The sequence below is a fragment of the Mustela erminea genome, chromosome 2 (assembly GCF_009829155.1).
Source record: "Mustela erminea isolate mMusErm1 chromosome 2, mMusErm1.Pri, whole genome shotgun sequence".
Classification (NCBI taxonomy): Eukaryota; Metazoa; Chordata; class Mammalia; order Carnivora; family Mustelidae; genus Mustela; species Mustela erminea.
Window position 1 is genome coordinate 46504222 of NC_045615.1, and position 144179 is coordinate 46648400.

A 144179-nucleotide genomic window follows, 5' to 3' on the forward strand; every position below is an offset into this window, starting at 1 on the left:
CTAGAGGATACTGGGAAATTGAATCTTTTTAAAATTTAAAAAAATATTTTGATTTTTCAAAAGATTTTATTTATTTATTTGACAGAGATAGACATGGCGAGAGAGGCACAGCAGAGGGAGTGGGAGAGGGAGAAGCAGGCTTCCTACAGAGCAGGGAACCTGAGGCAGGACTCGATCCCACGACTCTGGGATCATGATCTGAGCTGAAGGCAGACGCTCAGTGACAGAGCCACCCAGGCGCCCCGGGAAATGTAACCTTTTTAAAGAGAAGAATAAAACAATTTCTTATTAATTAGCCGGGTATAGGAAAGGCCCTTTCCTGACGCTTACATTTCAGATGTGATTGGCAGCATGCAAATCCAAAAGCTTTCATATTCATTCTCTTTGAGAGGTGTGTTTTATTAACTCCTTGAGAATTAGAAATATTCCCTTTTTTTCAAAGTGGAGTCTGGAAAAAACAGGATGGGGCATTTAGCCCTCATAATTAACAAGGGCCGAGTTTCTTTTAATGTTGCCAACTCAAGCAGACTCAGTGAGGCTTGTGCTACAAACTGCTGTGAACAGTGGGGTTCAGTTCATGCTGGTGAGTCTGGCCGAGGTCCACTTTGTCTCTGCACAGAGGGGAGCACTTCAGAGCCAGCGAGGGCTGGTTCTCGGCCATCCCAAGATTCATCTGCTGTACGTTCACTCATGTTCGTTATTGAGAATCCTGAAACGAAAGTCGTCTCTTAATCCCAAAGAGAGCTGTTTGGTAGGAAATGTCCACATCCAGTGTAGTTGCTGATAATCTCGAAAACAGGAAAATCTTCATGCTGAGTCATGCATGAAGTCATGGCTGAGGGACACAAGATTAAGAGCAGTGTCTAAATGCTGGAAATGGCAATGATTCTCCTGGTTCCACTTTCGCCCCCATGATCCACTGTCCACACAGTAGCTAGAAGGAGGCTAGATAAAATCGAGATCACATTTTGTGGGGTCTTCCACAGCACTGAAAACCCCAAGTTCTCACCATGGCCCATGAATCCCTTTGTATGCTTGTGAATCTGAGCCCGTCTCCTATTTCGGTTTCCTCAACAACAGACTGCCAAGAAAGTGTTGAAGGGAGAACCACAAGTTTCAAGAAACTCAAGAGACCTAGGAGCCACATGCAAAGTGTGAATTCTGATTGGATTCTGAATCGAACAAAACAACTATAAAAGAATTATGAGGCAAAAGGAGTAACTTGAACATGGATTGGATATTTGTATTAAGAATTATTGTTCATTTTTAAAGCGTCATAATGGTATTGCGATTATGGGTTCTTCTTGCTGTTGTTGTTTTAACAACAGCCCCTGCCTTTAGGAATACATCCTAACATCCAGGTGAAACAACAGGGTATATGGACTTTGCTTAAAAATAATCTAATGAGTGAGGGGAGGAGTGAGCAGGTATAAATAAAATGAGGTTGGCTACAAGGAGATAATTACTGACGATGGACGATGAGTATTTGGCAATTTATTATACGGTTCCTAAATATCTCTGTAGCTCTGCGAAGGGGCACAAACATACTTTATAAGTTTGAAAAACAGGAGACAGCAAGACATCTTGGAAAGAGTATAATCTTTGAAGTGAGATATCTGCAATCCTGAACTTGTTTTTTCCTACCAGCATCACCTTGAGTGACCTGAGGCTCTGTTTCCTTTTCTATAAAACTAGGATTATAAAATCTCTGAAGCACAACAATGAGAACCAAATGAAATCCTGTAGGTCTGTGGTCTACCACAATGGCCAGCACACAGAAAATACTTAAAAAACGGTGTAAGAAACAGTAATAGAAGTATAGCACCTTACTCCTGATGAGTTGCTCAGTTCTTATTTCTCTGTAGTGTTACTGAACTTTTCCTACCTGTGCATTGTTTCTTGCAGACCAGAATGGAAACTGCCTAAGAAAGCTTTAGTTTTTAATTTTTTTTTAAGATTTTTAATTTTTATTTATTTGACAGAGAGAGAGAGAGATCACAAGTAGGCAGAGAGGCAGGCAGAGAGAGCAGGGGAAGCAGGTTACCCACCCAGCAGAGAGCCTGGTGCGGGGCTCCATCCCAGGACCCTAAGATCATGACCTAAGCCAAAGTCAGAGGCCCAACCCACGAGCCACCCAGGCGCCCCTAGTTTTTATTTTTTAAGATTTTATTTATTTATTTGACACAGAGAGAGAGAGATCACAAGTAGGCAGAGAGGCAGGTGGGGGGGGGGCAGGCTCCCTGCGGAGCAGAGAGCCCAATGCGGGGCTCGATCCCAGGACCCTGAGACTATGATCCGAGCCAAAGGCAGAGGCTTAATCCACTGAGCCACCCAGACGCCTGGGAAGTTTTTTTTTGTTTTTGTTTTTTTAATTCTTTATGTGCCTAGAATGGTAATGGGTATAATAAATGACTCTTGATTGAACAAAGCAAAAGAAGGTATTTGGCCTCTGGGTTTGGACATCAGGAACTAATATTGAATTGCTGACATGAACAATGTCTGTGGAATGTCAACAGGTGTCTGTTATAAAACCCGTGTTTATCTGTACCACGCTCTGTTCGAGGCACAGAAGAGTTCTGAAAGTTGGAAAGAAGAAAATTTTCAAATACTGGTGAGCATTTGAGATTAATCGTATATATATTTTTTCCTATTATTTTTGCTAGAGTAAGTAGGAGCGCTTTCTTGCATTTGCTGCGGTTCTGTCATGTCTTGTATCGAGACCAATTTACTTGACGTTGTATGTGCTTGGCATTAAAAACAGGGTAAGAATTCTATTTTCAAAAGGGGCATAGTTAACTGTTAGCCTCTGCCAAAGCAATTTCCCCCTCCCTTCCTTTAACCTCCCAAGGAGACAATTGGTGACATTCTAAGCAGATGCTTGCTCAGAGAGTGGGCAGCAAGCCGTGGGCAGCCTGCTCGCTTAATTTTAAGCAAGATCTTTGTGTGTTTTATTATATTAATTAGTGTATTGGCAAGACCCAATGGGCTTTTTAAAGCAGCAGGGGTTTTGCTGATCCCTTAATTTGCAGTTTGTGATGGCTCTTTTGTTTTTGTTTTCGTTTAATTCTTCCACCCATTAAACCCTTCAATCTAGCATTAGCTGTAACTCCCTGTAAGGCTAGAGCTTCAGGGAGTGATGCATGAAGATGGATGGTGGCCTTAGGAAGGGGGGGGGGGGTGCTGACTGCACTTTTTCTTTGGTCCTGGTTTGAAAGGGGGCGGCTACATTCATTTTATCCATGTAGGCATTTTACCAGTGGAATGAATGCTGAGAAAAACGATGCCACATTCAGTGTGCTTTTTAGGGATGTGTAGAGAAATTCTTCAACCTTTCATGTGAACTTTAGGTTATGCAAGTAAAAACACCTGATTTAGACATCTTGGGCCAGTGAAGAGAAGACGGGAGGAAAGGCGTCAGAAAAGGGTGTATTTGTGGATTTTTGTAAATGAATGTTGAGGGAGATTTTCCTGTTGCCCTTGATGAACTATTTGTCTTCTTACCACTGTTTGAGGGCAAAGATGCTTCCTTGCCTCAAGGAATCCCTGCCATACCCATTTTAGTTAATAATACTCAGTTCAGGCTGCCTGGGTGGCTCAATTGGTTAAGCTACTGCCTTTAGCTCAGGTCATGATCCTGGAGTCCCAGATCAAGTCCTGCATCAGGCTCCCTTTTGTGGGGGGGGGGGGGGGAGTCTGCTTCTCCCTCTGACCTCTTGCCTCTTATGCTCTCTCTCTCTCTCTCATTCTCTCAAATAAATAAATAAAATCTTAAAAAAAAATAATACTCAGTTCAATTCAGCTTAATGCTTCATTCTTTCTCTACCCTCTGTGCAGGCTTGACCCATGGCTTTGAGGGGAAAACTACATGGTCAGCACTTACATCTCTCTGTCTGTAGGCAGAAAGAGTCAGGGGACCCCAGAAAAAGAAAGATGACACATAGCTTTCTGACATAAGAAAAGTCATTTGAGCCCCCATCCCCCATCTTGTGGTCTATGTCTGACCGGCACTCCTCGCCCCAAGCACATTTCTTGCAGAACTTCCTGGGACAGGTTGAAATTGCAGAATAGACCTGCAATGATTCAGTAGTCAACGATTCTAAAAGAGCAAGAGAAGGTGAGAACAAGCAGCCGCTATCAGGCCAGGAGATAATCTAATCCTATCAGGGACAATAAATCAGGAGTAAAACTCTCAGCGCTGGTTCAAAGGTAAAGACCAAGCGGACACACATTCTTGAGTTAATTTTGCAGGACTGAACCTCCTGTGAGCATCAGATACCAGACCAGCGGGAGCCAGAGAGTTGATGATGCCCCAATTCCATGCTGACCTCCCCCTTCTCAAGCTCCTTCATGTATATGTACGCACCCTTAGCTCCACACTTACCCAGTTTTGTTGTCCAAGGAGACGCTGTTTAGGGAAATACCCAGTGTCCTCCTTTGCATGTTGCAAGTATAACCTTCCCTTTCCTGTTCTTCGGCTTGCTTGTGACTTTTGCCTTGACTGCAGGAGAGGAATGCAGTTTCAGGTAACATGCCCAACACCTAAAAATGGAGGAAATTCTTTATTACTTAAAAATGTATTTTGAATGCTGGCAGGTTGTCAGGAAAACAGAAATAATGCAACCGAATGTATAGTCTTCTTGAAAAGTGGCTTTAGTATTGCTACTTTTGGTTATCTAATGGCCGATGTGGAATTTCTAAAAGTAACATTAATGGAGAGGAAGATATTTCTTAGTTTAATTACCTATGCCCCTTTATTGTTATAATAGTAATAAAGATGTTTTTCTCTGTATAGAAAAAAAATGTATTTTGTTGAATATTCAAAATATTAAAAAAAACATGAGGCCATGGTTGGAGTAGGGGAGAAACACAAAAGAGTTATTCTTGAGGAAAATTTGAGAATTAAGGATTGCTGAATTAATAAATAGATACCTTATGGTTAATGTGAAATATAATAAAACATCCCATTTTAAATCAGGTGTGTTGTTTTTCTTTTTTATTTTCCTGAGTGTATTTTGATAAATTCCTAATGGAACAGGTAAAGTTTGTGTTAAAAGCTCATAACCAAACAAACTCTTCCAAAACAAATGGAGCTTTTACTTTTCAAAATTTACTACTCTTTTTGGGGGGAGGGAGAGAGGAAGAGGAGGAAAGTAACTTGTAACTGAAGAGGAAAAAAAATGAAATAGCAACCCTTGTCTCCCCCACATCCCTCCACAATGAGACAAAGATAATTACTTGGGAACACTGGGATCCTGAGGAAAATAATAATAATAAGTAAAATAACTTAGAAAAAGAAAGACATAAATATAGAAAATCATTTAAATTATTTACAACAAAATAGGCAAATTACAAACAGACATGTAGAATGGCCTCTAAATTATAAATTATTCAGTCCATCTTGAAAAAAACATCAGGGATAGTGTTTAAAATCCATTTAACATACACTCTTTCCTTTGGCTTTCTCTTTTTATCTCTTTTCAAGGACATTATGCTTGAAAGGGTATAGGGCCTATTTCCTGAAGTGTTCTCTTCATTCACTGATAATGGGAAATAGAGAAAAGTAGAGACAATGAAAACAGTGTAGTATTGAACACCCATGGGGCCATTGAACACTGTGGAAACAGTCTAGGTTCTGAAAAACTATTTTGGAAAATTCAGGACTGTTAAGTGCGTTGAGGAGGACTCAGGTCAGGGGCTTGTAAAGTGTATGTCTTTTCTGAGAAATGCTCTGGAAGAGATAAGAAATATTAGTGACAATTACGCCTTTGAAGGGATGCTGCATTACAGTTTGATTTTAAAACTTCCATTTAAATTTTGTTTTCTAGTATTTATTTATCAGTGGTTAGTCACTGTGTAGCTTACCATTTTTCAGGGGAAGAATTTTATTTGTAAAGCAGCACCTGGTTTCTGTTGTTCCCCAAGCTCTTTCTTTGACTGTTCTTGTAAGGAAGTAACCCATTGTGGAAAATGACACAGAATGACCTAGGCTGTGGACAAAACAATGATCTTCAAATTCAGAGAACTTTGGTTTCAAGTCCATGCTCTATATCTATTGGCTCTTTCCCTTTGAACAAGTTACTTAACCTCTTCGTGTGTGTGTGTGTGTGTGTGTGTATTCCCCCAAATATTTCATTTATGGATACTGAAATTTCAGTTTCCTATCATTTTCACATGTCACAAAATGGTATCCTTTTCATTTTTTCTCAGTCATTAAACCATGTGAAAACCACTCAGGTGGGCCAGGTCTTAGTTTGTCCACGGATCTAAAGAGTCTACTCTCCAAGCTAATACTCTCCTCCATCTTTTAGTAGCACAGAAGCTCTTCAGAAGTCGCAGTCTGCTAATACTCTCCTCCAAGCTAATACTCTGCTCCATCTTTCCATCTGGAAAGATTGTCCCAGACCAGGCTAAAACAGACCAGGCCCTGGGATAGGAAATGGGTAGTTCCCACTCAGCCCTTTGTCTTAGGAAGAGGCTCTTGTCAAACGCCCATGTTACTTGTATAATTTAGAACCACAGACAGATGAAGAACAGAAAATCAGTTTGTTGCTCCTCCTTTCAGATGTACGGTGGAAGCTTTAGGAATCCTGGGAGCCAGACTTTGGATTCAAGCTCTCAACTCTTCCCTTACAGCTCAAAAGCACTGGGACCCAAAAAGGAAAGTGATTTGCCCATGTGAGTGGGTGTGGGAACCCAGGTTCATGCCTCCTCTAGTCCAAGGATTCCTCACTTCCAAATGTAGCGTCTGTAAAGTCAAGACTCAAGGCTGAGGGTCCTAAATTCCTGCCGGGGGTAGATGAGCAGGGCCCTTCTTAAACTCCAAACTGATTACACACCTGCCCTTCCAGGCTGTGCTCCAAACCCAGGGCATCCCGGCCCCCTCTGCTCGTCCCTGCCTTCTGTGGGTGAAAACGAAGGCTGCAGACTGCGACTTTGGAAGAGCTTCTGTGCCTTTATAACCACCACCTGTGGAAGGAAGGACCCAGAGAATGGCGTTCATTTCCTAAACTAAAAAGCTGAGGCCCAACGACAGCAAAGTGAGGTATTGGCGGAAATAGGACTTGAACCCAGGTCCCTGAACTCCTGAACCCAGGTCCAGGCTCTTTCTCATGCCTGAAGTGCAGGGGGAGGCAGAGGTCCTCGTGATCTGCCTCTCCCTACCTTAGTTTTCTAATATATAAAATGGACATTATAATGGTACTTACCTCCTAGAGCTGTGTGGCGCTCGGGAGAAACTGCTCATTAATGTGCTTAGCACATAGCCTGGTTCATATTAACACCAGAGCTGAGAGAGTATAACTTTTTTTTTTTTTTTTTTTTAAGATTTTCTTTATTGGGTGCCTGGATAGCTCAGTTGGTTGATCCTCTGACACTTGGTTTCAGCTCAGGTCATGATCTCAGGGTTGTGGGATCCAGCTAGGGTCAGGCTGAAGCAGACTCCGTGCTCAGCGTGGAGCCCAATGGATGGCTCAACCCCATACCCTGACATCAGATCTGAGCTAAAACCAAGAGTCCCCAGCTCAACTGACTCTACCACCCAGGCACCCCAATTATAACTATTTCTTCAAAGACTGTCAGTTTCTAAAAATTATCCTCTCTTTCTTCAAGAAACAAAGGCACATTTATGTCTTATGTAGAATGCGATCTCACCCAAAGGTCACAGACCATTGAACTGAATGAAAATCATAGATATGCCATCAGGTACAAGTTCTTATAGAGGGGTGAAGATGATAATGTTTTCCAAGTTTCAGCAGAACAAACAAGTCAGTGGGAGGGATCGGAAAAGTAAAATAAAAACACAGCAAACTAAACCTTGGGTGGAAACAATCATATGTCATAGTCCAGTGACAAACAGCACAGACTCTGGGACGAGTCTACCTGGGTTCAAATTTCAGTTTTGCTACTTACTTGTTATGTGATACTGGGAAAGTTACTTAACCTTGCTGTGCCTCAACTTCTACATCTATGAAGAGATAAATACGAAAACCTGAAAGAATTGTTGATATGATTCCCTGAGAGAAAATTCACAAAGTGCTCAGGACAGTGCCTGGCATGGTGTAGCTGTTTGTTCAAAAAACAAATAGGGGTGCCTGGATGGCTCCCATGGTCAAGCGTCTGCCTTCGGCTCAGGTCATGATCCCGGGGTCTTAGGAGTCCTGCATCCGGCTCCCTGCTGGGCGAGGAGTCTGCTTCTCCCTCTGCCTCTCCTGCTCCCCGCTGCTTGTGCTCTTTCACTCTCTTCCTCTTTCAAATAACTAAATAAAATCTTAAAAACAAAAAACAAAACCAAATATGGTCATTTACTTATTACCTTAAAACAGGTCCAGATTTAGTTTGCTAGGGTAATTTAGTATGAAGAGACTCTCAGAAGAAACACCTGTAACACACGCAAGGCCCATGTTTGTCCTTTCCCTGTCTCTTCCTCAAAAAAGAGAGATGTTCATTTTTATCCATTTAATTGCGGAGGGAGGAGAGCTATGGTTTAATTGTTTATCTTTTTCAACCTTTTTTGGGGTGCATGAGCTTGGTTTGTTGGGCACACAGTTTGCTCTTTACCCTTAATGCTTTCACAACTGGCATTTTTGGACCAGACCATAAGGGTATAGGAGAGTAATGGAAGAATTGGTTTTGAGATGTTTTTGTTTAATCCTCTAGTTCAGATGATCAGAGGGACCAATACAAAGAGAAGATGCTCATTCCAAGGTTGGTAGTGAGCCCCCATTCCCCAAAGCACTGGCAGCCTCCAAAGAATTGGAAGCTATCATTTTTGATGAGGCGTAACAGATTTTTATTTTGAAGCAGAAAGCTTTATCCTTGATAAAGTTCTGCTTGTTGCTCATTTTGCGCCATTACCACGGTCTCTGAAGTAATGTTTAGGGAAAAGCATATCCTCAGTGTTCCTTCTGAGAGTAGTTTAGTAGATCTTAAAGCACTTCAAACTTTTAAAAAGATTTTTTAAAATTATTTTTTTAAAGATATTTATTTACTTTATTTTTAGATAGAGAGAGAGAGACAGAGAGAGCGCACATGAATAGTGGTTGGGGCAGAGGGAGAGAATTTCAAGCCGACTCCCCACTGAGCATGGAGCCCAATGAAGGACTCTGTCTCATGACTGGGAAGTTGTGACCTGAGCAGGATGTTTAACAGACTGAGCCACCCAGGCGCGCCCCCCCCCTTTTTTTTTTTTAATTTTTCATTTTTTTATTAACATACAATGTATTATTTGCCCCAGGGGTACAGGTCTGTGAATCATCAGGTTTACACACTTCGCAGCACTCACATTAGCACATACCTTCCCAATGTCCATAACCCAGCCACCCTCTCCCTACCCACCCACCCCAGGCAACCCTTAGTTTGTTTTATGATACTGAGTCTCTTATGGTTTGTCTCCCTCCTGATCCCATCTTGTTTCATTTATTCCTTTCCTACCCTTGGGATTACTGCTAATTAAAAATAATTTTACTACTAAAACTCAAGTTTGTTTTCCTAACATCCAAGTTTTTCTTTGTTTATTAATTACAGAGTTACTACACCCAAAACAATTCCAAACTTGGATTGACTGATAAGGAACTTATCATTAACTGATAAGGAACCTTCTTAAACAGGCAATCCTCCCTTTGCACACTACCATGGGACCATAAAAATAATTATGCAGACCGAAATCATACCAAGCATTCTTTTTTTCTTTTTTAAAGATTTTATTTTATTTATTTATTTGACAGACAAAGATCATAGGTAGGTAGAGAGGCAGGGAAGCAGGCTCCCCGCCAAGCAGAGAGCCCGATGTGGGGCTTGATCCCAGGACCCTGGGATCATGACCTGAGCCAAAGGCAGAGGCTTTAATCCACTGAGCCACCCAGGTGCCCCTGTGCCAAGCATTCTTAATAATCAATTGTTCTGTGACCTTTTGTGAAAACATTAAAAATTGTCTCACTGTTGGTTATAAATGGAAATGGAAATGAAAAAGAACAGTAAAACTAATATTTAGTCCACTGTAATTTAAAGCCTTAGGTTGAATATTAGATTTATAAAAAACTTATCACAGGGATTTTGACTAGCACTTGCCTTCTTCTCATCATACAATTTATGATGTGAACAACTTCTCAACTTTGGCTAATTCCCATACTCTTTCTGAAGTTGGGATCCACATATTAACCTTCGTGCTTTCAGTGTTGTAAAATAGCTCTGAGAATTGCCTTAACGTAAAAGATTTTTTTTTTTTTTTCTGTTGTCATTTCCCCTGGGACATCTTTTTCCTTTTCGTCAAAACGACTTTCTTGGGGCGCCTGGGTGGCTCAGTGGGTTAAAGCCTCTGCCCTGGGTCCTGGGATCAAGCCCCGCATCGGGCTCTTTGCTCAGCAGGGAGCCTGCTTCCTCCTCTCTCTGCCTGCCTCTCTGCCTACTTGTAATCTCTGTCTGTCAAATAAAATAAATAAAATCTTTAAAAACAAAACAAAACAAAAAAAAGACTTTCTTCATTTACGGCTACAAGTTTGCCGTTGCTCGGTTCCTCTAGCTGCATACGTAATGTCACCAGGCTCATGGTCAGCTATTTCTTTAGAGATCCCCTTCTGCTCCATTTGAATTTGACATCGAAGATTACCACTTTTTGTTTGGCCAGTTCCCTCTTTCAATGATCTGTTTTTGTAAAGTATCACATGGGTTTATTACCGGGACATGAGAAGCTTCCACAACCACATGCTTTCCTGGCTGCATATGACCGGCATTACGGATGAGCAGTGACGGATCACTGACAGACTTTGAAGGCAGTGATGTGACGGGTCAGTGATCGTCATGGGCATCTGTGACTTACACAGAGATTTGTGGACTAAAGAACAAGCACGGAGTTGATACCTTATATAATCAGGTGATAACTAGAGCATAGTTATCTGCTGCCAGAGCATTGGCAAATGATGCTGTTGAGCTTAAACCCATGGTAACTGAATTTTGTGCATAAGGGAACCATGGAAAGTGAAGACTGTCTAGAACGTGTGTGTCTTCTGTGGTATAATATGAGGGATGTTAAAGCAATGGCTCTCAACATACTGTTAGGGTGATCATTCTACAAGGCTTATTCGACTGCATTATTCTTCTGCTAAACATCCTTGAGTGACTTTCTATCAACAGAGTGAAAATGACTACAATCCTTCACTCCTCCCTGTGCCTCTACCCTTTTCAATATGATTTTTTATCTCCTCCTGTGAAGAGGTGAATTCTCTTTCCCCACTTCTTGAATCTTGGTTGACCTTGTGACTTGATGGTATGCTAGTGCTTAGCACACTTCGTCTTGCTCTGCTGGGACCTTCCTCTCTGCTGCGGGAAGCTAGCCAGCTCCAGGATCAACGTCTGAACAGACAATGTCCCAGTTCCCAACTGACCCAGCAGTTGACTGAATGAAGCCAAGATCAGGAGAATTGTCCAACTAATTTAGCTCAAAACGCTGACCCCCCAGATTTAAATTAGTTTTGTTTTAAGCCAGTACACTCTGGAGTGGTTTGTTTTGTAGCAATATCTAACTGATACTCTTCCCAGTGCTCACAGGACCAATTCTGACCAAGGGGCTTTCCAGCCATAGCTTAGAGACACCCCTAGCAACACAGGACTCCCCACCCTTAATAATAATCTTCTCTACTTTTGTGTAATATGAGATTAAAACCAAAACAAAACCCCAAAACGTGGCTCTGATCATTATAGTTATCAAATCTCTAAATAGTAATGAGTATATTTGAAACTTATTTCTTTATAACAGCTGAAATCTATTCTCCTGTAGTTTCTATTCATTAGACCTAGTTCTACCTTTTTTTTTTTTTTTTAAGATTTATTTATTTATTTGAGAGAGAGTGAGGGGAGCATAGAAGGAGAGAATCTTTAAGCAACTTTCCCTGAGCACAGAGACTGACATGGAGCTCGATGGCATGACCCAGGAGATCATGACCTGAGCTGAAACCCAGAGCACTCAGCCGACGGAGCCCCCCAAGTGCCCTGGACCTAGTTCTACTTCTTTTTTTTTTCTTTTTAAAAACATTTTATTTATTTATTTGACAGAGAGAGATCACAAGTAGGCAGAGAGGCAGGCAGAGACAGAGGAAGAAGCAGGCTCCCCGCTGAGCAGAGAGACCGATTCAGGGCTCGATCCCAGGATCCCGGGATCATGACCTGAGCCGAAGGCAGAGGCTTTAACCCACTGAGCCACCCAGGCGCACCCCCCCACCCCCAGTTCTACTTCTTAGGGAGAAATAAAATAATCTGAGTCTCTCTTCCACGTGGATGTTCTTCAAATACTTGAAGACAGCCACTGTGCGCTTCCCTGAGACTCTGCTCCTTCACGCTGTCTATTTCCAATCCTGAGTGACACATCACCTTCTCCAGAAAGTGTTGTCATTTCCACTTCAACAACAAATTCCTCCCTGTTGGTCAGAGTTCACCACAGAGTAGCAATTCCCCTAGTCACTTCCTTTACATGATAAAACTGTCAGGCAAGTGAGGACATTTTCAGATCACTGCTCTTTAGCTGATTCGATTTCGTAATCTACATTATGAAGGCAACTTCCTTCTTCTCCTCTCTTCTTTTTCTTTTTCTTTTTTTTTTTTTCCTTTTTCCATCTGGCCTGCCATAGCGAGGACTGTTTGGAAACGATCCTGAGACTATTTCAAGGACAGAAAAATATCAGAGAGGCTGGGATTCAAGCAAAACACTTGCCAGGCACAAGTTGGGACTATTTTAGAGTATTTTGTATCCTGCATTTTTGTTTTAGGTGTATTCCTCAGATTTTAATGTTTTCAGGTGTTGAAACCTTGGAGAAAGACTCGTTATACCTTACATATTGCTTATGTTTATTGAACGTTGTTATTTGGGCCTTTAAGGCCATAAATATTGATTTTTATCTGGATGCCCTCTCTTTATGGCTTGGGTCCAGGAGCAAGAGTAGGGAATCCTTACCTAAGATAGTAATTGTGCTCCCGCCAGAGATCTGTACAAAGGAAGCAATATCCTGGTGCTAGGACAGAGTGCCAGAGGAGAGAACAGAAGTAAGGACGCGTTCTCTTTGCTGAATATGTAGAGAGAGCCAAGAATCAAATCTTCAAGGCATGGGGTTTCTTAGGTGAAGGACTTACATATGGGTACACCATTTATTGGTTACACAGCCATTGGTTCTACATGAATGTGTAATTAGCTACCAGGGACGAGGGGCAGCAAGGGGGATTGAGTCCCCTCTCTATTACTTCCGAATCTGAAATGGTACACCGTTTCATCCTGGGTGGGGCAGGGAAAGAGATCCTTGGAACTTGATCTTTACAAAAATGTTTTGCTTAAATCCCTATAAGAGCAATGTCTTCCAACTGGCCCTGTTTTCCAAATTATGCTCCCTGCCATCTCTCATAGCAAAAGTCCTTTGAATATTGACACGTATGTAGAGACCTTTCCAAATTCCCATTAGTGCATAACCTCCAAACTGGCATACGAGTTGTAGCAATTTTCTCTCGAACTCTAGCAAGCATTCTGTCACCAGTAGAAATGTGTGGCTGCCTTTGAGTCCCTGCCACTTCCCAGGGCTGGACCCAGCCCATTTTTCATTAATGGCCATTTTTTTCCTTTATGTCAGTGGCATGCTCTGCTTAGAACTCCAAAGCTGTATGTCCTATCCTTGTTTTCTTCCAAATTGTCTTTAGTAACTGGAGCCTAGACCGGAGTTCCCTATATGTGCCTGATCACCAGCTCTGCAGAAGCCAATCAATCTTTTGAAAATCCTTTTTAGGTAGGTAAAGTAGGATAAGGGCTACGGGGGATAGCAACCCCCAGCCACCTAGGTCATCAAGAGTTTCTTGGACTTCGGGATTCCAGGGAGCTTACTGCACACTGGGTATGGCTGGGCTTCTTGTCTGAAATATTCTCTCTTAAACTGCGCCTTTCACTCCCCTAGCCCAGTCTGTAATCACTACCCCAGCAGTCTCCTTAATTTCCCTGCGACCCAGGTTGAATTCTGAAGCTCTTACAGCTCATGCCCACTCTTTGTCCTCTAGGCGTCTCCCAGTTTGGCAGTAACTGTTAGGGGTGTACCTGGTTCTAAAATGATGGTTTCGTCTGAGATCAAACTGGGGGTTTCACCTTCATTCAAAGCAGCCTCGATAAGCTGAAAAGCAAAAGCACAAAATAAAACTGTGAAAGGTAAAGTGAAATGGTGGCACTCATGTCAAGGGGCCATTAAGGAAGTGAGCCTTACTTGTGTCCTCAGCAGACGGAGCCATGAACTACTGAACTGGTCCAAGTTGCAGAGATTCCAAAGACACCCCAAGCACCTGTGATTTGCTGCTTTGCTTCGTGACAGCCTTAGCAACCCATTATGTTCGGCCAAGGTTAGTTGTCTGTCCAACCAATCAAAATTATTTGTCAACAACTCATAGAAGCACTCTCTTTGGTCTTTTAAAACCCCTGCTTTTTGTTCCCTAGGGGCACACAATTTGGGTTGCTACCCATGTCCGTGCTCCCTGAATGGCATTTCTGAGACCCCCCAAATAAATACTTTTGTTTTATTTCTGCTCTGCCTCTTTTCTCAGTTGACAAACAAGTAATGTGTTACCTATATGTCATTTGGGCCCCTGGCCCCTCAAAGAGTTGGCTAAGCTTGGTCCAAACCCCAATATCACCGTCTGCGAGGGTCCGATGTCCTCTCGACTCCTCATGCTTTCCTCTGCCCTCGGCATTCCATTGCCTTCAGGTGCATCTCCGATCAGCCCCCACGAGATCCTGGATGGGAGATCTGTCCCTTCACCACATTCAACTCACTCACCTCAAGCCTTTCATGATTTTTTCCAGTAGATCTGCCTGAGGAGTGGTGGTGGTAGTCTTAAAGAGATGTCACCTCACGGGCTTTTGTTATCCTCCATCTACCCCCTCTCTGTCTCCTTCTCTTCCTTTTCTGAATCTACCACAAGACCCATCTCCCTGTCCTACACAGGGCATTTTACCCGCATGCAGACGCTCTCCATTTCTGAGCTTCCAACATACACAGGTTCCACAGGCTTGTCTTCTGTACAAATACAGCACCCTCCCTGAAAGGGAATTCTGATGAATTCAACTTTTCCATTCCAATGCACTAGAAAAACAGATTGGGAAAGGTCATGCTATGGCCAGAACTACTTAGTGCCATATTTTGGGAGGAGGTAATTTTTCATCTTTACTTTTGTAGTCTATTTTTTTTTTTTTTTTTAGTTAGTTTTGCCAAATAGCTTCAATTAGCCCTAGGTGGAATAATTTTTAAGGGCTCCCTCAACAGAGAATTACTTCACCTTTAACCCAAACAGTGTTGATTTGGTAATGCTTTCTCTTTGCCTCTCCTCTCCTGAAGACTCTAATTTGATGCAGAATCTCTCCCAGGGTAATGAAAGAATTTCTCTTTACTGTTGTGAAAAGCATAGCTGGGATACTCCCTGCGCTCACTGCTCGAATTCTCCTTATTCTGCTTATCCACTTGGCCCTATTGAAACAGATTGTTTGACGGCGCCTGGGTGGCTCAGTTGGTTGGGCAACTGCCTTCAGCTCAGGTCATGATCCCGAGTCCCGGGATTGAGTCCCACACTAGGCTCCCTGCTTGGTGGGGAGTCTGACCCTCTGCCCTCTCACACTCTCTCTCACTCTTTAGTAAATAAATAAAATCTTAAACAATACAAAAACCCAACCAACGAGATTGTTTGAAAAGAAGGAGAAAGCGTAAGAGGAAGGAAGGAGGCGCGGGGCTACTTAATCACCGTTGCTGTTTTCCCCTCTGTATTATAAAGCGAGTCTCCAGTCCATTTGATATCCGTTATTAAGCATGGTTAGTAGGTGAAGGGGAGGACAAACTATTAATGGGTACATGACGAAGAATGGATTATAGTGAAATGCACTTTTTTTCATCTTTATTGTATCATTAATCACTGAGGGGAGGATAGGAGGCTTTGTCCTTTTATTTATTCCACTTTTTTTCTTTCTTGGAGAATCTCTGTGTTTTACTTATTTAGCTACACTTTACATGAAAGAACTTAAAGAATATTTTTTATTTTATTTAATTATTTTTTAAAAAAAAAAGATTTTATTTACTTATTTTCAGAGAGAGAGGAGCGAGAACGAGCACAAGCAGACAGAATGGCAGGCAGAGGCAGAGGGAGAAGCAGGCTCCCTGCCAAACAAGGAGCTGGATGTGGGACTCGATCCCAGGACGCTGGGATCATGACCCGAGCCGAAGGCAGCCGCTTAACCAACTGAGCCACCCAGACGTCCCTATTTTTTTTATTTTAAATGCTTGGGAATTTACAGAGCTTTGTTCCTAGATTGGTATTATATCCATCTCAGATGAGACTTCAGAGTCATTTGCCCAAGGTTGATATAATAATAAAAATTGCCAAGTCATAAAATTTTTTCTAGTGCACTTGTGCTCTCTCTCTCCCTTTTCCAGTTTTATCCTCTGTTTTTAATGCTTTACAAATACTTAACATTTTTCCCTCTTACAATCTTCAGACACTGAGAATTTTATACCACTTTCCTTTTAGGAAGTAAGGAGAATATAAGTCTAATCTTGCTGCAAAATGACTCAGGGTTCCCTTAAAAAATTTTTTTTCCTTTTTAGATATTTAGTTTATTCATTTGAGAGAGAGAGAGAGAGCACCAATGGGGGGAGAGGCAGAGGGAGAGGGAGAAGCAGACTCTCTGCTGAGCAGAGAGCCTGATGCAGGACTTGATCCCAGAACCCTGAGACCATGACCTGAGCTGAAGGCAAACGCTTAACCGTCTGAACCACCCAGGTGTCTCTCAGGGTTCCCTTTCAAACATAACTTCCATGAAAAATGAGAGATGGTGAGCAGAAGGCAGATCAGAACCTTGTGCTTATTTAATGATCTGTTGTTGACCCACTGTCTAAATTGCTTTAGGCCTTTCCTGATTTAATTTTTTTTTTTTTTTTAACTATTGGGGTACCTGGGTGGCTCAGTCAGTTAAGCATCTGACTCTTGATCTCAGCTCAGGTCTTGGTCATAGGGTTGTGAGTTTAAGCCCTGCATTGGGCTCCACACTGGGCATGGAGCCTATTTAAAAATAAATAAATAAAAATAAATAAAACTTTTTATTTTACTGTTGAATTACAGTTGACAGACAATGTTACATTAGGTTTAGGAACACAATGTAGCGATTCAACAATTCTGCCCATTATGAAATGTTCACGCGGTTCGTATAGTTATCTGATTTCTCTTTGTTCTAGGGTAATGGACCAAAACTTATTTTCATGGATGACTTATTCCTCTGCTCTTTCTTCAAATTCAGTGAGCACCTGAACTAGCCAGAAGAGCGCACATTTTAAAAATTTGTTAAATAGAATAGATTTATCAAGGAATCATTTTTCTATTTTATTATATACTGTTTGACAACTGTTTCAAGTAGCATCAATTTTAACTCTATTTTTATAATTTAAAGATTTTTATTTTATTTTTTTAAAAAGATTTTTATTTATTTATTTGACAGAGACATCACAAGATCACAAGGCAAAGAGGCAGGCAGAGAGAGAGAAGAGGAAGCAGGCTCCCTGCCGAGCAGAGAGCCTGATGCAGGCCTCGATCCCAGGACCCTGAGATCATGACCTGACCCAGAGGATTAACCCACAGAACCACCCAGGTGCCCTATAATTTAAATTTTTATTGGAGAAAGACATGTACTCAGATTTTAACAAGACCTGTAATGAAAAGCAGTACCCTCTGCCCCACTCATTTACTTATTTAAAAAAATTTTAGGGGCACCTGGGGGGCTCAGTGGGTTAAAGCCTCTGCCTTCGGCTCTGGTCGTGATCCCAGGGTCCTGGGATCGAGCCCCGCGTCGGGCTCTCTGCTTGGCAGGGAGCCTGCTTCCTTCTCTCTCTCTGCCTGCCTCTCTGCCTACTTGTGACCTCTCTCTCTCTGTGTCAAATAAATAAAAAATATCTTTAAAAAAAATTTTTTAAAACAACGTATTACTCACACTGTTTTGCACAAAACTAAAATTTTTCTAGACATATCAAGAAGTAGTAAAGAGTGAACACAAATTCAAGAAAAACAGGAATTAATAGACACTGACTTTAAGATCTGTCAGTTGGAATTAGCAGAAAAACTTAAAAAAAAAAAAAAAGGCTTAAGTCCTCCTCTTCTCCCACCCTCCCCACCACAATCATCCCCACTGATCAGTGTCTATCTCTGAGGGTTTTTTGGGTTTTGTTTTTTTCTTTTTTAATTCCAGTATGGTTAACATACAATGTTATATTAGTTTCAGGTGTACAATATAGTGATTCAAAAATTCTATACGTTACTAGTGCTCATCCTAATAAGTGTACTCTTAATCCTCTTCACCTGTTTCTCCCATCCCCCATCACCTCCCCTCAGGTAACCACCTGTTCTCCATAGTCAAGAGTCTGTTTTTTATCTGTCCCCCCCCCACTCTGTTCATTTGTTGTTTCCTAAATTCCACAAATGAGTGAGATCATATGATATTTATCTTTCTCTGACTGACTTACTTCCTTAGTATTATACTCTCTAGCTCCACCCATGTTGTTGCAAATGGCAACATTTCATTCTTTTTTTCTGGCTGAATAATATTCCATTGTCTATATATACCATATCTTCTTTATTCATTCATCTATCGATGGACACGTGGGCTGTTTCCATAATTTGGCTATTGTAAATAACACTACAATAAACACAGGGGTGTATGTACCCCTTTGAATTAGTGGTTTTGTATTTTTTGAGTAAATACCCAGTGGAGTGATTACTGAATCTTAGGATAGTTTTATTTTTAATTTTTTGAGGAACCTCTGTACTGTTTTCCAGTTTGCATTCCCACCAACAGTACAAGAAGATTCATTTTTCTTCGCATCCTCACTAGCACTTGTTTCTTGTGTTTTTTATTTATTTATTTATTTATTTTTAATTTATTTGACAGAGAGAGAGAGAGAGAGAGATCACAAGTAGGCAGAGAGGCAGGCAAAGGGAGAGAGGTGGAAGCAGGCCTCCGGCTGAGCAGAGAGCCCGATGTGGGGCTCGATCCCAGGACCCTGAGATCATGACCTGAGCTGAAGGCAGAGGCGTAACCCACTGAGCCACCCAGGCGCCCTCTTGTGTTTTTTATTTTAGCTTTTCTGAGAGCTGTGAGGTGACATCTCATTGTTGATTTACATTTCCCTGATAATGAGTGATGCTGAGTAGTTTTTCATATGTCTGTTGGCCATCTGTATGTCTTCTTTGGAGAAATGTCTGTTCACATCTTCTGCCCATTTTTAAATTGGATTATCTGAGTTTTGTAGTGTCGAGTTGTACAAGTTCTCTATGTTAATATCCAACATCCCCTATATTGGATATTAGCCCTTCATTGGATATGTCATTTGCAAGTATCTTCTCCAATTCAGTAGGTTGTCTTTTAGTTTTGTTGACTATTTCCTTTGCTGTACAGAAGCTTTTTATTTTGAGGTAGTCCCAATAAAGAAGAGGCAAGAATATGCAAAGGGAAAAAGACAGTCCCTTCAACAAACGGTGTTGGGAAAACTGGACAACTACAGAAAAAGAATGAAACTGGGCCACTTTCTTACACCATACACAAAAATAAACTCAAAATGGGGACACCTGGTTTGCTCAGTTGGTTAAGTGTCTGCCTTTGGCTCAGGTCATGATCTCAGGATTGTAGGATTGAGTCCTGCATCGGGCTCCTTGCTCAGCGGGGACCCTGCTTCTCCCTCTGCCTGCTGCTACCCCTGCTCGGGCTCTCTCTCTCTCTCTCTCAATCTTTAATAAATAAATACATAAAATCTTAAAAAAAAAAACCCACAAAACTCAAGATGGATTAAGGACCTAAATGTGAGACCTGAAACCATGAAAATCCTGGAAGAGAGCACAGACAATAATGTCTTTTGACACTGGCCATAGCAAAATTTTTCTAGGCATGTCCCCTGAGGGAAGGGAAACAAGAAAAAGGGAAACAACAACAACAACAACAAAAAGCTACTCAATTTTCATGGGGCTGACAGTTATTTATTTCTTGATAAATAACAGGTTCACTCTACTAGTTTTTCTCCAATTTTACACATGCGCATAAAGGACGGGAAGAGCAGAAAGAGAGAGAGAGAATCTCAAGCAGGTTCCATGCTCACCACAGAGCCCAACAGGGGGCTCTATCTCATGATTGGAGATCATGACCTGAGGGAAACCACAAGTCAGACGCCCAACTGACTAAGCAACCCGGGTGCCCCTATTTTACATATTCTTATTTACTTTCAACCAATTAGTTATCTTACACCTCCAAAAAACTGCCTTTTTTGTTTTTAGTGTATTCTTGCTTTATTCATCCATCCTTTAGTCATTCATTCATAATTCTTGATAGCAGGGTAAATGTCCTCTTAAGTTATACATATGAATCAGGTAAGCCATTTACTCCCCGCAACCCTTCTCTCTTGCTCTCACTCTTTCTGCAAATAGCCACCGCTGGAGCTCCTTGGCCTTCTGTTCCAGTTGGGATTGGTTGCTCTCTAGGTCTGATGCACAACGATCATCCTGGAACGTCCTTTACCTTTCTTGTGTGGGATTCCCTGTTCCCTAGATCCTATGTCTTTTTTAGTTAACTTTCCATCATGTGGAGAATCTCTTCTAAGCAGCTTCCCAATAAAAACAACACGATAAATAAAGTTTTGAAAACTTGGAATGTTTGAAGATGACTATATTCTACCCTCGTGTTGATTTGGCTGGGAACTTAATTTTCAGTAGAAAATAATTTCTTCTGAGATTACGAAGATACTGTTCCATTGTCTTCTAGTTCCTGTGTGTATGTTGAGAAGCCTGTTTTTTCCATTCACAAGATTTTGTATATAAACTTTTTTCTCTTTCTGAAAGATTTAGGGATATTATCATCATCCTGGTGTTCTGAAAATTCATGTGGATGTGCTTTACTGCCAATATTTTAAAATTTATTGGCTATAATATTCAGAGGGCTCTTTCTATCTGAAGAGTTATAACCTTCATTTCTGAGTAAGCTCCGGAAGATCAGGAATTTTACTGCCTTACTCTTTAATGCTGTGTCCCCCAGGTTCTGGCACATCATAGGTACTCACTATACATGAACAAATGAATTCACGACTAAATGAAGAGGGGAATTTTTTGGTAATACTTTTTTTGTTAATTTCCTCCCTCCCTTTCTTTTATTATTTGGAACTTTTCTGGTTCTCTTGTTTTCTTATCTGTTCTTTCTTTTATTTTAGATCTCTTTGTCTCTGTTTTAATTTCTGTGGAATTTCCTTGGCTTTACCTTCTAAATGTGTGTGTGTGTGTGTGTGTTTAAGATTTTATTTATTTATTTGAGATACAGAGCAAGCCAGCGAATGAGGAAGTGAGAACACAAGTTGGGGGAAGGATAAGCAGACTCCCTGCAGAGCACCACATCTGACTGGGGCTAAAACGCAGGACCCCAAGGTCACAAACTGAGCGGAAGTCAGACGCTTAACCAACTGAGCCACCCAGGTACCCCTCAAAATGTTCCTTTTATAAATTAGTACATTTTTTTTGTTCTAAGAATATCTTATGTCCTAATATCTTAAAACTTGAGGATATCACACTTGTTTACTTGTTTTACTTTAATTTACTCAAAAGTTACGTGAAAAAATTAGTCTGCTTCTTTTCGCTTTACCCTCTGGGGTTTTAGGTTTCAGATTTTTTCTGTTCTACTAAGTTACTTAGCACACATCCATCTGCTTTCTACATTCTCTTCTCTGTTGTAGTCTTTTTCCTTTTTTAAAAAATTCTGTCCTTTTATAGCTCTTTTTTGTTTAAAGATTTTATTTATTTATTTGACAGACAGAGATCACAAGTAGGCAGAGAGGCAGGCAGAAAGAGAAGGGGAAGCAGGCTTCCCACTGAGCAGAGAGACTGATGCGGGGCTCGATCCCAGGATCCCGAGACCATGACCAGAGGTGAAGGCAGAGGCGTATTAGCCCACTGAACCACCCAGGCGCCCGTCCTTTTATAGTTTTTAAAGATTCCTTAATTGGTATTTTAGAGAAATTATGAAAAGGAATGGTGGTAACTTTATGTCTCAATCTACCAATTTAACTAGAATTTCCCACTACATTCTTCTGAAAACTTTAAAGGATTGGGATTGGGTAAGTTTTTTTATGAAGACTTGAACACAGCATGGAAAAATAGTCTTGGTCATGAAGATGGTGAATAAGTTATTATTGTTTTTAGGTAATAAAATATAATGTTTTAATAAGTAGTCATAGCATATAAAACATTTTGTATAAGTGTGAAAAGTTACTCTCCTGGATTTTATTTAAAAGTTTTAATGAGGATTTATACCACTTTTGATGGTCTTTGCAGAAATTCTAAGGCAAAGTAATACTAAACACTTGTCTACCCAAAATAGGGAGGAGAGAAGGGGAAAAAATAACATCTCTAAAAACTATTGTTCCACACATTTTAAACACAGAAACAACTCAAGGACAATGCAAATAGTGCTTTCATTTCAGCACAGGCCCTCCGATGGCAGATAATTTCGCTCCCTCTTGGTGGCGCTGTCTGCAAGGAGTTTAATGAAAGAGCCTGAACCCACTAACGCCCAAAACAAAGTGCAAGGAGTCATTGCAGGGACTGATCATCTCCCAGAAGTACAGTTGATAAAATCGAGATAAAATCTCGGTTTCCCTCAATAATCTAAAGCAAGCAATGTCTACCGTAGTGGTCTGTCATTTTAAAGACAATTTACTTACAAAGTTAATACATACACACATTAAAAAGTCAAGTCATACTGAAGACTTCTAAAAATGTATGCTCCTTTATCACTTCTTTTAGTTTTTTCTTTTTTTAAGCCTTTTCTTTTAATAGTTACATGCATATTCTAGGAAAATAAGGTATATACAGCCATATTTTGATTAACTTTCTTTTTTTTTTTTTTTTAAAGATTTTATTTATTTATCAGAGAGAGAGAGGGGGAGAGAGCGAGCACAGGCAGACAGAATGGCAAGCAGAGGCAGAGGGAGAAGCAGGCTCCCTGCCAAGCAAGGAGCCCGATGTGGGACTCGATCCCAAGATGCTGGGATCATGACCTGAGCTGAAGGCAGCTGCTTAACCAACTGAGCCACCCAGGCGTCCCTTTTGATTAACTTTCGGTATTATTAACTGACTTCTGGGTTAGTCTAGACCCTCCAAAAGGCAGGCACAAAAGTGGGAAATTTATTAGGACAATGCCTCTAAGGACAAAGAGAGAGGGAACAAAGGGAAAATTGCAATGCTGTCAGACGGTTCTGCAGGGCTTCCTAAGTCAGAGAGAGGGAAAGGGGGAAGATTGGGCAGAATCACTTTATAGTGCAGAGCAATTCGAAGGACAAGTCAGCAAGGCCGTTGGGGACTCTGAATCAGGGTCACCCATTGGAGAAATCCCCTCTCTCTCAGAAACCAGTTCACCTTAATATCCCTTTCTCTCTCAGTCCCTGCTGGGAGCAGCCCCTGGGAAGTACAGACTTGGCATAAAGGTAGTGAGGGATTTCAAAGCGCAGCGACTGGGCCCATTGGATGGATATGTGTGTGTTCCCCACAGTCAGAAATCTGAGAACCAAGATGCCCTTCAACGGACGAATGGATAAGGAAGATGGGGTCCATATACACTATGGAGTATTATGCCTCCATCAGAAAGGATGAATACCCAACTTTTGTAGCAACATGGACAGGACTGGAAGAGATTATGCTGAGTGAAATAAGTCAAGCAGAGAGAGTCAATTATCATATGGTTTCACTTACTTGTGGAGCATAAGAAATAACATGGAGGACAAGGGGAGATGGAGAGGAGAAGGGAGTTGAGGGAAATTGGAAGGGGAGGTGAACCATGAGAGACTATGGACTCTGAAAAACAACCTGAGGGTTTTGAAGGGGCGGGGGGTGGTGGGAGGTTGGGGGAACCAGGTGGTGGGTATTAGAGAAGGCACGGATTGCATGGAGTACTGGGTGTGGTGCAAAAACAATGAGTACTGTTACACTGAAAAGAAATGAAAAATTAAAAAAAAAAAAAGAAATCTGAGAAGGGACGTTCTCATGCCTGCCTCCACTTCCAGTATGACAGGTGAAGATTTCAGCTCCCTTTCATAGACCCTTTCCCCTCTTTTCTTCTCTCCAGTATAATGATACTCCAATTTTAATTACATCCATATTCAGGGTTGTCATTATTACAATTCCATAAAATTTGCTCATAGCTGAGCCAGAGATTGTATTATATTATTTTTACTGTGTACTTTTTGTATTTCCTAGAGATAGTAACTACCTCATTTTTCCCCCCACTTGCTTAGTTTTGAAATTACGGCTAAAGTTTCCCACATTCCCAATAGATTTGTAAAATACTTCTTACTATAAATTTCCACATAGTAAATGTAACAGGAAATCTGCTAAGTTCCGGAGAGGGCTGGTAAATCATTAACAGCTAGCTGACCTGGGAGGGGGTGTAGGGGCAACTGAACTCTGAAGTTTAGCTTTTCCCCTTTCATTGTGTAAATACAGATTTATACAGGACCTACTTCAAGCTACCAGTCGTGATGTCACTGACTGCAGGGTTGGAAAGAGAAGGACACAGTGTCTTCTTATGAGCCCGTACAAGTTGGCTCTGGCACATCATGGAAATGGCCCTCCTGGAACTCTTCTGCCTCATGTTCCAATCTGCTCTTGTCACTCGGTAGGCCTGCTGTAACCTCACCTCTCTTGTAGTTCCCTGTTTTTCTTCTAATTCTTGAAGTAGGTATTTAAAAAAAATTTTTTTTTAAATATTCTATTTATTTATTTGACACAGAAAGAGAGGGAACACAGGCAGGAGGAGTGGGAGAGGGAGAAGCAGGCTTCCCATTGAGCAGGGAGCCTGATTCGGGGCTCGATCCCAGGACCCTGGGATCATGACCTGAGCCAAAGGCAGACGCTTAACGACTGAGCCACCCAGGTACTCCTTGAAATAGGTATTATCTTAATTTATCCTGTCATTTTGATGAAGCACATCTTCTCGTTATTTCTTGAGAAAGGCCATATAGCAGGTTGACAAGCTTTCAATTCTGTTTGCATCTACATTTTCAAACTTGCCTGAGAATGTCTCCCTCTACCCAATATTTCCCTGATAATTTTCTTATAGAGCTCTAGTTTTAAAACTAGGTCTCCTCAGAAATTTATAGGCATCGCTCCCTAGTCTTTTAGCTCCCTAATGTTGTTGTTATCTCCTTAAATGTTCTTTTAAAGGTTTTATTTAGTTTTTTATTTGAGAGAGAAAGAGAGAAGGACAGCAGATTCTACAACTGAGTACAGAGCCCCATGTGTGGATCAGACGTGCCACCCTGAGATCATGACCTGAGCTGAAACCAAGAGTGAGTTGCTTAACTGACTGAGCCACCTGGGCACCCCATCTCCTCAAACTTCTATTATTTATTTATTTATTTAAGATTTTATTTGTCAGTGAGAAAGAAAGAGAGCACAAGCAGGGACAGCAGCAAGCAGAGGGAGAAGCAAGCTCCTGGATGAGCAGGGAGCCTGATGTGGGACTTGATTCCAGGATCCTGGCTGGGATCATGACCCAAGCCAAAGGCAGATGCCTCACCATCCGAGCCACCGAAGCATTCCTCATCAAACTTTTAAATGCGAAGTGATTTTCTCTCCACAAGTGTTTATAATCGTCTCTGTCCTTAGTGGTTTGCCATCATGCACTTTTTTTTTAGATTTTAAAAATTAACATATAATGTATTGTTAACCCCAGGGGTACAGGTCTGTGAATCTCCAGGCTTATGCACTTCACAGCACTCACCATAGAACATACCCTCCCCAATGACCCTACCCTCTCCCCCCAGCAACCCTCAGTTTGTTTCATGAGATTAAGAATCTCTTATAGTTTTTCTCCCTCCTGATCCCATCTTGTTCCATTTATTCTTTTTCTATCCCAACCTCCCCCCCGCCATGTTGCCTCTCAACTTCCTTATATCAGGGAGATCGGATAATAATTGTCTTTCTCTGATTGAGAAATTTATTTTGCTAAGCATAACACCCTCTAGTTCCATCTATGTCGTTGCAAATGGCAAGATTTCATTTCTTTTGGTGGCTGCATAGTACTCCATTGTCTATATATACTACATCTTTATCCATTCATCTGTTGATGGGCATCTAGGTTCTTTCCATAGTTTGGCTACTGTGGACATTGCTCCTATAAACATACGGGTGCACATGCCCCTTCAGATCACTACATTTGTATCTTTAGGGCAATCATGCACTTTTTTATAAATATTTTCTCATTCTGTGTTAGTAGCAATCTTTCAATCTGGACACTCACATGTAAGTTGTCCTTTCAGTTTGGACAATTATTTCCATCAATTCTAGTTACCTTTCTTCTTTGGTTTTATTGAAATTTCCTCCCTTTCTTATTTTTAAGTATATCTTTATTTTCTTCCTATTAGACAGATATTGAGTGTACTGGATATACTAAAAACAAAAGCAACAACAAAAAAAACTTTTCCTTTTTTTTTTCTCTTTTTGTTCTTCTTTCTAGCTATTTTCTTAATTTCACCTGCCAAAGTTTTCACAGAATTTTTTTATGCCTGTCATCTAATCTGTGATTGTTAAGAACTCTATTTTATTCTCTGCTATTTCCTTTTAATAATATTTATAATATCTTTAATATCAATAATATCTTTGTTTCTTGTATGCAGTATCTTTTCATATCTCTCTGAGGATATCAATTAAAGTTTAAGTTTTTATTTTCCTCTCTTTATTGTTTATTTTCAGTCTTTAAAAAGTTATTTATGGTCTTTATCCGCCATGTAGGAGGCATATTTTTCAAATGCCTGGCAATCCTGTGTCCCCAGTTCTAAAAAATCAAATAGAAATTCTAGAGACATCGGCTGGTTCACTGTAGTTTTTTCAGAGGACCATCAGATTTTTCCATTTTGGACCCCCACATGTCAGAATCTATAGAACTTTCCTCTTGTGTGATTCAGTTTCTTAAAGAAATAGCTGCCAATCTCTTGCCCGGGGGGATGGCTCGCCGTCTGGAGGAGGATGTGGGAAGCGGTCCTCTCTCAAGGTCATTTCAACAGTCTTATTATAGAATCTCATTTAAACATGAATTGAGGCCTTCCTGTGTATAGGCATATGGAAGAGCTGAGAATCTGAAGAAGAAAGGACAAGGTTCCTACACTCAAGGAACTTGATCCAGTGGGGAAACAGGAGAGCAACAGATAGTTGTAATCCAGTGTAGAAAAGTTATAAGAAGACGCAACTTTGTCCAGAGTGATTAAGCACTATCACATCTCCAACTCAGGCACAAGCCACACATGCACCCACCTCCTGTCCCATTTCCCATTTCCCACCATTAGATCCAAGTTGTGTTCTCTTGCCTGCCCTACTATTAGGTTCATTTCCCTTTTCCTCTGGTGTCCTTAGTTTTCTGGGATTAGTTATTTGTTTTCTTCCCCCCCAAATCATCTTGTAGATGCAGTATTTAAGGTTAGATTATAATACTGTTTGCCTGAGGAGGAAGACATGTGTTATAAATGGAGAAACTGATTTCGTTGAGATTGTTCTATAGACAGTCATAGAGAAGACGAAGGCAATAGGACATCATTAAGGACACCCAAGAAAAATATCCTGACCATAGCTTATTAGAAAAAAAAGTAATGTTTTAACTTACAATTACCATAAGTATTTACTAAAAGTTAACTTTATAATTTTATTTTCCCTTAAATTTATGGCAATTCTGTTATAAATGAATGCATTTTACATAAACAATTTATCTTTAGGTTTTTTGGTGTTTGACCTTGTTACTGTCTTTGGGAACATCAGGACAAGAGCAGACACTTTAATGTTTCTGTGACTGACTTGATTCATTCTTTAATCAATGACAGCTTCACATTTTTAAAAAACATTAATTCATCTTATTATTACCAACCAATGATTTTTCAATGTCAGAATACAATTCGCAACTGAAATATAAAAGTTTGCTTCATTATTAAGAAAGTGTCTGGGGGTGCCTGGGTGGCTCAGTTGGTTCAGCCTTGATCTTGGGCTCAGATTGTGATCTCAGGAATTTAGGATCTAGTCCTGCATTAGACTCCCTGCTGAGCAGGGGGCTCTGCCTTGCTGCTCCCCCTGCTTGTACTGTCTCTCTCCCTCTCTGGCAAATAAACAAATAAAATCTTTTAAAAAACTAAAAAAGCAAGTGATGATGGAAAAAAAAATTTTAAAGTAAGTTTTATGCCCAACTCATGGTGTAACTTGAACTCATGGCCTCGCGAGCAAGAATCACATGCTCACCAACTGAGCCTGTCAGTTGCCGCTCAACTCAGACATTATGAACTGGCTTCAAACTTACAGATTTTGAATGAAGCAACCATATAATTGAGAGCCAGCCAAAATAAAACAAGAGGAGGTAATGTATGTCACCTCTAGCCTACAAAAGCTTTCACTGGTGATTCACCAGCCTCTTATTCCCTCTGCTGACCAAATGTGGAGGACAGGAAAGCCCAGTAGGAGACCAGAAACACACACACAAAATAGCTTGCTCTCCTGAATGGATTTCATTTAAATGGTGAATAAACTATTCTATAAGCCACTGGGATATGTGGATTTATCTGTTACAGTGGTTACTATTGCCTTAATGGATACACCTCTTCACGAAACTATCCTGTACCTTTATTTTTTTTTTCCAGGCTCATTCATTCCTTTATTTATTTTAAGTAATCTTTACACCGAATGTGGGGTTTGAACTCATAACCCCAAGATCAAGAGTCACAAGCTCCACCACCGACCGAGCCAGCCCGACGCCCCTCACACATTCATTAATTTAAGAAATATTTAACAACACATAAAGAGCAGCCGCTGTATCAAGCCACTGGGATGCAGTAGTAAGTAAGACTGGTAAGGTGCTAGCTCTCTTGGAGCTTGTATTCTCATGGAAGGGAGACAGCCACTAAATGAGTAAGCAAATAAATAGTAACCAGGGTCAGACAGGAGGAGGTGCTAGGAAAAAAATAAGACAGAGTGAAGACCAGCAGGATGAAGAGGCTGGTGTAGATGGGGTGCTCATGGAAGGACACTGTGATGATATGACATTTGGGCGGAGGCTTGAACGATGCCTCAGCTACATTTCTTTGGAAAAGAAGCATTTTCCAAAATGAAAACTTCCTTTCTAATATCCTTTCAAAATAAGCCTTTCTGCTCTGAATCAGAGGACATGCCAATGAATCCTCAGAAATCTCTCCCTAACCTAAGATAGCTAAATGATTCCACAGCTAGAGCAGTAGCAGCTGAACCACAATCACCTGACTTGACCAAAGTACTTTTTGACAATCCCAGAGCCCTTGATTACCTAACTGCTGAACAAGGGGGCATTTGTACGATTACAAATCCACCTGTTGCACATGGATAAATGCCTCTGAAGGCATAGAAATTCAATTACACGAGATCAGAGAACAAGCCCGTTGGTTATAACAAATTTCACCTATTGACACCCCCCCCACTCCGCCTCAATCTTTCGACCTACTTAGCGCGTTACCTTCAGGTTTGGGCTCCTGGTTTAGAAACATCATAAAAACTAGATTTGTCATGTTACTTTTGATTCTGCTTTGCATAATTATTTTTAAGTCTTGTGCCTGCTGCTTGGCAAATCTTTGTAGAAATAAATTCTATAGGGTGACACCAGTTCAGTGCTTTGATATGCTCTCTGACATTTATGACCTTGACAAGATATAGACTTCGGATAAGAACTAGCTGAGAGTTCTCTCTCCTAACTAACCTTGTTTTTTTGTTTTGTTTTGTTTTGTTTTGTTTTGTTTTGGGGCTGTGTGTGTGTGTTTGTTTGCCCAGGGGTGAGTGCAAACAAGTCCTGCACTACCACAAATTATGCAGTTGAGTTTCCCGCATTTGGGGACATCTCAGGGGTCAGCCCATCTGGAATACCAAGGATGAGCCTCACGCTCGGAAAACAGCCTACATGATCATGGTATCTCCCCTGCCAGGTTGGTATCCTAACCTCCCTGGAGACCAATTATGTTCTTAAATGGTTTCCAACTGTTATGCACTTGCCCTCTGATGTGGGACATAACAATCGGAATAGGTCCTTCCTGACACCAAAGTACAAAAACTACTAAGTGCAGAAAACCAAACTCTTGACCAGTGCTACTTTGGAGAAAATCTGGATCAAAAAGGGGAAATGTGAAACTGAATAAAAGAAACCTCATTTTTTTTTTTTTTAGATTTTTTTAATTTATTTATCAGAGAGAGAGAGAGAGAGAGAGCGAGCACAGGCAGACAGAATGGCAGGCAGAGGCAGAGGGAGAAGCAGGCTCCCTGACGAGCAAGGAGCCCAATGTGGGACTCGATCCCAGGACGCTGGGATCATGACCTGAGCCGAAGGCAGCTGCTTAACCAACTGAGCCACCCAGGCGTCCCAAGAAACCTCATTTAAAATGGAGTAAGGAGGCCAGAGGGGAACCTCCTACACCCTATCACTTGTCATCAATTGTAGACCCAACAGAAAGAGACATACCTTACCTCCTTGCCTGGCAACAACCTCAATCAATAAAAAAAACCCCAAAAAACCACAACCCAGCCAATGAGAAACCATAATACCCTGATCTCTTGCTTTCCTCCAAAAGACTTTAATTCAAAGCAGTCCCTCCCAGTTTCCTCCTTTTCTCTATAAAGGTTTCTGTCCCTTCATCTCCAGACTTGCTTATGGTTTGCCATAGCTTGAATATCTTGACTGGCAATTCCTTTGCTATTTCTAAAAAAAACTATTTTGCTGGGAAAGAGCTGGCTGTCAGGGTCAACAACCTTGAGCAGAATCAGTCTTGTATTTTTTTTTGAGATTTTATTTATTTATTTGACAGATAGAGATCACAAGTAGACAGAGCGGCAGGCAGAGAGAGATAGAGAGGAGAGAGCAGGCTCCCTGCTGAGCAGAGAGCCCGATGTGGGGCTCGATACCTGGACCCTGGGATCATGACCTGAGCTAAAGGCAGAGGCTTTAACTCACCAAGCCACCTGAGTCTTTTGGAATCCAATATCAGGATTCATCCCAGCACCAGTCTGTCCTACCTTCTTCTACAGACTGTTTTTCACCTTACTCTCTATGACCTAGAGTTTTTCCACCTTGCTTTCAATACAGACTGTTCTTAGTAAGTCTCTATCTCTGGTACCTGGTTACTACCTAAGCTCTGATGATTAAGCATAGGATTTTTACGTGATGACCATGCATGGCAGAGATTGCTAATAAGCAAACCTCCCCTAAGTTCCAAATGTGTCCATGATTGCCTAGGTAGACACTAAATTCTCAGCTCCCCTTATAGCTACGTGTAACAATACAACTAAATTATGGCTGAACCATAGGAATGAAGTGGCACTTGTGACTTCCAGACCATATACTTAGAAGGAAGCTGCTTTCCTTTCTCTTCCTCTTTCCCATTTCCTTTGGTCTAGAACCAGGACATGCTGGAGCACAAGGGATACACCTTCAGGGAAGGTGGGGCAAAAGAAAGAGTCTGGGTCCCTAAATGACATTGTAGAGCAGAGCTGGCTTCTCCTGGACCATCCAACACCTTAGACTACTTTTCAAATACGAGAAATTAAACCTTCTCTATTGGGTAAGCCAGTATTAGGAGAAGCTGAACTACTGGCTTAGCCATATATAGCACTGAACAATCAATATACCACAGCTTCCAGAAGGTAGTACTATATAGTGGTCAAGAATACAGGATCTACCGGACAGTGGGTCTGGTCCTGTCTATGCTATTCAGTAGCTGTGCATCCTGGCCTGCCTACAGAATCTCTCTGTGCCTCAGGTCCTGTATTTTATTTTACTTTTTGCAGATTTCATTTATTTACTTATTTATTTAGAGCCCAAGTCAAGGGAGGAGCAGAGGAAGGAGGAGTGAGAGAATGTCCAGCAGACTCTGTGCAGAGTGTTGATCCCGATGTGGGGCTCGATCTCATGACCCTGAGATCACGAACTGAGCCGAAATCAAGAGTTGAACGCTAAACCGACTGAGCCACCCAGGTGCCTCTCAGCTCCTGTACTTTAAGAATAACAAGAGTATCTACCTCATAAAGGTTTTACTATGGTTAAATAATTTATTTACTTATTTTATTTTTAAAAACGATTCTATTTATTTGACACAGAGAGAGAGAGAGAGATCACAAGTAGGCAGAGAGGCTGACAGAGAGAGGCAGGGTAAGCAGGCTCCCTGCCGAGCTGAGAGCCCGATGAGGAACTTGATCCCAGGACCCTGGGACCATGACCTGAGCTGAAGGCAGAGGCTTAACTCACTGAGCCACCCAGGAGCCCCTGGTTAAATAATTTAATATGTGCAGGCCATTTCGAGCACTGGCCGGAGCATGGTAAGGGCTCGATAAATATTAGCTACGTAGGCAATATTTTAAAAGGTGAGAACAAACTATTCACATTGAGATTAAATCATGACCCAGAAAACATCGTATTTGAATTGGGATGAGTGAGGATCAGGCAGGGATCATTTTTGAAAAGAATACTTGATTGCTTTGCCCCTTTCCCTTCCTGGTGACGGCAGAAAAGGCTAGCTGTCCATCCAAACGTTGGGCTTCCTCTAACAGCATGCTGTCTCACTCACTATCCAGCCAGGGGCTCTTTGTCCCCAGGCTTTCTAAATTAGTTCCTGGTTGAAGGCTTTAGTATTAGTATTATTGTGATAAAATATACATAATATAAAATTTACTGTTTTAACCATTTTTAAATGGTTCAGCTACAGTCCAGCGTTGGTTAGTACATTCACATTGTTGTACAATTATCATCACCATCTCTAGACCTTTTTCATCATCCCAAACTAAAGCTCTATTCAGTTTATATATATATATATATATTTATATTTTATATATATTTATTATTTTTAAGCTTTTAAAAAAATTTAATTTTAATTCTAGTACACCTAACACAGGGTTATATTAATTTCAGGTATACAATATACTGATTTAACAATTCTTTACATTTTCAGTGCTCATCATGATAAATGTGTTCTTTGATCCCCATTACCTATTTTATCCAGCACCCCCCACACTACTTCCCCGGTAACCATCAATTTGTTGTCTGTAGTCAGTTTCTTGGTTTCTCTCTCTCTCTCTCTCTCTTTTCCCCCTTCATTCATTTTTCTTTCTTTCATTTTTTTTTTTTTAAGATTTATTTATTTGACAGACAGAGATCACAAGTAGACAGAGAGGCAGGCAGAGGGAGAGGAGGAAGCAGGCTCCCTGCTGAGTAGAGAGCCCAATGCGGGCCTCGATCCCAGGACTCCGGGTTCCTGACCTGAGCTGAAGACAAAGGCTTTAACTCACTGAGCCACCCAGGCGCCCCCATTTGTTTTGTTTCTTAACTTCCACGTATGAATGAGATCATATGATATTTGTCTTTCTTGGACTTATTTCGCTTAGCATTATACTCTCTAGCTCCATCTGCATCTTTGCCAGAGGCAAGATTTCATTCTTTCTTATGGATGAGGAATATTCCATTGTATATCTATATATCATCTCTTCTTCTTCTTCTTCTTTTTTGAGAGAGAGAGAGTGAGCATGAGATGGGGGAAGGGGCAGAGTGAGAGGGAAAGAGAATCTTAAGCAAGCTCCACACCCAGTGCAGAGCCCCAAATGGGGCCCGATCTCATGACCCTGAAATTATGAGCTGAGCCGAAATCAAGAGTCTGACACTTAACCAACTGAGCCACCCAGGCACGCCTCCCTTTTCAGAAGAGATTTATTTATTTTTATTTTAGAGAGAGAAAGAGAGAAAGAGACAGCATGCATGTGAGTTGGAGGGCAGAGGGTGGGAGGAGCAGTGGGAAAGGGAGAGAGAGAGAGAGAATCTCAAACAGACTTGGCGCTCAGTATGGAGCCCAAAGGGGGGCTCAATCCCACAACCCTAAGCCCAAACCAAGAGTCCAATGCCCAACTAATGAGCCATCTAGGGCCCCTATACCACACCTTTATCCATTCATCTGTTGATGGACACATGGGTTGCTTTCATAATTTGGCTATTATAAATAATGCGACAATACACATAGGGGGCATATACCCCTTTGAATTAGTGTTTTTATATTTTTGGGGTAAATACCTGGGAGTGTGATAACTGAATTTTAGGGTAGTTCTATTTTTAACTTTTTGAGGAAGCTCTATACTGTGCTCCAGAGTGGCTGTACCACTTTGCATTCCCACCAACGGTGTGCGAGGGTTCCTTTTTCTCAACATCCTTGCCAAAAGTTATTGTTTCTTGTGCTATTTAAGTAAATTAAAATTTTTTTTAAGATTTTATTTATTTATTTGACAGAGAAAGAGATCACAAGTCGGGGGGGTGAGCAGGCCCCCTGCTGAGCAGAGAGCCTGATGCTGGGCTTAATCCCAGGACCCTGAGATCATGATCTGAGCCGAAGGCAGAGGCTTAACCCACTGAGCCACCCAGGTGTCCCGTGTTTTTTAATTTTAAACATTCTGACAGGTATAAGGTGATATCTCATTGTTTATTTGCATTTCCCTGGTGATGACTGATGTTGAAACTCCGTATGTTTTAAGCCATAACTCCTCATTCCTTCCTCCCACCAGTTCCTGGCCACCACTGTTCTACTCTCTGTCTACACACATTTGGTTTTTTGTTTTGTTTTGTTTTTTAAAGATTTGATTTATTGCAGAGAGAGACAGGGAGAGAGACTCTGAAGCAGATTCCACTGAGTGAAGAGCTTGTTGTGGGCATCAATCCCGGGACACTGAGATCATGACCTGAGGTGAAACCAAGAGTTGGATGCTCAATGGACCGAGCCACCCAGGTGCCCCTGTCTACCCATAATTGACTAGTCTAGGCACCTCATATAACTGGAATTATAATATCTGTCCTTTTTCCTCTGGCTTACTTCACTTAATATGATGTCTTCAAAGACATGTTATAGTATGTGTCAGAATTTCCTTCCCTTTAAAGGTGGAATATTCCATTGTGTGCATCTATCACATTTGGTTTAATCACTCATCTGTTGATAGATATTCATTTGGATGGGCTACAGGATTTTTAGAAGTGGATGAGGCTTCTCCAGTTCTCTGTTATTCTATCTGATTTAGAAAGCCCTGAGATCTTGGAAAACAGACAAACTTCAAGAAGGAAGGGAATTGTACCCTGAAACAACCGAAAACTGCCCTCTGACCAGGCATACCTGCCTGGGTCCTTTATAAGAGCAAGAAACACATTTTCATGGTATTAATTAACCACTGGAAATGTGGAGTTTATTTGTTACAACATCTTGTGTTACTGCAGAGTACTCATACACCTTTATTGACTTGAAAAAATACTTTTGGTCACTGAACCACAAAAATAATATTTTCCCCCTCTTTCTACTATCACAATGCCTCTGCCTCTAGAAAACCACAGTCCTGAGGCTTCTGTATGGCTCAGTTGGTTAAGTGTCTGACTTTGGCTCAGGTCATGATCTCAGGGTTCTGGGATCAAGCCCCATGTTGAGCTCCCTGCTCAGCAGGGAGTCTCCTTGTCTTTCTCGCTCTGCCCCTCTTCCCACTTTTTCTATTTCTCTCTCTCTCTTAAATAAATAAATACTTAAAAAAAAAAAAAGAAAAGCACAGTCCTTTAATTAAAAAAGCAAGCAATATTGAAGGAGCTCTTTACACTTTGCACCCTCAGTAAGAGTAAGAATTTTGACTTCTTTTCTAGAACCTACTGAAGATTAGTGCATCTCTTACCTTGACTGAACTAAGATATTCCTCTGTGCAATCTTGGGTCATGTTTCAGTTCAAATAATGCATTTTCTTTAATGAAACTGCACAAAGTCCTTCAGGCCAAAATCATCAGAGCTTCACTTGGCAGAGGTCCTGGCAAATCAAGAGCAACTTCTTCCATTTGTGTTGGCACCACTCCCAGATATGTTTGTTTAAGCTCTGCCAGCCAAAATGTATAATGCTTACCTTTCTCATATTTAGCAAGGTTTTGAAAAAAGAAGGCAGCTCCTTCTGTGAAGCACGTACAGACTGATCTTAACCCCATCTGGTGACAGGTTACGTAAGAGTGAATAAAACACATTAACAGTTTCCTTGCTGACAAGAGTGACTATAGTCAGACTGGCTTACCCAGAATTCCAAGATTCCAGGAGCCTCCAGGTGTCTGGTCTACCTTGTCTCCCTCAGATTCCTCTTTAGGTCATTTCGAAGAGCAACTTGTTTTCCAACACATCTTTTAACTGAAGGGTGGATTTTCCTGGCATTCAGTCTGGAAAAATTAGAAAGCCGGAGATACAAATTTTAAATGTGTGTTGGAAAAGTCAAGGGATAGTAGTTGACTCCATCTCTGCAGGGTCGAAAGGACCTGAGAGCACAGTCATGTGAGGAGTGCAGAGCTGGCATTAGCGGAAATGCTAAGTCTGATTGTCTCTGGCCATGCTGGCTCTCAGGGTACCAGCTCTTGAGGATCTCACCCTGAACGGGGTGTGGGGGTGGGAGAGGATTCACGAGAAAGGAAAGGGAGAGAGAGGGGTGGGAATGTGAAGCATCAGAAATGGAAGTCAGAAGACAGGATGAAGGAGGAAGAATTGGTAAGGTGGTGGGTGAATCAGAAGGGGAAGAAATGGAAGGAGAAAAGGAGAATAAAGCAACGAAGAGGGAAAGGGGAAAGGAAAAATGTGAAGGAGTGAGGGAAAGGGATGGAAATTAACATTCACCGAGTACCTTTTAGATAAATGATAATAGTCTTAAGGCTGGAATCTTACTTTTCAATTTGTTGGGACAGGGGCTAGCGCTGGGCTTTAGCCACTGAAAGCCATGACGTCCATAAAATCTTGTCCTGGATGACAGCTGGTTGGTAGTTGGAGGGGCCTTCAGCCACGAGCGGACCCACAAATTGCAGGGCCCTGCACGAAATGAAAACGGGGGATCTCCTGTTTTAAAATTACTATGAATTTCAAGATGGTGACAGCAGAGTATGAAAGCAATTGTGGGGCCCTCCCGAGCACAGGGCCTGCAGCAGCTCCACAGATTTCATTTCCATAAAGCTCATCTTGTCCTCAACATACTGGCATGACTAGAAAGCTAGAAAAGGAACTTACATTAAGGTAGTGTCTATATGATAGAAAATCATCTGGTTGACCAAAATTGCATCTTGGGCACCATTTAAGTGAAATGGTCGCTTAGAATTTTTCTTAGACCATCTATTTGCCTTATGTTATATCAACTTAGCTCAGTTTTCTTTTGTACCTGGCTCTACCGCCTAGGGCTTTATCTTTAAGATAAGACTTGTGCTTCCTTAGTTAGGACAATAACTACTATGAAATTAATAGCTACTCATAGTTTTAAATATCAGGCTCAAAGATGGTATGAATTGCACAAGAAAGGGGTCAGGCATTAGCTCAAATTTATCAAACATAAGGAGACCTTGTGATAAGCTCATGCAGACACAGGAAGAAAGCATGGAGAAGAAATTCATAAAAATGTAATAATGTGCAATTATTAAGAAAACAAATAAAGTTTATTTAACTTGTATATTTTCCTTTATGCTAATGATAAGTGACTCTAAATCCCCTTTGTCCTGTGTTCTGGGTGGCTCTAAGTTTCATATTTAGTTCATTTTTTTAAAAAAGATTTTATTTATTATTTGAGAGAGAATGAGAGAGAGAGAAAGAGAGAGAGAGAACAAGTAGGAGGAGGGGCAGAGAGAAAAGCAGACCCCATGTGGAGCAGGGAGCCTGATGTGGGACTCAATTCCTGGGATCATGCTGAGCCAAAGGCAGATGCTTAATGACTGAGTCACCCAGGCACCCTAGTTTGTCTTTTTGCAGATGCAAATTCCATTTTTGTTTGTTCATTTAAAGGATTTTATTTCTTTATTTGAGGGGAGTGGGCATGAGGAAGAAGGGGCAGAGGGAGAGGGAGAAGCAGACTCTCCACTGAGCAGGGAGCTCCACACTGGGGCTCAATCCCAAGACCCGGAGATCCTGACCTGAGCTGAAGGCAGATTCTAGGCACCCTGAAAAAATTCTATTTTATATAAAAAGTCAAAGATTAAGGACTTTGTGGGTGTCTCTGTTTACTATTGGCACTTGGCCCTCCTTTACACATCAGAAAGGTGGCTGGGTCTCTGGGCAGGAAGAGCTCAGCAAGCTCCCTGATGCTTACTCGAATGTAGAATGACCAAGACCATCATCCTTTTAGCCTGACCTTCTCACAGTGTACATTTCTTGATCTCTAACCCATCAAGCTTGAAATTTTAAAAGAGAAAATCCAAGTTTTACTCAGATGTCAATTACTTATAGAGAAACCAGCACTCATTTTGAAATAATTTCAGATTTACATAATTGCAGTAAACATAGTACAAGTATAACCTTCAACCAGTTTCTCCAAATGTTATTATCTTACATAAACCATAGTACAATGATTAAAACTGGGAAACTTATTCAAATTTTGCCAGTTATCTCACTGATATTAAAATGTTCAAACTATATGGGCTCAGTCAGCAGAGTGTGTGACTCTTGTTCTTGGGGTTATGAGTTCTGGTCCCACGTTGGGTGTAGAGATTACTTAAAAATATAATCTTAAAAAATAAAATAAAACATTCAAACTACATAGAAAACAACCTGGTGGTTGCTAGAGGGGAGAAAGGGTGTGGGTGGAGTAGAAGTGGTTTAAGAGCACACTTACTATGATGAGCATTGAATAATATATAGAATTGTTGAATCATTACATTGTACACCTGAAACTCATATAACACTGTACATTAATTATACTTGAATAAAAAATTTAAAATGTCAGAATTGAGTTTTAATAAGATATAGCTGATAACATACAGTTTTTTGATTTAAGAATTTTTCTCTAAAACGTGTTTACCATCTAGGTTGTTTGTAGTCTTCTGTAGTCTTGGGGCAAATATTGATAATGGTGAAAATCTAAAGTTATCATGTTGAGGCAATCTCTCTATATATTATCCAGTTTTAGTGCTTTAATGGGATATTTGTTTTGTCCTAACTCTGGAAACATAAATTGGTGGGCTTCAATATCAATTTGATTTTAAGTAATCTCTACACTCAACGTGGGGCTCAAAGTCACAACCCTGAGATCAAGAGTTGCATGTTCTTCCAATTGAGTAGCCAGGTTCCCCTTGGATCCTCACTTTTTTTTTTTTTTTTTTTTTAAGATTTATTTACTTATTTGTCAGAGAGAGGGAGCACAAGCAGGGGGAGCAGCAGGCAGAGGGAGAAGCAGACTCCCCGCTAGGCTAGGAGCCCCATGCAGGACTCGATCCTGGGATGCTGGGATCATGACCTGAGCTGAAGGTGGATACTTAACCGACTTAGCCACTGAGATGCCCCAGTGTTAGGTGGTTTTTAAAATCATATATTCAGGGCGCCTGGGTGGCTCAGTGGGTTAAGCCGCTGCCTTTGGCTCAGGTCATAATCTCAGGGTCCTGGGATCGAGTCCCACATCGGGCTCTCTGCTCAGCAGGGAGCCTGCTTCCTCCTCTCTCTCTCTCTGCCTACTTGTGATCTCTCTCTCTGTCGAATAAATAAATAAAATCTTAAAAAAAAAAAAAAAAGAAAGAAAGTCTCCTTGACATCTTTAAAAAAAAAAATAAAATAAAATCATATATTCAAAAAATAATCGGGCGCCTGGGTGGCTCAGTTGTTAAGTGTCTGCCTTTGGCTCAGGTCATGATTCTGGGGTCCTGGGATCGAGCCCCACATTGCCCTGCTTACTGGGAAGCTTGCTTCTCCCTTTCCCACTGCCCATTCTTATGTTCCTGCTCTCACTATCTCTCTGTCATATAAATAAAATAAAATCTTCAAAAAAAATAAGAGAAGAGGTAAAAGTGGGTGGAAATACAGATCAAACAAATTGGTCAAGAGCTGAGAACTTGGAGAGGCTGCCTGATGGGAAAAGAGATTCATTATACTATTTTAATGTATATTTTATAAATCTATATAATCAAAAGCTAAGAAAAATATACAAAGGTCTTTAACTCCTGGATAATATTTTCTTAATATAATTTCTTTTTCTAATTCCCCCATGTATGTATTTAGAGGCAGGGTGAGGGCAGGGGGTGAGGGAAAGAGACAATCTTAGACAGGCTCCACACTCATGAGGTGCCCTGTGGTACTCATCATGGGACTTAGTCTTGCGACCCCGAAATTATGACCTGAGCTGAAATCAAGAGTTGGATGGTTAACTGACTGAGCCACCCAGGTGCCCCTTCTGGCACAATTTCTAATCACAGAGCACTCCGGATCTGAAATGAAAAAACTTTTCTTATGAGAATTTTATATTTTAAATGTTAATTGTCAAAAGGAAAGAGGAAAAGAAGTCCTAACCCAGACAAATAAAAGTCTGGAAAGACTTTGAAAATAAAGATGACAATAGAAAAAAATAAAAAATCATCTCTAATCCTACCATCCACTGGAAGTATTTCAGTGTATATCTTTCCAGAATTTTTAAATAAAAAAAAATTTAAGAAAAATATCATTTGTTGGGGCACTGGGTGGCTCAGTGGGTTAAGCCTCTGCCTTCAGCTCAGGTCATGGTCTCAGAGCCCCGCATCTCTGCCTACTTGTGATCTCTATATTTAAGGATCACAAATTCAAAATATATATCTCACGAACTCTATATTTAAGAGTTTCGGGTTTTTTGGTTTGTCTCTTTTTCTTTTTATTCATTTGTTTTGGTTCTTAAATTCCACATATAACTGAAATCATATGGTATTTGTCTCTCTCTGACTGATTTATTATTTCACTCAGCATAATGCCCTCAGATCCATCCATGTTGTTGCAAATAGCAAGATTTCTTTTTTTCTGGCTGAGTAGTATTCCATAAATCCATATGGATTTATAAATCCATAAATAAATATATGTATTCCATATATATTTATATATATGAAATATATATAATATACATATATGTTTTTAAATAAATATAATTAAATAAATATCTACCTATCTATCTATATATCTATATATATCACACCATGGCTTCTTTAACCATTCATCTATCAATGGACACTTGGGATGCCTCCATATCTTGACTAGTATAAAGAATGTTGCAGGAAACATAGGGGTGCCTATGTCTTTTTAAATTAGCATTTTTAGTATTGAAATCGTATTTTCTTTGGATAAATACAGAGTAGTGGGATTACTGTGTCATATGGTATTTCTGTTTTTAATTTTATGAGGAAACTCCATGCTATTTTTCACAGTGGCTGCACCAGTTTACATTCCCACCAACAGTGCACAGGGGTTCCTTTCTCCACAGCCTCACCGACACCTGTTGTTTCTTGTCTCTGACAGGTGTGAGGTGAGAGCTCACTGTGGCTTTTATTTGCATTCCCCTCCTAAGTGAGGTTGAGCATCTTTTCATGCATTTGTTGGTGATCTGCATGTCTTCTTTGGAAAAATGTATTACTTTTTTTGCCCATTTTTTCATTGGATTATTTGTGGTTTTTTGGTGCCAAGTTATATTAGTTCTTTATATGTTTCAGGTATTAACCCCTTATTGGATGTATCATTTGCCAATATCTGCTCTCGGTTGGTAAGTTGCCTTTTTGTTTTGTTGACGATTTCCTTCACTGTACAAAAAGTTTTTATTTTACTGTAGTTTAATTTTGCCTTTGTTTCCCTTGCCTCAGGAGATGTGCATAGAAAAATATTTCTATGTCCAATGTCAAAGAGATTATTGCCTATGTTTCCTTCTAGGAGTTTTATGGTTTCAGATCTTTAATCCATTTTGAATTTATTTTTGTGTATAGTCTATGAAAATGGTCCAATTTCATTCTTTTGCATGGCGCTTATCCAGTTTTCCAAACACCTTCTGTTTTAGTATATGTGCTGCTGAAGCGAGCACAACACCTTTTGTTGAAGAGACTATCTTTTCCCATTGCATATTCTTGCCTCCTTTGTTGTAGATTAATTGACACATAAGTTTGGGTTTATTTCTGAGCTCTTTATTGTGTTCTACTGACCTGTGCATTTATTTTTGTGCTAATACCATACTGATTTTGATTACTACAGCTTTGTAACATATTTTGAAACCTGGGATTGTGTTGCCTCCAGCTTTGTTCTTCTTATTCAAGATTGCTTTGGCTATTTAGGTCTTCTGTGGTTCCGTACACATTTTAGGATTATTTGTTCTAGTTTTATGAAAAATGCTGTTGGTATTTTGATAAAATTTGAAGGTCTGAAGATTAAATCTGAAGATTGCTTTGGGTAGTATAGACATTTAAACAATATTTGTTCTTTCAATCCATGAGCATGGAATATCCTTCCATTTGTTTGGGTCATCTTCAATTTCTTTCATCAAAGCTTTATAGTTTTCAAAGCGTAGGTCTTTCACCTCTTGCTTAAATTTCTTTTTAGGTGTTTTATTCTTCTGGTACCACTGTAAATAAGATTGCTTTCTTAATTTATTAATTATTATTAATTAATTTCTTAATTGCTTTCTTAATTTCTCTTTCTGCTATTTCATTTTTAGTGCATAGAAATGCCAGAGATTTCTGTATATTAATTTTATATTCTGTGACTTTACTGAATTTTTTTTCAGTTCTAGTAGTTTCTTTTTTTTTTTTTAAAGATTTTTATTTATTTATTTATTTGGCAGACAGAGATCACAGGTAGGCAGAGAGCCAGGCAGAGAGAGAGGAAGGGAAGCAGGCTTCCCGCTGAGCTGAGAGCCCAATGCGGGGCTTGATGCCAGGACCCTGGGATCATGATCCGAGCAGAAGGCAGAGGCTTTAACCTACTGAGCCACCCAGGTGCCCCAGTTCTAGTAGTTTCTTGATGGAGTCTTTAAACTTCTCTATAAATAGTATGTCATCTGCAAATAGTGACAGTTTAACTTCTTCCTTACTAATTGGGATACACTTATTTCCTTTTTCTTGCTTGACTGCTGCACGTATGACTTTTAGTATTATTTTGAATAAAAATGGTGAGAGCGGACATCCTTGTTTTTTTCCTGATCTTAGAAGTAAGGCTCTCAGTTTTTCACCATTGATCATAATGTTAGCTATAGGTTTTTTAAAATATACATTTATTATGTTGAGGTATATTCCCTCTAGCCCCATTTTATTGAGAGTTTTTTTTTTTTTATCTTGAATACATGTTGAATCTAGTCAAATGCTTTTTCTGCATCTATTGAAATGATCATAGATTTTTTTATCCTTTCTCTTGTTAATGAGATGTATTACATTGATTGGTGAATATTGAAACACCCTCCGAATCCTGAGAATATATCCTACTTGATCATGCTGATTTTTAAAAATGTATTGTTATTTTTAGTTTGCTAATATTTTGTTGAGGATTTTTGCATCTATGTTCATCAGAGATATTGGGCTGTAGTTTTCTTTCTTTTTTCCTCTTCCTTTTTTTTTTTTTTTTGTAGTGTCTTTATTTGGTTTTGGTATCAGGGCAATCCTGGCTCTATAGAATAAATTTGGAAGCTTTTATTCCTCTTCTGTTTTTTTTGGAATAATTTGAGAAGAATAGATATTAACTCTTCTTTAAATATTTGATAGTTTCACCTGTGAGTCCATCTGGTCCTGGACTTTTGTTGTTGGGAGTTTGTTGTTGTTAGGAGTCTTTGCTCACTGATTCAGTTTCATTTGAACAAACTGTAACCAGTTTGTTTACATTTTCTACTACTTCCTGATTCAGGTTTGGAAAGTCATATATTTTTAGGAATTTTTCCATTACTTTAAGGATGTCCAATTTGTTGGTATATACTTTTCAGAATACTCTCTTATAATCCTTTGTATTTCTGTGGTGTTGGTTGCTATTTCTCCTCTTTCATTTCTGATTTTATTTGATGCCCACCCCCCCACACACACACACTTCATGAGTCTGGCTAAATGTTTATCAGTTTTCTTGATCTTTTCAAAGAACTAGCTCTTAGTTTCCTTGCCCTATTCGGGTTTTTGTTTTGTTTTGATTTTTTTTGGGGGGGGGTCTCTATTTCATTTATTTCTGCTCTAATCTTTGTTATTTCCTTTCTTCTACTGGCTTTTGTTTTTTCTAGTTCCTTTGGGTGTAAGATTGGGTTGTTTGAAGTTTTTCTTGCTTTTTGAGGTAGGTCTGTACCCCTGTAATCTTCCCTCTTCAAACATCTTTTGCTGCATCCAAAGATTTTGGACCATTGTAATTTCCTTTTCATTTGTCTCCACCTATTTTTTTTTCAAAGATTTTATTTATTTATTTGAGAGAGAGAATATGAGAGTTGGTGGGGAGGGGCAGAGGGAGAGAGAATCTCAAGCAGACTCCATGCTGAGTGCAGAGCCTGACATGGGGCTTTATCTCACGATCCCAAGATCATGACCTGAGCCAAAATCAAGAACTGGAAGCTCAACTGAGTGAGTCGCCCAGGTCCCCCTGTCTCCATGAGTATTTTTTTTTATTTCCTCTTTGATTTCTTGGGTGATCCATTCATTGTTTAGTACCATGTTACTTAGCTTCCATATATATGTATTCTTTCCAGATTTTTCCTGTGACTGATTTCTAGTTTCCTATTGTTATGGTTGGAAAATGTGCATGGCATTATTTCAATCTTCTTGGATTTGTTGAGCAATAAGAAATTAGAAACGTTAAAAATGTTTGTTACAAAGGGATTGTTTATTATAATATCATTTAGTACCATAAGCCCAAGAAAAAGGATGAGGTTAAACTCTCCTGAAAGAAAAGGCTGTTTGTGATACATTGGTAAGTTAAAAAAACACGTTACAGAATATAATGCATGTTATCAACCTATTATATAACACATGCAATAACACATAATAAAATAATGTAATATATTTATCATATATATGCCTGTATATGCATTTAAAAATGACCAGAAGGTTGTGCATTAATAGCCTGACCTCTGAGGAATGGGATTGTGTGTGGGGGGTAGGCTTATATTTTCTACTTTACATATTTCTCTTTTGAAATTTTGTAATCATACTTTTTAAAATAACACATTTTAAGCTTCACTTATACAGTTCTTAGTTTAATTTTTTTAAAAAATATTTTATTTATTCATTTGTCAGAGAGTGAGAGAGAGAGAGCACAGAGAGTGAGGCAGAGGGAGAAGCAGACTCCCTGCTGAGCAGGGAGCTGACATGGGACTCAATTTCAGGACCGTGGAATCATGACCCAAGCTAAAGGCAGACACTCAACGAACAGAGCCACCTAAGCGTCCCTACAGTTCTTAGTTTTAAAACAAGGAATTAAAATGTCATCATGGGGTCACGTGGATGGCTCAGCTAACCGTTTGCCTTCAGCTCAGGTCATGATCCCAGGGTCCTGGGATCGAGTCCTGCATTGGGCTCCTTGCTAGTTAAGGAGTCTGCTTCTCCCTCTGCCTGCCTCTCCCCCTGCTTGTGCTCTTTCTGACAAATAAAATCTTTAAAAAGTAATTTAAAAACTAAAACAAATGAATAAAAATTATTGCCAAAGTAGCTAGGAAAAAAAATCTCAAACAATAATACTTCACTCAGTGCCACACACAGAAAGGATTCAGTAAGTCATCTGATAAACCAACACTCCTGCTGTCAAAGAAGCCAAAGCTGAGAGAACCCCAGGACCCCTTAGTATCTGCAGGTTCTAGCTGTCACCTTCCAGATCCTTGCTTTCTGAAGGAGATTCATTGAGACTGAGAGATTAAAAATCAAATCTCTATTTAATAACCACAAGAGGTTATTATTTATTTATTTATTTATTTATTTTTAAAAAGATTTGACTTATTTATTTGAGAGAGAGAGAATGAGAGCATGAGAGGAGAGAGGTCAGTGGGAGAAGGAGACTCCCTGGTGAGCAGGGAGCCCGATGTGGGACTTGATCCCGGCACTCTAGCATCATGACCTGAGCCAAAGGCAGTTGCTTAGCCACTGAGCCACCCAGGCACCCAAGAGGTTATTTTTTAAAAGCACAACATACTTGTCATTTGTTTTTAAGAAATTTTTATTAATGATTGGTTTTTAATCTGTCGTCTTTAATAAAAACAGGCAGATAGTTGATGTAAAAGCAGTCCATTATATATGAGAAAAACCCTGAAATAAGATTACTCTTGATGTAGTGGGAATCACATTTTTTTTCTATTTAAAAAAGAGACCACTCTTTCATCTCTTAGATCCACTGTCTAGTATTAGGTAGTCAGCCTAACTCCTTTCTGTTAGTTTTTATCTTTGAAGCTCAAAACTCTCTAAACATCTCTGGTACCAATGATCATGGGGTTAAAATTTCAGATATCCTGAGATTCAAGAGAGGGTCACCTTTTGTATGGCACAGTATCTTAAGAGGTTATGAAAAGGGCAGAAAGTACAGAGTGTCTACTCCTGGTGGACATAAGAACTACACAAAGGACAGAATCAAGCAAGAAACTACAGAATACTGTTGCACTGTTTGGGGCTGATGCAGTGGGAGAAGCTAGAGAAAGCTTCCAAATGTTGAATTTCATAGAACTAACCTCTTTGTCCTTTGGAGGACTACCGGCTTCTTAAACTTCATCTCTAACTGCCAGCTCACAGGCGTACGTGTTGACAAGGTCTTAGGCCTTTCCTGTGTAAATTAAGTTTGCTTTGTATTTACTCTCAGGGAGGTAGCCTTGTTCCCCTCGAAGCAGAAAGAAAAGAAATAAAATATCTTAAGAAGAGTGGCTTTTAGAGTATGTGTATGTAAGCACAGAAGTTTTTAAGAGGCATGGGATGAAAAATGGATTTGTTAGAGCTACATTAATCTTCTTGAGAAAGACAGGTAATTAGTCTCGTTCATTTGAGCGCTGCTAATGTCAAACCAATGTTTTTAATATTAACAGAATTGAAAAATGTGAAATTAAGCTTTGATGCATTGATTCTAAACTTAGATTTACATTGTTGAGGTGCATACATCTTTGGCTGGAGCTCAATTATTCATTTCATTTTGGTTTTCTGGCCAATCACTGCTTCAAATTGAATGTTCTGTAAATGATTTATAGCCGCCAAGGCTCGTTCAGGAAGAAATCTGTATAAAAAAAAAAGATGAAAAATTCTCAATTAAAAAATTTTTGACACGAGAGTTCTTTTTTGTTGTCCGTTAAAATTTATGGAGAATTATCTAGTTTGCATTTAGTCTTCCTGTGTTCCTCCTTTTCCCCTTCACACCTACCCCTCTCTCTTTTGTGTGTGCGTGTGTCTTTTAACACTCGGAGTTCAAATACTGTGGACATATAAAGAAAGCACTGACATATACTACTCTTAAGACCTTCTCATATTAATGAAATACTAAAGGAGATTTTATATGATAAAGATGTGAAACTGAAGGGCTGGACTTATTGCTGAAACTGTCAATGAATCCTGAACGGAAGCATTCACAGAAGGACTGCCGAACCTACATCCCTTCACTTCTCCTTAAATATTTACTATCTGTTACATACCTTATAAGAAGCTAGACCAAGGTACCCAGCTATGGCCTGAGCAGCTTATTGCTGAGCTAAGAGGCTAAGAGGAGGCAATGAATGAGAAATACCAGTCTTCTCTAATTAAGGGCTATAGCTGTGAGGAGAATTCATGTGGGTTAGAATAGCGAAGGAAAACTTCAAAAGTGTTCAAGGATGAGTAAAGATTTGAGTAGACAGATGAAAGGAAGAGCGTATGTGTGAATTTAAGAAGGAAGGTGTAACACATTCTGCAAAGAAAGTCATATAGAAAATCATTTTGGTGTTGACTAATTCAAGATTTACATCCTTGCCTGGGGTTGGATGGATAGAATAAGCAAAGGGGCAGGGAAGTTCTGGCTGGGAGAAAGACAAGTATAACTATTTAATTATTCTCACAAAGAAACCTCCATGCTAGTAACTGCATCTGCTCACAACATCGTCTATCTCTGTAAAAGGAATATGTGAAGAAGGTAAACGGTAAGTCCCTGTTGCTGTGTAACCATCATGACAATTCCACAATAATATCAAAGATTTTGAGACTCTTGTTTCTTGTACAAGGATACCTATTCTCCAAACCTGACAGGATGACTATGCTTAGTATCTTATTCATAAGAAAATATGCTATGATTTTGATTTCTTTCAACATTAACATGACCCGTTTTGAGCCCCAAGAGAGGAGGAATCCCATGAAACTCCTTTCTTACATTTGCTTAGCAACAAGACCTTTAGTCAACCCTTGAGATGATGTTACCATGAGGCTGAGGTTATGCTAACTTAAGTTAGTCTATTTAAGCTAAAATGGAAGATTGAAATTGATGTAGCAATGAAGTTTGTCCCTGTTGTTGGATTGTTCCATTCCAAGGTAGCACTGTTTATGTGGATTGCTTTCAAAATGACCCAAGGCCTCGTGAAGTTAGCATTGTTATCTTCTCATTGATACAATTTTAGTCAATCATAAACTGTCCTTCAAAAGAAAGCTGAGATTATCTCCTCTGGGTAAATATTCCTATCTCTTCTTAGCACATTTTAAAGATTTTCTTTAATTTTTAAGTAATCTCTCCACCCACTGTTGGGTTTGAACTCACAATCCCAAGATCAAGAGCTGCATGCTCTACAGACTGAGCCATCCAGATGCCCTTTTTCCTAGAATGTTATGCAAATTCTGCTTCCTAAGCCTTTAATATCTGACTTCTGCATTGTTGTTGTAGTTGTTGTTTTTAATGGCAGGGGCTTCACTTGTCTTCTGGGATTATTAGGGTATGCTTAGAAAGGAGGTATTAACACCATCTACATTTTCTATATGGAAAACCTGAGGCCACAGAGGTTAAATAACTCATCCATGGTCAAAACACTCTAAGTGGTAAAGCGGTTTTTAATCTTAGGTGGAGCCTTCATTCTTAATCACTTTATTATATTGTATTCCTTTAAAAACAATCTTTGCTTTAGTTAGAGCAGCCTCCAGCAGAGATGATACGGAAATCATAGAGGTGACAGAGAATGTCATTTAAGTACTGAAAAACAAAAAACTACCAACCTAGAATTCTATACTCAGTAAACATATCTTTCAAAGCTTAGGACAAAATAAAGAATTTGTTAAACATCCACAAAGCAAAAGAATTCACAACCAGCAGAACTTCTCTGAGAAAGTGTTAAAGGATACTCTTCAGGCAGAGGGAAAATGAAACCCAGTAGAAGTCTGGATCTACACAAATGAATGAAGAGCACCAGAAATGTTAACCACATGGATAACATTTAAGATTTTACCTGGTTATTTAAATCTCTTTAAAAAGATATTGACTGTTTAAACAAACAAAAACTACCTAATGTATGTCTTTTAACATATGTAGAATTAAAATGTATGATAATCATAGCATAAGTCAGAGGGGAAAGATAGAAGTATGCCATTGTAAGGTTCTTAGACTATACAGAAAGTGGTATAATATCATTTGAAGATTGACTGTGATAAGTTAAAGACACATACTATGGATTCTAAAGCAATAACTAAAGTAACAAAACAAAGAATTATAGTTAGTAAGCCAAAAGATGAAATAAAATGGAAACATGAAAATATTCAACTAAACAAAAAGGAGGCAGAAAAAGAGAAAAGGGAACCAAGAATAAATGGGATAAATAGAAAACAAATAGCAAGCTTTATATCTAGATTTAAATCTAACTATGTCAATATTCATATTAAATCTAAAGAGTCTAAATACCCCCAATTAAAAGGCATAGATTGCCAAATTGGATTAAAAAAAAAAACTATATACTGCCTACAAAAACACATTTCAAATATAAGGAGACAAATAGGTTAAGAGTAAAAGAAAAGAACAAGATATACTAAGAACATTAATCTAAAGAAGCTGAAGTGGGGGCCCCTGGGTGGCTCAGTGGGTTAAAGCCTCTGCCTTCGGCTCAGGTCATAATCTCAGAGTCCTGGGATTGATCCCCACATCGAGCTCTCTGCTCAGCAGGGAGCCTGCTTCCCCTCCTCTCTCTCTGCCTGCCTCTCTGCCTACCTGTGATCTCTGTCAATTAAATAAATAAAATCTTACAAAAAAAAAAGAAGCTGAAGTGGCTGTATTAATATCAGTAGATTTCACAACAAAGTATATTTCCAGGGATAAATAAGGTTATTTCCAACATGAGTAGCTCATTCATCCAGAGGACATAATAATCCTAATTGCTATGCACATAATAACAGAACTTCAAAACACAGGAGGCAAAAATGAAAAGCAAAGAAAATAGACAAATTCATAATTATAGTTAAAGATTGAGGTTCCTTTCAATAATTAATAAAATAGTCAGAAAATAACACTATCAATTTGATCTAAGCTGACATTTATAGAACACTCAACAATAAGGAATACTCTCTTCATTCTTTTTGGGTACACATGGAACACTTACCAAAATAAACCATTTTCCAAACTTAACCTTGTCTCAATAAATTTAAAATATATCACTAAAAAGTAATTAAATTAGAAACCAGGAAAATTTCCAAAAGGTAGAAACTAAAAATTGCATTTCTAAGCAACCCATGATACAAAAGGGAAATCAGAAAGTATTCTGAACAGACTATAAATGAAAACATAATATGTTAGAAATTGAGAGACAGAATTGAAAATAGTACACAGAGGAACTTTATAGCATTAAGTGCCTATACTAGAAAAAAAATAGATGAACTCAGTTTCCATGCTAACTAGAAAAAGAAGGGAAAATTAAATGGAAAATGTCATCATAAAAAGAAATAATAAAAATCAGAAGTTAGTGAAATAGAACATACAAAAAATTAAAAAAAATACATAAAAAAATTGGGGCACCTTGGTGGCTCAGTGGGTTAAGCCTCTGCCTTCAGCTCAGATTATGATCTCAGGGTCCTGGGATTAAGCCCCATGTTGGGCTCTCTGCTCAGTAGGGAGCTTGCTTCCCTCTCTCTCTCTTTGCCTGCCTCTCTGCCTACTTGTGATCTGTCAAATAAATAAAACCTTTAAAAAAAATAAACCAAATGCTAGTTCTTTGGAAAAAAAATCAATAAATTGATAAACCACTAGATAGACTGAAGAGAATAAAAAATAAAAAATACAACAAATTACCAATATCAGGAATGAGATGTTCTAAATATATTAAAAATACAATAAGGGAAGATTATGAATAAATTTATTCCAATAAATTTGACAACTTAGATGAAATGGACAAGTTCCCTGAAGGACACACATTACCAAGAACAAATAAGTACCCTGAATAGCCTTATAGGTTTTAAAGAAATTAGGTTGTAGTTAAAACTTTTCTACGAAGAAAATAGGCCCAGGTGGCTTCACTAGTGAATTCTACCAAAGTTTAAAGAAAAAATAATGCCAATCCCACAGAAGCTCTTTTGGAAAAGGGAAGGGGAGGGTATACTTTCCAACTCATTCTATGAGGTCAATATTATACTGATACAAAATCAGACAAATACATTACAATGGAGGGGTAATTTATTCTTTAAATTTAATCAGCAAAATGTACCATATCAACAAAGGGAAATGAAACTGAAAGGAAATATGATCTTAATACAGTTAGTAAAAGCATTTGATAAAAACTCTCATCAAAATAGTAATAGAATAGGAGGGAACTTCCTAAACATGATAAAAAGCATCTATGAAAAAACATCTACAGCTAATGTTATACTTAATTGTGAAATACTTAATACTCTTCTCTTAAGCTTGAGAGGAATACTTGGATGTATGCTTTCACCAATTCTATCTGAAATTGCATGTAAAGTTCTAGCCAGTGCAATAAGAAACAAAATCCATACGGATTAGAAAAGAAGAAGTAAAAGTGCCTTTATTTGCAGACAATATGATCATCTGAAATAATCTGTAAAAAAAAAAATCTGTTAAAATCTACAAAAACTACTAGAAATGAATTTTGCAAGGGTGCTAAATACAAGATCAAAATGCAAAAATCAAACACATATTAGTAACAAACAATGGGAAATAAGAAATTTTTTTAATGCCATTTGCAATAGCATCAAAAATATTAAAATTTTGGGATGCATCTGATAAAAGGTGTATAAGATCATATGCTGAAAATGATAAAATGTTGCGTAGAGATATTAAAGAAGGTAAGAGAAAAAATAGGAAAGATATTTTATGTTCTTTGTTTTCTTGGATTGGAAGACTCACTATTGTTAATGTCAATTCTTCCCTGGTTGATCAATAGATTCAATGCAACTTCCATCAAAACTCCAGTAGGCTTTTAAATAGACCCTTTATTTTCAGCTATATTGCATTTTCTTTAAACTGTTTTTCCTTCAGTTGGAATGGTCTCTAGCAAAGATTAAAGTGAGATGGTAGATGCGGTAGAGAAAATGAATCATTCTTTTTTGGGGGGACTGAATATGGCAGTAACAGAGAAAACTTAACTGTTCTCCACAGCAACTTTCACAGCTGAAATACTCTTCATCATAATGACAGCTCCATTGGTGTTTTTAGCATTTTAGATGTTTTGTACTGTACTTACTTTTCTAGTATTATATAGATATTGAAATATGATGGAACAAAAATCATCTTCTTATTGGTAAGTATTCCGTCTATCAAGCTTCTTGCAACTGTATCTGTCTCCAAGAGAGGCCACAGCCTGTGATAAGAAGAAAAAAGGTTGGTTATTTTTGTTGTTGTTGCTTTAATTATCAAAGGCAGGAAATTTAACTTATCATTATACCAAATTAGGATTTAAAAGGTTCTAGGATTCACTGAAGAAATGCCACCTGCTCCCACCTGCCCAACACATGACATGGGGACGTTTTGTTATCACAATCTTAAACTTTCCCATCCACTGGGCATGTTTAATGGCTCACTCCCTCAAAATATCAAAAGGGTGGAGGGGCGGCGGGTGGCTCAGTTAGTTAAGCCTCCAACTCTCGGTTTCTGCTCAGGTCATGATCTCATGGTCCTGAGATGGAGCCTCGTAATGGGCTCTACTCTCAGCAGGGAGTCTGCTGGAGGGTTTTCTCTCTCCTTCTCCCTCTGCCCCTTCTGTTCATGCTCTCTAATAAATAAACAGATCTTTAAAAAATTTATCAAGTGGTGAAGAGGAATTAGATGACAGAGGTGAAGACATTCCAGGCAAGGAAGAATAGTGGGTAGGATTATTTTGGGGACAGAAAGGAAATATCTGACATCTTTCTTCAGGGCTTCCGGGATACAAGGTTATTGCTAAGCATAATTTGTTTCTACTGGAGTTATCCCATAAAGCTGGATTATTGTTGTTGTTTTGAGATTTTATTTATTTGTGTGAGAGAGAGAGCGTGAACATGTACAAGCAGCAGGCTGGAAGGCAAAGGGAGAAGCGGGCTCTCTCCTGATCAGAGAGCTGGATGTGGGACTCGAACCCAGGACCCTGGGATCATGACCTGAGCCGAAGGTTGCCGCTCCACTGATTGAGCCACCCAGGCGTCCCAAAACTGGATTATTTTGAAGGCATCTAATTCTTGCAGTCCACCTCTGAACTGCCTATGTTACAATTTAATGAGAGTTCAAGACACACACAGGGAATATACTGCATTCTGGAGGCGTGACCTTGTACATACTGAAGACTGTGTATGTGAGTTCCCGAGAAGCATTTATAACCACAGGCTCAGAGTGGAAGACCCACTAGTGCAAGATGATGACAAGAAATTAAAATATAAATGGACTGAAAGTGTTACATCAAAACTAAGAAGTCTGGGCACAGGCTGAATGGAAAAAGGTAGAAGAGCTAAGTTGTAACTTCTTTTCCTGACATGTTCTGTGATTTACTCCAGATTATTATGGGATGGAGGTTTCCGTGGCATTGAGTAGCAAGTCAGCACAGAGTAATATAAATCAATACCTTTCTAAATTATTGGGTTCTGCCTCTTCCCTCCTTGAGTTTTCCTTCCTGGTTTCTCTTACCCAGTGTCTGAGCCAAGCCTGATATTAGTATATAAATATTTTAGCCTTTGCCAAGGGGATTCGGAATCCAGCTTTCTGCGTCAATCTTCAGCATTGCCTATCAGACCCTAAGGGTCACTCTCAAGCCTCCACACTCTCTGGGGTCGCATTAGCCTTACTCTTTTCATCTACCCTGTCTTCCCCACCAGTGGACCTGGTACTCTTGGCACACTAGTCCTGAATGCTTACCAAGAGGGTTTTATTTGGCCCAATTTTCTGTTTAAGCAAACAGAGTCCAGAGTCCCAGTCATACCATGGTATTTAGTTAAATACTGTGTACTTGACAAGTGCCTGTGGTCTAGCACTATTAAAAACTGCCCTGCCTGCAGGGGACCACAGCTCCAGGGGCCACACAGCTAATCCGGAGCTTTAAGTCAGTGGCTTCAAAGGAGGCTAAGTTTTAAGGAGAATTTGTTAGCTCTTGTGAAGGAATCTATTGAGGACTAGTTCCCCTTTAGTACCAAATTGGCTTCAGATGAGCAAGCTTAGTGTCTTTTGTTAACCTGCAGCAGAATATATACCAGAATCGAGGCAAATCTGTGAGAGTATCTGAAGGTTAGGGACTATCTCCTTACCTTTCTGCCTCCCCCCACCTTTCAGGACCATTTTCTCCTCTCTTATGGTTTCAAATGCTCCCATACCAGAGATAAAGTTCTCATAGAAATTCATCTTGATAAAAGGGTTAGGGGCTCAATTTATTGCTGCTCCTAGGAGCATTTGCATTTTAATGGAGGACAAGGAGGTAATGGTGATCAAATGCTGTGGTTATTATTTAATACATCAGTGTTCTCCAAACCGGTCTCCAGACTTACCTGGTAGGTATAGGTATGCTTGTAAAGCAAAGCAAAGCAAAACGTCTCATTCTTGGAGCTCATCTCAGTCAGAATCTCTAAGGAAGACCCACAGAACATTTATTTCCTATGGAAACCCAGGTGAGGATTCTTAGGATCAGAGCAGTTTGAAAAATGTTGGAGTACTTCATGCTAGCACCGTGGCAGATGGAAAGGGGGTGTATACTTGTACCTTTCCATAGTCTGAGGAGGACAAACCATGAATGGGCAAGGGGGATGTTACACAATATCCATTTTAGGGGTGGGGCTTCTAGGAGAGGACACTCTTGACATCCCTGAGCACACCTCTCCAGCCTGTCCCACCCCCCTCTCATTCCCTCTCGGCACCTGAGTGTGTTGAACCTTTCACCTGGACTCAAATAAACACCCCATTGCCTAACTTGTTGGCAGCCGGTAGCCGGTCACTCCTGCTAGTCTTCAATGCATTTCCCCCCTTTATTCATCTAATTTCAAACTGAAAACTTAAAGGCAGTACAATATTAAGAAGAAACATTTTTCCTTTTTCATTTTTTCCATATTTTCCTCGGTTGATCCATCTAAAGATTTCTTGTACAGATTTCATATCAATTTCTCATGCCATATTCTCATCCTAACTTGACTTAGACCTCACCTTGTGCTTGGGTTTTTGGTGAACCCAGTATTCACAAAAACTGGGCAGAGACATGAGGTTTTGATTCCAGTTTTCCCCAAGGTTTCAAGTTCTGATGTCAGAGCTCTATGGAAGCCAACGGCAGCAAATTTGCTGGCACTGCAAGAGATTTACCCACCATTATTACTAGCTTTCTGTAAGAAGGCAACGCTGATTTGGTTTGAGAACAGGTAGAAGCCAACGTCCTAAACCTCCCACTTGGTCATCAGTTTTCATCTACGTTTTCTTAACATGATTTTACAGAATTCTGAGTGTACCAATTTCTTACTTAGCAACAATAGCAATGGAATGGATTCTAGTAATGTATTAACTGACTTACTGCTCACATTTCTACCCTAGTGTAAGGTTTTCTGGTCAGGCTGTTTTCTGATCAGTTTTAACTGTTGTTTTTATTTTGAAAAGGTATGAAACAGGAAAAACATACTTAGAAAAACTACATAACTATTATTTACACTGCAGCTTCTGTGGGACTCTACACATTTCTCCTTTCTTGCTAAGCGAGTTCCTAGTTTCTCTCTTGACCTTAGAGGCCACTTTGGCTTCTTAATTTCATTGTGAAAATCTGGAGTAAATGAAAAGACTTCAGGCGGCATGGGGGTGCCTGTGTGCGCAGCCTTCAGCATATCACTTTATCTTCTTTGATGTCCTGATTTTTAAACAAAAGTAATAAAATATAGGGCTGACTTGAGGATTAAATTGTTTGGCATATGCCTTATAACTTCATTACCTGTAAGAATCTATATAAATGTTCATTGTATTTTCGAATCAGTTGACAATAAGAACAGTAAAATTAAAGGCCAGCTGCTTTCTTAAGGGAGAAGTGAAAAAGGAAAAGTATTAGGACATTGGATTTCCACGTTTCTAAACATTAAAACAATAGTGAAATGCCAATAGAGTATTACCCCCACCTTAAAAGACCACCAGAGACGTGAGTCAAAGCCAATCAGCAAGGGTCATTTATTGCAGGTTCGAACCTGGACCTCTGCGCCCCTCGTTGCCGATAACGCCGAGAGGTCCAGAGCTGGGTCGGTGCAGGATTTTTATAGACAGATACAAACAAGTTTCGGGTGGGGCTGAGCTGATTGATTGATAGTTTGAACAGGCATACTTGGCGTCAGTGGATTGGGTCAGGGGACCCCGCCCGAAAGCAGACAAAGCAATCTTACAGAAGCAGAACTGGCCGGTTAGCCCATGCATGCGGGGGGAAAAAAGCACTACCAGGATATTGAAGGCCTGGTTACTTATCAAGTAAAGACAATTGGGAGTCTCCTGGTGGAATGTTACATTCCTGCTATCAAGCATCCTTGTTAATGAGATTTAGGTTTAGAAGAAATTTAACTTTATTTACTTTTCCTTCTACCTCCGCCTCCTTCGGTGTTTTATGGAGGGGAGGGTGACATTAGGGCTATTGATAAGGTAACTTCTTTGTTGTAAATCTCAAGGACATTTGCAAACCAAGGGAGACTCCTGTCTTGCAGGATTGTGATCTCAGCAAGTTAACTATTTATCATTTTATGGCAGTCAGGGGTGCCTGAGGAATGCTACACATACGGAGGGGAGCGGGTGAAGGGGGGGTGCAAGGCGCCAGCTTTTGCTTTGTCCTCAGCCAGCCTCCTGCTCCTTCAATAGCAAATGTTTAATCTGTGAAATTCTTATATTTTAAGACAGCAGAGGCAGCTTGAAACAACCCTTATGTGTGTGCAATGACCCCTGACATTAAAATTTAACTATAGTGCTACTTTCAGTGTCAGAAGTAGTTTTGTCCATGACTCAGTTTAACCTTGATCATGATGTCCAGGTACATAATAAATCTATTAATTACCCATACCCTCCCACTGAGACTTACGTGTTGCCTGTTATAAAAAGAACTGGACCAACTGTTAGCAAGTTTTTCAATGAGGTCTATATGAAGCCGAAGTAAGGAAAAGAGATACCATTGAAGGAATTTACAAGAAAAAGAGATTTTTCAAAGAGTATATCCTCGGGGCCCCGCAACCTTTTCTCTTAGGTCTACCAAGGGGTAGACCATGCAATGTATTATCTGCATCTTTTAATCAGCTAGAGGCTCAGTCCCTCTCTCTCTCATACATACACCATCTTTCGTGGCACAAGCACACTGGAAAATGTTTTGGTCCAGGGCTCACTCTGGTGAGCTGATCTTGGGCCTGCAGGTGATGGCACCCATTTATGTTCATTTGGACTACTGTAGGTTTTACTTCTTAGTCTGTGAGTCCCTGTTTCTTTTATCAACATGAACTCTTTCCAGGATACAACGGAAACATACTAGGCATTACATTTCATTGCTTTACAGAGGAGCTTTCAGAAATCTAAATGATACAACCAGTTTCACTGTTTTAGGAGGAGTCATTTTAAAAGTTTATTCTAGATTACTATGTAAATTCTGTAAATAACCCTGCAACAAGGATTGGAATCTAAGGTCTAATAAACCCTTAAAAGACATCATATATATATATATATATGTCATTGCTGGAAAATATTACTTACCAATATGGGATAAGATAAGGAATCACTCCGTGGCCACACACTGAAGCCACTGTGACAATGTGGCCATGATTTCTCTTCATCATGGGTGGAAGAAGTGCTTTTGTGATCTTAAAGATCATTGCAGAAAGAAAAAAACAAACAAACATGGCACAGGTATTAGGTTTCTAAATTAGGTAGTTTTCTTTTTAAGAAAAAATAACATTTGAGACAACTTTAAAGATGAAATGAAATACGTGTTGATATTCCATGATCACTTCTATGTAAATGACAGAAATGAAAAAGATTGAAATGTATTTGTTTAAGCTGGCATTGAGGGCTGTGTACTAAATATCACATGCTAAGAACTCATTTTAATATGCCCCCTTCTTTCTTGGGGGGCCTGGGAGGCTCGGTCAGTTAAGTGTCTGACTCCTGATTTTGGCTCAGATCACGATCTCAGGGTCATGAGATGGAGCCCTTGTTGGGTTCTAGGCTCAGTGCAGAGTGTGCTCGAGATTCTTTTTCTCCCTCTCCCACTGCCTCTCCCTGTGCTTGTGGGCTCCTGTACACTCTCTCTCCCTCTCTCTCTAAATAAATACATTTTAAAAATCTTTTTTGAAAGGTTTTTATTTATTTGAGAGAGGGAGAGAGAGAGACAGAGACAGAGACAGAGACAGAGAATGAGTGGGGTGAGAGGCAGAAGGAGAAGCAGGTTCCCTGCTGAGCTGGGAGCCCAGTTGGGGGCTTGGTCTCTGGACCTTGGGATCATGACCTGAGCCCCAATAAACCCCAATAAGCCCCAGGTGCCCCAATAAACAAAAATCTTAAAAACAAAATTCCTCTCTTGTCCCTTCAGAAGGAATCAAGTATCTCTTTTATGGATAGGTCAACTGAATAATATTAAGGGGAAAATTTAGTGTTTTCAGAACTGAAAATATCCCCTACGGTAATCTGGTATCATGTAATCTTTTTTAATCTTTTCTTTTTTTTCTTTTTGTTTTGGAGCTTTATCATTCTAATTAGAAGAATTGAAACCTTGTGTTACTGTATCAAGTTAAGTAAAAAAAGCTGAGTTTTGTCCTATCCACAATCATGGTCTATTATGATTATATTTAGTATCTCCCTGTTTGTGACATTGTGTATTATATGTTGATGTTACAGGAAACAGAAAGCCATTCTTTGTCTCCAAAAAGCTTTTGCTGTTTTGTGAGAAGTATCGGTATTTTACGAAATAAACACACCCTACGGACCCTATAGCAAATTCTCACAGCCAAAACTGCCAAGCCAAGCCACTCCCAAATTTCTGACCCACAAACTCTGAAACGAAAACAAACATTTATTATTGCTCTAAGCCGTTAAGTTTTGATATAATGTGCTATGCAGCTATAGATAACTAACACATGAGGTCCTTAGGTAGTTTGGGGGGCATAATAATCAATCCTCACTAGCATGTGTGGGGGCTGGGCAGATGCAGGGGGGGACACATCTCTTCCTTCTCTTACAGAATCCAGATTTGCTCTAGGCTCTAGGCTCTAGATTGAATACTGGGGCACTGATAAATCCATGTAAATGCTTTCTACAAACTCATAGTTCAGTTTCTCTCCCCCCTCCCCCCACCCAAGATTTTATTTATTTGACAGACACAGCGAGAGAGGGTACACAAGTAGGGGAAGTGGGAGAGGGGGGATGCAGGCTTCCCGCTGAGTAGGGAGCCCAGTGCGGGGCTCGATCCCAGAACCCTGGGATCATGACCTGAGCCAAAGACAGCTGCTTAACGATTGAGCCATCCAGGCGCCCCTTCTGGTCTTCTGATAACCAATTATAAGAGGTCTGTAGAGCCATTTATCTAACTTTGTCATGGATCCAGAGTTTGTCTGAGTCCTGTGCAGAAAAGTTCCTAACCCCTATATACATTCAAGTGTGATTTACGTTGTCCTTTCAGTTCTAAAATTCCATGGTAGGAGGTCACAAATGAATGTATATCGTATATATTTCCTCTAAAGCACTGAAAAGATGTACACTGACAACCCTTAGCAAAGCTCCACAAATATATTGAGCACCCGGTCCATCCAGGTCATGTTTTGTGTCAGGTTCTGGTGTATAAGACATACCAACTAGCCTACATTCTGGTGAGTTGTGTCCCTTCAAACTCCATGCCCCTCTGTCAGAGACTCTCCCACTCAAATTAATTTGGTGATTCTTGATTTAAGGCAAATATAAAGGTGTGAACTTAACTACACCTAAAGAGGAGTGTGAGATATCCACACACCAGAAAGTTTTCTCATACTCACCCAAAAATGTCCCAGGATGTTGACCTCAAAAGTTTTGGTGATCTCTTCATCCTTGGTACTAAGAAGGTCAGCTGGATATATTGTCCCGGCGTTATTCACCAGGATGGTCACATCTCCCACTTCTTTCTTTACCTTTGAAATGGAAAAAAACCAAAACACATTCACTGGATGTGTTACAGAAACTCAAAGTTTTGAAAAAAAGAAAAGAAACAAAGTTTCAGGGCTGAAGTCATTCAGGGATTAGATTCTTTATTGCACTCCATCAGGTCTCTCAGAGTTCAGGCAGGACAAAAACTTGAGTCAAAAAGTGGATGTCGGGCACCTAGGTGGCTCAGTGGGTGAAGCCTCTGCCTTCAGCTCAGGTCATGATCTCAGGGTCCTGTGATCAAGCTCCACATCAGGCTCTCTGCTTAGCAGGGAGCCTGCTTCCCCTGGCAAAGTCCCCACCCCCGCCTGCCTCTCTGCCTACTTGTGATCTGTCAAATAAATAAATAAATCTTAAAAAAAAAAAAAAAAAGTGAATGTCAAGGAAACACTGTCATAAAGCTAGGAGAAACTGTTTTTTCGACATCTAAGTAATCTTGGTCCTACCACCTACTAGCCATGTGACCACGGACAGCCTAACACCTCTGAACCTCAGTTTGCTTATCAGTCAAATGAGGTCAATAGGGTTATTGGGGAGATTAAAGCCTGCAGTCATTTATCAGTGTGCTCAGTTCATTGTATTTGATATCTACTCTTTTAAACATTGTCATATTATTAACATCACATTTTCTATAGAAGCCTAGGTTACCAGCAACATAAATAAAATCCCTCAGAGAAAAAAACTGCAGATAAAAAAAGGAATTAGTGCCAAAGTAATAGGACTAAAACGAAACTAGAAAGTGATCCTTTCTCCTGGGGATAAAACTCTTCTCTGTCACTCCACACCACTGCTCAAACTTCTGAGCACAAAGAAACTGAACCTAATATTTAACAATAGGAATAGCCAGAGTGAGTGGATTCTATGCAAGGAGGTAATAGATGTCGTTCCTTCTTCACAGCCTCCTCAGTTGTAATTGAATCGGGCCACCAGAAAGAAACTTTACATTTTCCATGTCAATGGATACAAAATCACTTGAAGAAATGTGTCATCTGAAGTCTCACCTGCTTCACAGAGTTATAAATGTCGTCTCGGTTTCCGCAGTCCACCACATAGGCATGGGCTGTGGCCCCCAGTTTTCTGCATTCGGCTGCTGTTTCCTCAACACCGTGCTGTAATCGGAAAGGGTAAGCGTAGAAAGATGTAGGTCAGTTAGGGGACAAGAGTGGGAGAGAAAGAACTGGAGAAGAAATGTCTCTAAAGATTAAAATTCATGTCCAAAATGCCTCCTCGTTTGTAAGAAAGTTTCAGGAGAGACGCTGCTTGCCTAATGTGCAAAGAGATTTTACCTGGCTTTTCTGCCAGCCAGTGCTCCCATCCGTCACGTGTTTTCACCTTGTTTGGCTTTATTCTCAACAGCCGTTCTTTGTCAAAGCGGGGGGGGAAATCCTTCATGTTTTTCTAGCTTTTTATCTTGGGTTAGAGGGTTCTCCAGGAGGCAGTTTTTCTAAAGCAGACTACTCTCACAGCTAGAACACGCTTGAAAGATGTTGCTCTTGGTGGGGTCATCCATGGAGATGTTTGAGGACACGAGAAAAGAAAACTCAGCTTTTCATTTTACATATATTTATTGAGCACCAACCATATAATAGGTAGGAAAGCAATTCTAAACGATGGTAATTTTAAAGTCTATGCCTCTGCCTGTCACAGTTTTCTCGAGGATTCTAATTGAACCATCTCAGAGGGAAGGAGAAAGAAGGATCCTTATTTGAGGAAGACTTTTATAGGGAGACAAACCACTCTTGAGGATATAATCTTGTGGGCCAGTGTTCTGGAGTGAAAATAGGGGAGGGCCCTGGATAGTCTCCTCAAGTTTGCAAATGTAGTAACTTTGTGGTAACTTTTAACTATTCTAGGACATGGAGAGGGAGAAACTTATTTTCAGCCTGAATTCAAAGACCTTCTTCCTAAAATAAAATTGTCCTGTTGTTTCTCGACCTGCATTTCTGGAAAATTAGAGTTCTTTTCAAGTTTTGACTTCTGTTGATTTTATTAAAATTATAAGGTTTTAAAAATTCCACTTTTTCGGGGGCGCCTGGGTGATTCAGTGGGTTAAGCCGCTGCCTTCGGCTCAGGTCATGATCTCAGAGTCCTGGGATCGAGTCCCGCATCGGGCTCTCTGCTCAGCAGGGAGCCTGCTTCCCTCTCTCTCTCTGCCTGCCTCTCCATCTACTTGTGATTTCTCTCCGTCAAATAAATAAATAAAATCTTAAAAAAAAATTTCCACTTTTTCCTCTCACAATTTATAGACTCTTTGTGATTAAGAGGCAAGGACACCTGAAAGCCCTTTTCTCACAATGGGTTGCTAGTTGTGTGGCTGTAGCTGGGGCGGGGGGGGGGGGGGAGGAGGGGAACAGTCCCTGAATGAATGACAGGTGGGTTCCCATAGCCAGCCCTGTCTCCCTGGGGTCCTTCATGTTCCAATACTTCAGGCTACGCCCCAGAGCAGTAGCCTGGAATCCCAAAGAAGAGACCTGAACAGAAATTAGGGCACGTAGTCATAGTCAATGTCCCCTCATAGTCTTTTGGGAGTTGCAGAGGAGTAAGGGAGGACAGGTGCTCTTTCCCCCGTTTCGGCTTCAGTTGGTAGCCTGCTCATTGCCCAGTTACAGGAACCATGCATTCTCTTGTCTCTAGATTCACGGTCAGTAGAGAGCACTGGTCACCAGAGCTTTCCTCAGAGGCTCTGATTGAAGACTTAAAAATTTGTCAGTCTTACAACCGAGCTATAGAACTACAAAATGTAATGCCTTGTCTTTTCGTAAGCAAAATAGTTGCTTTAGCTTCAACTCCAGCTTGCGTTGTTTACTCCACTTTCCGGAGTTTTCCTAAAGCAACAGTTCAGATTGAGTGAGGGAAACTGCTAAGATGATTCATTAGGTCAGGCCAAAGAAGCCAGCCATAACAAAAAGGGAGTTGGGACCTTCCACAGGTAAAGAAGATCTGAGTTACATTTGTAGCCCTAGAGTGAATCGTTTAATACCTTTAATGTTTAATCATAAAATTCAAGGATTCAAAGAAATCCTGTGAGGTGAGGCAACTCGTCCTTCAGGCAGAATCTTAAATAAGTCAAATTTTTTTTTGTCACTGGAACTTTTTTTTTTTTTTTTAAATCTTTTTTTTTTTTTTTTTAAGATTTTATTTATTTATTTGACAGAGAGAAATCACAAGTAGATGGAGAGGCAGGCAGAGAGAGAGAGAGAGAAGGAAGCAGGCTCCCTGCCGAGCAGAGAGCCCGATGCGGGACTCGATCCCAGGACCCTGAGATCATGACCTGAGCCGAAGGCAGCGGCTTAACCCACTGAGCCACCCAGGCGCCCTTGTCACTGGAACTTTAAAAATGTAATTAAGTGTGAATTCTCTCCCCCAAAACGCACATCAGGAAAGATCCAAAGGTTAGATTTTATCAAGTCTTTTTCATGGATTTATACTTAGTTCTCTTTTTTTGATGAGTGCTTGAGAACAGCAGACAAGTTTTCTCAATTTAAATTCTTGTCCTCTTCTAAAGACTGCACTGGAATCTCTTCAAGGACCAAACCAAAGCCAAATCACTTTCATGTACATCAACTCATCTATTAAATGCCTGGGTCTGTTACATAGAAGTGTGTCAACTTTTCCTTGTATAGTATCTTTAGTGTCTGGAAAGAACCAGAGAAGAACTACTTTTCTAAGTTCAAGTGACCTTTCTTTTTAAAGATTTTACTTTTAAGTAATCTCTACCCTCAGTGTGGGGCTTGGACTTAGAACCCCAAGATCAAGAGTCACGTGCTTCATCGACTGAGTTAGCCAGGTGCCCCCAAGTGACATTTCTGAAAGCTTTAAGAAGCAGGGGCCAACTGGACATGGTAGCAAAGAACATCAGAGAGTAGTAATACGACGGCAGTTAAGATCTCACTGTGATTTGTGGAAAACCTGATTCTTAAAAAAAACTTTACAGTTTTTTTAATCTTAAAACCCTGCAACATTTTTCTGTGTATATTTTCATGGCCTTAGCAGAATTCACAAGTTTAGGGGAAATGATACGAAATTTCAGTTATTTCAGTTTTGAGTAGCTAATATGGTGTTTACAAATAACAGTACAAGAAAAATATGAATGCTCAAAAGAAAGCCCGACTCACTGGTTGTGGATTTTATTTAACATGACTAATGTTTACTATGGCCGAGCATTCACTTGTTTAATCTTCTTGCCCGGGAGTCCACAAACTATTGTGCAAATTGCCAGAGTAAATATTTTAGGATGGTGTGCATGTGAGGGAAGGCACTAAGAGATTCTATCATATGTTCTTCTTTGTTTCTTTATTTGTTTTTGCCTTCTTTGACATGCTTTTAACAATGTAAAAAACATTCCTAGGGGCGCCTGGGTGGCTCAGTGGGTTAAAGCCTCTGCCTTCGGCTCAAGTCATGATCTCAGGGTCCTGGGATGGAGCCTGCTTCCCCCTCTCTCTCTGCCTGCCTCTCTGCCTACTTGTGATCTCTCTCTCTGTGTCAAATAAAATTTTTTAAAAATCTAAAAAAAAAAAAAAATCTCAAAGAGAAGGAAACGGCACCTGGGAGGATCAGTTGGTTAAGCATCTGCCTTCAGCTCAAGTCATGGTCCCAGTGTCTTGGGATTCAGTTCCGCACTGGACTCCTTGCTCAGCGGGGTGCCTGCTTCTCCCTCTCCCAACCCTTCCCCACTGCTCATGTTTGCTCTCTCTCTCTCTCAAATAAATAAATAAAATCTTAAAAAAAAAAAAGGAAACGGGAAAGCCTGGACGTAGCCTGGCTCCGAGTCCATGTTATCAACCATGCCAGATATCATGGCGTTTAAAAAAAAGAAAAAATCACTGCTTAGTTCTCAATTATGTTCCCTTTGTCAAACCATCCCAATACATATGTAGAATATGGCACTGGAGAGTTTATTAAACAATGAAAAAGAAAAATACAAACATATGCAGTTGCTAAGGTAAATAATTTTTACAACACATGTCTTACTTGTGACTTCAAACGATGGGCACGTGAGTGCGTTACCTTATTAATATCCCACAGAACCAGTCGGCTCTTCCGTTTTGCAAATCCATACGCAGTCCACCTCCCGATTCCATGCCCGGCTCCTGTAATGAGAACGATCTCCCCAGCCACCGATTTTCTCCTTCGGGGAAAGAAAACCTTCACCAGTGCCTCCAAGTAGGAGTAGATAATGGTGAGCAGGAGCAGGAGGAGATCCAGGATAATATTCATGGCGCTGCTCTGTACTCTTCTCCTCTGGCTCTGTCCTCTAACGCCAGCAGAGAGCCACCCTCTCCACAGAGCTCCCGGGAAGAGCTGTGCTCCAAGGGTGGATAGGACTGGCAGAAGTAAGCCAGATTTGCTGCAGGCTTTGTCCACGTGTTCTAGTAGATTGGAAACACCTGAGTTTGGAAGTGATGCAATTGTTACTGAAAGCTTGGCACAGGGACACGAAATCCTGGAAGAAGTGTTCTTTGGACTGGCTTACTGAGAAGCAATTGTGTGCTATGTTGCATAGGGAAGTTGCCCCTCTAGAAATAATTCCAGAGAGAGTGCATCAGCTAATGGTGTTTTGCTCATCTCTTGGTATCTCTCTGTAAACCAGTGTGTGTGTGTGTGTGTGTGTGTGTGTGTGTGTGTGTGTGTGTTTAACTGAAGGAAAAGGAGAAAGGAGAGATATTATCTTTAGGAGACTTAAATATGGGCCAACCAACCCTGGTGTGATTCATTTATTCAGGAAAGCCCAGCATCAATATTTCTGTGAACTACTTATTTTACAGAAGGTGCTAATTTCTCTGAAAACCTCTTAAGTTTGGAGGAGATTGGAGGTTCTATAAAGCAATCAGTTCCCTCTGTGATGCTATGGGAATGGGCATTAGCTCCGGAGCCAAGACTGCACTTAAAAGTGGTACAACTTGAGGGAGCCTGGGGGGCTCAGTTGGTTAAGCGACTGCCTTCAGCTCAGGTCACGATCCTGGAGTCCTGGGATCGAGTTCCGGATCAGGCTCCCAGCTCCACAGGGAGTCTGCTTCTCCCTCTGACCTTCTCCTTGCTCATGCTCTCTCTCACTGTCTCTCTCTCTCAAATAAATAAATAAAATATTAAAAAAAAAAAGTGGTACGACTTGCATTTGGTCTTAGCCAAAAGCCCGAGAAGCAATAAAAGTGGTATGACTTCCGACACCGCCAGAGTAGAAACAACTTAGGTGTCCGTGAACGGATGAATGGATAAACAAAATGTATTAGAAATATACAAGGGCATATTATTCCTTTCTAAAAATGAATGCATTTCTGATACACGCTACAACATTCATGAACCTTCCGAATATGCTAGGTGAAATGAGGGCCACAAAAGGACAAATATTGCATGACCTCAGTTAAATGACCTAAATTAGTCAAATACACAGGGACAGAGAGTTTGGAACCTTGGTTATGAGGAAATACCATTCTTTCTTTGGAGACCATGAAATGAGAAAGAGGATTTATGTACATTACTATAAGCCACTGTTTGCTTAGTCTAACTATAGTAATCTGCCATGTTCAAGTTGAGGAATATGATCTCTTCAAATAATGTAGTATATATACGCAGTGGAATACTAGCAGCCAACAAACACCCCAAATCTTGCCATTTGCAATGCCGTGGATGGAACCAAAGGGTATTATGCTGAGTGAAATAAGTCAATCAGAGAAAGACAATTATCATATGATCTCTCTGATATGAGGAATTCGAGAGGTGGGTGGGGGGTCATGGTGGGTAGGGAGGGAAAAAAATGAAACAAGATGGGAGCGGGAAGGAGACAAACCATAAGAGACTCTTAATCTCACAAAACTGAGGGCTGCTAGGGTGTGGGGGAGATGGATAGAGTGGCCGGGTTATGGGCATTGGGGAGGGTCTGTGCTATGCTGAGTGCTATGAAATGTGTAAGACTGATGATTCACATACCTGTACCCCTGGGGCAAATAATACATTATATGTCAATTAAAATAATTTTTTAAAAATCTCTTCAAATAAATACTTCTTCCCTCCTTTTTGGAGAGCTCATTAGTACATCGTCAAAGGTTCTGTGATTGCCAAACTGATAAAGCAGTATTAGGTAATCTTAAATGTCTTATAAATTTCTTGAGGCTCCTAAACCTAGTTTGTCTTTTTTTTTTTTTTTTAAGATTTTATATATTTATTTGAGAGTGAGCAAGTGCACAAGCAGTGGGGAGGGGCAGAGGGACAGAGAACAGCAGACTCCCCACTGAGCAGGGAGCCTGACTGGGCTCTATCCCAGGATTCTGGGTTCATGATCCCAGGTGCCCCAGAGCCTAGTTTCTATCCAAACAAGCTCCATGTTCAGCCTCAGCATATTTTTTTTTTGTTGTTGTTGTTTATTTCTTTTCAGTGTAACAGAATTGTTTCTGCACCACACCCAGTGCTCCATGCAATACGTGCCCTCCTTAATACCCACCACCTTGCTCGCCCAACCTCCCACCCCCTGCCCCCTTCAAAACCCTCAGGTTGTTTTTCAGAGTCCATAGTCTCTCATGGTTCACCTCCCCTTCCAATTTCCCTCAACTCCCTTCTCCTCTCGATCTCCCCATGTCCTCTGTTTTATTTGTTATACTCCACAAATAAGTGAAATCATATGATAATTGACTCTCTCTGCTTGACTTATTTCACTCAGCATCATCTCTTCCAGTCCCGTCCATGTTGCTACAAAAGTTGGGTATTCGTCCTTTCTGATGGAGGCATAATACTCCATAGTGTATATGGACCCCATCTTCCTTATCCATTCATCCGTTGAAGGGCATCTTGGTTCTTTCCACAGTTTGGCAACCGTGGCCATTCTCAGTGTATTTTTAATTTATGAAACCCCTTGCTTCACCTCTGCATATCAATCCTTTCCTTATAGTAGCAAAGAGAGGGTCTTGATCTCTAGAGTGTACGTCTCAATATTTCTTTCCTTGTTCCTCTGATTATTCTTTCCCTATCAATTCCAACTTCTTCCTGCCTACAGGACTTGTCTCTTTGGCTTTCAACCACTTTCTGTTCTCTACCATTGTAAAAATATTCTGCGAAAGCCTTTTCCTCTCCACTCCTGCTTGCTATCCCGTCTTTCATATCATACCGTTGAAGCATTACACAGTGATCACCTCTGTTTTCTGGCTCCCCATTTCCTTAGGAGGAGAGAAATCTCTTGCCTCTTTACTCTCTACCAGGTACAAAGGGCTATGAAGGTCCTAAATGTAAGGTGCTCTGTGAGCATCATCAGACCTGAGGATGGGGGGAGGGTGGGGGCTGAGCCATAAATGGGACCTAACGGGGGAGTGGGTAGTGGTTGGCCATAAGGGGAAGGATGTCCCAGATACAGGAAACCACGTGTGGAGTCACTGGGAGGTGAGAGATCATGGAACATCAAAGGACTAGGAGGAGTCTGTGCTGTAGACTGAATGTTTGTATATTGAAACTTAATCCTCAAAGTAATGGTATGCGAAGATGGTTAGTTCAAAAGGATGGAGCCCTTATGAATGGGGTTAGGATTCTTGTAAGAGAGATCCCAGACAGCTCCCTTGTCCCTTCTGCCATGTGAGGACACAGCAAGAAGACAGGCTGGTTGGCTGTGAAACATGAGGCAGGCTTTCCCCAGATGCTAAGTCCTGGTGGCTTGATTTTGGAACTCCCAGGCTTTAGAACTGGGAGGAAAATTTGAGTTGCTTAAAATCCACCTGGTCTTTGGTATTGTGCTGTAACAGCCTGAACTGACTAAGACACCCTGAGTCGGAAGAAATTCTGCCTTAAGACTGTAGGATCAACTTTTGTCCAAGAGTTTCTAGCCTGCCAGTCTCCAACAGGTTTCAGAGTTGCTCGCCTCCCTCAATAATGTGAGCCAATTCTTCAATTCCTTGAAATATTATCCCTCCTTTTAAGTATGTATGTATGTATATGAAATCTCCTACTGGTTCTGTTTCTCTGAAGAACTCTAAGGCAGGTAGTAAGGTTGGGTAAGAAGACTGGATTACATATGGCCTTCTAATTCATGGTAAGAACTTTAGCTCTAAGTTTTAGGTGAGAAGCTAATGGGGGATTTTGAGCTGAAGCATGACATGATCTCATATTTTAAAGACTCATTCTGGGGGTGCCTAGGTGGCTCAGTCAGTTAAGTGTCCAACTCCTGATCTCAGCTCAGGTCTTAATCTCAGAGTCCTGAGTTCAAGCTCCACATTGGGCTCCACACTGGGCTCCACACTGGGCTCCACACTGGGCATAGAGCCTATTTTAACAATTTTTGTGTTTTTAATGAAGAATTATTTGGGCTGCTGCACGGGGGGGAACAGAAGGTGATGGCGGCAGGGGGTGGGTAATAAGAGGTGATAAAATTCTGGACATATTCTCAAGGTAGAGCAAACAGAACTGCTTTTGTAATGAATGGGGAAGGAGTCAAGGGTGACACTAAGTTTTTTGGCCTGAGCAACTGGAATAATGGGGTTTAGAATAGGTTTGGGACACCATCAGTTTTGGAATAGGTTTGGGACACCCGCTCAGTTTCAGAAATCATGGAGTGAAAGGCCTGTTGGTCCTACCTGCAGAGACATCAACAAGGTGATTGCTTATGTGTGTGGCATTCAGAGGAGAGATTCAGGCTGGAAATGTGGGAATGATGACCGATATTGAATGTTATGTGCCAGAGCTTAGAGGATTTGGGTGAGCTGAAGGATGAAGGTGAGCCGGGGGAAGGAGGCAGGTGTAATTCTAGGTTTTTAGCTTGGACACTTGGTAGTCTCTGTCAGGGAACATGGAGCGTCTAAAGATGATGCTAGATTTTGTGTGTATTGTTTATAAGACATTTATGTAATTGGAAATGGAGATAGTGGAGGAGATCATACAGTCTAATTCAATCCTTTTACAGATGAGGAAATGGAGGTTCCAGCATGGCTAGCTTGAATTAGAGTGCCCAGTGCTCTTTTGGCCATACCAGTCCACTTGTAATTATAGGGAACACTGTGAAAGTAAAAGGCACATCTCTCTCTATCCCTAGATTGTCTAGTCATCCCTATACCAATTAAAAAAAAAAAAAAGAAAGAAATGAGAGAGAAAAAATAAAAAAACTTGAGTGGTCAGTTTGGATCTATGGTCAAGTGGGAATTCGTATGTATTTTGGGGAAGGGTGTGATGTCCCGGGCAGATCAAGACTATCCCAGTATTTTCAGGCTCAGCATTTTAATTTCAGGAAACTTTAGACTGTTGTGATATTGGGCCATTCCAGGCTAGACTTTTTTCAGGTAGAATACTTGGGTATCTGCATGTAACATTTTGTTTCACTTTAAAGTAATTCCTAGATGAACGAGCTTTAGTCAGAGATTATCATTGGCTAATATTGGAATATTGTTTGAATACCAAGAAAAGCTTGGGTAAAAGGAAGTAGAGAGGGTTTAGGGTGATAGTTCAAATCTCCAAGAAGTCCCCTGATGCTGGAATAGTGAGGTCAGCAAACTTGCATTCATTTTTCTTTCATTTATATAATTTTTTAAAAAAGAATTTATTTGACAGACAGAGATCACAAGTAGGCAGAGAGGCAGGCAGAGAGAGAGAGGAGGAAGCAGGCTTCCTGCTGAGCAGAGCGCCCAATGTGGGGCTCGATCTCAGGACCCTGAGATCATGACCTGAGCTGAAGGCAGAGGCTTCACCCACTGAGCCACCCAGGCGCCCCTCATTTATATAATTTTCTTTTCAGTGTTCCAAAATTCATCATTTATGCACCATACCCAATGCCTCATCTTGACCTCTGAGTAGCTGTGTGATTTAAGGTTAAATTTGTTGAATCTCTTTGGGCTATAAAATGGGAAGAATGATATCTACCACACAGAATTCTTCAAGGGAGTCAATCACCCAGCCTGGGAGAGGAAGCTCTTCATAATTGCCCCTTTCCCCACAGCAAAATCCTTATTAGTTATTCACGCACTAGCCAAGCTGGTGTTGAGGACCTACTAAGAGTCAGTTTTAACCCTTTGCCTTGACCTGATTCCTCACTCTTTCTAATCCTCATTTCCATTAAAAAGCAGGTATCTGGCAAGAGAGACTCTGTGGCTTGGGGATAGGGATGGGGAAAAGTGTTTTTGAAGGCAAGCCTGGGAGTATTCTCTAAGGGGCTGGGGAAGGCCAGTGAGTCCTAGTCATCCCATGGCGAGGCTCCCAGGGTGATATCGAGGGCTCAGGAAGGTTTTATGGTGTGTCCAGTGAGGGCTGGTTCCTTGCCAACAGTCAGAATTTCCCTACCCCACAAAAGAGAAAACCATCTGACATCAAGTTCTTAGTTTAGTACCACAGAGTACCATGAGTTGACAATTAGAGAAGTCTTTCCTGTTTACCCCTAGACATGGTAAGCCTCTTTGATTTTGGTGTGACTCTCAGAGGTAGCCCTATTGATGGCTGAGAAGAATTTTCCCACTAAATTGTGGAGACGTGGGTTCAGAGTTAGAATTCATTCACTCAAATAACAGTTAAAAGTTTTCAGACCTAGAGTCACAGCAGTAATTGCCTGATGTTAGTGAATCAGAGCAAGCTTTTTTTTTGGAAGCAGGGCAGAGAATAAAAGCCCTGAACCTCTACAGCATTCATTTACCTCTCAGCAGAGCTGGGGCTCCAGCCTCTAAGATTTTCTGGGGAAGAATCTCCCTGTGGGAACTTCAACAGTGCCTTCAACATCGCCTGCTACACAGAATTGCTGGAGAATTAAATGGCAAACTGTGCTAGCATGTGGTTAATGTTCCTAAAAGGGACCAAGTCCCACTCTGTCAACATACTATCCAAATACTTACTTCTAGTCATGGTTAATGCCAGACCCCACCAAAGTGTTAATTTCAGACAAGTGTGTTAAGAGCTAAACATGTTTACTGTGAGAAGAGGAAAGTTCTCTGTATATTTGGGGCCTTCCTGAAGTGTTTGCTGAAGATGTTCTCCTCGCTTACTTCATTGTTCTGCTTGGCAAGCTGGACAGGAATCACTTAATGAAAAGAACAAAGATGATATGTATTTCAGATGACTTCTAAGCGGACTATAAGAGACTCTCCGCCCTCTACTGTGAGTCTCTGCTAACAGGACAGGGTTGAGGCAAATCTATGAATTCTGGGGTTATTCACAAATTCTCTAACAGAGTGCTCCCACAGTACAACCCATGGGTGGAGAAGAATCTCAAATTATTTTATTTAAATGTAACAGTGTTGGGGCACCTGGGTGGCTCAGTCATTAAGCATCTGCCTTCAGTTCGGGTCATGATCCCAGAGTCCTGGGATCGAGCCCCGCATCGGGCTCTCTGCTCCGTGGGAAGCCTGCTTCTCCCTCTCCCACTCCCCTCCCCCTGCTTGTGTTCCCTCTCTCGTTGTGTCTCTCTTTGTCAAATAAATAAAATCTTAAAAATAAAGAAAGAAATGTAACAAAGTTTTTGAAGGCAGGTATTCCTGACTCAGATATCCACTGAATGTAGAATGTAGTCTGACAGCAATTGCATTTGGATTCTCTGTATCAAGAAGGAATCTGATAGGTAGGGAGAAATTTATTGCAGGAATACCTGCTGTGAAATTCTCTCATTATAGAATCTCAGGTATAACCTTCCTAAGCAGATTATCCTATGATCCTTCTAATCCGCAGTGGCACTGATGAGATGACTTAAGTCAAGTCTTGAGACTTAAAATATATGTTACAAGTTTTGAGACCTAGAGTCTCATGCTGAGTCTCATGAAGAGACCTTTATGCTGACAGCAGATAACAAAATCCCGGAACCCTATAGAGTATTCATTAAGCTGTCGGCAGAGCTGGGGCTCCAACCTCTAAGGTTCTTCTGGGCTCCTGCTCCCTACAGGAATTTCAACAATGCCTTCAACTTCACCTGCTACACAGAATTCCTGGAGGTAAATCAATAAATATTAAATATTAAATAAATATGTTTCTGTATAGAAACAGAATTAAGATCTTTAACCCTGAAGTTTATGTACCTAATGTGACCCATTTACTCTATTTCACAAGGGTGAGTATTCTGATTTATATGGTTTCTGAGTATTGACCTTCTGACACAAGGACCAAAGTTCTCTCATTTGTGTATGTGTCTAATACCATCTTGGAAAAATTTTTCTTCAATAGAAATTCAGCAAGCCTGCTTAGTTTTTCCATTTATAGGTCGGATCTTAAATTCTCATCACACTGAGCATCAATCATATCCGAGAAATTTCTGGGTATAAAAAAAAAAAAGACCTTTGATTACATAATCCATTTTCCTTTCATTTGAAGGTTAGGGAAAGTTCTGTTCAAGATGAAAAGATGGAGACAAAAGTTTAAATCTGTTTATTGTTGCCACCGTGGGTACATTCTCCTAATTCTCTGCCTCAAATCCCAATGATGCTTTTATACCTGCAACACGTGTGGATCTCTAGTTTCCTTGAGATGAAATGTTTGGCTTTGGAATGTCAGGCATCTTTCAGGAAACAGAGTGGTAATGTGTAAGATGAAATGTTTCAGTGACATTTCTTACATCACATGAAACTCACTGTGAAATGCCAGTAGATACAGTCCTTCATTGTATTTAGAGAGCCTGAAGTTTTTGTTTTTATGGAGACTAGAAAAGGAAATGTGAATTATATAAAATTTAAGTGCGATTAGAAATAAAAATATATCTTATACATTTATAGTACAAATTTTGCAAAGACTTCACAAGGCACGAAATCTTAGAAATTATAAAATTATTTTTGTTCCTTTTCTCCATTTTCTATAAGGTCAATTCCTAAGATACTTCCCTCTTTGTATTATATGAAATCAGCTTTCACCTTAAGGACGAGTGATAATAAATGAGGACCTACAGGGCCTCAAAAGATGATACTGAAGAAGAAAAGTTAATTAGGAAAAGCAGAAGTCTAAGCATTTGTTTAAGTTCTGATTAGTATTAGATGAAATCAACTTAACCCTTGTAAATCAGTTCTATTTATTTTTAGCTAATGTATGAAAAAGAATTTAAGTTATGCTACTTAAATATAATGATGTTTTGGAAAGCTGGTATTTTTGAAGATACGTATTTACATCAACTAAATGTGGAATGTAGTCAGTGTAGGACTTACTGTCCTTTAGTTTTATATCCAATAACTGCATCAAACCTAACATTGATCTTTCGTTTTAAAAATGCCAGGAAACGCTCCGGAAGGATCCTAAAAAAAAGGAAAAAAAAAAAAGGAAGTACATGAAAATAATTAGGAAATTAACATTAAGTACATTTGTAAAATATCTCTTCTTTTAAAATACTTACATTTATCATGTATCATCATTTTTTTGCATGAGAAAAAGAACTTCAGTTACATTCTATGTATGAGGCAGCTATATGTCATGTATAAATCAGATACTGGACTATAATCACATACAAACAGAGGAAGGAGGAATAGGCATGTACAAGATGGAAACTATTTTGGGGCTCCTGGGTGGCTCAGTGGGTTAAGCCTCTGCCTTCAGCTCAGGTCATGATCTCAGGGTCCTAGGATTGAGCCCCACATCGGGCTCTCTGCTCAGCGGGGAGCCTGCCCCCCCACCAACTGTCTGCTTCCCCCCTCCCTGCCACTGCCTGCCTCTCTGCCTACTTGTGATCTTCCTCTCTGTCAAAAAAAAAAAAAAAAAAGGAAAAAAAAAGGGGAAAAAAGGAAACTATTTGTTGGACTCTCTTTCTTCCTTTCTCTTTCTTCTTTCTTTCTTTCTCTCTTTAAGAATAAGGAAGTTTTTTGGATATTTCTTAAAAAAAAAACAGACTTCAGTCTTATTGCTCTAGTCCTCACTTAAATGGGTATTTGTAAAGTCTCCCCATTACAGCGCTGTTTTCTCATCTATCCACTATGGAAATGCCTGTAGGATGGAGCTTTCCATCCTATGGTCTCTGGAGAGCCTCAGATGAGGATCCTATAAGCCTTGTCTAAACACCAAAGGCATGATTTGTCTCTTGCTCCCCTTCACTACTATTTTCTCACAGATTTAAGTGCTGCATGATAGCTAACCTAAGACTGAGAAGGAAGACATTACCACATTCATAGCAGGGTCTGTTATCAGTAATTTCTCAACCCACAGAGATAGTACATATCTGTAATCTATAGTTTGGGTGTATCTTTTACCATGTATTATATTAAATAAGATTAGTTTTAAGATTAGGAGCTTTAACTCTGAGTCATTCCTCTATGATCCTTCCAATTCAATCCATTTTTTTTTTAAAGATTTTATTTATCTATCTATTTGTCGTAAAGAGAGAGAGAGAGAGAGCACAAGCAGGCAGAGTGGCAGGCAGAGGCAGAGAGAGAAGCAGGCTCTGCCTGAGCAAGGTGCCTGATGTGGGACTTGATCCTATGACCCTGGGATCATGACCTGAGCCGAAGGCAGTGGTTTAACTGACTGAATCACCTAGGCATCCCTAAATCCATTTCTTTTTCAAAAAGAAAATGAAGGAGGCTTCAACTCCTTTAGGGTAGGAGTGACTTGAAATACTTAATTTTTCAAACAGATACACACCTGTGTTTCTCAGAAGATCTGAGAGAGGAGGTGTCTAGAACTGAGGAATTGAGAGGCTAAAGTCTTTTAAAATAAGAAACATGATGTTGTAAAGGACGTGAGAACAGAACTAATTTTATACTTTATAGTTCAAAATATTATTAAAATGTTCCACTGAGAGACTGAGGGAGAACTACTAAATGAAAATGCAGATAAAGCACTTGGTTTTGAGCATAATGCTGAACAAGTTATTTAACTTGTGAGTTTAAATTCCCCATGGGAAAATGGAAAAATTAACGCCTGCTCTACAGTGTTCTTGTGAAGAATCAATGTGTTAATCTAAAATGCTTTAAACATTTTTTTTGTTTATGACGGACATATAGTAGGTCTAATTTTTTCCCCTTCCCAGCCTATACTGCAGGTTTGGGGCCAAACTACTGCAATAAAGCAAATATTACAATAAAGCAGGTCAAATGAATTTTTTGGTTTCCCAGTACACATAAAAATTATGTTTACACTATAGTATAGTCTATTAAGTATGCAATAGCATTATGTCTAAAAAAGTCTATAGACCTTAATTAAAAAATACTTTATTGCTAAAGCATGCTAACCATCATCTGAGCTTTCAGTGATCTGTAACCGGTGATCTGTAATCACTGATTACAGATCACTGTAAATATAGTTGTGAAAAAGTGTGAAATAGTTCAGGAGTTATCAAAATGTGACAGAGACAGGAAGTCAGCAAATGGTGTTGGAAAAATGACACTGGTAGAGTCGCTTGATACAGGGTTACCACGAACCTTCGGTCTGTAAAAACACAGTATCTGAGAGTACAGTGAGATGGAGGGCAATAGAATGAGATATGCCGGTACTTAAGAATATTGAGGAATTCATCCCATTCCAGTAAGACTGAGAGAATCTAAACAGAATATGTAAGTCGCCATAACTATAGTTGACCTTGCACAACACACATGTGCCTTTGATGCTCCAAAAACTTAACTACTAAAAGCCTACTGTTGACCAGAAGAAGCCTTATTGAGAAGCTAAACAGTTAATAACACGTTTACATGTTATATGTATTATACACTATATTATCTTCCCCCTTCCTTATACTATATTCTTACAATAAAGTAAACTAAAGAAAATGTTACTAAGAAAACCATAAGGAAGAGAAAATACATTTACAATACTGTGCTGTAACAACAACAAAAAATCCATCTCTGGACCCCTGCATTTCAAAGCCATGCTGTACAGGATCAGCTGAATATACAGACATCTGACCAGATGGCATTAAAAAAGGCCTGGCAACTGAGCACCAAAGTTTGATTCAGTCAGAGAAAAAATCAGGGCAATGCTAATAACAGTGTAAATTATAATAATAATAGCTATATATAACATTTACTGAGTATTTACAATATACTAAATACTTTAAATGCATCATTTTACTTATTTCTCACCATCCTATAATGTCTTACTATCTCCATGTGGCAGATGAAGACGATGAGCTTCTAAGAAGTTCAACAATTTGGGATGCCTGGGTGGCTCACTTGGTTAAGAGTCTGCCTTTGGCTGAGGTCATAATTCCAGGTCATAAACCTGGGATTTGAGTCCCACATTGGGATCTTTGCTCAGCATGGAGCCTGCTTCTTCCTCTGCCCCTCCCCCACTCATGCCTGTGCACACACACACTACACTCTCTCTCTGACAAATAAATAAAACCTTATAAAAAAAAAGGAAGTTAAACAACTCATTTTGTGTTCATGTGATGAGCAAGTCACAAACACAGCTTCCTTTAACTCCAAAGCACAAAATTTGAGTCTCTATATTAATGGTCTAGGAAATAGAATTAATTTATTAAATCAACAAACATTTTGGTGCCCCCCCATATGTCCATCAACTCTTCAAAGTATAGGGGTTACACACAGTGATGAAAACAGGTGAACTTCCTTCTCTCATAGACTTACATTCTAAAGGACTGTAGTCACTGAGCGCTTACTTACGAAATGTAACAAAAATAATGCTAAATACATCACAGGTTTTAACCTGGTTATTCCCAGGAGATCCTTGAGTTTTGCCACCTAAACTTCTAAGGGATGTACAACTATAGCTCCTTGCAGAAGGGGCTAAAAAGCCTGACATGTGTCATGCATGCTTTTGATCTCTTGAAATTTTTTCAGTTCCGAGGTCAAGTCATTCTCAAAGTACAATCTTGAACCAACTGCCTGTGACAGTTGCCTGTTAAAATACAGATGTCTGGGTCCCAACCAAAATATCCTATATTAAATCCTTTAGAGGTCAGATCCAAAGCATCTATTTTTTTTTTTTAAAGATTTTATTTATTTATTTGACAGAGATCACAAGTAGGCAGAGAGGCAGGCAGAGAGAGAGGAGGAAGCAGGCTCCCCACTGAGCAGAGAGCCCGATGCGGGGCTCGATCCCAGGACCCTGGGATCACGACCTGAGCCGAAGGCAGAGGCTTTAACCCACTGAGCCACCCAGGCGCCCCAAAGCATCTATTTTTTAAAATTATCTTCCCAGGGTGCCTAGGTGGCTTAAGTCAGTTAAGTGTCTACCTTTGTCAGGTCATGATCTCAGGGTCAGGAGATCGAGCCCCATGTCGAGCTCCCTGCTCACGTGGAACCTACTTCTTCCTCTCCTCCCTGCCTGTGCTCTCTCCCCCTATCTCTCTCACTTTCTCTCAAATAAATAAATAAAATCTTCAAAAAAAAAATTATTTTCCCAAGCAATCCTGATATCCCACTATGTTGCAGAAGCCCAACTGTAGGAACAGAGAACAAGAAGCTGGCTGGCTGGCTTCCTTCTTTCCTTCCTTCCCTCTTCTAACCTAAGTCACCTCTTCACATTCCCCTCATGACCTGGACCAGCCTCACTGCTACACAGTGTTCCCATGTGAGTAACGAGGCAATGTGCTATCAGGAAGGTAAGTTAAGCCAATGCGTTCCAATCTTGGCTGTATGTCAGAATCACTTGGAAAGTTGTATCTCTCAGAGACCAGCCCACAATCCAGGTCAATTACATCAGTCGTGGGTAGCAGCTCCCAGGCCTTAGTATTTTGGAAACTCCCAAGCGAATTCCAACATGACCAAAGCTGAGCACTACTGCCCTAAAGAAATGCTTCTCAAATTTGAATATGCATTCAAATCAGCTGTGGATCCTACAGGAATGCAAACTCTGACTCAGGATATCCAGAGATTCTGTTTTTCTAACAAACGCCCAGGTGATGCTGATGCCACTGGTCCGTGCAAGTAGTAAAGCTCAAGGATCTTTAAAATTATAAAATGTATTTAACAATTCCTATCCCTCAGTGTGACTCTGCACAAAATAAGAGCTTGATGATTATCTTTGTGTATTTAGATGAATACCTAAAACCTAACTATGGTCTCTTCTAATATTGTTGTTCTAGGATTCCATCATGTAATAATGCTGAAAAACTATACTTCTCTATAGTCATTCATCCAAGAGACAAGACTTTCAGAAATATACACCTTTCATTCTCTAGAAAGAAAACTTAAAAACTTGTGGAAATTATTGAGTTCATTTACTCAACTGCTATACAAACGCTGCTTTAAGGATTAACAAACGTGGTTTTAGAAACTGATGTGGATTGGGATGCCTGGGTGGCCCAGCTGGTTAAGTGTCTGCCTTTGGCTCAGGTCATGATCCCAGGGTCCTGGTACTGAGTCCCACACCAGGCTCTCTGGTCAGAGGGGAATCTATTTCTCCTTCTGCTCCCCCTGCTTGTGCTCTCTCTCTCTCTCTTTCTCTCTTTGACAAATAAAAATCTTTAAGAAAAAACAACTGACTGGGGCGCCTGGGTGGCTCAGTGGTTTGGGCTGCTGCCTTCGGCTCGGGTCATGATCTCAGGGTCCTGGGATCGAGCCCCACATCGGGCTCCCTGCTCTGCAGGAAGCCTGCTTCCCTCTCTCTCTCTCTCTCTGCCTGCCTCTCTGCCTACTTGTGATCTCTGTCTGTCAAATAAATAAATAAAATCTTTAAAAAAAAAAAAAGAAAAAAAAGAAAAAACAACTGATAGACATTGAAACTTAACTTTTTTTAAAAAACTTAATTCCATTTAATTGTACTTTAACAAATGTCTGGTTTAAATCTAAATACAAATATGTAATACATAAATCTTCTAATGGTGATAAATGTAAATGTCACTTACTTTTCCACCACTGTTAAAAAGCTTATTGAAGATGGAATAAAAATCATTTTCTCCTCAGTCAGGATCCCATTCATCAGCCTGTCTACCACTTCCTCAGGTTCCAGGGTGGGTCCCAAACTGAAATCAGAAGCAGTCGTCAGCAAAAAAACATTTCACAGAAGCACCTACTTTAGTTAGGTGCTAAACAAAGAAGTTAAATTACCAAAGGAATCATAACGTAACAGCCTTGTAGCATCTGGCCCATTAGAAGTGCTCAAAAATAGTAGCTGCTTTAGCATGAATATTAACAACATCCACTTCTTTGGTGCTCATCATGTACTATGCACTGTGCTAAACACGCTCCGTAGGTCCTCTCACTGAAGTTTGCAACAACCTGTGACGGAGAGACTACAGTTCCTATTTTGCAAATGAGAATTACATAAGAAACCAGGAGTCAAAAATAACTGAACTGGATTAGGACTGACAAATTCACTTCTAAATCTTTAGAAGTTTTGGAGCACCCGGGTCGCTCAGTCAATCAGGTGTCTGCGCCTTCAGCTCAGGTCATGGTCCCAGAGTCCTGGGAGGGAGCTCGACCTCGGTGGGCTCCCTGCTCAGCAGGAAGTCTGCTTCTCCCTCTTCTTCTCCCTCTCCTCCTGCATGTCCTCTCTTTCTCTCTCCCTCTCTCAAATAAATAAATGAAATCTTAAAATGAATCTTTAGAAATATTGGGGAAAAAGCCAGATATCATTATACAAGTTTTATTACATACCAAGACTCATCAGCAAACAATTTCTAAAGTGTCAGAGAAAATTAAAATATAAAAATGTGCCTGGCTCCTAGTATCCAAAATCTATAAAGAATTATCAAACTGAAAGCCCAAAGAATAAATAATCCAATCAAGAAGTGGGCGGAAGATAGAACAGACATTTTGCAAAGATGACATCCAGATGGCCAACAGACACATGAAGAAGTGCTCAACATCACTCATCCTCAGGGAAATACAAATCAAAACCACAATGAGATACCACCTCACACCAGTCAGAATGGCTAAAATTAACAAGTCAGGAAACGACAGATGCTGGCAAGGATGTGGAGACAGGAGAACCTTACTACCCTGTTGGTGGGAATGCAAGCTGGTGCAGCCACTCTGGAAAACAGCATGAAGGGTCCTCAAAAAGTTGAAAAGAGAGCTACCCTACAACCCAGCAATTGCACTACTGGATATTTACCCCCAAAATACAAATGTAGTGATCCAAAGGGACACCTGCACCCCAATGTTCATAGCAGCAATGTCCACAATAGCCAAACTATGATGTCTATAGTTTGATGTCCATCCACAGATGAATGGATAAAGAATATGTGGTATATATACAAAATGGAATATTATGCAGCCACAAAAAATGAAGTCTTGCCATTTGCAAGAGCCAAGATGTCTATCAACAGATGAATGGATAAAGAAGATGTGGTATATATACACAACAGAATATTATATAGCCATAAAAAATGAAGCTTTGCCATTTGCAACAACATGGATGGAAGTAGAGTGTATTACAGTAAGCAAAACAAGTCAATCAGAGAAAGACAATTACATGACCTCACTGATATGTGGAATTTAGGAAAGTGGAATTTAGGAAATTTAGGCAGAGGATCATAGGGGAAGAGAGGGAAAAATGAAACAAGATGAAAACAGAGAGGGAGACAAACCATAAGGGACTCTTAATCTTAGGAAACAAGCTGAGGGTTGCTGGAGGGGAGAGGCGTGGAGGGATGGGTTAAGTGGGTGATAGACACTGGGGAGGGCATGTATTGTAATGAGCACTGGGTATTATATAAGACTGATAAATCACAGACCTGTACCCCTGACACAAATAATATATGTTAATTAACTGAATCTAAATTAAAAATAAAATAAAAATATTTTTAAAAACAAAATGAAAAATGTGCCCAGCTCTAGGTCCTTCATCTCCATAGGGAGCCCTTATATTTACTAAGCCTTGATTTAGTTTTCAGCCTTATTACTTAGTTCCGTATTGCATCCTCACTGTATAATCACGCTGGCATACTAACTATGGAGTAGCAGGAGGTCTCCAAAAGGTGGCCTTTGCCATCTGCATGTTAGATCATGTGCACTTAGGATGGTGTTATGCAAGAATTGGCCCTCGGTTTTTAAAATTTTGGTGGTGACTTAGAAAAAAAGATATATAATTAATTACACTCATGAAATCTGCCAACATCACCAAACTATTTGAGTAACATTCTGGGGAGGCAGATTTTTAAATGTGTGTGACTAGTTAAGAGAAGTGAGACAAAAAGAACTGGATGAGATTTGTTAGGAACAAATATAGAATAGTTCATTTGGAAAGAAAAAATATGCAGTGAAGTAAGATTAGGACAGTTGAGAAGTACTATATAGTATTAGTGGGTGATGTACATACTTACATATATATACACACACACACATATATATATGTATATATATATAAAATTCTACAGTATTGTACTTAAAAGTACAATACTTCCTAAGTATTCCTAAGTGGAATATAAGAAACAATGCAGAGGATCATAAAGGAAGAGAGGGAAAACTGAATGGGAAGAAAACAGAGAGGGAGCCAAACCATGAGAGACTGACTCTTGACTCCAGGAACAAACTGAAGGTTGCTGTGGAGGAGGTAGGTGGGGGAATGGGGTAACTGGGTGATGGGCATTAAGGAGGGCACGTGATGTAATGGGCACTGGGTGTTATACACAACTGATGAATCACTGAACACTATACCAAAAACTAAGGATCTGCTATATGTTGGCTAATTGAATTTAAATTAAAAAGTGAGCATGATAGGGCGCCTGGGTGGCTCAGTGGGTTAAGCCGCTGCCTTCGGCTCAGGTCATGATCTCAGGGTCCTGGGATCAAGTCCCGCATCGGGCTCTCTGCTCAGCAGGGAGCCTGCTTCCTCCTCTCTCTCTCTCTCTCTGCCTGCCTCTCTGCCTACTTGTGATCTCTCTCTGTCAAATAAATAAATAAAATCTTTAAAAAAAAAAAAAAGTGAGCATGATAATTGAATATATGAAGGAGAGCAGAGTTTAAAATATCTATGGTATGACCTTTCATTCTCAGCATAGGGCAGTCATTTATGAAAATACTGTGCTCCTCCTGGATCCTGAAGTATTACATAGGAAAAATGTGGAGATGCAACAGAAGAGGAAATGTAATAACAAAGATGACAGCTTTTGGTCCAGAGGAGGTAAAAATGAAAGGCAATCGAAGCCTGAAGAAGACTAAGCCCTCCTTTGGCCTGTGGTATAAGCAGAGCGTCAACAAAAATGAATTCAGAAACTGAAAGATGCTTGTGCCTTCAAGTGTTCAGGAGGAAATTCACTTCTTAGCATACTGCTACCAGACTTCACTATTCCCACGCTCCATGAAAATGCACAGACACCTGTGTGCGCAGTACAGCATACTTCCCCACTCACACTGTGGCCTTGTGAACCTCCCAGTCAAATGGTCTTGCACTGACTAAACTTTTCTTAGTGTACTTGATCGCTTTACTCAAAGTCTCAGCCTCTGTCAAAGAAATTTTCATCGAATTTAATGGCTAGCCAATACCATGATTTTTAAAAGGCCAAAAAGAAAAGACTTTCAGAAAATACTATCTTGGCAGAATAAAATCTTAATCATTAAAATATCAGTACATGGAAAATTATTTTTCCCTGATAGTAGTAAGAATCTAATAGTAGTAAGTAGTAAGAGTCTAATAGTAGTAAGAGTTGCAAATCCTATTAAATAAATGCCCATGATGGATTTTGTAGAAACCGTCCCCAAATACTCTAGGCCTCTCTGTTGGTGTAGGGAAGAAGAATGCATGTGGGGGTATAGGGATGCTTATGGACAAAGAGTATTTTCAGGCAGAAGGACTATGTTTGATTATCTAGCTACCACTTAAGTGGCTGAGTAAGTTTGGGAAAGATATTTCTACTCTTCAACGTTTGGAGGTTTTGGTTTTTGTATCTAATCTGAAAATGGGGTTAATGCAGTGATATGCTAGTAAATGTTTTGCAACTGGCTCTCTACGGCCAGAGTTCCCCTTTTTGTAGCATTTCCTTTCTATGGTGTAAAGACTCTCACCAGGGTGGATTTCAAGCTCTCAATGCTGTGTCGCTGAATGAACATAAGCTGGCTTCAGCAGGCCACTGCTCATGTGCATGGAAGCACTGTACACAATCATACTATACAAATGTTGTCACCGTCTTACATAACATTTTCTTTTGTATGGTACTCGGCAACAAAAACTATTATCTTTGTGTAGCACAGACGAAAATTAAACTCTTAAAAAATTTTATGTATATTTCATGTAGGAGAGTAGATGTTTTTAAAAGGATGTTGAACAAAAATTCTTGGCTGTCAAAAAATCTAAAAAATTCATATTATTCTACACTGTTGGGAATGGAGGGAGAGAACTTATGTGGGGAAAGAATATTTAATTAAAAATTGTTCATATACATAACAGAGCTCCAAAATACATGAAGCAAAAATGGACAGAATTGAGGGAAAACACAGTTTAAAAATAGGAACTGGAATCATACGGTTTTGCTTACTTGTGGAGCATAAGGAATAACACGGAGGACATGTGGAGAAGGAGAGAAGGGAGTTGGGGGAAACTGGAAGAGGAGACGAAGCAGGAGAGACTGTGGACTCTGAGAAACAAATTGAGGGTTTTGGAGGGGAGGGGGATGGAGGGTTGGGTGAACCTGGTAGTGGCTATTAAGGAGGGCATGTATTGCATGGAGCACTGGGTGTGGTGCATAAACAATGAATTCTGGAACACTGAAAAGAAATAATAAAATAAAATAAGAACTGGAGACATTAATCTTACTTTCAACAATGACTTGAACAACTAGACATATTAGCAAAGAAACAGAGAACTTGAATAGTGTAAGCCAACTGGACCTCCCAGCATCTAGAGAATGCTCCATCCAAAAACATTCTTCTTAATGGCACACAGAACATCATCCAGGACAGACTGTACGTGAAACCACAAAACAATTCTTGTGAAATTTTTAAAAAGACCAAAATCATACAAAATATGTTCTCCAACCACAACAGAATAAAATCGGGAATCAGTAACAGAAGGAAAACTGGAAAATTCACGAATATGTGGAAATTAACCAGTGGGACAAGGAGGAAATCACAGAAAATTAGGAAATAGTTTGAGATGAGTGAAAGAATACAACATATCAAAATTTATGAGATGCAGCAAAACCAGTGCTCAGAGGGATATTTATAGCTGTAAGTTTAAAAAACCCGAGATCTCAAATCCATAACCTAACTTCTCACCTTAATAAACTAAAAAAAAGAACTAAATATAAAGCAAGCAAAATGAAAGAAATCATGATTAGAGCAGGGATAAATGACATGGAGAATAGATTATAGTAGAAAAAATAAATGAAACCAAAAGTTGGCTCTGTGAAAAGATCAACAAAATTAACAAACTTTTAGCTAGACCGACCAAGAGAGAAGACAGATTATTATGAAAATGAGGACATTATTGCCTACCTTACAGACATAAAAGGGGTTATAAGAGAATACTATGAACAACCGTATACCAACAATCAGATAATCTACAAGAAGTGTACAAATTCCTAGAAACACATAAAGCACTAAAACTAATTCAGGAAAAAATATAAAATCTGAGTAACCTTTAATAACAGATTGAATCAGAACCAAAACAACAACAACAACAAAAACCCACAAACCCCCGCCAGCAAAGAAAAGCCCAGGACCAAATAAATGGCTTCATGAGAAACTCTACTCAATGTTTAAAGAATTAACACCAGTCCTTCTTAAAGTTATAAACCAGAATTACCCTTTAACTAAAGCCAGACTAAGGTATCACTAGAAAACTAAGTAACAATATCTCTTATGAGTACAGATACAAATACCCTCAACAAAATCCAGCATCAAACCAAATGCAGCATGGTAGTAAAAGGATTATAAAGGTTGCTGGGTGGTTCAGTTGGTTAAGCATCTGCCTTCAGCTCAGGTCATAATTCTGGAGGCCCTGATCAAGCCCCATGTCAGGCTCTCTGCTCAGCAGGGAGTCTGCTTCTCTTTCTCCCTCTGACCCTCTTTGCTTGTGTTCTCTCTCACTCTCTCTCAAATAAGTAAATAAAATCTTAAAAAAAAAAAAAGAGCATTATATACCATAGCCAAATGAGATTTATTGCAAGAATGCAAGGTGGGGGCATCTCGGTGGCTTGGTTGGTTAAGCGTCCAATTCTTGGTTTCAACTGAGCTCATGATCTCGGGGTCTTGAAATTGAGCCCTGCATCAGGCTTGGTGAGGAGTCTGTTTGAGATTCTCTACCTCTCCCTCTGGCCTTCCCCTCAGCTCCTCTCTCTCTCTCTCTCTCTCTCTCAAATAAATAAATAAATAAATAAAAGAACACACAAAAAACTCCGAGAATGCTAGGTGGTTCACCATATAAAAATCAATCATTATAATATATCATATGAAAAGTCCCACATGATCATCTCAATAGGCACAGAGAAAGCATGTGACACAATCCAACATGCTTTCATGCGGGAGAAAAAAAAGCACTCAACAAACTAGGAACACAGGGAACTTCCTTAAGATGATTTCGTAAGTACTTGTATGCTGCAGCTTGATTTGATTAAGCAGAGTGGAGTAAAGAAAATGACAGGACTTATTAAATATGAAAAGATGACCATCAGCTTTTCTGATAATCAAAGAATATTAATATAACACAGGGCACCTGGGTGGCTCAGTGGGTTAAGCCTCTGCCTTCGGCTCAGGTCATGATCTCAGGGTCCTGGGATCAAGCCCTGCATCAAGCTTTCTGCTCAGCAGGGAGCCAGCTTCCCCTCTGTCTCTCTGTCTGCCGCTCTGCCTACCTGTGATCTCTGTCTGTCAAATAAATAAATAAAATCTTTTAAAAATATATTAATATAACACAGAAGTACTTTTTTATTCATCATATTGACAGAGATTAAACATGTTGGGGTCTGGGTGGCTCAGTTGGTTAGGCATCTATCTGCCTTCGGCTCAGGTCATGACCCCCAGGTCCTGGGGTGGAGCCCCACATTGGGCTCCCTGCTCAGTGATGAACCTGCTTCTTCCTCTCCCTCTGTCCCTCCCCCTGCTTTTGCTCTCTCTTTCTCTCTATCTCAAATAAATAAATAAAATCTTTAAAAAAAAATAAAAAAACTTGTGCTAATATTCAAAGCTGGCAAAGGTAAGGGGAATGGGGTATAAAGTACTCAGGAGAATCCTGAAGGGCAATCTAATAAATCTATCAAAAGTAAGCAAGTTCCTACTCTTTGCAATTTCATTAAAAAAAAAAAAAAAAGGTAACAAAATGGTTAGAAAAGTGAGCAAAGATACATATGCCCATCTACATATATACACAGCAGGGGTCCCTATTATTTTTTAATTGCCATGAGTACAGCTTTGCCAGAAGAGGGCACTCTTGCCCACAAGGTAGGTTAGTTTGGGCAACCCTGTCCTGGGAGCAAGGTTAAAAAACTCAAATACAATTTTTAGAAATATGGTGTCTTTTTTTAACTGCCAAAAAACAACCTGGGTGAAAAAAACTGACCCAAATATATTATATCAGGGCCCCATGAAGGTTTTCCTCCTGAAACTAATGGAGGAAACTGGCAAATCTTATCCTTGAGGATGGAACTCACCTCTTCCTTTCACCTTTCCTCTTAATTATAATGGACTCTTTAAAAAAAAAATATGTTATTTATTTTTATTGAGAGCTAATCAACATATCATATAACACATATAACTTTAAGGTGTATGATGTGTCGATTTGATACCTTTATATATTGCAATATGATTACCATGGAGTTAGCTAACACCCCTACCACATGATTGATTGTGTGTGGGGGTCATGGGAACAATTAAGATCTAGCCTCTTAGCAACTCTGATGTTTATAATACAGTACGGCTGTCTACAATCACTATGCTGCACACTGAAACTCCAGGAGTTATTCATCTACTGGTTGCAAGTTTTTGCTCTGAAATGATTAGCTCCTAGTGCTCCCACCCACGGCCCCACCCCCTGGTGCTCCCATCCTAGCCTCTGGTAACTACTGTTCTACTCTGTTTTTAGGAGTCCAGCTTTTTTAGAGTCCACACATAAGGGAGATCATCTAGTACTGACAGGTTAGTGAAGTTTTATCTTCTTTCTACTCCTCCTGGTCAGCTCTACTCCTCAGGCCCCCGAATTAATTTGTCCTTTATATTCTCTCTTCAGGGTCCCATGAGGGTTTACTTGATTAATACAGATGAATTAAAACACTGGCCTTCTGAAGTAAATATGCTCATGTTCGTTTTCTAACAAAATTGTATCTTAAAAATAGGCTCTTGGGGGCACCTGGGTGGCACAGTCGGTTGGGTGTCTAACTCTTGGCTTCGGCTCAGGTTGTGATCTCAGGGTGATGGGCTCAAGCCCTGCACTGGGCTCCACTCTCAGCCTGGAGTCTACTTGGGTTTCTCCCTCCTTCCAGTGCTCCTCTCCCTGTATGCTTTCTCGCTAAAATAAATACATTTTTAAAGATGGGCTCTTGGACAATTTGATAGATTCTTCAGGGGGTGTGAGATCTTTGGACAGCTACCAAATTTCCACCTGATGTTGACTTTCTACTCTACCTGTGGGTAGACATATTTAGGTTAAGGTGTTTTTAAATAGAACCTGCTATTTTCCCTAAGTGCCACAATGAATATTTTTCATTAACTTAAAATATATTTCCATTAAAGGTAGATGAATGGGGGGAAAGAGGAGAAAAATGTGAGAAGGCAAAATAAAATTTAAAAAAGGAATCTTAGGGTGCCTGGGTGGCTCAGTTGTTAAGTATCTGCCTTCAGCTCAGGTCATGATCCCAGGGGTCCTGGGATCGGGCCCCACATCAGGCTCCTTGCTCAGCGGGAAGCCTGTTTCTCCCTCTCCCACCCCCCCTGCTTGTGTTCCCTTTCTCATTGTCTGTCAAATAAATAAATAAAATCTTTTTAAAAAAATTGAATGTTAGCACAATAGATAATCTAAAAGTAGATCCAAGTAAATATGCAGGTTTATTCTAAAGATGGTATTTCAAAGCACTGAAATAAATGATATAGTATTTAATAAATAGTGCAAAATAACTTATTAACTATTTGGGAAAAACAAACAGGACCATGACCTTATTTCTTAAAGTAAATGTGGGTGGAGCAAAGGTCTAAATGTGACAGTACAACCATAAAAGTACTAGAAAAAAGACATAGGTGGATAATTTCCTAAGCTTGGGGAGAGGAAGACCTTTATAAACACCTCGTAGAACCTAAAGGCCATGAAGAAAAAAAAAAAAAAACCTGAGAAGTTTTAATGTAAAACTAAATAAAAATAAGTTTAACGGCAAATAGCCAGCTGGGGAAAAATATATGCAACATGTATGACATACAAAAGGGCACCTTGAATGTACAACAAACTCCTAGATACCAGTTTCAAAACTCGATAGCTCAGTAGAAAAGATGAGCAGAGGCCATGAAACAGGCAATTCACAAAAGAAGTCAAACTACCGAAAAACCAAAGAAAACACCTGACTCTAGCTACTAGGTCATCAGGAAACAAAGACGATCCTTCACAGAGGGCAAGGGCAGAACATCTGCAGAAGGCAGACCAGTGAGGAAGGAGAAGTGGAGGTGCTCTCCCCACACCGTGGTACACGGTGCAGCACTCCCCAGGCAGCTGGGCAGTAGAAAGGAATATTAAAATTCGTATTACCCTCTGACCCAGTAACACCACTTCTAAAATCTACCCGAAGGAGGGGTGCCTGGGAGGCTCAGTCGGTTGAGCGTCTGTCTTCAGCACAGGAATGATCTCAGGGTCCTGGGATGGAGCCCCATGCCAGGCTCCCTGCCCAGTGAAGAGTCTCCTTCTCTCTCTGCCCCTCCCCCCATCCGTGTTCTCTCTCTCTCTCACAAATAAATAAAATTAAAAAAAAAATTCATTTCAATCCAATCCAATCTACCTGAAGGAGATGGTACCAAAACGTGAAAATGTGTGGCATTAGGATGTGGCACTAGATCTCTGCCCTCCTCTGTCCCCTTCTCTCCCCAGATCCCTTAGTTCCCCTCCAACCTGGGGCGGGTGGGGGGGGGGGCGGGCAGGGAAATGTGGAAGAGAAGCCCCAGGCCCAAGATTCCATCTGCTTTCCTTCCTAATCCCAGAGTGGGGGCAGGAAAAGAGGGTGGCATCCCCAGCCTCCGGCACTGAGGAAGAAGAGGGCTCCTAACCCCTGAACTCTGACCCCCCACCCACCACATCCCCTTTTCCCCCTGAGCCCAGGACTGGGCCACTCCTGGGTGGAGCCGTGAGTTCCAGCTTGGCTCACATCGAGAATGTAAGAACTACAAACAAAATTTCTATTAAATTAAGCTTTGTATCAAAAACAAAGCAAAACAAACCAAACAAAAAACAGCTGTGCCAGGGGAAAAGATCACTAGTAGACACAACAGTTCAGACTAAGTAATCAATACAATTTATGGTAAAACTCTGTATTTACTGACAGGAAATGATGTCCACAACATACTGCTGAGGGAAGTTAAATACCTGACTTACAGCCTTCAGGACCCCACTGTAATATATACCATTTACATAAAATTCAGACATTTAAACAGTATACAGAGAGATGTCTAGAAGAAAGTTCACCAAAACGTTGAGTAGTCTGCACTGGATAGAGGGTTTCAAGGAAACTCAAAAAGAACCTTTCCTACTTACTTGTATTTTTTTATGTATCGGAATTTTCAAAAAGTACGTATCATGTTTACAAAGACATTAAAACTATGCCCAAAGAGGAGAAAAATTAAAAGTTAACCTCAGAACTGATCCTTTATAGTTTTATTTATTCATTTGTTTATTTTAGAGAGGGAGATGGGGTGGGGGAAGGGCGGAGGGAGAGGGGGAGAGAGAGAATCCTAAACAGGGTCCATGCCCGGCTCAGAGTCACATGCAGGGCTCCATCTCCTGACCCTGAGACCACGACCTGAGCTGAATTCAAGGGTCAGAAGTTTAACCACCTAAGCCACACAGGCGGCCCTGTAATTTTATTTTTTAACTAAGTAAAGACCGGTACTTATTTTGGAGGATAACCTCTATTACCAAAGGAAGGTGTTTTTCACCCTGGTCCTGGGTTATCTGTATCAGAATTGCTGATGGTGCTTGTTTAAGAGAGCCCCAAGGCTCTCTCCCCACCACCACTCTCTCCCAGCCAAATCCAGGCAATCAACCACTCTGGGGGTGGGACCCCCTATATGGTTCCCAAGCACTCCTGGGGAAATGTATGTATACTTAAGTCAGAGAACCACTGCCCAGGAAAAGAAAAAACAAAAAAAGGAGGATTAGCAAGTTCACCTGAGTTAACTCATATTTGTTTATATACATTCTCTCCCTCCCTCTGTCTCTCCACCTGTTTTCCCACACTGTATAGGAGATGAAATTGAGATGAGCTAAGGGCATCAGATATCAGGTTTAAAGGATTAAAATATTTAAGAAAACCCACAGAATGACTGATATTCATGGTAATCACCAACCCTCGTCTCAACTTACGCAGTACTTGGGTTTTTGATGAAGCCAGTGTTTATGAAATTAGGGCAGAGACATGTTGTTTTGACTCCAGTTCTTTCTAAAGCAGCCAGTTCTTCAGTCAAAGCTTTATGAAATCCAACAGCAGCAAACTTGCTTGAACTGGAAATAAACAAAGAGAGGTCACAAAAGGATTCAAGGAAGCTGCTGCATCTACTTAATTCCACTGTCCGTCTTCCCAAGTTAAGTGTGCTCTTGGGGCTGGCCTCATGGCCAACAGCTGAATCTCCGGGTCCAGCCCTGACCTACCGAATCAGAACTCACAATATAGAGTCTCAGGTAAATTTATAGGCATGTACGTCTAAGAAGGAGGGCGCCTGGATGGCTTAGTTGGTTAAGCGTCTGACTCTTGGTTTTGGCTCAGGTCATGATCTCAGGGTTGTGAGATGGAGCCCAGGTTGGGCTCTGCACTCAGAGTGGAGCTTGCTTGGGATTCTCTTTTTCCCTCTCCCTCTGTCCCTCTTGGTTGTGCTAAGTGCGTGGATCTCTCTCTCTCTCTCTCAAAGATAAATCAATAAATCAATCTTTAAAGTCTAAGAAGCATTGGCAAAGAACTCTTACTACATCCCCACACCACTTACTGAAGTGAGAACTGAGTAGGTTCAAAGGTCTCGCTAGGAAAATTGGCAAAGTGTTTGCTTTTGTTGTTGCTTCCCTAAGAGTTAATGTCACCACAGCCTGTTAATTATCTAACATACCCAGGAATTCCTTGGAAAACTCCCCTGGACAGCTCTTATTTTTCCCTTTAAGTCTCAACTTCACTTCCTCAAAGAGGCCTTCCCCTGACTCCTAGACTAAATTACTTCTGCACTATATAGTAATCTTCTGTTTTTCATGATAGCCTGTTTAGGGTTTGTCATTAAATATTCATTGGGGTGAATTTTTTTTTAACATCTGTCCTTCATACTTTTACTATAAGTTTCATGATTATTTTGGTTTCCAATAAATCCCCAGGGCCTAACACAGTGCTTGGCTTATCATAGCTGCTCAATAAATATTTGTCAAATGAATGAATCAAAATGCAAAGCACTTCTTATCATTACAGCTCCTTCATTTGGGAAGAGAAGAAAAGTAATCATATTCTAAGCAGGTATTATTTTTCTAATTAGGTTTTTTAAAAAATACCTTTATTGAGAATTAAATTCATGTATCATAATCTACCCATTTGAAATGTACAATTCAATGTTTTTTGGAATCTGACATTATTTTAATTTTTAAAAATTGTGTGAAAATATATATAACAAAATTACCCATTTTAACCACTTTAAAGTGTGCAGTTTGGGGCCATTAATTACCAGATTATTCTTCTGTAAGTCTGTATTTATTAGCGATTATACAAAGTAGTTGTAAATTCTTGCCAATTAACCTGTGCTTTGGAAAATACAAACCTGTGGAAAGTTCCCTCAACTTTTTTTTTTTTTTTTAGAACTCACACATATACTGAAAACTTAAAAGATGGCTAGATTTACTTACGTAAGATATAAACCTTACCTTGAAAAGACACAAAAATAATCATATGTAAAACTAATCACTGTCAGACACTGTCCTTAGTTATTCAGATGTATTATTGCATTGAATCTCCACAACGACTCTTTGCAATAGCTGTGACTATGATGCCCATTTACCAGAAAGGAAATTGAGGCACTGGGATGGGGGAGCTGGTTGGATATAATCTGAAGCTACCCCTGGTTGCATACACAGGGTAGGGAGGCCAAAGAAAGAGGCGGACCACTCTGTATCGGTGGGTGGCAGGCTTAATAAGCAAGGGAACTTGGGACACTCATCTTGCGCAGATGTAAGGTGAGTAGATTCCCACACCACCAGCCAGAATCTTTAAATTTTATATAGAGGCCTTAACTGGGTTCAGCATATATATATACCATTCAGATAGTCTTGACACCACTTTTCTTTTCTGTCTTTTTAATGATTTTTATTTGTTTATTTGCAAGAGAGAGTGTGAGAGAGAGAGACCACAAGCAGGGAGAGTGGTAGAGGGAGAAGCAGACTCCCCGCTGAGCAGGGAGCCCGATGTGGGACTTGATCCCAGGACCCTGGGATCATGTTCTGAGCTGAAGGCAGACACTTAACCAATTGAGCCACCCAGATGTCCCTCAACACCACATTTCTATCTCAAGGCTGTGTCCTTATGGCAGCTTTTGGGAACCAGGAAGGCAGTTGGATACTGTTACAAGGACAGGGCGGTGTGGAGGAGCCTACAACTGCCTACGTCCAGCTCCGCAGGTCACGGCTTCTGGACGAGCTCCCTCAACAGGGTTATAGGACTTGCCTAAAGACACAAAACAAAGTGGTAGAATCGGGCTTTAAAATTGGGCCAATAAACCAGGCCCCTCTATAAGATGTACTCTAAACCTCATTAGCTCCCGCCCTAGTTAAGAGGCAAATGACAAACTGGTAAAGCCGTTGCAACAGGTAAGCCATGGGTAAGGGTTAATACAGGGAACTTTGTAAATGAGTAAGACAGTACTCTAGTTGATAAGCGGCTGAAGGACATTAGCAGGAAAGTCACAATATAAAAATACCAATGGGTGTATGCATATAAAAATGTGTTATTTCAGGAATAAAATAAACACAAACTAAAACAAGTTGGGGGGGGCGCCTGGGTGGCTCAGTCGTTAGGCATCTGCCTTTGGCTCAGGTCATGATCCCAGGTTCCTGAGATCGAGCCCTGCATCAGTCTCCCTGCTTGGCAGGAAGCCTGCTTCCCCCTCTCTCATTCCCCCTGCTTGTGCTCCCTCTCTCCCTGCCTCTCTCTCTCTCTCTGTCAAATAAATAAATAAGATCTTAAAAAAAAAATTGAAACGATAAATAAAATAAGATGGGATTTTTGCCTAGCAGTAATGGTGAAGATATGAAGAAATTTTTATTTGTTAGAGTTGCTTTTCAAAGTACAGAATGTTTTCATTTTAAATCATTGAACTAGGAATCTTTTCTCTTTAAGCCTTCAATATATGTCTAAGCTTAAAAATAAAAATGTAAACAAACAACAACAACAACAACAACAAAAAACGATGAGAGAGGACTTTCCACAGCTTTCTATTTTCCAAAGCACAGTTCCAAATTGGCAACTTTTTCTGGAAGGCAACTGGGCAAACGGTATCAAATTCATTAAAAATACACCATGCTCTTAGATCTAGTCCTTCGTCTTACAAGTATTTATCCCAAAGAAATAGTCAGTCATGTTCCTAAAGATTTATATTCAAGGTTAGTCTCTGGGATATATAGTTCATGAAGGCCAATAGGTGGAGACCATTTTAAACGTGTGGAGTGGGGGCGCCTGGGTGGCTCAGTGGGTTAAAGCCTCTGCCTTCGGCACGGGTCATGGTCCCAGGGTCCTGGGATTGGGCCCCGCATCGGGCTCTCTGCTCCGTGGAGAGCCTGCTTTCCCTTCTCTCTCTGCCTGCCTCTCTGCCTCCTAGTGATCTCTGTCTGTCAAATAAATAAAAATCTTAAAAGAAAAAAAACAAACGTGTGGAGTGGAAAGCTGTTTGTTTTTGCCCTTTGGTATTCTTATTTCCTTATTCTGGAGACCTCACTCTGTCACTAGCCTGCCACAGGTGGCCCCTGTCCAGTGGCTGGATCCACCTGGAGTGATCTCTGCAACTAGAACATTGGAAGGCATTGCTGAGTAATCAAGGCTTTTCCCCCACCTGCTGGCTATATCGCTAAGGGAACTGCCGGTAGCTACCTCACCACCAGACAGAGGCAGAGAGCCTGCCTGACGCTCTGGAGCAGGTGGGGAGGGGGGGCTCTTCTGGTCCGAAGCAGTTTAAGCATCATGTCCCTCGCAACCGAAAGAGTCCTGACAGATGAACTGCGCAACAATAATGGATAATTTGTACAAACAGTGGTACATATGTGCAGCAGCATAGCATGCAAAAAATGAAAATGACATTGCACATATATGTATTAACATCCAAATGTTCATGTAAAATTTGGGGCCCCTGGGTGGCTCAGTCATTAAGTGTCTGCCTTCAGCTCAGGTCATGATCCTGGGGTCCTGGGATTGAGCCCCACATTGGGCTCCCTGCTCAGTGGGGAGCCTGTTTCTCCCTCTCCCACTCCCCCTGCTTGTGTTCCCTCTCTCGCTGTGTCTCTGTCAAATAAATAATAAATAAAATCTTTAAATTTAAAAAAGTCAAGGGATGCCTGGGTGGCTCAGTTGGTGAAGCTGCTGCCTTTGGCTCGGGTCATGGTCCCGAGATCCTGGGATCGAGTCCCGCACCAGGCTTCTTGCTCGGTGAGGAGCCTGCTGCTTCTCTCTCTGCCTCTGCCTTCCACTCTGCCTGCTTATACTCGCGTGCTCGCTCTCTCTCTGACAAATAAATAAATAAATAAATAAATAAAATCTTTATAAAATAAAAATAAAGAAGTTTTAAAAAGCCAAGATTATGCAGGTAGATTTTTTTCAATGTGTGACTACATACCTGTATTTAAAATGTCCTAAAAAGTTATAACAAATGCTAACCATGATTATTTCTGCACAGTAAGACTATGAGTAATTTTTTTCTCTTTTATTAAGTTATATTTTCTGGTTTTTCTTAAGTGAACCAAAAGTGCAGAAGTACATAAAAGCTCAGAGTTAATGATGTTGAGCATATTAAAAGAACTCTGTATTTTTGAACTTCAGGGTGAATTTATTTTCAGATATATGTATATATGAAAGCGAAAAGTGAGTGGATTTTTTCCCCTGCACTTTGTAATATTACGTCAAATTTCTTATTATTAATAACATGAATATTTCTTATCCCAATCATTCTTTTAAATAACATTTCATTACAAGCTAATAAAGGTCAGGACTTGATTTAGCCACGTCTTCCCACACCAATGACTTTCATGATTGTAAATTTGCTCTTCAAGTTGACAAGATATATTAGCCAGAGTTTCATGGTACTTTTAAATACTTCCTTTTAGGGGTGCCTTGGTGGCTCAGTGGGTTAAGCCTCTCCTTCTGACTCAGGTCATGTTCTCAGGGTCCTGGGATCAAGCCCCATATTGGGCTCTCTGCTCAGCAGGGAGCCTGCTTCTCCCCCTCTCTGCCTGCCTCTCTGCCTATTTGTGATCTCTCTCTCTCTCTCTGACAAATAAATAAATAAAATCTTTAATAAAGAAATAAATATTTTCTTTTAAAAGTCCAGATACTTTTGGACAAAATACTTAGCAAGCAGCCAAAACCATTTTAGAATAGAATTAAAAGGTCAACGTCTCTCACCACAAATCCAGTTCTGTGATCTTGGATTTTTCACATTAATCATTTAAAACTGTTGAACTGTAACTTCAAAATAAATTGCAACCTTTTTTTCCAACATAGGTGATTGGAGCTGTAATAAATTATTTTGCTGTGGGTGTAGCAACTCAGGCCAGTGACAGCTAAAGGCTCCATTACAGGGAAAAGAACTGGGTAACTCCAGGTCCCCTTTAATTTCATCTCAACACTGGGGAGCCAGAATATACAGGATTAGTTTCACCGAGGCAAACCATTCTGGAAGTTAAAATAAGAGGTGGGACTTTGCTGTTGTGTGACTACAGGGAAGCAGAATTAGGATGTAACACCAACAGGAACCCTCCTGTGATCGAACACTTACAGGACTCTAGATTCTATCCTAAGTGCATTACATTATATGATTTAAACTTTACAGCATCCTGAGGATTTGGTTAGTTGCTGTGATGAGCTTCTCCTATGGGTGAAGAGAAAATGAAGCACAAAGGAGTTGAGTAACTTACCAAGGTCACACATTAGTAAGTGATTGGGTCAAGATTCATAATCATATGATCCACAACAGTCCCATTCTGGAAACAACCCAGATATTTCTTTTTTTTTTCTTTTTTTTTTTTTATTTGACAGACAGAGATTGCAAGTAGGCAGAGAGGCAGGCAGAGAGGGAGGAAGGAAAGCAGGCTCCCTGCTGAGCAGAAGCCCGATGTGGGGCTCCATCCCAGGACCCTGGGATCATGACCTGAGCCCATCCCAGAGGCTTAGACCACTGAGCCACCCAGGTGCCCCAACCCAGATGTTTCTAAATAGTAGTATGGATAAATAAATCGCTATCTAGTAACCTCGTGCATACTACGCTGTGGCTATCAGCAACAGCCAGGACATTCCTAACATACACAGCATGAATCCATGTGTATAAAGATCAAAAGAGGGCAGAATTCATCTGTGGTGTGACAAGTCAATACAAGTCCTTCGAGAACGAGAGAGGGACTGTGGGTTGGGAAGAGTTCTAAGGTCTTGTCCTAATTTTTGGATCTGCATGGGGGTTACACAGATGTGTCCACATCACAGTAGCTCATTGAGTTGCAAATTTATGACCTCTGCATTTTTACCAATCAATGTAGGCTATACTTCAATTAAAAAGTTTATGTTTTAAAAAAGCAGTGTCTCAGTTATATTGCCCAGTTGTTAACAACAACCACCAATAAACACTGCTTTCTGCTGGGAGGAGTCTTCAGTGTGTCTCTGTGAAAGTTCTATCATTGAGCAAAGGCTGAGCAAAAACCAGAGTCAAGTGAATCCAAGACAGCTGCGAACACGAAGGATCACAGACTGCAGCAGCTCGGGCCAAGTGCAGCCGCGGAGCCAAAGAAGAGTCCCGCAGGGGCAAGCAAGCCGCCTCTTTCCCCCAAAGCCAGAAATGCACAAGGCACTTGTATGCTTGCGACCCTGCCTTTCAGCCCAAAGGGTGCCTTTGTGTGAAGACAAACCTACTCCTCTTCTCAAGTGACTTTACTGCCATCTCCTGGAGAATCTTTCGAGTTTAAAGGGACCCGAACATGAACAGTGCAGCCGAGAATTGTGTAGTCTGCAATCCACACAACTGTGTGTGTCGTTCCTGCTTTGACAAGACTCGGTGAGATCTTTTACTTCTGCTGAAAGTACTACCAATAGGGAACAAAATAAATTTGTTTCTCATGCAAAACACATTCTCTCTTGATTTTCACTGCTGAACATTCAGTGGAGTAGAATCAAATCCAAATCAAACGAGCTACAGTATTTACTAGGGCAAAGAGAAGAAGGCATGACTGCCTTCCCAGCCCCTGCTGGACTCAGATTCTCTTGGTCTCTCCCGATTCCTAGGGACTAGGAATCTGGCAGGGGAGCAGGGTGTCACGTAGTATCTGAGAAGCAACACCTGCCGCTATCGTTCATCACGTGCAGGAATGCCAAATCGTATCAGCCTCAGAGGGCCAGGCGACAATCACCTAACTTCTGGTGGCCCTGGACCACAGGCCTGTCCTGCGATTGCCTCAGCAGTCCTTTCATCTTTTAGAAAAAAAACTCAATCCAAGTCTGCGTTGATTTTAAAAACTATTAGAAAACAAACACATGCTAAGAAAGAAAGAAAATATAAATAAATAAAAGGAACAAAATAAAATTACTTATCATTACCAAAGAATAAGCACTCTCTGGGTGTGGTCAGAGGAAAATGGCTTGGTATTTATGTGTCCTTGGGAACTTATGAAATGCAAGATACAGATCTTTTATACACACACACACGTATGTGTTAGATAAAACAGATACCCATCCATGCCAATGTTTTTTTTTTTTTTAAATGGTTTTTTTTTTTAAAAGATTTTATTTATTTATTTGAGAGAGAGACAGTGAGAGAGAACATGAGCGAGGAGAAGGTCAGAGAGAGAAGCAGACTCCCCGTGGAGCTGGGAGCCCGATGCGGGACTCGATCCCGGGACTCCAGGATCATGACCTGAGCCGAAGGCAGTCGTCCAACCAACTGAGCCACCCAGGCATCCCCATGCCAATGTTTATAAATTTATATCCATACAACTATATCTGTTGTTTCTAGAATTTACTTACTTAATTCCAAAATGGCAGAAAACAAATTTGAGCATATCTGTACATTTATTTGACAATACATATTATTTGAATATGTAATACAGTAATTCAACATTTTAAGAGTCATTATTTGCTAAAATATAGAAATGGCCAGGCACTGTTGGGGTGTGTGCAATCCGTAGGATCCCCTGGGCTATGGTGGCCTCACTGAGCAATTCTCCACAGTATACAGTGGAACACACCATTCTTGTTACAGTTAAGTTCTTCAGGTATTATAATAGCATGGGTTTTTTTTTTTTTTTTTAAGATTTTATTTATTTATTTGAGAGAGAGAGAATGAAAGAGCGCAAGCATGACAGGAGAGAGGTCAGAGGGGGAAGCAGACTCCCCGCCAAGCAGGGAGCCCGATGCAGGACTCGATCCTGGCACTCCAGGATCATGACCTGAGCCGAAGGCAGTTACTTAACCAACTGAGCCACCCAGGCACCCGGCATGGGTTTTTAAATGGGTAACTATTATGATTCTTTTTTTACAACAATTTCACTGTTTGGATGCTTTTACTACTTAGAATTCCAGATTATACTCTTTCTCTTTATACTGTTTTGTTCCCATAAAATTACTTTATTAAAATTTATTATTAACTTTTATTCATGGTACAAAAATATTCCTCTTCTTTTATCACTTCTTGCTGTTAAAAGGGATGAAAAATGCTTTAAGAGCCGGCTTCTAGGAGCGCCTAGGTGGCTCAGTCCGTTAAGTGTCTGCCTTTGGCTCAGGTCTTAATCCCGAACTGGGCTCCTTGCTCAGCAGGGAGCCTGCTTCTCCCTCTTGTGCTTGCTCTCTCTCTCTCTCAAGTAAATAAACAAAACATTAAAAGAAAGAGGGACACCTGGGTGGCTCAGTTGGTTAAGCAGCTGCCTTCAGCTCAGGTCATGATCCCAGTGTCCTGGGATCGAGTCCCACATCGGGCTCCTAGCTTGGCAAGAAGCCTGCTTCTCCCTCTGCCTCTGTCTGCCGCTCTGTTTGCCTGTGCTTGTTCGCGCTGTCTCTCTCTCTCTCTGACAAATAAACAAATAAAATCTTTAAAAAAAAAAAAAAGAGCTGGCTTCTAATTGGATAACTTCCCTGCAGCCACTTCTAGAACAGTCAGCCAGGAGGGGATTAACGGTTGATAATGCTACTGTACAAGAGACTTTGTGCTACTTTCTATTCGGGCAACTTCAAGTTTATCATCATTAATGGTAGTTTTCATTAGACAAGATAAGAAATCACACACAAGTTAAACACAGAAACAAGTTAAGGGAACACAAGCTCACTTACCAATAAGCAAGTAAGAAGGGGACCCCAGTATGCCCAGCTGCTGAAGCCACAGTGACAATATGGCCGTGATTATTCTTCATCATTGCTGGAAGAAATGCTTTTGAAGTCTAGCAACAGTGTTTATGAAGAGAAAAAGATAAACTGTTATTTCTCATTTTCAGACCCATTGGGAATATTTCCAAATAAAACTATATTTTGTTAACATTTTTCCTAGAATAAAGGGGGGAAAAAACCAATTAATTGCCAAATGTGGCAAATTAAGGCACCAGGACATGATACCTAGATTGGAAAAACTAAGCAAAGCAATGGATACTGAAAACTTTGAGAATCCATTTCACTTAAATTGTGAACTTCTAATATCCCCTGAGCCTCTACATCTTTTGTCACTGATGTTTTCTATCATTTCATATATTGAATAGATATAATAACTAGAGTTATCAAAGAATTTATGTATAATGTGAAATTGTTAGAAAATAGTTTGGATATGTCATCAAAATACTGAAATGAATAGCAATCTTCCAGTAGTCACTGAACGGTTCATGCAATAAATATTTATTGAGCACCTACTATGTGACGGGGATTCAAAACATTAAGGCAATGCCCTACATCCTAATAAAGGCAGAATGACAGGCAGATTCATCAGTTATAAAGATGCATTAGATATCTTTAGCCTGGGTGGCTCAGTCCCTTAAGCCTCTGCCTTTGGCTTGGGTCGTGATCCCAGGATCCTGGGATTATGACCTGAGCCCAGGGCAGACACTTAATGGACTGAGCCACCCAGGTGTCCTGAACTCTCCACTTTTTTTTTTTTTTAAAAGATTTTATTTATTTACCTGACAGACAGAGATCACAAGTAGGCAGAGAGGCAGGCAGAGAGAGAGAGAGGTAAGCAGGCTCCCCGCTGAGCAGAGAGCCCAATGTGGGGCTCGATCCCAGGATCCCAGGACCATGACCTGAGCTGAAGGCAGAGGCTTTAACCCACTGAGCCACCCAGGTGCCCCTGAACTCTCCACTTTAAACATAGTCTTTGGGTTTTACAAAAGGGAATGTGTTCATAAAAGAAGTCATACCTACCCAGAAATGTGCAAGTACATTCACTTCAAAAGTCTTTTCAATCTGAGGATCTTGTGTTGCAAACAAATCCGACGTGTAGACGACACCAGCATTATTTACTAAAATACTAACATCTCCAATTTCTTCCTTCACCTTTAAAATTAAGACAATTATCTGCATCATGAAGAATACTGAAGGAAGATTTGCATGCAAGGATTATTAAAGAATTACGTTCCTCTATTAGATGTGGGGGGAAAAGTAGTTCTGTAATCTATGTGCCAATATGGAAGAAAGAACCTTTTAATCTTAGCTACTTAGTTTCAAAAGAGCTTCTGTCTGGTTAGGCAGAAGTTTTCTTTTAAAATTTAGTCTCTTGACTTTGCTCTGTTGATTTTACCTTGAGAGGGCTTCGGCTAATAAAAATGTAATCAGTGGCATAAAACAAAAACAAAAACAAAACAAAACAACAACAATAACAACAAAAACCCAGCATTTATTTTTTAAATACTACTTAAAAAGTAAGCAAAAAAATTTTTTTTAATGAGTTGGTAAATGCATGGACTATCTGGGGGTCTACGTAAAACTGATTATGCCATCAAGCTGGTCACACCTTCTATTTCTTTATTTCTGTAGTCACTCCATTCTGTTCCTCGCCAGCCTTCCTCCCGCAGGTGGCAGTTGGCAACGCTGGAATATCTTATCTGATATTTTTACGGTTCTTTGAGTAACTAAGCTTCTTAATGGAGTTACAATGCATTCTGTTATACATTGTGTTCCAAATAAAAGCTAACTTCTGTTAGGAGTTATCATATTTAGATAGTGCTGGGGTGTGCTGGGGGACTGAGGGGGAGGTAGCAAATCTCTTGTTAAAGGCTTTCATTGTGTTAAACATTTTGCATGATTTCATTATTTATCTCATTTAATTCTCACAATAATTCTATGAGCTGGCAACTCTGGGTATGTTCACTTTAGAGAGGAGGAACATGATACACAGAATGGCTCCTCCTTGACCAAGGTCACATGACAATTCAAGGTCCCCTGGAGCTGAGACTCTCCCAGATCTTCACACCTCAGAGGCCAAGACAAACCTCAAAGCTCAAACAGAAAGGAAGCCGGGAGGTGGAAAATCCATCAGGACGCCAGTGTGCCAAATACTGAAGGCTTGTCAGCCAAAAATGAACTTCATCAGGTTGTACTGAAGGTATGGAAGAGTCAAGTTAAGATACTGGGCCCTTGATCAAACACTATCTGTACCTATAGCCGCATCTCTAGCACGATCTGAAAACCGTTGTTCCGAAACATGCCCCTCAGATATGGAGAAGAACAGGACAGGGCGTGTGGCTGCAGCGATGGAGCTGCTGTAATGCGTCCAAACTAGCACGACTGAAAATATAAACCGCTCCTTTATCCTGCTGAAGAATCTGCCCAGAAACACTTGTCCCTTCCTTCGTCCTTGAGTTCCCCGTTATCACCTATTGTCTCTCCACAGTGTGACATAAAAATGTCCTGATACTAAAGTGGACCCATCAAAATAACTTCCAAATATCTGATCATCACACAGCATGGGGAATATTTTGTTTAAGCATATCGCTTCTCCTTGAGCGATTTCAGTAAAAACATCTGTAGGGTTAAAACACATGGAATGGGTTCAAATAATGAAATCGCCTTTTCCAGAACAGCCTATTCCCAGATAAATCAAGGAGGGATCACTATGTGCCAGGTACTGATCCAAAAACTTTACATCATTAATTCACTTAATCTTCCTAACAATGCTGTGATCCCCATTTTATAACTGGGGAAACTTAGGCACAGAAAGTTTAAGTAACTCACACTCATATAGCCAGTAGTAACTGGAAGAGTGTACATTTCTCTAAAGGAAAATCATCCTTAATTTAAGTAAAATAGTGACGGTTAAACGCAGATGTTTTTTGTCTACTTAGCTCAGGCCTCACCAGTAATAGAGGCATTAGCTTGAGATACAAGGTTACAATTCAAAATTAGAAGTTAAAAATGTCTGCAAATCTAAAAGTCCCTAAGCAAGGAGGTTCTCACGGCTGGTTCAGTCAGAATCTTTATACTGTAATGGATCAGATTATACAGGGATAATGTCCAGGAACGTGTATTTTAAGGAATTCGCTCAGATAATCCTACTGCTTTCTTACTATTGTGACATTCAGTTAACAAGAACATGTATGAATGCATTCAGAGTGAGGCACCATTATATATACACAGCACATCTCAGTTGTATATAAGAGAGGCAAATCCTGCTTTACAGAGATCAATCTATCTATGATCAGAGCCTGATAAAGTTAAGTTTATCCTAACTCCTTAACCCAGTTCTTTGGGCGTCTGAAGACCCTGTCAGTGATTTGCAGTGTCATCCATGAATTTACTTGTAGCAGAATCACATGGGTGAGGTGTGGGTATGTGGAATACTAAACAAGCAGATTCCTGGGCCCAAGCCTTGATCCACGAAAGCAAACCTCGGGGGCGTCATTTTTTAACAGGCTCTCTGGAGGATTCTAGAACACACTGAAGTCTGGGAAACTCAGTTCTAGGTTCTAGTTGTGGGTCCGCCACTAGCTGACTGCACAATCGTGGGCAAATGACAAAACTTCTGCTAGTTCGTCTGCATCATGACCCTGTCAGCTCCAGAATCCCTCCAGGCTCTGACATGATCCGATTCTACCCAAATGCAAAATTTCACCTTCTTCGCAGAGCTGTAAATATCTTCTCGGTTACTGCAGTCTACCACAAAGGCATGAGCCTTCGCACCCAGTCTCCGGCATTCAGCAGCCGTGTCCTCAATTCCGTGCTAGAAAAGGCAACAAAAATTTGATAAGGAGAACAACGTAAATGACATGAACATATTATATCAACAGCTGAAAATAAATTAAGGACAGTCAGATTGTCTGAACTAGCGTTGGGCAAGAATTTAACTGGACAGATCTTTGGCAGGGATATAGGTTACATTTTGCTCTTTGAACTCTGACTAGTTTTTTATTTGGAACCAAAGTTAAAGCAAGCTTTTTAAAAGAAGAGAAAAATCTGGGGGGGCCTGGGTGGCTTAGTTGATTAAACGGCTGCCTTTGGCTCAGGTCATGATCCCAGAGTCCTGGTATCGAGCCCCATGTTAGGCTCCCTGCTCTGCGGAGAGCCTGCTTCTCCCTCTGCCTGTGGCTCTGCCTACTTGTGCTCTCTCTCTCTCTTTCTACCTCTCTGTCAAATAAATAAAGAAAATCTTTAAAATATAATTTAAAAAAGAACATAAAAATCTTAAGATACTGGTTTTGCATTCACAAATTTTAATACCTGTGAATAGGTGTGGTATGACACACATTGTGATATGACACATTCATATGAATGAATGTGAATGTGTGATAAATACTATCAGGATTTTTAAAAATTTGAGCTTTTTCTTCCATTAAAAACTGTCACTAAAAACTATTCACAAGTATCAATTTTCTAGCTGCAAGATAAAAAGGGGTTAACTCATTCATTCATTCATTCACTCATTCTTTTAACATTTTAATGTGTAGGTCACAGTCATGGTGCTTAGAAAAACCTTACAGAGGTTTGGGGGGTTTGGGGAGTAGGAGAATAAATGAAACAAGATGGGATTGCGAGGGAGACAAACCATAGGAGACTCTTAATCTCACAAAACAAACTGAAGGTTGCCGGGGGAGGGGGGTAGCGAGAGGGTGGTTGGGGAAGGTATGTGCTATGGTGAGTGCTGTGAAGTGTGTAAACCTGGTGATTCACGGGCCTGTATCCCTGGGGCTAATAATCCATTATATGTTAATAAAAAAATAAAAAATTATATTAAAAAAAAGAGCAACCTTACAGACAGAAATATGAATGAGACAGAGTATTAACCTCGGCAAGCTCACAGTCTAGCAGATACATAAAGGAAGCATAAGATTTAGGTAGATTTAGGTAGGACCCATGAAATTGTTATTATGTCGGAATAAAGGACTGAAAGCTGGCAGTTTCATATGGTTCAAACTAATACACTATGATAAGTATAATAACAAAACAATATACAGAGAGTTATGGGGAACACAGAGGAGGGGCATGAAATACGATTCTAGAACAAAAGGTACCAGGGTGAGTAGAACAGACAGGTAAAGAGAAGGGAGGCAAGGGCAGGCAGGCATAGTGTAAACAAAGGGATGGACAGTAGAAAGGTCCAGTGGGAAAATATTAGCAGACTGGCATTGCTGAGTCATAAAGCTCAAGGTCAGCAGGAGTCCAGATCAAAGGACATTGTGTGTCATACTAGGTTTTATCCAAAAAGTTGGGGAGGGTGGGCACTGACTGAATTACAGAATCAGATTTGTATATTATCCTGATTATTTTTGCTAACGTATGGAGGACAGATTTTAGGGGTCAACACTGTAGGAAGAGAGAAACATTAGTAGGGAGTTTACAATGATTCAGCCAACAGATGGTAGAAGCTTGAGCTGGGGTACGACTGGAAAGAATGAGAAGAGACTGAGCCTTACAACCTATCTTCAGGCAAACTCAGCAGGTCTTGGCCGCTAGATGAGGAAGGTGGGAAGAACCGAAGCTGAAGCGCTTCCTTTTTAGTTGGAGGAAATGGCGACATAGTGTTGCAACAGTCAGATGGAAGTCACAAGGAGAGCGGATCTGAGAAAAGGAATGATGACAAGCCCAGTGTGGAGTGTTGATTTTGTCACCTGAAGTTCATGATTAGACCTTAGGGGTTCTGTTTTCATTTTTCTTTCTTTTTTTTTTTTTGTTTCCATTTGTGCTTGTTTGTGGGTTTGCCTTCACCAGTTTTGTAGATTTTTCATTGTAAAGAATGCCTCAAACCATACCTTGGACTGAGGGTTAGTCCGTGAGCTCTGCAAGCCAAGAAATTACCGTCAACTAACGCACAAGTGGACAGACTTACTACATTTACCCACAGAGAGAACGGCAGAGCAGAACAGTAGTGTGCAAATTTGCTGGTAAACTTGAACTCCTCTTGCAGGAAAACCTAAATCTGGACGGTTATGGAAAAAATTCAGTTTGCTCAGTGAACTTACTGTGTGACAGTAAAAGGAAATAGGGTGTTTTCCCTTTTGCTGAAATCTCTCCCACAAACTGCTGTTTGTCCTCTGATGAGGAGCCCTTATTCCCCAAAGGACATTGGAACATCTCAAGTAAACCTTATGTTGCCCTCCTGAACCTGACAGGCAGCTTCCGGCCCCTTCCTTTGAAAGTATAATTTCATTAATGTAGTATATACACATGATGGAATATTATTCAGCCTTCAAAAGGACCAAAATGCTGCCACATTCCACAGCATGGATGAACCTTGATGATCTTAAGCTTGGTGAAACAAGCCAGATACAAAAGGACAAATATTGCATAATTCTAGCTATATGAGATACCTAGCATAGTCAAATACACAGACACAGAAAGAAAATGGTGGTTGCCAGGACCTGGGGAGTAACTTTAGTGAGTGCAAAGTTCCACTTTGTGATGACGAGAAAGTTCTGGAGACGGATAGCAGAGATCATTTCGTAACAATGTGAATGTAGTCAACACAACTAAACCGAAACTTAAAAATGTTAAAATGGAAATGTTTATGTAATACATATTTTACTGCAATAAAGAAAGTTTTAAAAGTATATGGTACTGATTCTTTGGGTATTCACAAAATTCAGTCCTTACTTGAAACAAAGTCTACATAAAGCTCCATTTGCCCTTTATTCCATTGGTGGAGATTTGCTTAGTGCTGGTCTCTCTGTCAATGGGCAGAATGGGTAGCAACAAACATACCAGTACTTTACATCTGCAATCCTGCTTTCGCCCATTCCCCTGGTCTTCCTCACTTAGGGCCAAGGTCTGCACTCCATACCTCCTGAACTATGCAGCAAATTAAAGTTGGAAATCCTGCCACGAAAAATTTTAGACAGTCTCCGCATTCATTTGGTGAGAAATAAAAAGTAAGTGGACCCTTAAAATTCTTCTCAGCACAATGGACCTGCTCATCATTCTTCAACACTTGCCTTGTTAACCTTTTCCCTAATGTGCTGTACTCAGTCTCAATTTTTTAATCCTGGGCTCTCTCTTAAGACTTTACTTACCCTTCTTGGCCCTCTTATCCCCGCAACTAAAGCTCTCTGCCCATTACTTAGACGACTAAACGTCTACATGTTTTTCCAATTGTTTCCAGTGCTTTTTTCATTCATTAATTCACTTTTCCATCTGATAAATAGTCTTTGAGTATATTATAGGTGCTCACCACTTTCTATAAATTTATCTTCACAAATTCATCTAACCAGGCATGGGGGTGAGACTGGTCAAGAAATGTGATTATCTACATAAAACAATAAAAAATTCATGATGCCCGTCTCAGTCAAAAAACGGAGCTGAAGCTACCATGAATCCCTCCCTAAATTCATGTTCCTTTTCTGTGGACTTCCTGATGAATAGGAAATGTCTGCCCTCGACCTCCTGAGAAGGATATCTTTAGGCATTGCTATCCTTGCAGCTTGACTTAATCTGAGAAATTTGTCTCTGGAGATAATTTGTCTTTGAACCCTGGGGCAGAGGTGGGGGAGGGGAAGAATTTGATCTGGCCCCTCCCTGCCCTTCCAAGGGGATCTGAAAACAATCTGAAGCTTTCCTCTTTTTCACTCATTCTCCCCAGTCACCAACCCCAAAGTTGGACAGCTCTAGCTTCTGCTGCCTGGACTGCTTGAAATTTCCACTCTTACTCTCCGTCCCCAGTCAGGTTTAGTGGTTCTCACACTTTCCTAATTTTAAAACCTGTAGAATTTCAGTAACAGTGGACCACAACATATATACTGAACTAGGGCTGCCCATCTTTTTATTTAGCCAAGTAAGGACATTAATACCAACACAGAAACTACCAGTTAGTATCGTTGTAATTTCACTAAATATATGGTATATTTCAGCCACAAAACAAGTGGGGAGGATATAACCTTAAAATAATAGATGGCTTATTTAAATGAGATGAATTTAACATAATAAATACTCACTACACTGTCCTTAATTTTCTGACCACTTCCGCTACTACTTCCTGGTCTGCAAAACCAGCATCATCTCTGGCCTGGATTACCACCAGTCTCCTAACTGCTCTTTCCCCCTGCAACCCAACAGCCTAGAATCTGGCTCAAAACCTTCCACTGGTTCCCCCCAGGAAAAGCCCAAGCACAAACAATAGCTGCCAGGAACCTTGATGATCAGGAGGTGCTGCTGAAGTTTCTGGACCTGTGCTGTCTCATAAAATACAATGTGAGCCACATACTTAATTTTAATTTTTCTAGTAGCCACACTTGAAAAAATAGCATTAAGAAGTGTATTTTATTCAACTTAATATACCCAAAATACTATTTTGGAATATTTGTTATTATTACAAAATACTGTATTTCAACATGTAAGCTATATAAAAGTTGTTCGTAAGATACTCAGCATTCCTTTTTTCCATACCGTCTTTGAAATCCTGGGTGTAATAACATCGACAGCACATCTCAATTCAGAGGAGCCACATTTCATAGGCTCAACAACCATTCAGTGGTTAGTAGCCACAACTATACTGAAAAGCACAGATCTAGATTTTTCTTTTATTTCTCTCCCTTCCCTCACTCAGTGCCATGCTCTGCATTTGCTGATCCTGCAGAGATATGTGAGGGGCTGCCTGCCTCTTCTGACCTTGACTCAACTATCTCCATCTCAGGAGGCTTTCTGTATAAGCTCAACATGTTCCTCCCTGTCCCACCCCCAACCACCACCATACAGGAGTCCTTACCCCCTTTCATATTTTACTTTTCTTTATACTTACCACCTTCTAACAATTGCATAATTTATCATACAGCATATCTTGTTTACTGTCCCTTGTTCATAAAGTTTGTGTTTTTCTTACTGCTGTGTCCTTAGATCTGCATTAGAACAGTGCCTGACACATAGTAGGCACTCAATAAATACTTGTTGAATAAATGCACTCCACTCCAAATCAGAGAAAATTTTATATGAAAGAGCAGAGGGCATCGGGAGCCAATAACACAGATGTGTAACCTAATTCTTAGCCCTAAGTCCTGCAATGTTAGCTTAAACTTCACTTTGTGAATGGATAGTAACTAACGTGTTATTATCCAGACCATATACCAGACACTGCTAAACACTGCTAGACACTACGGGTACTCTTTGGTATAAGTCTCCCACGCCTTTAAGGTAAGTACTGTTATTTCACCCATTTTGCAGGAAAGGAATCTAAAGCTCTAGAAGTCAGAAGGCAGCTTATGAAGAGGTGGAGGGCTCCGCGGACTGTGACCTACCTCCATGCCTGACATTCACCACCGATGACCGCATCAGACTAGACTGGGCCTCCTTTGTATCTTCCATTGCATGTATAATTATTTAAAGTCTATTTTCCCTACAAGATTGTTTGCCTGCTTGCTCTGTCCTTACTATCCCGCAACAGATACTCAATAAGGACTTGCTGATTGCTATCTCAATAATCCACTCACTGGGAGGACTCTTATTAATGGCCCATTCCCCGAATTTTTGTTTACAGCTACAGTGCTGGATGTTGACTAATGGGTAAGAGACGGCTTTTCAGGCCTTCAGGTGCCTCACAGAAATCCCTCTGTACATCTAACACTGGCCATGTAAAAGGTTAGATTCTAAATTCTCCTCTTTTCCTTAAGCCTACACCTTTATTCTTGTAAAACTTATATATATTGAAGAGTGTTTTCTTTTATTTTTATTAAAAGATTTTTTTGTTTCATTTTACTTTTTTAAGTAAACTTGATGCCCGACATGGGGCTGGACCTCAACAACCCTGAGATCAGGAGTCCCACGCTCTCCTAACTAGCCAGCCAGGTACCCCAAAGAGTTTTTTTCTTTTATATTGTTTTTAAAACATGATTTTATATTGTTTTATAAAATCCATTTTATATTGTTTTATATTGTTTTTCTTTTATATTGTTTTTAAAACATGATTTTGAGAATTATTTTTTGGCAATTGCTATGATACAGTAATGTTCTTTTCTGTTGGGTATCTTTTAAACCCAATCAGCCCAGTAACGGCAAGTAGGATTTTTCTCTTAATAGGTTCAAAGTTCTTAATAGGCTAACTTAAAACCATTACTCTTTCCATTTGTTTAAGATAGAGGATCAGTGAAATCAGGCTCTGGAGGAGATCACAAATTCTTTTCTGGGCAAAAGTAAGAATACATTTACAATGCAAAATTAGTGATGGGTAGTAACTGCGAATCTTATATCCTCTAGGTCCATTTATCCTGTAATCATAAACATTAATGGATCTATAAAATGCCAATAGTCATTTTCTTCTCCCTACTTCATAGAGATGCTGTCCGGGCTTGTTGCCTACAGAATGCATCCATGACTACAATTAAAGGTGCCAGAAGGTAAAACACAGGAAGCATGATTACCTTATTTATATCCCAAAGAACCAGTTTGCTTTTACGTTTGGCAAATTCATAGGCAGTTAGTCTCCCAATTCCGTGTCCAGCTCCAGTAATCAGGACGATTTCCCCAGTAACTGATTTTCTCTTCTTAGGAATAAAACGCTTCAGGAGAGACTCTAAGGTGAAGACGACGAGTAAAGGCAGAAGCTGGAGGCACTGCAGAAAGAATTTCATCCTTTCGGTTGTCGTGAGCTGTGGGCGCGCTTCCTTCCCCCAGTCCCTCCAAACTGCTTCTGGGGGGTGGTTCCGTCACACACCCGCGAGCACAGAAGCAGGGCAAGGAAGGGCTCCTTTTATCGGAGAGAAACAAACAACTCTGAAACCGTTCCTTCCGCTGGGCTGGGCTTGGTTAGGTCTTTCACAATTGGTTCGGGCTGCAGTGCGGAGCGGCCGCTCGCCCGCTCAGAAATCTGGGAGGGACAAAGTCCAGAGGAGGGCACGGCTTCGCGGTCCGCTCGGCTTTGACCCACTACCTCGGGGTCTGGCGAGCCGACCTTCGGGGCACAGCTCCCGCTTGTTTTCCTAAATGTGGTAATTCCTCTCCAAGTTCCAAAGATAGCTGGCAGTGTCCGCAGTCCAGATGCTTCTTTGAAACTTGATGCTCACCATTAACGAAGGGATGCAAATGCAGCTTCCCGTCTTAAAAGGAACGTGGGGAGAAGGTCAGTTGTGCCGCAAGCCCCCGCTCCCCCACCCCGAGATATTATGTCTCACATTTTAGTTCGAACTAAACGCGATTTCTGGAGGGCACAGAAAACGTTGTCCTTTCAAGGGCAGCGATAATCAAGGGCCAGGAAAAATCGTATCATACCATCCTTACGACCCTTGTTTCGACAAGGAAGAGCAGTATATTTGGATAACCTTTTTCACTCAACCTGTTGCAATTTGTGGGAACAAAAAACACAACATATCACACTTATGTAATTGTATCTTTATCCAGGTTAATAAATCACTACTTCCAGAATGAATAATAAAATAGAAAATCACCTTGCATAAAGATGCTCTTGATAGTCATTCAAATTGTGTGACCCTGCAGTGCTTGGAAAGAGATTTCTGCCATGTGGATGACTGCCGATCACTTTATATTTAAGAGGCAGGAAAATCACAAAGAAAATGAAGTTCATAAAGAATTCATACATCTATCTATCATCTACAACTGTTTCTTATGGTTTTCAAATCCAAGTTTACAATAGTACAAATACTTGCATAGAAAGTTTCCCTTTCCAGAGCTTTTTTTCCACATATATTGTCTCATTGGATTTTTTAAAGAGGCTCTTAGGAAGTAGAGAAGAAAACTGTTTATCTTCCTCTCTTATAAATGAACAGATCAGCTGGATTAACTTTTTAAAGCTCCCTCAACAAATAAATGCATAACTGGGGCTAGGGACAGGTTCAGTGTTTGTCAGAACTTTTTGTCCAAGATCTATGGGAAGAAAATACACTTTATATGTGTATGTGTGTTTGTTTTCATATATGTTGACTTTCATATATGTAAACTCTGTCTCTAATATTTTTTATTAAGCAAATTGTATTTGGAGGACCTTACTGGCTTGGCTGAGAGACCATGCGACACGGGAGTTCAAGCCCCACCTTGGGTGTGGCGATCACTTAAAAAAATAAAATCCTAAAAAAAAAAGAAAGAAAAAGAAAATTGTATTTAAAGACAACCATGTAGTTTTTTAAAAATTTATTTATTTGACAGACAGATCACAAGTGGGCAGAGAGGCAGGCAGAGACAGAGAGAGGGGGAAGCAGGCTCCCCGCTGAGCAGAGAGCCTGATGCAGGGCTCAATCCCAGAACCCTGGGATCATGACCTGAACTGAAGGCAGAGGCTTTAACCCACTGAGCCACCCAGGCACCCTGGAGAACCATGTAGTTTTGACCCACTAATTTGACCAGAGTTCCCCTGGTCTAGGAAAAAAATGCAGTATTTGAAAACAGTAACACTTGAATCCAATATGGGTATGTGACTTCACTTCCCTGAGGGTATTTCTTAATTTGTAAAATTGGGATGTTATTAATACTTACCCTACCGGATTCTTGTGAAGCTCAAATTAATTAGCATTAAGCACAGTGCTCTATCAACTATCCATCCGTTATAATGTAAGTTATAATTAGCACTAATAAAATTATAATGTGGATGGTTTTGTAAATGATAATCAGCTACTAAGCTGACACAGAGCCACATGTGGAAGTTTACATATTTGTGGTTTTTTTTTTTTTTTTAAAGATTTTATTCATTTATCCGACACCCAGAGACCACAAGCAGACAGAGAGGCAGGCAGAGAGAGAGGAGGAAGCAGGCTCCCTGCTGAGCAGAGAGCCAGATGCGGGGCTTGATCCCATGACCCTGGGACCATGACCAGAGCCGAAGGCAGAGGCCTCAACCCACTGAGCCACCCAGGTGCCCCACATATTTGTGGTTTTTAAAAACACCTCTCATTGGGAAAGTTTAAAATGTTTTCTGTGTGAAGCATCTTAATTACATGCTGCCCTCCCAGATGTTGAAGTGACATTAAAAAGAGGGGGTAGGTAAAGATAATAAGGAGCCCTTCAATGATGATTTGAGCACTTACTATGAATAGGCATTTTTTTTTTTAATATTTATTTATTTATTTGACAGACAGAGATCACAAGTAGGCAGAGAGGCAGGCAGAGAGAGAGGAAGGGAAGCAGGCTCCCGCTGAGCAGAGAGCCCAATGTGGGGCCTCGATCCCAGAACCTGGGATCATGACCTGAGCCGAAGGCAGAGGCTTTAACCCACTAAGCCACCCAGGCGCCCTCGAATAGGCATTATGCCAAGTGTTTTACATATAGTCACAGTTCATTTTACCCTCTCAACACTCTAAAGAAGTAGCTTCAATGGAATGTCTATTTCATGAATAAAGAAACAAAGGATTAAGAGAAATAAGTAGATCACCTGAGGTCATAGTATAAATGGTTGAGCTGACTTTAGATCTAGGCCATTATCACTATGCTATTTTGCCTTTTTTCTTAGGGCAAAGAAGAAAAGCGAAGCCACTGCTAAATCACTTTGAGAAATTCAAAAGGATAAAAACTATTACTCATAATACTTTTTATTGTTCATAACTCCTACAGCATTCATAACACCTCCCCCTCATACCGTTAGAGTACAGCCATTAAAACAAGGATTTTATTTGTTGATTTTAGAGAGAGAGCAAGCACGTGCCAGGGTGTGTGTGTGTGTGTGTGTGTGTGTGTGTGTGTGTGTGTGTTGTAGTAGGGGAGGGAGAGAGAGAATCCTAAGTGCAGAGCCTGACTTGGGGCTCAATCTCAGGACTCTGAGATCACAACCCAAGGTGAAATAGAGACGCTCAACTGACTGAGCCACCAGGCACTCTTAAAACTAAGATTTTGAATTCCTGCCAACTTTTTATTGGCTATGTGATAGCTGGTTAATTACTTATCCTTTCCTGAGTTCTCAGTTAATTCATCTGTGAAATGGATACACTAGCAGCTTGGTTGAGTAAATGAGATATTTCAAAAGCACAGAACTGACATCTTACATACAAATATACTTAATGAATGATAGTTACTACTGTATTTTAACGAATCATAAGTAAGAGTTTATGTTTTCCAGGCTGGCTCTGTAGAGTCCTAGTGGATTCAGAAGGAAAGGCCACCATACTTTGCAATTACATAGGCCAGTTAAGAACTTTTCCCTGTTACTTTAAAGAACACTGAGGAAGAACATTCAGAAATGATTGCCAGACTGTGCTAAAGGAGATGTTCCAATAGTTTTTCAGTCATTCTAGGATAGAATGCTCTTCATACTTGGCTCTGACATCTGATTTTTAGAGCTGGAGGGATTTAAATGTTAGCTTGTTCAACCACATTTTTTTTAAAGCAATGAATCTATGAATTCAAAGTAAATAATATATCTGGTTCAACATATAAAAATATGTAAAATAAAAATGGTTATATAGTATACAAATATATAACTATTTTTATATGTTTGTAAATTATTATGCATATATATTATATATATGCAAATATATAAAATAAAAATGGTTCGACAAGGGGCACCTGGATGGCTCAGTCTGTTAAACGTCTGTCTTTGGCTCAGGTCGTGATCCCATGGTTCTGGGATCAAGTCCCACATTGTGCTCCCTTCTCAGAGGGGAGTCTGCTTCTCCCTCTGCCCCCCATTTGTTCTCTCAATACCACTTTTGCTCTCTCATTCAAATAAATAAATAAAATCTGAAAAAAAAATGGTTCAGCAGGGTTGATGATAAAAACCAATAGTTCTCAGTCCCACCCTGGTCTAGCTCTTCAGATTAAACACTTGCAGCCCTTTTAGTTGTCTCTTGTACAGTTGACATCTATGCTCCCAAGAAAGGCTTACAGTGTCATTTCTTAATACTAGACATGATTAATTGATTTTCTTTCATGACAGCTGAGGATATAGTTCACTTATTCTACTTCTAACACCCTTCTCCCTATATATTCCCAATACAATTATGTCACTATTCTCACTACTTTTGTTTGGCCACACTTAAAAAAATTTTTAATTATTTTTTAAAGATTTTATTTATTTATTTAGCAGAGAGAAAGAGAGAGAGAGAGAGAGAGAGTGCTCAAGCAGGGGGAGCCAGAGAGGGAAAAGTACCTGGGATCCTGAACTGAGCCAAAGGCAGAGGATTAACGGACTAAGCCACCAGCCTTTCCTGTTTATATTTAAAACTTGTACACTTTTTATGTCTTATTCCTGCCCCTGTATGATGAAACTTCTGGCTTCCCATTCTGTTAAAGTAGGGTAAGCCCTATTGTTTTCCTCAGCTGTCCATTCCTACCTTGTCATATCTGGTTTACTTTCATATTTTCAGGACTGATCATATCTATATTTTGTAACTATAACATTTTCAGTGCTTGGTCTATGTTGATTCTGAAAGCAAAAATCAACAGATAACATTTACATTCTTATGACTAAATAGTGGTCTTCCTCAGCAAGAGGCTGCTATTAGATGAACTGGGGCAGACTGGACTAGAAGAAATCAGAGTCAAAACTATTCATCCTTGGCCTTTATGAAGACTGAGGCGGCATAACGTCAAAGCAAAAACTCTAAAGTTAGGTTGGAATTCCAGCTGTTACTCTCTAGTTGCGGGATTTTCAACAAGTCATTTAAATTCTTTGTTTAAATTTCCTTCAACATGCATTAACTTATTAAGAGACAGGACCGGTGGCTGATTGAAAGAACACAAAAGATACTAAGAAAAGACTTACCATAAGGGAAAGAGAAAAATAGGCTACTTATGACCCAGGGGATTATGGAAATGGAGAGAGGGCAGCAGTAGAGGCAAGTATTAAGAGTCTAGTAACAAGACTTCTCATTCCAACCTTTATTGCTATGTTGCTGTTTATCTAGTTTCAACTTCTATAATGCCTACTTCTCCATGTTTTGAGGAATAAAGTTTGGTACAATGTTAATGCCTTTCCATTGCACTTGGGATAAACTGCTAATTCCTTACTATAGCCTATAAGACCTTTTGTGATTTGGTTCTTGGGTCAAGATTTTTACAGAAAATAAACCTATAGTAGCTTAGTCATAAAGGGGACTATTTTCCTTATCAGCCCAGAAGCAGCCAACGTGGGACTCGTGCAACTACTTGAGGAAATAACAACAACAATAAACAAACAAACAAACACCCCCCGCCCCCAATCCTCAGGTTTTTTCTTGTACCCTATTCTGTCATCCATGTGTATGGCTTTTGTCATTAGAATCTCAAGATGGCTGCCCCTTCTCTAGGAAATGTGCCCTCCTTTCAAGTGGAATAAAGGAGGGAGGGGAAATTGCAAAGTTAATAAATCACCAGTCTCTTTTGGCCAGGAAAACAATGGCCTTCCCAGAAAGCCCACACGGTAGGCTACCACATTCATCTCATTGGCCAGGAAAGGGTCGTGTGGCCCCCTTAGCTGCCATAGGGGGTAAGCTTTTTTTTTTTTAAAGATTTAAAAAAACCCAAACACCAATTTTATTTATTTATTCAACAGAGAGAGAGAAAGTGAGGGGGGGGGTTGTGAGAGAGGGTGAAGCAGGCTCCCCACTGAGCAGTGAGCCAGATGTGGTGCTCCAACCATCCCAGGATCCTGGGATCATGACCTGAGCCGAAGGCAGATGTTTAACCGACTGAACCATGCAGGTGCCCCAACTGGACACATTTCTACATATGACATGGAAGAAAGAAGAATGAATAAATGGGTGTTGGGAAACAGACTGCTGCATCCGACATCCTGGCTACCTCTCTGGCTTCATTGCAGATCACACTTTCTGGTAAACTACTATGCCTTAGCGCATTGACCTGTCTGTTCCTTGATTATGGCCAAGCTCTTTTCTACCTTAGAGATTTTGCACTTACAGTCCTCTCTGCTTGGAATACTTTTCCCCCAGGTTTTCCAGTGGCTGGCGGCTTCATATCCTTAAATATTTCTCAAGAGTGATCTCAGAAAGAACTATCATATGATCTCCCTGCTATGAGAAAGTTGAGAAGCAACGTGGGAGTTTGGGGGGTAGGAAAAGAATAAATGAAACAAGATGGGATTGGGAGGGAGACAAACCATAAGAGACTCTTAATCTCACAAAACAAACTGAGGTGGGCTGCAGGGAGGGGGGTAGGGAGAGGGTGGTTGGGTTATGGACATTGGGGAGGGTATGTGCTTTGGTGAGTGCTGTGAAGTGTGTAAACCTGGCGATTCACAGACCTGTACCGCTGGGGCTAATAATACATTATATGTTCATAAAAAAATTTTAAAAATTTAAAAAAAAAAAGAGTGATCTCCTCAGAGAAGTCTTTGCTAACATTCTTCTCCTATAATATAGTTACTCCAGTTTCTATTATTCTTTTATGCAGCAAGTCTTCTACTCCCTTCATAACACTTTTCCTAATAGGCAATTCCTAGTTTGTTTAGTTATTTATAGTTCATTTATCTCCCCTAGACAGTAAGTTTCATGAGAGCAGGACCTTGTCTGTCTTTTCACAACTTTATTCCTGGAACATAGACCACTGCTTGGTAAATAGCAATCTATAAATATTGTTATGTAATGAAATGAACACAACAAGGGAGAAACAGTTGAAATTATTAATCACTTTTAATTTTAGTATGCCTGAAATCAATTCCGGTAATCACATACATTGCTTTCCTATTTAGAAACATTCATTAGGCAGCATCTTTTGCCTATCTCACCAACTATTGCAAGAAGCCCTTAAAGATGGTTTGTGGTTACTAAATAAAATTAAATAGGGGCACCTGGGTGGCTCAGTGGGTTAAAGCCTCTGCCTTCGGCTTGGGTTGTGATCCCAGGGTCCTGGGATCGAGCCCCGCATGGAGCTCTCTGCTTAGCAGGGAGCCTGCTTCCTCCTCCTCTCTCTCTCTCTCTGCCTGCCTCTCTGCCTACTTGTGATCTCTGTCTGTCAAATAAATAAATAAAATCTTTTTTTTTTAAGATTTTATTTATTTACTTGAGAGAGAGACAGTGAGAGAGAGCATGAACGAGGAGAAGGTCAGAGAGAGAAGCAGACTCCCCATGGAGCTGGGAGCCCGATGCGGGACTCGATCCCGGGACTCCAGGATCATGACCTGAGCCGAAGGCAGTCGTCCAACCAACTGAGCCACCCAGGCGTCCCTAAATAAATAAAATCTTTAAAAAAAAATTAAATAAAATACAAAAGCCCTCACTTCTCTCTACTTTCTTTGGGATTTAGATAAATGGAAGGTAGTATAAAACAGTAAATATTTGGGCGCCTGAGTGGCTCAGTGGGTTAAGCCGCTGCCTTCGGCTCAGGTCATGATCTCAGGGTCCTGGGATTGAGTCCCGCGTCAGGCTCTCTGCTCGGCGGGGAGCCTGCTTCCCTCTCTCTCTCTCTGCCTGCCTCTCCATCTACTTGTGATTTCTCTCTGTCAAATAAATAAATAAAATCTTTAAAAAAACAAAAAACAGTAAATATTAGAGATGGCATTTCGGTTCTGCACATGAGTGGGCAAGAGCCATGCTCACTACACTCTAGCACAGTCTAGTAGATGTTCTCAAAGGGTGGAAACTACCCCCTCCCACACCGAGACCTGCTGTCTGAGCTAACTGTGGTATATCCTACTACTGAGGAGTTGGTTTTGTATGCATGGTTGCATTAATTCTTTAAGCTAAGTCTATTCCAATCTCTCCTTATGGAATGTAGTTAGAAAACTAGATCTTGAGGAAAGTTCTGTAAGAATAACTGTCTCTCTCCTGTTTCTGGTCAAAGGTTTTGTGCCTTATTTCACTGCCTTATTTCTCTTCTTCCTAATGACTCATTTGTCAGCATACTTATTTCCCAGCATAGTGGGAAGCTGAAAGTCCCTGAATGGGTGGACACCGTCAAGCTGGCCAAGCATAAAGAGCTTGCTCCCTACGATGAGAACTGGTTCTACACACGAGCTGCTTCCATAGCACGGCACCTGTACCTCCGGGGCGGCACTGGGGTCAGCTCCATGACCAAGATCTACGGGGGATTCCAGAGAAACGGGGTCATGCTTACCCACTTCAGGAGAGGCTCCAAGAGTGTGGCCCGCAGGGTCCTACAAGCCCTAGAGGGGCTGAAAATGGTGGGAAAGGACCAAGATGGGGGCCCCAAACTGACACCTCAGGGACAGAGAGATCTGGACAGAATTGCCGGACAGGTGGCAGCTGCCAACAAGAAGCATTAGAACAAATGCTGGGTTAATAAATTGCCTCATTCATTAAAAAAAAAAAAAAATTAGGGGAGCTAAACATTTTTTTAAAAAAAGATTTTATTTATTTGACAGACAGAGATCACAAGTAGGCAGAGAGGCGGGGGGTGGGGGAGCAGGCTCCCCGCTGAGCACAGAGCCCAATGTGGGGCTCAATCCCAGGACCCTGAGACCATGACCTGAGCTGAAGGCTGAGGCTTAACCCTCTGAGCCACCCAGAAACCCCAGAGCTGAACATTTTAAACAGAGCCCACCTAATTAGATTTCTGGTTTAAGCAGAGGCTAATGGCTGTCAACAATGAGGGCAAAGTGTATCTGACCAGAGGAAGCCAAATTCAGAAATTTATTTTTTTAAAAAGCAAACTCATTTTAATAATAGTACTCTACAATCTGAAGGAATTGTCAAAAATAAACCTGGATACTAGCTAAGGACACATTTTATTCAGTAATAACTACTATGTGGATAAAAACCTCCCTGAAACAGAAGGCTGGAGACTTTTAAAGGCTGGAGTGTGCTAAGGGAAAGGCACTGAGGGGTGTTAAGGGGGTGAGTTGCTGATTCACATGAGTAGGCCATCTGGTTTGTTAGCTGGTGCCTGTCAGAGAAAAAAACTTCTATCTTTATGACAAGAGGCAGCAGTCCGGGATGAAGAAAGATGTCCATTAAAGTTAAGCCCATATTCTCCCACAGGGACTGAGGAGTTCTCTCTCTGAATGCTTGCATTTTAAAGTGAGGGGCTCTCAGGTCCTTGAGGAAATAGTTCTGCATAGCAGATTTTTAACACAAAGGGCAGAGAAAGGATTTATAATTGCAACTTTTGAAAGAAACTGCTCTAAGAGAGAGATGTAGGTACTGTCTGTCTATCAGGAGGTTTTGCCTGGAACAGTCAATTCTCCTGCACTGTTACCTTTTCCACACAGGCATTTTAAGGGATATTCTATTCTGGGACAAGTGTAGGGACAAGGCCTCAAAGTGCTTAAGTCCTGTTAGTATAGTCAAGTCTCTTAGTGTAGAGGTTGTGATGGAGCTGCTATATGCCAAAAGTTCTGCATTCTTCAGTCTTCAGAACAATTCTTCCCAAAGTTTGATTAACCTGGCTTTTGAGATAGTCAAAGTTTTATAGTGTCTGTCCATACCAACCGCTTGAAAAACTGGATTATGTACTTGAAAGTTAAATATTTGACACATGAAGAAGATAATGAATATAAAAAATTAAAGAGCCAGATTACAAACTGTTTTGTACAGATATGAATTACCAATCTTCAGTCTGGCGGTCTGGTTAATTTTTGCCCCTTGTTTGTCTTGGGTGTTGCTCTGCATTCCTGCTCCAAGCTGAGCAGCCGGCTCACAGCTGGTTTGCTCCTCCAAGGGTTTGCCAGGGCCACATCCGGCAAAGCTCTGTCAAATTTAGCGACTTGGTAAAAGAGGAAGAGAAAAGCCTTAAGTGGATTGCAAACCTCTTAAGTACCTCTTTTGCCACCAACTTCTTCAGATAGGATTAGGACACCCGTTGTTAACTACGGGTGAAGGAGCCTGTAACTCCCTTCTGCCGATAAATAAAAATAACAGGTAAACAACCTTCTTTCAATCACTTTTCTTTCCTTCCCCATTTCCCCCCCTTCCGGCTCCCCTTCTTTCACTTTCTCCTATTTCGGGCGCTTTTTCGGTTCAGTTCCCCCACTCCACCCCAAGTACGCCTGCGCACACTGGGAGGTCGAAAAAGCAGAGCGCCGCGAAGCCGGCGCTGTTCTTGCTTTACGGCGCGGCTGTAAAGCGCTGTTACGGACGCGGGAGGTCACGGGACCCGCGTCGCCGTTCCGCGGTTGCCGGCGCTGGTACCGTCCGCGTCGCCGGCGGCTCTGGTTCCCTTCGTCTCACCGGTGCCAGCGGGGGATTATTTGGGGAGAGCTCCCGGTCTTGTGTGTTTCTGTGAAAGGCGTAGATACTCCTTCCCCGAAGGGCGGCCCGGTCCTAGTGCCCGCTAGATACCTGGGGCCGTGGGGCGAACGGACGCTGTGGCCCCAGCTAAGCGTGACCTCGCTCCGCGAAGCCGCCCGCGGGCAGCTGATGGCTGAACGCATCCTGGGAAAGACTTTAGCCACAGTGTCTCTTTCGGTGGCCTTGGCCTCTGTGACTGTCAAGTCCTCGGGCTGTTGCAGCATTCCGGTGTGCAGGTATTTTCTCTCTAGTGCTGCCTTCGGAGTCTTCGGGTTGTGGGTGGAGCCAGCGTCCGGTCCTGCGGATTCCGTAGGCTTTGCGTGCATCCTGAGTTTTTATCGCGGTATTCACGTTTTCACAAAGACTCCAAAATGTTTTATTTACCTTTTGAGGAAAAATGATGGTAGTAATTTTTCTTCGTCTCTGATGCTGAAATATGCCATTCTCCATAAGTCACCAGTATTACTGTTTTCCGAGAGTTTAAATAGCACTTGTTCGGTCGTGGGTGGTGTCCCGTGCCATTCCCCCCGGTTGATACTTAAAACGTTGTGATGAAAATTAATACATGCATATAGTTTAAAGATGTGAACAGTATAAATGGTGTAAAATGAAAAGTATAAGTCGTCATTCCTCCTCACCACCTCGTTTTAAATATATATTTATCATCTCTCTCTTTACCCCTGGGTAAATTTAGGGATTTACGGTATCTCATACTGCCTCCTACTTTTATATATATATTTTCCCCCCTCTTAATTCATTGTTCAGTAAACACGAGGTCCTAGATATTATGCCAGGTACAGAGTAACGAACGAGTTTGATGTCTCTAGGAATGGTTTTCAAGACATTCTTCTCGTTTGGCATGTCCTGTTTACTTTGAGCAAAAGGAAATTTTCTTCAGTCCTTCCTCTCCCCCCGTTTTTGTCCTGTCTCCCCCTCCCCCCACCCTGGGACTCTTGTGGTAACTGTTGGACCTTCTGGGTTAAACCTCTTGGTTCTCTTTTTCTCTCATTTTCTATTCGTTTGTCCTTTTTGTATGGTGTTCTTAGAGATTTTACTCAAATTTATCTTCCAGATTACTAATTCAGACTTCATCTATCTATTGTGTCATCTGTTCTATTGAGTTGCCAATTTTGACAAGAACTTCTTTTTCTCTAGTTGCTCTTCTTAATAGCAGCCTTTTCATATTTTATGGATATAAAAACTTCTGAATCTGTAAAAATGATAATTAAAATAAATTATCTTCTATTTCATGAATTAACTGTTGGGTGTTAATGGTCCTGTTACTTTTCAGTCCTTTTTCCTTCTGTTTTTTAAACATCTGGTGGGCACCAGTTATTGGCTTATGTTTTGATTAATGTAGGTAATAGACATTGTTTTCTCTAAATGGGAGGACTGATGGACTGATAGAACATTGGCACATAGACTGGAAGGTTTCAGGTGAGTGTGTGTGAGCAGGTGGCCAGTGCACAGGCTGGGAATGCTCGCCTTCCCCTTTCCAGGATTTATACTAGTGGAGCGAATTCTCTGCTGAGCATAGCTACCTTAACTGTATATCCTCGTGTGAACTGTGGTGATTTTAAGCCTAAATTGCTGCTGTATTCTATAACACCAGTATTCACAATAGGGGTTCTAGTCTTCCATTTTAACTTTTTGGTTTTATTCCAGGGGCAGACATAACTAATGCCAACTTTTTATTTGGGGAAGGAGGGTGACCGATTTCCATGGTTATTGCCCCACTGCACACTTAGGACAGTTGGGTCCACTAGTCCAAGCTTGAAACCACTCAGGCCACCTCTTTTAGGAATGGCATCTCTCACCCAGCTTTTTGTGCATATTCTCAAATATAATTTGTTGTATTTTGGTTTGTAGGTCAGTATGAACCCATCCACTTTCTACCTAAAATTGGTTACAATCTCTTTTTTTTAAATTTTTATTTAATTTTAAAATTTCAGTGTTCCAGAGTTGGTTACAATCTCTTATTCAGAGTGTTCTATTCTCTCTCCTGCTGTGGATTTTGTTGCCTTTTGTACATCTTTATCTCTTTTCAGTGGGATTTGGGAGGGAAGGAATAAACATCTATGCTTTTTATAATATAACATCATGTGTCAACCAAATTCCGAAATTGACAAAATTAATAAACAAATATTCCAAGTTAAAAAACCAAACTATATTCTTTGGAAGTTATGAGGGCTATTTTTGATAGATGCCACTACAACAATGTAAAATTGCTTACCAGTTACTCTCTCTCTCTCTTTTTTTAAAGATTTACTTATTTTATTTTAGATTTATTTTAGAGATTGTGTGTCAGTTGGGGGAGAGGGCAGAGGGAGAAGGAGAAAGAAGAGTTTTCAAACAGACTCCCCACAGAGCACAGCGCCAAGGAGGGGCTCCATCACAGGACCCTGAGATCATGACCTGAACTGAAATCAAGAGTCTGATACTTAACTGACCAGGCACCCCAGTTACTCTTCATTTTTATAATACTGGGAACCCCGGGTGATGTGAGGGTATATCTAAAACCAGTGACTGCTTATTGATGCCCAGAAGTTTTTAATTTTGTTATAGTCCAGTTTATCTATTTTTCTTTGTTGCCTGTGCTTTTGGTTATATCCAAGAAATCATTGTCAAATTTAGTGACATGAAATTTTCCCTGTATGTTTTCTTTTAAGAGTTTTATAGTTTTAGGTCTATGTTTGGGTCTTTGATCCATTTTGCATTAGGGTTTACATATGCTGTAAAGTAAGGGACCATCTTCATTTGCATGTGGATATCTAATTTTCCCAGCCCCATTTGTTGAAAAGACTGTCCTTTCCTGTTAAATAGTCTTGGCACCCTTGTCAATAAATCGTTTGACTGTCTATATGAGGGTTTATATGTGGGCTGTCCATTCTATCCTATTGACCTATATGTCTGTCTTTGTGCCAGTATTACACTGTTATGATTACTATAGCTTTATAGTAAGTTTTAGAATTAGGAAGTATGTCACTTCAACTTTTTCATTTTCAAGGGACTGTTTGGGGTCCCTTCTTTGTGATCTTGGGAAGTTTTCAGTCTTTCACTATCACACCAAAAAATGGGCTTTTTGTATATGGCCTTTAATATGTTGAGATAGTTTTCTTCTTCTTCTTTTTTTCTTTTTTTTGCTTTTTATTTGAGGTAGTTTTCTTCTATTCCTAGTTTTTTTAATGTTTTTATTGTGAAAGGGTGTTGGATTATGGCAGACTTTTACTGTATAAGTTGGGATGATCGTGTGTTTTTTTCCTTTGTTCTGTTAATGTGTATTATGTTGATTGATTTGTTTTTTTTTTTTTTAAGATTTTATTTATTTATTTATTTGTCAGAATGGGAGAGAGTGCACAGCAGAGTGGCAGGCAGAGGCAGAGAGAGAAGCAGGCTCCCTGCCGAGCAAGGAGCCTGATGCGGGACTCCATCCCAGAACGCCGGGATCATGACCCGAGCTAAAGGCAGCAAGTCTAACTGATAGCCACCCAGGCGTCCCTGATTTTTATATGTTTAAACATCCTTGCATTCCCATAAATCTCACTTGGTCATCATGTCTCATCCTTTAAATGTGCTCTTGAATTTTGTTTGCTATTATTTTGTTGAGGATTTTTGCATCAATGTGCATCAGGGATATTGGTCTATAGTTTTCTAGTTTTCTAGTAGTGTCTTTGTCTGGCTTTGATATCGGGATAATAATGGTGGCCTCACAGAAAAAAATTGGATATATTCAGTTTTTTTGGAAGAATCTGAGGAGGATTGGTGTTAATTCTCTACATGTTTCATAGAATTCACCAACAAAGCCGCTGTCTCCCAAGTGTTTCTTTGTCAGGAGTAAATAAATATGGTTTTTGCATCACCTTTTAAACTTATTTATAAGGATGCCTGAGTGGCTCAGTTGGTTAAGCATCTGTTATTTTGGCCTAGGTCATGATCCTGAGGTCCTGGGATTGAGCCCCACAATGGAGCCTGCTTCTCCCTCTGCCTGCCGCTCCCCCGCTTGTGCGCGCTCTCTCTCTCTCTGACAAATAAATAAAATCCTTTAAAAAATAATAGTATTTATATAACCCCATTCAAATTTCACGACTGTCTTGCAAAAAAAAATTTTTTTTTTCCTTTTTTGGTTCAAGAACCAAGCCCAGATCATTGATTGCATTTAGTTTTCATGTCTCTTTAGTCTGCATCTAACTGGAAGAGGCCTCCATCTTTCATGATGTTGTTACCTCTTGAAAGAGTACACATATTTATTTTGCAAGCTGTCCCTTGAACTGATTCTGTTCTATTATTTCCTTATGTTTTCGATTCTGGTCATACATTCTGGTAAGGAATACTTCAGAAATGATAACTGTGTACTTACCAGTGTATGAAACAAGGAGACACAGCACATTGACTTTATTTCACCACCCTAGCCAGTTGGTGTTTGTCTGATCATTGATATTGTGAGAACAGGGCAGGGATGCTGTCATCAGTTTAGAACTCGTGTATTTATCATAGTCTGACTTTCTGTAGTATTATTTTGTAGTACTTCTTGTTCTTTTTTGTGTCATTTTTGCCATACATTTTATACATGTGTTAGACTACAGACTATTTTCAAAGAAAGTCTTTTACATTTGTTTTTAGGTTGAATTTTCATAACTTCCCCAACTTTTTTGCTAAAAAAGGTAAGCTTCTGTCCCTTGTTCTCAGCTAAAAGAAATACAATGAGTTGGTTCCAATTAATAAAATTTGGCAATATTTAAAAAAGTTTTACATTTGAAAATAATTTTCTCATAGATGTTAGACTTGTATACTTTGAAATTGAGAAGTCTGTTTTTGGGTCTTTGAGTTAGGTTCTTTATTTTTAATTATTTATTTTTTTTTTTGGTATTTATGTAAAACATTTTTTACCTTTTTTTCTTTTCAGAAACACATTTTCATCCTTTGGGTTTCATCTTAGCTCGAACATCATGTCTACTTCTAATGGTGCCAAAGAGAATTCCCACAACAAGGCCCGGACATCTCCTTACCCGGGTTCAAAAGTCCAACGCAGCCAGGTTCCTAATGAGAAAGTAGGCTGGTTTGTTGAGTGGCAAGATTATAATCCTGTGGAGTACACTGCAGTTTCTGTCTTGGCAGGACCGAGGTGGGCAGATCCTCAGATCAGGTGAGCAGATTTGCTGGCATTAGCTGGTAGCTGGGTGTAAGATGGTGAAGAGAATGGTTGTATTTGTAAGTTACCATTTTGACAGAGCTGAAAAATTATTTTTACCTAGTGTTTGACTTTGTCAGAACTCAGTTTCCACATTGGCTTGAATGCTTGCTAAAGCAAGACAGTCCATGTTTGCTGTTCTCTTGGGGGTTTTATGATGATTCTTCCAAAAAAGTAAATCTGTTTTACTGTGGAGTTGGTTTATAGAATGGCAAGTGGTGGTACTTATTTTCATTTGTTCTGTTTAGGTTATCAGTAGAATATCTTTTGTGGTTATTTTCCACCATAGCTAGACTCGTATTTGAAGTAGTGAAAATATTTTTCAGAATTTTTTCAGATTACTAGGAACAGGAGGATGATAAAATTAGAGCAGTGGGACAAAAATAAAGAAGGGATAGATAAAGGATAGAGAAGAAAACAAACACTCAAGCCAAAATCCTTTGACTAAATTCATGGAAGTACATCAGTTCACATTTTATGTTTATGTTCTTTTAATGAATATAATGATAGAACTTTTTAATGTGCTAACTATGAACTAAGTATTGCACCAAGTGTTTTATAAACATTATTTTATTCTTATAATTATTCTGGAAGACAGACGGGGTTGTTATTTCTGCTTTGTAGAAAAAACATACACGAAGAATGGAAGCACAGAAAGGTTGCCCTTTACATCTGGTCACAGAGCCAGTAGATGGTGAAGCTTGGACTTGAACTCTGTGTGACTCTTAGGATTCATGCTTTTAACCACTCTGCTAAACTGCTACCGTGGTTTTAGAACAGTTTTATAAATTTGATTTAATGGGCCAATTTATTATAAATGCTTCCCAAGGGATTATTAGTCAGATAAGTAAAAAATGTTGCTAGTTAGTTCATTAGGTTAAACTTTACCATGGTCTTACTGCTGTGACTTGATTTTGACCTACAATTTTTTAATTTTATCTGAAGATGTACTTGTAACTTCGTGATAGTACTTGGATTATTAATCATGAAGCTAACTTGTGGAGATATCAGTAGCTTCAGGGAATTCTACTTCCCCCATTTTAGAGTATTTTACATATACATCATGTACAATTAAAATTAATGGTGTCAGCAAGGGTGCTATATAGTGTAAACAGGAAGATTGAATACATTTTCTTACATTTTCATTCAGTTTATTTTTTAGGAGTTGAATTTATATCACCATCTAAGTCAAGCTTTATTACTAACATTAATATTTCAGTTATGATTAGTTTCATGCTTTTTTCCCCCAGTGGTGAGTACCTGGAGTCCCAAAAGCATTGTAACACTGGTTTTATAATGTCATGATTTTTACCATGTAATTCTTTTTATTTGTGTGTTAGATGGAAGATTGGTTAGAAGTCTTGAAAAAATGTCTGATCATTCAAATTGGAACTTATTTCCATAATAGAGCACAATTACTTCTTTGTTCACTTACTGAAATTAAAGCAAGAAAAAACCTAAAACTTAGGTCAGAACTGCCTATGAACAATGTAGTGCTATACAACTATTCACTATCAATGCAGTTATGTCACTGGTTTCCTAATGGTGAGGGAAGTAGTTTATTTACATTTACATTAAAAATATTTTTATTGAGGAATGATGGATACAGTAGAGTGCACATTTCTTATGTATGCTTCTATAGCTCAGAACGATTTTATGTTTATATGGCTTTACCATGGAGATCAAGATTTAGAACATTTCCAGCATATATCTATTTTAGTCTACATCATAGTTGTTACGAAGTTTTAGGATAAATTCACTGTTTTGTGGGTTTACTTTGATGAAAATATTAGCTAGTATATATTTGAGGAAATTAAAATTACTTTGAGACAGTAAAAACATCAAGATATCAGAAAGGGGTCTTATTTTGCGATCCACATAGGAACCACCAGTTGCTGTATTGTGCCCACAGACAATACCTCTTTGCTAATAGTAACGTAGACTTTTTTTTTGTAGCATGTGGGAGGAGCTGCAGATTTTCTGTATAGTCCTTCCTAGAGGGGTTATAATACACATCCTTGTATTATAAGGTGTTTCAGTAAACACTTATTTTAAGAACCTGTTTCAAAGGAATAAGATGGATTTGTAAATGAAAACTGGCTCTTAAAAAATTAAGTTTCAGGCATACTTTATTATAAATAACAGATTGACTGGCATTAGTGAGCTCTTGGTAGTATTAGGCCATTATTTCATATTTTGCTTTCATATTCTCATTCCAGTGAAAGTAACTTCTCTCCCAAGTTTAATGAAAAAGATGGGCATGTTGAGAGAAAGAGCCAGAATGGTTTGTATGAGATTGAAAATGGAAGACCCAGGTAGGTACTGGGGATGGATATCTTACAATAATGGGTCTTCTAAGGGTAGAAAACCCAGTTAACATTTATCGAGTGCTTGTATGTGCCAGACAATGTACAGAAGAATTTATACGTGTGATCTAATTAAAACACTACAATAACCCTGTGGGTGGATATTTTTAGTTCCATTTATAGATAAGGAGAAAGAATGTAAGCAGTTTGCGAACAGTAAGTGGGAGAAGCAGGATTTGAATGCACTTTTTTGTAACTCCACTTTGAAGGTGGAAATAACTGAGTTAATGAACAGAATGGAGGGGTGCCTGGCTGGCTCAGTCAGTAGAGCATGTGACTCTTGATTTGGGGGTTGTGAGTTGGAGACCCACATTAGGTGTAGGTATTACTTTAAAAAAGTTAGGAAGAACTGTGAAAATAAGCATGCCTCAACTAAAACAAAAAAAGAGCAGAGATCTGTAGTCACACTTCTTACCTTGGAAAAGTGTGATTGTATTCTTAGTTCCTCAAGGACAAGGCAGTGATAGTGCTCCTCTTACCATAACCTGGTCCTTCAGTTTTGCTAAATTCAGTCTTTGGTCATAGCTTCACTTTTCTGTGTTACTGGATCTTTTGATTATTTATTTATTTATTTATTAAGACTTTATTTATTCATTTGACAGACAGAGATCACAAGTAGGCAGAGAAGCAGGCAGAGAGAGAGGAAGGGAAGCAGGCTCCCTGCTGAGCAGAGAGCCCGACGCTGGCTCAATCCCAGAATCCTGGGATCATGTCCTGAGCTGAAGGCAGAGGCTTTAACCCACTGAGCCACCCAGGCGTCCTTTATTGGATCTTTTTAATAACAGTGCATTTGACTTACTCCTTGGGTTCTTTTTCTGGATAGAATATATTAAAAGATATATTTAAAAATATATGTTAAAAGATACATACCCATGTAAAAGGAAAGGCAGCAAAGGCAAGATAGCATATTGTTTTAGCCAAGAGTCTGACTAATAGAAACAATTCTAGCTTGCCTGAGTAACAGGTGAACTTTAGGTTGATAGGATCATCTCAAGGAGGCTGAAGCATAAGTGCAGCTAACTTTAGGAAAGGGGGGGAATTGAAAATCCATCTCTGCTTTCTTTACATGTTGCATTTATTTCTCTTTCACTGCAAACAACTTTTTCTGCTTCTCAGGCTACAGGATAGTCTATGTATCTTTTCCATAGTTTCTGATGTACAAGTTAGAGGCTTAGCCATCTAAAAATCTAACATTCTCTCTCTTAATACTGGTTTTGATCATTTTTATTCAGGGGTGTCTGGTTACATGGAATAAAACATAGTTGTTGGCTGCCTTGTCCCTCCCCCTGTGAGCTTGAAAAGTAAAACTGTTGTCACCTGGCCAGGTGTCTTGTCTTTATTTGTAAGTCTTGCTGAAATATTTCAAGAGCCTGGTACAAAAACAATAGCAAAACTCATTCAACTTGCATAATAGTCACAGGGAAAACCAGAATAAAAAGAGATGGATGATAGGGAAAATTTGGGCTCTGTGTTTATTTACCTTCTTGTATTGGGAGAACAAAAGATAAAATCATAATTAGATAAGACTGTAGGTTACAGTGTTGTACATAATGAAAGTCGAACATTAAGGAATAATGACTGGAATAAAATTACGCATGAGTGTTGCCATGTTTACCTGATAGATTTTTTTAACATTGGGTTGTGCTATTTGGTTAAACAGTAAGTTGGCATTTTTATAAAATTGTTTTCTTTAAAAATATTGAAACCCTCAATAATACTACTACCTCATTATATGATACAAAATATATATTATTGGTAATAAACATCCAGAACCCACTGAGAATAAATGGACTTTTAAAAGTAACAAAAATAAGGGTGGAAGAATGTGTGAGGGTTTGAGCCTCACATTGTGCATAGGGATTACTTAAAATGAATTTTAAAAAAGTAACAAAACTACTTCATGAGAAGGATTTTATGAGATGGGAGTTAAGAAAAGGGAGTGGTGAGAAAGTGAAGATGAGGATGGGTATCTTGAAAGATAAATCATCACTGTTGTAGAGATAGATGATGACTAGGTACAGACCATTCGTTTGTCCTGTTGTACGAGTCCAGAAAAGTACTGGTTTAAATTTAGGAATATAGATGAAAACTGAAAAAGTTCTCATATTGAGAACGACTTTGAAAATGAGATCTTCTCCTGGTTCAAGCTCAGAGCTCAGACATGCACACAAAAAAGTTAAATAACAGTGTAAGGAAATAAGTAATTTTAGTGCCAGATATGTGATAATGCTAGTGGATTTGAGATGAGATATTATTTCCCTCTTACTGTACTTACTGCCTTCTTCTGGGTCATATCAAGTTACGTTAAAAAAAGATGGACACATTCAATTGTTTTTACATTTTTTGTCCCAGAAATCCTGCAGGACGGACAGGACTGGTTGGCCGGGGGCTTTTGGGGCGATGGGGCCCAAATCATGCTGCGGATCCCATCATAACCAGGTAAGAATGAAAACATTTCAGTAGCAGAGAGCCAAGTGATTGGAGAAATATGGACTGTAACCACATGCTTACATATACATATATATGTATGTTTGTGTATATATAATGTATACTTGCATAAGTGTGTGTGATTGTATATATACATGTATGTATATAGGTATACTTGTGAAATCTGTATTTTAAAGGGACATCATGTGCAATCATACTGATAGAAGTGTGAAGATATAGTTTTAGGCATTATCTGAACAAAGTTAACTCACCTGGTATTTACTGAACATCTCTTTGTTCAGAGAATTGAGTAGGTGTTTTGGAGGATATAAAGAAGTAAAAGAATCTTAAGTTTCAGCTCCCTGTCACAGAAGAGCTATGGCTTCATTTGCAAGATGAAAAATATGAAATCAGAAAACATGTCAAGGTTAAAAAAAAAAACACAAAACATGTCAGGTAACATGGGTGATAACAGGATGCTTTAGAATATTAGATGAGGGGTGCTTGGATAGCTCAGTAGGTTAAGTGTCTGACTCTTGATTTTGGCTCAGGTCATGATCTCAGGTCCTGAGCTCAAGCCCTGCATTGGGCTCTGTGTTGGGCATGGAGCCTGCTTAAATTCTTTTCTCTCCTTCTCCTTCTGTGCCCCCCACCCCATTAGATTAGATGTGGGTCATGATGATGGTAAACTGGAGCACCCAAGAAAGGCGTTGTTAAGGAGGCGGACTTGAGCTGAGCTTGAAGCTTGGATAGCGGTACAGCAGGAGAGTCAAGAAGTTGGCTTGTAGTAGTATCTGAGTACTGAGGGCCAGTGAAAAACCAGCTTGGTTGAAGCAGAAGATTTTTGTAGAATAGTGGGTAATTAAGCTTATTTAATTTTTGTTCAATTTTATTGTGGAGAATATTAAATGCCAGAGTTAAGGAGTGTGAACTGGAGCCAGTGAAGATTTCAGAGCAGGGGACAGGCATTCTCTTCCTGAGGGAGGTCTATCTGGTAAGCCAGATTGTATTCAGAATGCCCCTTGGTGAGCATGAATCAGAATAAAGAAGGTAGGTGAATCCAGTGTTTATATGTACTTGACTGTCTCCGTAGGGATCATCTTTCCAGCACATCTGGAATATTGTATCATCTCTGTCACTCTTTTAATTTCTTTATTTTTAGGATGTCTTCACTTACCAATTCCCTTCTCACATGTAATTGTTAACTTCCCCTTATTTTTTTACTTTATTTTTTTTTTAAGATTTTATTTATTTATTTGACAGTCAGAGATCACAAGTAGGCAGAGAGGCAGGTAGAGAGAGAGAGGAGGAAACAGGCTCCCTGCCTAGCAGAGAGCCCGATGCGGAGCTCAATCCCAGGGCCCTGGAATCATGACATGAGCTGAAGGCAGAGGCTTAACCCACTGAGCCACCCAGGTGCCCCTGTTACTTCCCTTTAAATAATGCAAATACCCTCAATATTTTTACTTCTTTAGTTTTGATATTTTGAGGTCCTTTCTTTTTTTCAGGAGACTTTGTTTTTCTCTGATCTAAGAATATGATTTCATAGTTTAACTCTAGGAAAGTAGCTTATTTCCCTATTTTCAAGTTAGTGGAAGAGCCACCAATATTTGTCCCATTTTATTTGCCTGCTTGCCCTTTCAGTTCTCCTGTCAAAAGAGATCTTTACCCCACCCCTCACCCCTGACTTATCTTTCATCCATCTATCCACCTACCCACCTGCCAGTCCACCTCCCTCCCTATCTGTTTACCTGCGTATCCACCTGCCAACCTACCTATCCGTTTCAAATTTCTTTAGAAGCTTTATGGTTCAAATGAAATGGGAAGAGTTAATACATTTTTATTAATGAATGTAAGTAAAAAATATGAATGACAGTATCAGTTTCTTTCCAGTTTTGCTGAGACTAGCTAAAATGAGGAAGGTGTGAAACATTTGAAGCAGGAATGCTAATAAGGGGCCAGGAAGAAAAGGGAAGCTAGAGACTTAAAAGTTAGCTTCTCATTAGCTTATTTTTATCTTTGGTGGAAGAAATATATGGGAGTGTATGTGGTAATTTTGTTGCATTGTTTCAAAATAATAGACATTTTGAGCTTAATTCTGTCCTTATACAAATCAGACGCCTGAAGGCTTTGAGATGGTCCATGGCTGTGAAAGAGCCCACAGGTGGCAGAGTCTAACTTTCAGCTGTGTTGTTAGGTTGATGTTCTTTGCTGCCTTGGTAATGGATCTGTTAACCAATGAGTCCCTTTAAATTGAAGAGGGGCAGTAGAAATGGAGGGAAGAGAAGAATGTACAAAGTTAGTTTGTCCATTTGTTTTTCACAAAACTCCTCAAAGTAGGTATTTAACCTATCTGTTTGATAGATCTGAAAATGAAAACTTACTGAGGTTAAGTGACTCACCTAAATCTTGTAGATATGAAATTTGAATCACGGGTATTTGTTTTCAGATATTGTGCGTGTTCTTTTATACCAGTTTTTCACTAATGAGTAAAAGAGTCACCTAGTCACTTTTAAAGATTCCATTGCCTTTTTTTTCAAGTACTTCTTGGTTCAGAACAGCATTGTATAGTATAGAATTTCACAAATGTTCTTGTCCATACTCTCCAGGGCAAGTGTTAAATTTTTCTCTTCCCAGGTGCCTCTCCTAGGATTCTATGTGTACAACTGACATTCCTTTAGATCCTTTAAAATGAAAATGTGTTGGGTAGTGTTAATATATTATTGTGAATAAAATCAGATCAAAAGTTACTGGTGTTAACATTTTCTTTCTAGTTTTGGTGAGACAGGAATGTGTGGGCTATCAGAAGTGGGGAGGGAATATCAATAGTATGTTGAAATACCATTGTCTGTAAATTAAAGGTAGTCAGCTACTTATAGGGTTGTTTTGAGGTCTAAATGAATAAATACATTAAAGACTTAAAACAATATCACTTATATAATAAGTGTTGTATAAATGGTTTTTAAGAGATAAAAGTAAAACCCGTGCTCTCTCTATTCTTACCATGTCTGCCTTCAGTCCTATCCTCATCATCATGTACCTGGATCATGGTTAACACTTTTCTAGCCTCCAGTCTTGCTTCCCTCCAAACCAGCCTCCATACTTTTGTCAGAGTGAGTGAACTTTCTAAAATACCAGTTGCTTATGGCTTTACTCTACTTTAAAAATATTCTCTGGCTCTCTAAGCAGCTGACCTTGTTTAATTCTTTGCCTACTCCTCCATCCTCATCACACCTCTTGCCCCCACTGATGGCCATGTAGCCAGACTCCACCTGTATTTACAACATACTATTTTACACCTTTGTTTCTTCCTCATGTTATGCCTGTGTCTGGCATCCTTAAAAATTGATGGTGTCTTGTACTAATTGTTCTTTCATTTCTATTTATTCCTCAAACTGTCATTCTCTCTTATTATTTATTCACCTACATATCTAGCTCTGCTGCTAGACTATGAGCTCATTCAAGGCAGGAATTATGGGATGGAATTGGTAGTCAGCCACTATATAAAAAAATTTGGAAACTCGTATTTAAACTCATTTTTTTAGGGGCACTTGGGTGGCTCGGTCAGTTAAGTGTCTGCCTTCAGCTCAGGTCATGATCTCAGGGTCCTGGGATCGAGCCCCATGTCGGGCTCCCTGCTCAGTGGGAGGCTGCTTCTCCCTCTCCTTCCTGCCTGTGCTTTCTCCCATTACCTCTGTCCCTATCTGTCTCTCTGTCTTAAATAAATAAATAAGTAGGGCTCCTGGGTGGCTCAGTGGGTTAAATCCTCTGTCTGCGGCTCTGGTCATGATCCTGGAATCCTGGGAATGAGCCACTCATCGGGCTCTCTGCTTGGCGGGGAGCCTGCTTCCTCCTCTCTCTGCCTGCCTCTCCGCCTACTTGCTATCTCTCTGTCAAATAAATAAATAAAATCTTTTAAAAATAAATAAATAAGTAAATCTTAAAAAAAAAAAAAAAAAAACAACCCACCTCATTTATTTCATTGAATCTAATGCCATGCAGTGATTAGATACTAGGCTTTCTTTTTTGGTTTAGTACTGGAAGTTCAAAGTCTTTTATCTTTGCCTAAGTTTGTATTAGAATAATTCTTAAAATTGTGTGTTGAGGGTGGCTGTGGTGGGGGTAGAGAAGGGAAAGGGGAGATGTATCAGCATTTCTGGCAAAGAAGATATGGTTAGAAGAAGTGTATTTTGAAAGAATTATCTATTTACAAATTTTTTTGAAAAGATTTTATTTATTTGAGAGAGTGAGCAAGAGTCGGGGGAGGGGCAAAGGGTGAGGGATAAGCAGACTCTGCAGTGAGCGCAGGGCCTGATGTGGGGCTCAGTCCCATGACCCTGAGATCATGACCTGACCTGAAATCAAGAGTCGGACACTTAACTGACTGAGCCACCCAGTTGCCCATACACTACTTGTGGTTCTTAAAAAATGTCCTTGGACTATTTTTTAAGTTTATGTCCCTGTCTCTAAATTCTGTTCAGCTTTTAAACTTCTTTTTTAGACAGTACGTAAGTAGTAAAAACTTTATATTCTGAATTTTTATTCCAGAGAATACAGTATCTTTTATGGAAAGTAGATATCCGGCTTGGTTTGTAAATACAGAGTGTTTCTATTACAAAATAATTTTTTGGTAAAACTAGCTGATTTGAGGTAGACTTATATATGTCTTTTTATAAAGAAAGATATATATAACTTTGTCTCAAGTTTGAGACAGGTCCTTTTCTTTGCTCTAAATCAGTTACGATTTTCTATTATTATTTTTAGGTGGAAACGGGATAGTAGTGGAAATAAAATCACCCACCCCATTTCTGGGAAAAACATCTTACAGTTTGTGGCAATAAAAAGGAAAGACTGTGGAGAATGGGCAATCCCAGGGGTAAGAATTAAAATTAAATCAAATTAATGTTTTAAGTCCTTCTTAGTTGCTTCATTTGCTGCAAGGTTATTTTGTGTGGATCTTTACCCTTCATTTATCTTCCCTCTCTCCCCACTTCAGGAATTCTTTTGTCATTCCTCACTGCAGTGAAGTCTCACTGTCAAGAGCAAGTTTAAGATGATGCATCAAAGTGTTAGAATTTGAGTCTAATTATAAAACCTTTGGAAAAGAACATGGACTTTGGAGTTAGACATAGGCTTGTATCCTGGTCTTTCCACTCAGAGCTGAATATTTGGAGTTCAAACCCTTCTCTTTAAAGTAAAGATAATTGTATCTACTTCATGGGATTACTAGTGATAAAGCACCTGACATAAAGTAGGTATTCATAAATGGTGGATCCCGTTTCAGAATTCAACCTCTACTTCAAGTCCGAGTAAAACTGAGAGCATTCTTGTGTTGAATTCTGATAACTTTAGACATTAAAAAAAGATAACTTTTATTACTTACTGTTTCTTGTAGTTTTAAAAAAGTTCCATAATATCATCAGGAATAGTGTATTTTTTTACGTTCATGTCAGTGTATATTTGAATTTTAAAATGGGTATTTGTATTAATAAAAGAAAGGACAAGAATCATATGATATTCTCAGTAGATGCTGAAAAAGCATTTGACAAAGTACAGCATCCTTTCTTGATCAAAACTCTTAAGTAGGGATAGAGGGTATATACCTTAATATCATCAAGCCATCTATGAAAAACCCACAGCGAATATCATTCTCAATGGAGAAAAACTGAGAGCTTTGCTGCTAAGGTCAGGAACACGGCAGGGATGTCCATTATCACCACTGTTATTCAGTGTAGTACTAGAAGTCCTAGCCTCGGCAGTCAGACAACAAAAAGAAATTAAAGGCATCCAGATTGGCAGAGAAGAAGTCAAACTCTCGCTCTTTGCAGATATGATACTTTATGTGGAAAACCCAAAAGACTGCACTCCGAATCTGCTAGAACTTGTACAGGAATTCAGTAAAGTGTCAGGATATAAAATCAATGCACAGAAATCAGTTGCATTTCCATACACCAACAGCAAGACAGAAGAAAGAGAAATTAAGGAGTCAGTCCCATTTACAATTGCACCCAAAACCATAAGATACCTAGGAATAAACCTAACCAAAGAGGCAAAGAATTCTGTACTCAGAAAACTATAAAGTACTCATGAAAGAAATTGAGGAAGACACAAAGAAATGGAAAAATGTTCCGTGCTCATGGATTGGGAGAACAAATATTGTGAAAATGTCTATGCTACCTAAAGCAATCTACACATTTAATGCAATCCCTATCAAAATCCCACCCATGTTTTTCAAAGAAATGGAACAAATAATCCTAAAATTTGTATGGAACCAGAAAAGACCCCAAATAGCCCTAGGAATGTTGAAAAAGAAAACCAAAGTTGGTGGCATCACAATTCCAGATTTCAAGCTCTATTACAAAGCTGTCATCATCAAGACAGTATGGTACTGGCACAAAAACAGACACAGATCAGTGGAGCAGAATAGAGAGCCCAGAAATATACCCTCAACTCTATGGTCAACTAATCTTCTACAAAGCAGGAAAGAATGTCCAATGAAAAAAAGACAGTCTTTTCCACAAATGGTGTTGGGAAAATTGGACAGCCACATGCAGAAAAATGAAACTGGACCATTTCCTTAAACCATACACAAAGAAACTCTAAATGGGTGAAAGACCTCAGTGTGAGAAAAGAATCCATCAAAATCCTTGAGGAGAACACAGCAGCAACCTCTTCAACCTCAACCGCAGCAGCTTCTTCCTAGAAACATCACCAAAGGCAAGGGAAGCAAGGGCAAAAATGAACTATTGGAAGGAACTTCATCAAGATTAAAATCTTTTGCACAGCAAAGGAAACAGTCAACAAAACCAAAAGACAGCCAACAGAATGGGAGAAGATATTTGCAAATGACATATCAGAAAAAGGACTAGTATCCAAAATCTATAAAAGAACTTACCAAACTCAATACCCAAAGAACAGATATTCCAATCAAGAAATGGGCAGAAGACATCAACAGACATTTCTGCAAAGAAGACATCCAAATGGCCAACAGACACATGAAAAAGTGCTCCACATCACTTGGCATCAGGGAAATACAAATCAAGACCACAATGAGATTCCACCTCAGCCAGTCAGAATGACTAGTTAAGTCAGGAAACGACAGATGCTGGTGAGGATGCGGAGAAAGAAGAGCCCTCGTACACTATTGGTGGGAATGCAAGCTGGTGCAGCCACTCTGGAAAACAGCATGGAGTTTCCTCAAAAAGTTAAAAGTAGCACCCTACGACCCGGCAGTCATGGTACTGGGTATTTACCCTAAAGATACAAATGCGGTGATCTGAAGGGGCATGTGCACCTGAATGTTTATAGCAGCAATGTCCACAATAGTCAAACTATGGAAAGAACCTAGATGTCCATCAACAGAAAAATGGATAAAGAAGATGTGTGATATATATATAATGGAATACTATGCAGCCATCAAAAGGAATGAAACCTTGCCATTTGTGACAACATGGATGGAACTAGGGGTATTATGCTGAGTGAAATAAATCAATCAGAGAAAGACAATTATCATATCTCCCTGATATGAGGAAGTTGAGAGGCAGAATTGGGGGTTTAGGGGTATGGTAAGGAAGGAAAAAAATGAAACAAGATGGGATCAGGAGGGAGACAAACCATAAGAGACTCTTAATCTCACAAAACAACTGAGGGTTGATGGGGGGAGGGGGGCAGGGAGAGGGTGGTTAGGTTATGGACATTGGGGAAGGTATGTGCTATGGTGAGTGCTGTGAAGTGTGTAAACCTGGTGATTCACAGAGTTTACCCCTAGGGCTAATATTACATTATATGTTAATAAAAAATTTAAAAAATTATTAAAAAAGTAAAATGGGTGTTTGTGCAACAGAGGTGTTTTTTTTTAATTTTTAATTTTAATTTTTATAAGATTTTATTTATTTGACAGATAGAGATCACAAGTAGGCAGAGAGGCAGGCAGAGAGAGAGAGGAGGAAGCAGGCTCCCTGCTGAGCAGAGAGCCCAATGTGGGGCTCGATCCTAGGACGCTGGGATCATGACTGGAGCCGAAGGCAGAGGCTTTAACCCACTGAGCCACCCAGGCGCCCCTTGTTTTGTTTTGTTTTTAAGGTTTACTTAATAAGAGAGAGGCAGACAGGGGCAGAGGGAGAAGCAGACTCCCCGCTGAGTGGGGAGCCCAAAACAATGCTCCATCCCATGACCCGAGGATCATGACCTGAGCTGAAGGCAGTAGCTTAGCCAACTGAGCCACCCAGGTGCCCCCAGCAGAGAGTTTTTTTGTTTTTTTTTACATTTAAAAATTTTTTTAGCAGTAGAGGGTTTTATATTTTATGCCATATTATGAAATGGAGATAGTTTGGTAAGAGGATGACACTTTATACATATACTGCTATCTGCAAGAATGGTTTTTTCCATTGTAGGACAAAAATGGATTGGAATGAACAATGGGGAAGTATTAGCTTGCTGTATTCTTCCTTGCCTCCAGGCCTTCCCCCTTAGCTTGAGTTTGGAAGGTACCAGGAAAGAGGTCTGTTTGGCTCAGTTTACCATAGACTAACCTTGAACCAATTACTGTGGTCAAATACATGGGATACCCTGACTGGCTGCTTCTCCTAGAATCAAATGCTTTATAGAAGAACATAGCACAGAATGGGGATCATGATTACGGGCAGCTAGAACAATGTTTACTGTATCACCCAGTAAATATTTGTTGCATGAGTTAAAGCGTATTGCTTTTTTTCCCCTTAAAATGTGACTCTTAGGGGATGGTGGATCCTGGAGAGAAGATTAGTGCTGCACTTAAAAGAGAGTTTGGCGAAGAAGCTCTCAACTCCTTACAGAAATCTGGAGCGGAAAAGAAAGAATTAGAGGAACAGTTGCACAAGCTCTTCAGCCAGGAACATCTAGTGGTAAGAAAAGGTGGTTCCTCTGAAGGGACTTAGCCCCATGGATGAATGAAAATTATTTAAAAGTTCACCTGGAAATCCGGTAGTTTATTCTCTGAATAAAGTGAATTACCCGTGTATTTGAAATACATATTGCTAAACACAACTTAAATTCAGTAGATCTTCACTGAAATACAGTTCTGCTTAAAGTTTTATAGCCCAACTTTAGGTCAATTTCATTAGAATACATTTATCTCCTCTGAGTTTTTCTTTGGACTACATGTTAGCTAATGTGACCCTGAGCTCACCATCCATCAGAGAACCTTTAAAAAAAATTATATGAATTTGGCTGTTTACAAAGACATTTACATTTTAAGTTATGTTATTCAGAGTTTTTTTGGTGGATAACCATTTAAGTCTTACCTCTGTTTTGTCTACATACCCTTTGTAATTTTAAAAAAAGTACACATCAGTGTATGTGTACTGATGATAAGAAAACATACTACAGAGTTTCTTCTGTTTTATGCTGGCTTTTGTTCCACTTGCTATGTTTCCTTTCTAGAATTGGGATTTCTTATTTATGTTCAGGTTTTTGGTTGCATTTGTGTTAGATGGCTAGATCCAAATCTTTTCATGTATTAAGAGCTTAAATATTAGTCTTTACCAAATTTATTCATAGATCTCTTTATAACTAAAAGAATCTTTGTATGTCTGAAACTATAATTGCAGAAATTACTAAAACAGAGTAATACTTATAGAGCCTTTAAAAAAAATCATATGGCCCAAATGTGACTGGGAATTTCATAATTCCCAAATTATGAAATTAAAGTCTGTGGAGTTGAGGGTTTTGTGAAATTTTTATTTTCACATGAGGGAGTGGGAGGTGGGAAAAGGGACAGAGGGAGACAGAATGCCAGGCTTAATCCCACAACCCTGAGATATGACCTGAGCTGAAATCAAGAGTGAGATGCTTAACTAACTGAGCCACCTAGGCACCCTGAGGGTTTTGTGAATTTTAAAGCTGACTCAAATGGTTCTGGACAATATTGTTTCCTGGGAAATTTAAATCAAACATATAGAATGCTACATGAAAGGTTCTGTGATATTTACATTTCTTTATGAAAGGTGAAATAATGGAGTCAGTTATGTCAAGAGGTTTTAAAATGGAGCTAAGAGGCCTTTAGGAGCTGGGCCTTGTGCACTTCACCAGGTGGAGCCCTGAACTTTTAAACTGGGCCAAACCACAAATACTCCAAAGACTACACAAACACCTGCAACTTGCTAAAGAACAGACTTGCTTAGGGACAGGCTCAGCAACTGATTATATTCAGCCACGATTGGTTTTCTTTACCAGTGCATCAGAATTCCTTGTAAACAACTTCTACAAGCATTTTCTTTTTAGCTTTAGAAAAGCCTGAATTGGGGCACCTGGGTGGCTTAGTCATTTAAGTGTCTGCCTTTGGCTTAGGTCATGATCCCAGAGTCCTGGGATCGAGCTCCCTGTTGGGCTCTCTGCTCAGCTGGGATCCTGTTTCTTTTCCCTCTGCTGCTCCTCCTGCTTGTGCTCTCTCTCTCTCTCTGTCAAAATAAATAAAATCTTAAAAAAAAATAAAAATAAAAAAATAAAAAACCCGGCTTTGCTCCCTAGTGGGACAGTGGGTTGCTACCCAAATCTGTGTACCCTTAGTTGCTGTTCTTTGATCCTAAATAAATGTGTAATTATTGCCTCCTGAATATTTATGCACACTGTTTTGCAACAGGATATTTACATTTCTGATTCCAATGAAGGTAACACACATCTGCTCGCCCCATTTGTGTTTCATTCTACACTTTTTTTCTGCCTCCTTTTAAAAATAGATATATAAGGGATATGTTGATGATCCTCGAAACACTGATAATGCATGGATGGAGACAGAAGCTGTGAACTACCATGATGAAACAGGTAAACTGACTTATGGTTATTAAACTGGGTGAGAGGCACCTGATACTTGTGGAATGAATGCTTATCAAAGAGCATTTGCTTTTTCAAAGCTCTTGATAGCATTGGCAAATTTTCTTACAGAAATATGCCATTTACATTCATATGTAATGAATGTACAATAGTGAATGAGAGCAGCATTACTTTTAATTTTTTGATAAGTATATTATTTTAATATTTATATTTATTTGTAAATACAATTATAAATATTTTCATTTATGATTTCTGGTTTGGGGTCATGCTTAGAAAGGCCCACTTACCTTAATAGTGTAAAATGAATTGCCAATAATTGTTTTATTTTTTATACATTTAAATCTCTAATCCCTTTAGAATTTATTTTGACATAAGTTTTCATACTTATTTAATAGAACTCTTTTTTAAAAGGCTGGTATTCTTACTTTTTAAAGAGAAAAGCTTCCTTATTTGTGCCTCTACTTAAAATTTAGGAACTTGGGGGGCGGTACCTGGGTGGCTCAGTTAAGTGGCTTCAGCTCAGATCATGATTTCAGGGTCCTGGGATCGAGCCTGACTTCGGGCTTTGCACACAGCGTAGAGTCTGCTTGTCCCTCTGCCCTTCCCGCTGCTTGTGCTCTCTCTCTCTCAAGTAAATAGTAAATCTTTCTTTAAAAAATTTAGAAACTTGATTAAAATTGGGGCATTTCGAAGATTTGGAACATTCTAGTTTTTAATGAACTGGGCCACATTTACTTGAAGCTACAGAATTATGTTGAAAATAAACAAATGAATTACTTTTTCTTGGTGATATTTTTTTTCTTTGCTAACAGGTGAGGTAATGGATAACCTTACCCTAGAAGCTGGCGATGATGCTGGAAAAGTGAAATGGGTGGACATCAGTGATCAACTCCAGCTTTATGCCAGTCACTCTCAGTTCATCAAACTGGTGGCCGAAAAGAGAGATGCACACTGGAGCGAGGACTCTGAAACTGAAACTGAGTGCCGCGGGTTGTAGCCCACATCCCTGTGGGAGCCATGAACCAGCAAAGGGGCATGTGCTGAAAAGAAGGCAGCATCACAGAGCTTGTCCTACAGGAGGGCAGGGTTGGTCACTTGGAATTTATTTTATTCACTTTCAAAGCCATTTGCATTTAGAAGTTCGTATCAGAATATAATTAGTAAATATGGTGAAATGCAACACAGAATTTTCTGCTTTCCAATCAAAAAATATAAATAATCATTTTGTATGTGTTCTAATTAAGCATAGCTTAAACCAAGTCTAAACAACTGATGCTCGCTCAAGAATCATAATCTGAATAAAGATAAATTTATGGTCAGCCATAACTTCTGTTTTCCATCTAGTTCTTATTTATCATTTTTTTTTTTGTTGATCTTCTGGTTTCTGAAGGATGTTCCTGCCACATTAGGCTCCTTTTAGGAGGAGCATCACCATTGTCTAATCTACCTTTAAATTATTTGCCTCATATTTTGTTTTATGTAATCTTGGAATTTGGAATCTTGCAATTTTCAAAATGG

At 40.0% G+C, this 144179-nt stretch overlaps 5 protein-coding genes, 1 long non-coding RNA gene and 1 other non-coding gene across 8 annotated transcripts in view; 2 read left to right on the top strand and 5 right to left on the bottom strand.

The window, feature by feature from the left end:
• Positions 1–206: 206 nt before the first annotated feature.
• On the bottom strand, positions 207–14973 carry LOC116582113. The gene is given in 7 exon segments (XM_032329490.1): positions 207–945; positions 4364–4539; positions 5863–5987; positions 6837–6966; positions 14060–14132; positions 14223–14468; positions 14968–14973. Coding segments are annotated over 7 exon segments (894 nt in total). The 3' UTR covers positions 207–807.
• Positions 14974–17051: 2078 nt separating this feature from the next.
• Positions 17052–37482, bottom strand: LOC116584452. Its single transcript, XR_004283200.1, has 3 exons — positions 36759–37482; positions 36124–36262; positions 17052–17305 (listed from the first exon to the last, which is right to left on the bottom strand). It is a non-coding gene; the product is annotated as an uncharacterized LOC116584452 (long non-coding RNA).
• On the bottom strand, positions 29841–30004 carry LOC116585469. Its single transcript, XR_004283654.1, has one exon. It is a non-coding gene; the product is annotated as a U1 spliceosomal RNA (small nuclear RNA).
• An 8691-nt stretch (positions 37483–46173) lies between the features above and the next one.
• On the bottom strand, positions 46174–65629 carry HSD17B13 (hydroxysteroid 17-beta dehydrogenase 13). Its single transcript, XM_032332830.1, has 7 exons — positions 65280–65629; positions 61274–61381; positions 60128–60259; positions 57858–57964; positions 55314–55451; positions 52402–52518; positions 46174–46988 (listed from the first exon to the last, which is right to left on the bottom strand). The coding sequence occupies exons 1-7, from the start codon at positions 65487–65489 to the stop codon at positions 46898–46900; spliced, it is 903 nt and encodes a 300-aa protein (XP_032188721.1). The 5' UTR covers positions 65490–65629; the 3' UTR covers positions 46174–46897.
• Positions 65630–73561: 7932 nt separating this feature from the next.
• On the bottom strand, positions 73562–111548 carry HSD17B11 (hydroxysteroid 17-beta dehydrogenase 11). The gene is made up of 7 exons (XM_032332831.1): positions 111171–111548; positions 104447–104554; positions 101761–101892; positions 100687–100793; positions 91518–91655; positions 79933–80049; positions 73562–74431 (listed from the first exon to the last, which is right to left on the bottom strand). The coding sequence occupies exons 1-7, from the start codon at positions 111378–111380 to the stop codon at positions 74341–74343; spliced, it is 903 nt and encodes a 300-aa protein (XP_032188722.1). The 5' UTR covers positions 111381–111548; the 3' UTR covers positions 73562–74340.
• Positions 111549–119245: 7697 nt separating this feature from the next.
• LOC116582120 (40S ribosomal protein S19-like) lies at positions 119246–119942 on the top strand. Its single transcript, XM_032329503.1, has 2 exons — positions 119246–119337; positions 119467–119942. Exons 1-2 carry the CDS (start codon positions 119246–119248, stop codon positions 119906–119908), a joined length of 534 nt encoding a protein of 177 aa, XP_032185394.1. The 3' UTR covers positions 119909–119942.
• A 1342-nt stretch (positions 119943–121284) lies between these two features.
• NUDT9 (nudix hydrolase 9) overlaps positions 121285–144179 on the top strand; it is a 22987-nt gene continuing 92 nt past the window's right edge. The window contains exons 1-8 of one of the 2 annotated variants that reach the window (XM_032332833.1): positions 121285–121502; positions 126775–127014; positions 129279–129374; positions 131778–131864; positions 136617–136728; positions 140588–140734; positions 142568–142652; positions 143474–144179. The exon at positions 143474–144179 is cut by the window's right edge and continues 92 nt beyond it. In XM_032332833.1, the coding sequence (XP_032188724.1) occupies positions 126818–127014; positions 129279–129374; positions 131778–131864; positions 136617–136728; positions 140588–140734; positions 142568–142652; positions 143474–143658 (909 nt within the window). In that variant the 5' untranslated portion in view covers positions 121285–121502; positions 126775–126817 and the 3' untranslated portion in view covers positions 143659–144179. Of the gene's footprint in view, positions 121503–121675; positions 122108–126774; positions 127015–129278; positions 129375–131777; positions 131865–136616; positions 136729–140587; positions 140735–142567; positions 142653–143473 lie in introns of those variants that run through there. The other variant, XM_032332832.1, reaches the window with a different exon arrangement.

What these genes read in the sequence shown, in the direction of transcription:
- HSD17B13 (XM_032332830.1), bottom strand. Translation starts at nt 65,489, where the DNA reads ATGAATATTATCCTGGATCTCCTCCTGCTCCTGCTCACCATTATCTAC. An exon ending in TTTATAACTCTGTGAAGCAG is followed by an intron (nt 60,260 to 61,273) that starts GTGAGACTTCAG and finishes TCCATTTCAAAG; the next exon opens with GTAAAGAAAGAAGTGGGAGA. An exon ending in CCTTATCTTATCCCATATTG is followed by an intron (nt 55,452 to 57,857) that starts GTAAGTAATATT and finishes AATCTCTTGCAG; the next exon opens with TGCCAGCAAATTTGCTGCCG.
- LOC116582120 (XM_032329503.1), top strand. Translation starts at nt 119,246, where the DNA reads ATGTTCTCAAAGGGTGGAAACTACCCCCTCCCACACCGAGACCTGCTG. An exon ending in ACTACTGAGGAGTTGGTTTT is followed by an intron (nt 119,338 to 119,466) that starts GTATGCATGGTT and finishes TTCTGGTCAAAG; the next exon opens with GTTTTGTGCCTTATTTCACT.
- HSD17B11 (XM_032332831.1), bottom strand. Translation starts at nt 111,380, where the DNA reads ATGAAATTCTTTCTGCAGTGCCTCCAGCTTCTGCCTTTACTCGTCGTC. An exon ending in TTCTTTGGGATATAAATAAG is followed by an intron (nt 104,555 to 111,170) that starts GTAATCATGCTT and finishes TGCCTTTTCTAG; the next exon opens with CACGGAATTGAGGACACGGC. An exon ending in TTTACAGCTCTGCGAAGAAG is followed by an intron (nt 101,893 to 104,446) that starts GTGAAATTTTGC and finishes TTAATTTTAAAG; the next exon opens with GTGAAGGAAGAAATTGGAGA.